Raw genomic sequence first — 144,179 nt, 5'->3', positions numbered from 1 at the left:
TGTTATGTTTTTATTGAAAATAACATGCTTATTAATTACTAAAACAGTGATGTTTCTTCAAAGGAATCATGGAAGTAAAACTGATTATTTGCATGAATTATAAATTAATCCTTTTCCTTCGTATTTTACTAGAGTTGAAAATGTGAGCAGATCAATTTTGCTGCAGACAACATTTTCTAAAGGACAGTGTAATTTCTAATAAACATTTTATTTCAAAATGTCCCTATTCAATTTCAGACCTTTCAGGCTTTCTGTCTTTTAAGGCATAACCTTAATTCCCTGCATGAAAACAGCTTGAGACAGGAGACAGGAACTATAAAAGGCTTACTTTATGGCAACATAAATTGATTTCTGATAAAATATCATATCATGTACTGTTGCCTTTCAGAATTTTATTATTTTTAATAAAATATGTCTTGATCCCAGGAAAAAAAAAGTTACTTTTACAGTTTATTAAAACTTATGAAAAACTCTTAGCATCCAACCAAATGTCCGAAGACTTTGATTTAAACAGGCATCGGTCAGAAGTAACACTCATATTTGAATGATTTCACAGAGATAAGTGCATTAGCTCTTATATGACTAACGTCTTGCAGGCATCATTCAATTAATACATTATGCAGCTATAAACAGCAATCTCAAAAATTGAAGAACCACAGTAAAGTAATGATAACTGACATATAATTAAAATGTTTAGTACAGAAAGGAAATTCAAAGATAACAACGTTATACTTAAACACAGATACAAAATAAACTTTAGGGTTACAGTAAGTAAGGTTTATTAAAAGTGAATGACTATGGCACCATTTCAGCATTTGTGAACATGGTTTGTACTTTATAAAGTGTGTGTGCTTGTAGAACACATGATACTGTGTACGTTATCAATTCTTGGACGCAGTGACTGGAAGAAGTTGTGAGCATGAGAATTTTCATATTTTACCATATATTGGTTCTGAAATAGCAGTCTGGGTTGATTTTGTTGTTTCAGTATTTGTAAATGACAGCCATTTTTGTCTCTCATTTTCTTATGATATTTTATGGAAAATAAACTAAAACATCTTCTATTTTGTTAAATTACCATATTGTATTCTATTCTGTTTAAATGATCCCATTCTATCTAACCAATACAAAACATACTATTTGTTATGAATTGATTATATTGTCGTCTCTTCACCAGTTACCTAATTAATTAACTAATTAACACCACCTTAAGGACCTCTGGTGCCAGATCAACTGCAATGACCATCTCCTCAAAGAACAGCCTGAAACACTTTACCACTGCACATACAGTATGCATTTAAACAATGCAGAAAAAGCATTTCAAGGTGCAGTTTCCTCTTGGTGTAATTGTTATTCCAGCAAGCCAAGCCTAAAATCTGTAATGTGCTCAAAAACTAATCTGCTCTTCAAATAGAGATCCACTACAGAGAAAAAACTGTGTATATTCCACAGACAGAAGCAGTGATCTGCCTTCTAAACTTATATTTAGCATTCAGTACCATCACCACAAAATGAGACCACGGATTTAAAACTGCAGAGAACAACAGTATTGAAAAGGAGGACTAAAAGCTAAAGATAACTCACACCCTTTTTAATAGAAGAAAGGCAGAAAGGACACTGATACACTGTTAAATCTATTCATTATTCATGGCACTGTTAAACCATTCTGAAGAATAATAAACATTCAAAAGGTTAAAGTTGTATGTTTTAAAACAGGAATCTTGTACCTTCCTACCAAAGACTGTTAATTTTACTATTTATGTATGTTAAATCTACTAGACATATTATATTGTATGCTGGATGCATTACTGTTGTTATTTCAAATTAATTCCAGCAAATTAGTTATGCAAGACTTACATTTTCTAACATAAATCCATGTAAAATATCCCCAAGAATACGACTGTCATTCACATGATCTTCTAGATCAAGCCTAATTATCACATCCATTACTTTATATGCAACAGGAGTCAGAATTATTGGTCTATAATTACTTGCTTCAGTTTTGTCAATGGATGGGTTCTAGCAATTTTTCAATCAATGGATATTACCCTCGTCCTGACTTAGTGCCAGATGTGTTACATTAGTGGCTTGAGAGTGTAGTTGTTTGTCTTAAGTACAATTGACAGTACTTTCAGACCCTGGAGATTTGCTTATCTTATGTGCTTCTGGTTCCTGTAACACATCTGGCTCTTCTCTTATTTAGTACAGAACTTTGTTCTTTTTCAGCCCGAGGAATATTGCCAATTTCTACCTTGGCAAACACCTAGAATAAATGTGCATTTAATAAATCAGCCATTTCCCATTCATCATCTAAACATTCCCCATTATCTCTGAAACAGTTTTCTTCATCTTTTGCTGTTCTCTCTACTGGCCTTTCTAATCTTTTATTTTACCTGTGCTTGTGGCTCATTATATGTCTTAACGACATACTATATATCAGACTTCCAAAAATGTGAAGCGTGTATTTATAACAAAACTCCTTGTGACTCATGCTATGATATAGAACGTATTCTGACTTGAGAATATGCAGGCATGAGTAGCAGCATCATCACTAGTGTTGATGCAATTTCTGATAGAAATTGATAGATAGATAGATAGATAGATGTGTTTCCAATAGCCAAAAACTCCTTTAAAGATAAAGAATAGATACAAATGAAAATAATAATAAAAAAACACCAGTGACTGTATAAAAATAGAAGATCTCTTTATATATTTAAGGAGGATAAGTGTGAAGTACTTCATGCTAGAATCAAGAATGTACATTTCAGATCCCAGATGGGTGTTATTAAATTTATTATACGGCTGAAGTTAACTTTGAGGTGTCCAAAAAACGTAGATGATTTTTTTAAAATATGAAACTACTAGCAATTAAACAAACAAGGTAAGCCTTACTGCCTCCTATTATTTATTTTCATTCCTAAGAGTAATCAACAGAGCCCAAGCATATTTTATTACATTCAAAGAACCGGATTTTACCTTGCCCTTTCTGTCACTGAATTCTTTGATGAATGGAATTTCAGACCTCAGATATATTATATCTTAATTATTTAGTCGGTTGTTTGTTGACTACACTATCTATAATACATTTTTGCTTAACAATTTGTCCTCAGATAAGCATTCTAGCTGGACTGTTTTGTGAAGGAAAAGTAACGGTTATGGAATTTTTCTTAGTTTCCAAGTCAAACACACATATCTCTACGATTTGTGTCACTTTGTGGCTGTTCAGCCATACTCCTTGTTTTAATCAGGTAAAGGTCAATTCAAAGATATTTCTAGTTAAACAAGCCTGAGAAGAATGTGCACTGTGCATTTAATAACTCACCAGTGGTTTATTGTATATAGGACAATACTGTAGGATGCAATGTGACAAATAAAGCCAAAGACACAAATAATAAGACACCGAATTAACTTCTTGAACCTCTGACCTTTATAGTCAAGGGTGAGGGAAAAGATACAGTTCTTATATCTCTTCTGGTTTGTGGAAACATACAGGACTTCAGCAGATAAAACACTTTTTAACAGAAAATAGAAGGATCTGTTCTGAATGTCAAATAGCAACAGTGCAGATGTAAAAAGCCTACCTTATAATAGGGCCCAGAAAAATGTTGTGAGAGACGGGCAGAGTTTTGTCTGAAATCACCTTACATATGGACACAGTGCCATTAGTTTAACTCAGACTTCGGAAATGTAAATATATAATTGATTCCAAATTCATACATTTCCTTTGGGTTTCCTTATATCGTGTTTTTTCAGTAATCATTTCAAAATATTTTGCTGAAATGAACAATGTTAAAAGTGTCTTTAAAGAGCAAGCAGATGTTGTTGTGAATTATGGCACATCTCTCTGTCATCAGAGAATCTGATCATCTCCCAAGTAAAGGTGGCAACAACCTGGAATCCATCCTGAATATTACGAGGTGTGACATGAAGTGCGAGTCCATCGCAGTACACAGACACGACACATAGCGTGAAATTTATTTCACAGCTTTCGTGGGCTCTCGGAGAGTAGACCCTTCCTGGTTCTGCCAACTTCAAAAGTCATTGTGTACTGAGAAAAATAAAAACCTGGCAGTGTGAATAACTCAAAGGGCACAAAAGAAAGAAATATATTATATACTTCGGTCAAGATGTTCAAACATTCTGTCCAGATCAGTCGTGATGCAGTGAAGCCTCAAAGAATGCTTCTTGTGCTGTCATGGTTGTCACAACAAGAAAACCTTGTTTAACTGAGGAACGGTTATTTAACTGTGCTAGGCTTAATGTCGTTAAGCTTAAATCTCATCAGAGAGAGCAAGACCTTGGACCTGTTTGTCTGTTATGTGCGTAATTGCCCCTTTTTCTGGAAGATGAAAGGATCTGGAGAGAAGACACATTCTACAATGTCCTTTAAGCAACAGCACTAGCATGTATCAAGTAAGTGTCAGGAGACACTGAAACAAATTTGACTTGTTAAATGCATGCTTGTCCTCTTTTAAATGGTGTGCATATTAGACATTTAGAAAAACATAAGCTTGTTTCAATAATGTCAGCCTTCATATGTGGCTTAAACAGTTTTTATTTAATATTTGCAACTCCAAGTAATTCTTTGGATTTGGGTTCATGGTGATAACCCCCGGACCCATACAAGGGTAATCAGGAAATCAAAAGCAAAGTGACAAAGTGATGGAGTACGGAACAAGCTACCAAGCCGTCTAGCTGAAGCCCATAACTTGGTTATGAGATATCTGGATGAGATTATTGGATCAATTAATTACTAGCCACCCAACAGGCTGGATGGGCTGAATGGCCTTCTCTTATGTGTAACTGTTCTCCTGTTTACATCGTGTAACAGTGAGGAGCCAAGGCCAGCACCGGTAAAAGTCAATGCCCCCGTTCAGTGGGCGGAGACACGGTGTGAGGTTAGCAAAAGCCCAAACAAAACACTGCTGTGCACAGTGGCCTCCAGGCTGGACTGTCAGTATCTAACGGGGTCCAGTCTGAGAGAAATAGAAGCCACCTGGCCCACCGGCAGCCACGCTGGACTAAACCTATTTAGCGGCGTCTGGACTAGAAGAAAAGGAGCGAGGCGAAAAACAAAAGAAAAACTCAACCGCTCCAGTGAATCAATCCAGCAGGATAGCAGAAAAGAAAAAGACATTAAAAAGAAACAAAAACGCAGCCTCAATTCCCTCCAGGACTGCAGCTGGAATATTCTTCCCCCTTGTAGGGGTATCAAGATTAGAGTCCTGCCTACGCGGCTCTCCGGGGAAGGGCTGTGTGTCTTAAAAAGGCCTCCACAGCTACGGCTCATCCAAAATTAGCCAGGGCAGCTGTGGTTGCTAAGGCAACACGTCGCCTTCAATCCAGGACTCCGCCTCTACACTTTAGACAGCAGCCATATCACTCTGCAACTCACAACTGGCAACCCCCTGAAGCTAAGCAGGTGTGAGCCTAGTCAGTACCTGGAAGGCAGACCTCCTGGGAAAAACTAAGGTTCTTGCTGGAAGAGGTGTTAGTGAAGCCAGCAGGGGGCACTCACCCTGTGGTCCTAATTGTGGGTCCTAATGCCCCAGTATAGTAACGGGGACACTATACTGTAAACATGCACCGTCTTTCGGATGAGACGTAAAACCGAGGTCCTGACTCTCTGTGGTCATTAAAAGTCCCAGGGAGTTTCTTGAAAAGAGTAGGGGTGTAACCCCGGTGTCCTGGCTAAATTTCCCATTGGCCCTTACCAATCATGGCCTCCTAATAATCCCCATCTATGAATTGGCTTCATTACTCTGTTCTCCTCCCCACTGATAGCTGATGTGTGGTGAGCGTTCTGGCGCACTATGGCAGCTGTCGCATCATCCAGGTGGATGCTGCACATTGGTGGTGGTGGAGGGGAGTCCCCATTACCTGTAAAGTGCTTTAAATGGAGTGTCCAGAAAAGCGCTATATAAGTGTAAGCAATTATTATTATTATTATTATTATTATTATTAATTACACTGAACACACCCCGTGTAATGGCTACAATATCTTATTGAAATCTATGGCATTCCAATTTCAAAGCATAGCAGTGCTACTCCTCAGATAGAAGTGAGTTATGCTATGCCAATGGTATTTCCTGCTGGAGGAGAATTCAATGCTGTCTAATTTACCAAGGGGTGACTTTACACTGAGCCCTCTTACATTATCCTGCTCTTAACTCCTTTCTGCAGCACAAGCAGCAGCTGACAGGCATCAGTCTCTTTAATCCAGGTCACAGCACCAATGCAAGTAAAAGTACAGCCCTACCCTGGCTGGGAGTCAGTGACAGATACATAAAAGCACTCCACCTTCAAAGCCTCTTCTCAGCCAGCAGAGAAGTGTGCTGCCCCAAAAGACTGTTTTCTGCTGTCAGAGAATATAGTGTCTGAGTTCCAGGAGGGTGGCGTGATCTTCTGTAACAGGTTATGTGCAACTGAGACCTGCTACTCAGGAAATCTCCAGCCCACCCATCAAGCTATCAATTTTTTGACATTCTGCAGGCTATGCAGTGATGATCAGGACATCACCACACCCTTGCAGGTCCTTGGTAAATTGCTGGGCTTGCTGCAAGCCAAGAGCTCTGGCTTATTGATTGCTACACTACTCCCCCTGTTGAGCCTACTGTGTGCTGACACTCTGGGATTCTAGGTTATAGTCAGCTAGTAACATGAAGCAATGTTCGGAAATGTCTTTCTTTTAGCAGAATCGTGTTCAGCTGAGATTGTGTTGAGTTCTGTAGCTTGTGACATTAACTGAATATTCCACTAGTGTTCAATAGGATTCAGATCCAGGGGTGGAGTGGTGGCTCTGTGGCTAAGGATCTGTGCCTGTGGCTAGAAGGTTGCTGGTTCAAATCCCACAGCTGGCAGAGGAATCCTACTCTGTTGGGCCCCTGAGCAAGGTCCTTAACCCTAACTGCTCTGACCCCAAGCTTCTCTCCCTCTCTGTGTGTTTCATGGAGAGCAAGCTGGGGTATGTGAAAAGACAAATTCCTAATGCAAGAAACTGTAAATCCCTCTTGCTTCTCAAGGCAATAATTGTCTATATTAGTGATGGGATCCCAGTGTTTATGCAGAGGTATAGAACATACAGTTCCTGGGAAACTTGATTTTTTCATGCTGGTTGTTTAGTGGGAATTTGGCTTTGGAAAATGAATTTTGTTACAGAGTGGTCTTATATGATACCGTTACAGCTACAGGGGACTAGGAAGTGTCTGTAAGAGTTTAATTCAAAGAAGAGGGGATGTTTGCTGAAGTGTATGGGATCTCCTGATCAAAAACAATTATAAAGCTTACCACGGTATACCTAGGTAATTAAGTTGTGGGTAAAGACTGTCAATGACAGGTCCAGAAACGCACCATATAAAATCACATGAACAGCAGAAGAGGAGGATAAGAAGAGAGAAGAAAGGAGACGAAGAAGGTCAGATCTCAAGACAGGAGTCAGGAGGAGCTGGAACATGAAGCTTGAGCCAGGCGAGAGCCCCTACTTCATTATCATCCAGACAAAACCCAATTGGAGCTATATATTTGAACCTTGCCAGAGAGAGTTTGTTATTCTGTGTTTTTAGGGAGCTTGGGTTCCCTGGGTAAAATATACCTCAGTTAGAAACTTCTTTCCTGCCTGTGGGTGCATTTCTAGAATAGCGATATAGGCTCCCATTTATTTTGTGGTATTCGGATTTGCAAAGAGAGATTTAACTGCAGGTTGTATTGCATTTATTTAGAAAGGTAGCTTATCTCTTATTTTGGCTTCTTTAGGCATTATTTAAGAGTTTAATACTTAGTAAATAAATACTTAGTCAAATACTGGGGTTTTCTGGATGATTAGGATGTTAGGCCTCTGAAACACCTTGTCTGTACATACTGTAAATATAGTAACTTGTGTGTTGTATGTTTTGTTGTATGTAGTGTTTGTCTTGTCATTGTTAATATACAGTACATTTGTTTAATCAAGCGTACCTGGATTATTCATCTTTTCACCAAAGCTGTGCCAGAGAACAAAGAATACATGTGTCTCTAATTACTCAAACCGCTCGGTAATATTCTGAGGAAATCACTTACAAGTTGGTGGTTATGAATATGTATTTTACTTATTGACTAAACCACTTGGTCAATTCCTGATTTTCACCATTTTCGTAATCCCCCATTTGCAGCAATACATTCATGATTGTTTCTGTTCATGCTCTGGCACACACACAATAAATCACAAAAACAGCCATAGGGAGGGACAAACATGTTTGTGGCTTCACCCCTCCTGTTGACCTCTCCAACTTGTTTTGCACGGAACGGTGGTCATTTACTACACCTTTGTAATGCATTCTCTGCTGTTTTTCCATTGTAACCCTGGCAACAATATACAGTATACGATATAAAATAAATTATATACAGTATAATATATTCTCTCGAGGGAGAACACACATGACATTTACTGGCAACATAAACTCAGATGGAAAACATTAGAAAAGCTAAATAAATATATAACATTTACAAGAACTCAAAACAAAGATCTGCCCTTCAATATTATGGATTTGTTCAGAATGAACACTAAAACATAAACCGGAGGACAGAAGTGGACACTAATGTGAACGTGCATTTAAAAGTGAGGTCAGGAGATTCCTCATTACACAAAGGGTTGCGTGGGTATGGAACAAGGTACCCAGCCAAATTGTTAAAGTTGTTACCTTTGTTTCTTTCATGATATGGCTGCATTAGATTCTTGGATCAGTTAGCTATGAGCTACCAAAGGACATCTTCCTCTTGTTTATAATCTTGTCCAGCCCTGGGCCAGGGCTTTGTTGAATGCTTAATCTGGCTAACACGTGTATCGTCCCACCCCAGTAACTGCTCACTGAAACACACAGATCAATATGTATTGTAGCACTATGAGGGGCAAAGACACAGCAGGCTGCTACATCACTGCACATTTTCAGAAAGAGTTAAGATAAGATGAGATCACTTCACTTTATTAGCCATATACAATTTCTTGAATTAGGAATTTGTCTTTTCACATAACCCAACTTGCTCTCCATGAGAGACACAGTCAGGGAGAGAAGCTAGGGGTCAGAGCGCAGGGTCAGCCATTATATGGCGCCCCTGGAGCAGTTGGGGTTAAGGGCTTTACTCAGGGGCCCAACAGAGTAGGATTCTTCTGCTGGCCATGGGATTTGAACCGGCAACCTTCCAGCCATAGGTGCAGATCCTTAGCCACTGTGCCCACCAAAAGAACCACTTTGCAGTGGCCAGATTCAAACCCACACCCCTGAAGAGACTGGATCCTTAATTCAGCACTTTAGACCACTCAGCCACGCTACGGAGAAGTGAGCCGAGAAGAAACTTCAGAGCTCTCAGACACCTCAGAACCCATCTCACTGGGCAAGGTGAAAGGCCATGGTGAGAGTATAAAGAACAAAGATGGCTCTCGTGTTTTTTTAATCGCATGACTCCATGCATGCATCTAGTTTTGCTTTTTAAAGAAATATCTTTGCTTGAGAAGGGACCAAAAACTGCCTTACTAAACCGGTGCCATAGTTTGCACTTGGTCAGATAGGGGAATCGAAGCATCAATGGTTTTTAAATGACATAGTTCAAGTAGGGAGCTGCGTCAGCTTGCGTAGGCTGCAAAGGAACAAGTAAAGGTTTATTCCAGGCTGAAAAGAGAAGAAAGGAAACACTGTTTCGGCTGTGGAGCCTTCTTCAGGTGTGAGCTCACACCCAGGTATCAGCATGGAATAAACCTTTACTTGTTCCTTTTTCTGCAAACTACTGTATTAGGAGGAGAGTAAAATTCCGTGAAAGTTAAAGTTGAATTATTTGGTCATACCTAGTACAAAATTGTTAATAAAAGTGCTCATGTATATTGAATTAGTTTATTCATAGGGGAAATTGATTTTTAAAGTAATGTATTCAACAGTTAAATGCTGATTAATAAAACATTTTCTAAATTATTGATGAACGTAATTCAAATATCCACGATTCAGAAACAACATCGGCTATGACATATTTTACTAGATTTTTATGAAGAGCAACATAACTGCTGCTTCATGTTTCAGTAGCAAATGAAAACGAAACTAAATCTAACCCTCTCTAATGGAAAGGTAATGCAATTTAGTTTCAGAGTTAAAAAAAAGATGTGCTTTTTGAATGAAAAAAAATACTCTCACGTGCATTGTGCTAGTAAACAAATATTTGAAATCTCCTTAAATCTTAGGAGCATTAAATTGTTCAGGCTGTCATGTTCGAAACCTATTAAGTAAAAAGCACTGTCACCAGAGTTCTGAAGAAACCAGATACAGCCTGGCCGAGACACTACAATGGTTAGGCATAACCATGGTAACAGCAATGACAGTACCAGCAGCAAAAATTATGTCTGTAGGAGAAATCAGGACCGAATGTCCTAGGTCTCAGTGTAAAATATTGAATTGTTAATACACACTGTTCATATGAATTGAGCAAGGCCACAAAAAGTTGGCTGAAAAATAATAGTACACAAATCTAAAAATTCTGAAAAGTGACACTTTCTGCTGTTCTGCAATTAATCTGTTTATTGAACTAAAACAGTAGATAACTTGTTCAGTGCACCACAGGGTAAATGTTTACAGAAAGTGACAAGCTATGAATTTTGATCTTCATCAAAGACATGCATTCATCTCAATTTTGCCTCTGAATATCAGCTGATGTGTGGAGAAATACTAATCCACTTTTGTACAACATTCTCTGTTGATCTGACTACAGAAAGAAATGCAGACAGGATCCTTTTGGACTTCTAGAGAGTATCTAGTCTAAGAGCTTTACATCCAACAATTTACTTAAGTGTCTCTCAAAAAGATCGCCCTTGGACCTATCCCAAATAAATCAAATTTAAAGTTGCACTAGTTAGACCTTGCTTGGAATAAAGTTCAGTTTGAGTCATTACACTGCAAGATGGATATTACTGCTGTAAAGACAGTATCGAGAAGAAACATGACTAAGGCTTTGTCTGAAAGGGATGACAATCTAATTAAGGGAACAGACTCTTTAAAGCCAAGAACAGCTCCTGTGTGGACCTTATTCTAGTGTACAGAATTCTGAAAGGTATTGACCAAGACAGTCAAAATCAGTAACGTTACTGTGACTTGGAGCCATGTTGGAATTAATTTTTAAAGGACTCAGAAGAAAAAAACCTGAATTTGTGAAGGTGAAACATACTCTGTACACATTGCTGAAGATATTTCCTTCAGATACCATGACATCCTTATTCATCCTTAACATCCTTAGTGGCTTGGCATAAATGTCAGTTTTCTGTTATGTTATAGTACATTTCTTTTTTTTGTTCTGTTTTTCATTATACTGTAACTGACATCAGAATAACTGAGGCTTTTCTTAATTACTGATACGACTGAATAATATCTAGAACCCCAAAAATGTGCAAAGCAGCATCGCACTATCTGAAACTGTTTTATATCACAAAACTTAATTTTGGCACTGATGTTTTCCATTGTAACCTGTTTCCATTTTATTTAATCTTTTTATTCTGTAAGATGTACCAGCACTGGCATGCCATTTTTGTATCCAGGCTAGACTGTCTGAGAACAGTGTTCCCGTGAGGATCTGATACTTGCATGCATATTTCGTCCTGGACTGAGTTATGAGACCCAAGTATCTATTTTGGCAGCTCATTGAGTATTTGTGTATTGTGTATTTATATATTCGCAGAGGTTTTGGCATATACCCAAAGAATGTGATTTGCTCATATGCTACAGTATGGTACTGAATATTTATTTAAAACAAAGTGCCTTTAATACTCTTAAGATCTAATACTGTAAGTCAGATGAAAGGAATAAGAACGTATTCTATTGAACCAATTAAAAAGTTATCTAATCCTCTTGTATTCACATCCGTATACCTCTGAAACTTCCATAGGTATGAAACACAAAGATTTCATAGAACCATTTCAATTAATTACGTCTCTTGAACAACAGGGGCTTTTAATAGTCCTCTTGCTTCTAGAAATGGCAATCTCCTTATTTTTTACAAAATTAATGTGGGATCAAGTTGCCCTTCAAATTTTTCAAATTAATGTTTTTTTTTATCACAAAATGGCTCTTGTAAATAACAATAAAACTATCTTTACTTGTCTCAAAAAGCATCTTGAGAAACCTTAAACTTTAGACCATTATCGTTGCAGAATTCTGACAAAGGTTCATGTGAAGCCCTTCTCATCATGCAGTCATCTGGGCTGTAGTCTGTTTAGATGCAGAAAAAGACATTCAGTTGACTAGAATGGAACACCTCTGTATTTCTTTTTATTTTGGATATTAATTTTTAATTTGATTCATATTAAAAAGTATGAATCAAAACATCAACACAGCGTGTGTTCAGTACAGGGAGAATGCGACCTGTGTGTTTCCTCTCAGTAGAAATACTCAACAGAGGTGTCCGTTGTCACCCTTGCTGGCTGCTCTCTCATGAAAAGCACTGGCTTGGGTCCATGGATAAGGTCTCCCTTTGAAACATGGGGAAAAAAAATTTCTCTTTAGTGCTCTATTTAATTGTTTATGTGGGATCTCTCAGTCTGCCATGTATTTGATTTTCCAACGTTCTCTGGATATAAGATAATTTGATTGAACCTGTTCTCATGCCTTTGAACACTGCAGGCAAAGCATTTGTTTTCCATTCAGTATCCTTGTTCACTCACACTCCCTGGGGCTTCTTCATTCTCATTGGGAAATTCAACACCTTTCAGCTAATCTGTAAAAAGAATATGCTTGTGGTTCTCAATGTAATCAAAGCAATCTTCACCAGATGGTTAGATTTATAACTTTCACTACATGGTTGGACATCCATTAAAAGTATGAATATACTTCCTTGCATTATTATTTTTTGCTTTACATGATCTCACTTCGACTCAAATAATCTGAATAAATTGAGTATAACATGTCATGTTTTATTTGGAGGAGCATTTGCTCAAGGACTTGAACAGGTTTGCATGTCTCAAACTTCAGTGTCAGTTTGCCTATACCTTGTATTTATTACAGGTTAAAAACACAGGATCTTTTGGGTCTGTTGTCGACCTTGACTTGTTTGGGTGCTCATTTATTAACATCTTGGCCACTGTTTGAAGAGCCAGTTGGTCGAACCAATTAGGTGACTATAATTGTTCTTAAATATAATTTTTGATGACTGATATTTGATATAATCAATAGCCTAATAAGCAAAGATCAGTCCAGATGTCACATTTACAACTCAAACATTCAGAACTCATTATGTCAAACATGTCAATTGTATGTGTGGGGAAAAAATCTAGACAGGTTTGTGAAGAAACAGTGAGTTAAGTTAAGCAATAGGTACAGCACAGAAGTGGTTTCTCTAAAAGTTTTATTTTAATTTTAGAGAAAAAACAGCAAGAAACACAAATACAAAGGCTGCTGTACCATCCAGGGTATAGTTCTGTCTGCTTTGTGCCCAGCACTTCTTTCCCATAAGAGTAATCTCTGCGCTCTCATGATAGTTCAATCACCAACCCAACTTTATAAAAAACTGTAGCTGTAGCTCAAGCAGCCAGAAAACTCATCAGGCTTCAAGATTGACAGTAATTTGGGTGTCGTCATTGAGAAGGAGCATTCTGGGGCTCAGCAGCACAATAGTCTCCTCTCAAAGTACATTTGGCACATTTCTAGAGGTTTATGAGTTTTGTGCCAGACTAATGGTAGTAAGGAAAAGCTACCAGATTAAAATTGCTTCCTCTTTTTAAAATTAAACTGATTTTTTTTCTGTTATTTTTTTCCCAGGGCGTCTGGAACACAACTCGGTTTCCCCAATGTAGTGTTGAACACAGCTTTAGACAGTAGAACATAAACAGGAAAGGATATATATATATATTTATTACATTCATCCATTTTATGTAATTCATGGCCTCAGAGGAGCTGGAGCCAATCCCAGCAAGCAACAGGCACAAGGCAGGGTACGGCCTGGGCGGAACGCCAGTCCGTCATAGGGCAGACATATTATATTGCATATAATAACTTATTTAACTTGAATTAAATCACATCACTCTTTTTCATTCTGTAATTGCAGCTGGATGTACTTTTGCACTTTACATGTTAATAAAACAGTTAGCATGTATACATTAAAAGTCAGTTATGCAGTTGTCTAAATATTATGAGACCATAACAGTTTATTCTTTTCATTAGTAATAAGGCTCAATTCTAGTGCCTAGTAGCTGCAGTAAGGAATTTCGAAGAAAATGTTTTCTTTAATGGCAATACATGTTAAGATGTTCTCCTTTGAGCAAAAAATCCAATTCTGATTAATTTTAATTAGGAATTGAATGTTACAATATCTCCCAACTAATCTAATGCAAAATCTGGTGTTTTAAATTTAAACATTTAAAAAAAACGTCAACTCTCTTGTATTTGTATAGAAATAACAGTGAAACACTCTTCTTTTGCCTTTAACCTAAAGCTACTGTACTTTGAATCAATCCATAGTAAAACCCATTATATTAATATGAAGTGTGAGGCATTAACACAGCATTTAAATGTGAACTTCTAAGAGTGCAATGACACCAGAGAAAAAGTTATTGTTTCACACATTCTTTGGCTTTGCAAAAGGATGTCATGTGCTACAGAATTCTGTGGTGTGAAGAGTGTGATGGCATTATTCAAAAACTCTTTCAGCAACCAGCTTTCATGGTACAGTTCTAACCCTTCTGATTGTCTGTAGGTCCTTACATACAGATGCCATTTCACAGGAGGTAATGTTTGTTTAAAGAAATATCTCTCCTTAACTTCTCATAAAAATATTACTGAAAAATATAAAATGTTAATTATCATGCTAACCATTCAGCTTGATGTTCAATATTTTCAAAATGAAACATTTTAAAATGAAAAAGTCATCGAAGTCTTTAGCATGGTAACCTTTCTTTAATCTTGACCCTAAAGATTAGCAGCTATCTTTTCTCTCCTGATGTGGCAGTATTAGCCATCTAGAAACTATGGTCTGTTACTGGCAGCAATCTGTGACTCAAATTTCAAATTTGGAAATCGATCTTCAAATTTGATGAATATAGTTTCTCATTTTCTCTGACAACATCTCTACAATTCCACATCATATAATATCTGTGCAATTTATAAATACAGTTGCCATCTTAATATTTTTAAAGGAGGCAGCACAGTGGTGTATTAGTTAGCATTGATGTCTCTCAGCGCTGGGGTCCTCTTAACCAATCCAAAACTCAGTATATGTAAATAGTCAATAAACAACATTCGTAAGGCGCCTGGTTCTTGGATGTTGTTATTCCTTGTGAAATTAAATTAATTGATGTATCATTATTGGGTCATTATTATGTGCACACCAGGTGAAATTCATATTAATTCCAGATAATGAGCCAAGATAAGAATACATACTGAAGTTCAATCATTTCTGGAGTGAGACACTGAAGCAGCCTTTTGGCACGTGATCAAGGCATGGAGTGAGGAAAATCAATTTCCTCATCGATTCATCCCTTTGAAAGCACCTCCTTGAGAAGAAACCAGAGCAACATTAATTCTTTGTACCATTAGGCGGAGAAAGACGCTTAGATATTAAAAAAAAATATTTCCACAAAATGTACAAACCGAGACGTGCATTTATATATCTTTCTCTAATAGCATAATTAACGCAGTCAACAGTGACAGAAGAATCCAGTTGATCATATTGCTGACTAAATCCCGCAGGCACTGAGGAAAGAAAAAGTACATTTCATTCTTGTTCCAGTGGAACCACCTTGGCTTTCTGACCTCTTCCTCGGGGAGTAAAATGGCATACGTCATCATCAAAACATCCTGTCTTGAGCTGTAGGAACAACTTTGTTTTTGATGTCTTCTTGTCTCCATTCTAGTTAGAGTTTAACCTTTTGTACAAGTGTGACGTGGAAGAGTATATCCCCATCTGTTTGATATTCCTTCAAATGGCACAATGGGAGGGAACAGAACTTCAAGTCCTGCAATGTATTGTACGTGGTAAACAGAGTACAAATCGACCCCATCAAGCACAGCAGAGAAGAACATCAGCATTCCCGTTATTAGACAACTTTAGGTCATTATTTGAAAGACGAACACACTGAGGAATGTGTGCAGGCCATTTAAAATGATACATGTTTTTTTATTTTGAAAAATTAAGATTTTTTTTCACCTGAGTCATTAGTTTTATCTTCGAGAATTGAAAACAAACCACCATTCTCCACCAGGATGTGCTGCATTAATCACTCCAAAAAATGCAAATTATTCCCACATGCTGCTGTTTTCTGCCTATTGGGTAAGCATGAAATAAAATGGCATGCTAAAGCATATTTTCTCATTCTGTGCGTGGTCTTGCAAATGGAAACTGTTTAGAAATAGATCTGATACCTCTCAGAAAATCTCTAAGGAAAGTTTACATCCACTCAGCGTAATGGACTGGAAGATGTTATCTTGATAAATGGAATGATCTCACAAAACCATTTTTCTTCGGTATCAATTAATTATTGTACAAAACCCCTTAAGATGCGGTCTTCTGGTGTGCAAAGACACACAACTGATATACGATTACTCTCCAGCTCATTTTTGCAGCCAAAAAAGCAATGTTTTAATTCCACTAACAGGGCAAAAAATCTGATTGGCTGTACAAAGAATTTCTGCAAGGATCAGAATGAGAAGGGATAATTTCATTAGTGTAGATAACATAGAATGGAGCAAAATCAAAACAGCAGCTTAATTTGATTTGTGTTTAATGGGATGATGCTCACAACTGTCATCTTTTTTTTTTTACTTCACAAACAGATTTGTTAAAATGTGTCCTAAAACTTCACCCTATTCAGGCAGGTAACAAGGAAAATATTTCATTGAGTCGATGTTTGCCAAAGAAACTCAGAAATGAAAATAATAGATGGAATGTTCCATCAGATGTATGAGGGATTAGAAATGAAAAAAAAAAATGGGTTCCTTGAAAAGGACTCATGAATAAAAAAAGTATTATAAAAAAGCAAATGCAGAGAATTCTGGATCTGGCTGAGCCCCTGGAAACTGGAGGAGTTTGAAAACTGTGCATTATGTACGGACACAGAAAAGGCAGATTTATGTTAGTGTGGTGCAGCTGTCTGCCCTACATACTGTATTAACTGCAGGCTGGCATCCTGCAATGAGCTTTTATTCCTGCACCACCTGATTTATTTACAGTATGTGATTGTATTGCTTGTATTTCTGGATGTTTAATCTTGAAATATTTCACCAGGGTCAAAAACATCCAAGAATATAACTGTTTGTGAATGTTTAGAATACTTACTAAGATAGTTTGGCTTAACCTGCTGGGTTAATGGGCAGCCTCCGGGCCACAGGACGAGGAGGCTCGAACCCCAGTCAGACTGCGTGAACCAAGGGGCAGCAGCAGCAAAGTGGAGACTGAGCAGAGGAGGGATGCTTGAGGCGAATGAACAGGGAGGCTTTGGTGTTCAGTATAGGAATGTAGTTTCGCAATGACGGTGACTGAGTGCAGCTGTGGAAGACTGACTTGTCATTTTTAGCCCTCCAGAACTACAGTTAATAACTCCTATTTAAGACAATGAAAATATTTGTCCCATTTTAATTTTAAACCACTTGGTGTAGATTAGCATGTTCGTATTTACGTCAACTTTTCGCTTCTATTACGAATTGCTTGGATTCACTTTTGCCTTTGCTTTTTTATGGGAGGTTGGCCAGCACCATCACCTTTAGGGTGGGATCTTGTAAAGAGATGGTTGTGTTATATATAACCTCTTCAAAATTTTATATTGCCATGATGGTGCATAATAAAATGTACTGTATGAACTGATTCATTGCCTCCTAAGCATTTATTGTTCCTTGGGCTTTTATGCTAGTTGGCAGACAAGAATATCTGAGTCTGTTACAATTAGCAAACCAATTAACCTTGAGAGGGCTGCTACAGTTGCCAGGGGATGACTCACTACTATGCCACACTTTTCTCTTCTGACACCTGTATCTGATTTTAGAAGTTAAAATAGAGACTTGTCTTGCCTACAAAAGGTATTTCTGAGGTTGGGCAATACGTTTTCTTCATACGTTTTTTCATTATTTTTCATTTTCTGGGCAGCAATTCACAATATTTTTAGTTTTAACTTTCAGGAAACTGATGTTTAAAAAACACACATGCCCTGATCCTTAACCTTAATACAGTTTATAGGTGTTTATGTTACAAAATAAAGCAGTGTAGTCAGATGTGTAGACGCATCATGAGGTCACTTGAAAGTGCAAGTATTGCTTTCCATTGCTTCCCTGCAGGAAGAAGGAACATCCACACAAACATACCACATTGATGACTGAGTTACTGGAAACTACACATGAAAGGGATCTGTGTATTTATATACTGTAGATCCATGTGAGAAAACAATAAATAAGCACACAGAATGCTTGGGTTTGCCTGATGCACTAGTATGATCTAATTTAGATTATTTTGTTCAGTTTTGGTCACAATACCAAAAACGGATAACAAGAAAGCCTTTGAAAGTAACAAGAATGATTCCTGGTCTGAAGGGGATTGATCTAAACAGACTGGTTAAATCTCTTCAGTCTGAAATTGAAAGGTGTGAAAGGTGACTGACAGAAGATTTTATCCCAGTCTAAGAAGTCCTAATGGTTATAGAGAGGAGCAGACAGGATTATATTAGATTATATCCCAATATTGGGATGTTTTTAGGATAGAGATTAGGAAATTGCTTTACACAAAAAAAGGTGGGTATCTAACCAGCTCAAAGTCGGAGATGGCTTCTCTTTATGCACTAAATTGGCGGACTAGAAATTGTGCTCACGTAACGCTAGCAGAACAAAACAAGATAAAGAAAGGAATATGCTTTCCTCATTTCTTACAGGTTTCAATAAAGGTGTTGAAATAGGAGACAATAAAGGTGTTGAAATAGGAGGTGGTCACTTAGTTTATTTAACTTAACCAAATAAGTTAAATAAACTAAGTGACCACCTCCTATTTCAACACCTTTAGGTCTAAAATATTTTCCTTGAAAATTTATTTTTTTGGTTTAGAACCCTTTGTTCAAACTTGCAGCTAAACAGTGAAACAAAATATTGTTCACTGTGCCAATCACTCCATCTAAACAACTCATTACGGGACCCTTAGTCCTCGGGCCTGAGAAACACGATTGCATAGCCTGTAGACAAGAGACGTATGTTTTGCGACACACAAACGCTGGAATGGTTAAGCTAATGACGTCTGTGAATAAAACTAGTCAGGAAGTTATTTTTCTGTTCCAGAGCCATTGGCGAGTTAACCAAAACAGACTTGATTTTCAAGGCTGAAAGCAAAGTATTGTGGAAGACACACAGAAGCAGTGCTCGATTGCATTGCTTTGGGTAGTAAAACTGGTATTCGTATTTCCAGGGCAGCAGATCTTTATTTAAAAATAAACTTTCCCAACCTTGGGAAAAGGCTTTATTTCTAGCTCAGGCCCGCTATGCAAACCAGTTTTTAGTGTATTTAGTATTAGTAATGAAATATTAAGGACATACTGTACATTTTGGATTTCCTTTTCTTATAGCAGCAGAGACATTTCTTAAAATGGACTGGGGACAAGAAAAATCCATATAAAACAAAATTAGTTATTGATTTAAAATGAAAATCACCCCATAGGAGGAACAGGTGACTGCAGAATAATATATTTTTACATCTGGAAAGCACATTGACAATGTAATGAATGTTATTTTAATTTTTAAACTTTTTTTAAACTAGACCATTGAATTGTTACAACAATTGCTTTCATAACATCCAGAGTATTGATTGTGAAAAATGTTTTAAAGCTTTAAAAGCATGCTGAATAACAATGAACATGATTAGAAAATTTAACTTCCACACTTTTAAAGTTTCTTTTTACAACATACAAATAGCATGTCATGTATTTTCCTGAATTCTACAATAAAAAACGTCTGTTCCTGTCTGTAATTTTTAGTTGTAAATAATATACTCCTTTGAATGCATCTTGATACTTAATGTAACTCTGAGTTTTAAAACCTCTTTAAGAAAAAGAAGAAACATACCAGCAAATGTTTTAAGAGTATGATAGACAAGCTCAAATTCTGTTAATACAGTAAAAAATATATATGTGCTTTACTTTTGATATCCCACTGACAGGTGACTGTACTGGTTCCAGTAATCAACATTTTATCAGACTATTATACTTTAACTATTTTACTTGTGTGGAACTGAAATGGACATCTCAAATCCCACATGGGGTCCGCAACAAAGAAAAGAAGTGATATGCCAGACATGGGGCAAAAAATAATGTATGTGACTTGTGGTCAAACAGGACAAAACTAGAACTTTTTTGTGGCAAGTGTTACATCTGACATAATCCCAGCATAACCTGCCCATCCTAACCATCTCTAAAATAACGTATCGCTGTCACTAAAGTAAAAAAAAATACTTCAAAAGTTTTAAATTGTTTTGTAAAAGCAAACAGTTGTGAGTGTTGTTGTTTTTACATCATAAAATGTCTGTTAATAAACTCATCAAAACAGGGAGTTTAGAAGTTTCACAGGACATGAAAATGACAATACAAAAAAAACAGATGCTTACTCCTCATCTCCCCTACAGTTGCCAACGCTGAATTTAAAGAACTTTATATGTTTCTCAAGAGTGTACCCCTTAATGATCCTGACACCGGGAGCACAGGTTTGATTAAGGGGTGTAGCATCTCATTTACATACTTTTCCTTTGCATTTCCATTCACCTGAAATTACTCCAGCTTTAAATGACAAGCTTGAAGGACTAAGTACAGAAATGTGTCACTGGCTTTGTTTGGTCAAAATCTTCTCTTGAGACTCTCGTTTAATACATTTACCTGTGTTTTACAATGATGTTATCTTACCTGGATAGTATCTTTCTCCTCCATATAAAGTTCCATACACTTAACTTAAGACTTGCATCCTTAGGAAAATTTTCAATCTGTGTCTTCTAGTTATTTTGTTTTGTCAAAGATGATTGAATTCTCCATCTCGTAAATCTTATAAGTCAATAATAGATCCAGTAATCTGCTATGAAGAATCCTTTAAGTTTCATTGGCTATAAAATGAAACACTTTAGTAGTTATTCAATTTGAGTTGTGTCCTACAGAGTCAGAGTTATCGATTGGCATATCGCAAACCACCTTCATGCTGAGTTCCCGGATAACCCAATTTGTGAGATGGCTTCTCTTTATGCACTAAATTGGCAGACTAGAAATTGTGCTCACGTAACGCTAACTCATGAAGAGCAGAACAAAACAAGATAAAGAAAGGAATATGCTTTCCTCATTTCTTACAGGTTTCAATACCATGCAGTTTACTGCACCCAAGATATTTGGCTGACCTCACTGTTCTAAGCTTTTTGTCAAAGCATGAACTTGTGAAAATCAGAGAATGATTATATTGACACGAAAACTGTTGCAGCATTAACTATTAAACGCTTAATTTGTGTGATTTAGAAATAAAATCATGTTTTGGCAAAGACCTCAGCTAGCACCACTTTGGAACAAGAAATAGGTTTCTTCCATGGTGAAAAAAAGAAGAAATTAAACAACGTTTCACACCTGAAGAAGGCTCCATGGCCGAAACGTTGTGTTTCCAGCATGGAATAAACCTATTACTTGTTCCTTTGCAGCCTATGCATGCTGACACAGCTACCCACCTGAACTAGCATCACTTTATACAACTCCCTTAATTACTGTCACACTCTAGTTCTTTACATGTCACAACACAAGTGACCCCCAATTAAGCTAACAGCATAAACAATCTGCAGAGGACCAATTACTTATCTGATAAGCAAATACATCTATTGGGTGACAATAGACATCAGTTATCTCCAGCAATAACTAATTTTCTTTTCCTTCCATCTCTGTTGTTGGGTTTGTATCAAGTTTCTTTAGGATTTTGGCACACCCTGCTAGTTGGAATTCAGAGGGTAATTCATTTAACAATTCCTGTCGATACTGAAACACTGCCAAATGGATTTGCATTTATGGTTATGTACTGTTCAGAACTCCAGTAAATCTGGTTTCTGCAACACGGCAGCTCTTCTTCTGTAATGCTTTGGTCTTTATTCAGTGGACTGTGAAGCCAGGTTTAATTAAGGTTTCGGTTTATTTAATGGGAGGAAATTGATTCTGCTCAGATTCTCCTAAATCTTTCGTTAATCTCAAATCATTTAAACCAACGCCAAGCCATTTTCTACAATATACTTGACATTATTTTGATCTCACATTCTGCTTCCTTCTTTTACTGGCAGTTTGCCACAAAGTGCAGAAAAAAACATAACCAAGTAGTCAGGAGTCAAAGTAGTCTCCGTGTTTGTTTGCCAAAACATCATGGTATGTATTTATGGAGGCACTTAATAAAGAATTTAATTGTACTTCATTTTTCCTAGTGTGACACCACCATCCTCTGTTTTTGCTTCAACAGCTGTCATTGTGTGATGCTGGAAATCATTATAGCAGTAAGAAACAATTTTCCGTCTTTCTACCAGCAGAAAGGTTTTTTCCACAAAAAAAATAAATGTTTTATTTGTGAATATTCAGGTTTTAATTATTTTTAATTACTTCCCCTCTGCCACTGACAGTGATCTCTAATGGTAGGTATCCATCATGCTTTAAAGATTAACAAGGGTATTTGGGTAACAGGGAAGCATGTGTAATGACAATACTCAACCGAGGTGAATGACTGGCATTGGTGCACTGAACTGACCCTGGACCTCATTCCCAGGATGGCTATGGTGTTCTGACTGAGACAGTCTGCTATGCTACCGTATGATAGAACAAACACATACAACTGGCTTTCTTAGACTAAGGTGGGCAGCCTTATTGCTTTGGAAAGCTACTTGGAGGGCAGATGTAGAGTATCTCAAAAGGTTAGCTCAAAAGTCCGTAATGCTTTGTCTAATAACTTGATCGAAAGCAAGCAAAATCACTTAATCCCGCCTCATACTACACTCAGTGGTATTCACAACACATGTGGCTTCCTCTTACTGCACATGTAATCTCATCATCTGCAGAGTATCCATTACAAATTGGATAACAGCAGCTCGAAGGGCAGTGAAATCTTGAAAGGGGAGGCTGATAGTCAGTAATGCACTACAGGCATTTACTTTCTGGTAAGTATTGTGTATGTTGCTCTGAGAGAATTACGGGTCACACCGAGGACAGGGATTACATAAATATGAAGGCTATACAGCAGTCAATAGTACCAATGTTACATTTTCATATCTTATCATTTTCCACATTTAAAATGAATTTAAATTACAATTAACAAAACTTGTAGTTTTATTGGCTGTATTTGCCAAAGTTTATGCCATTCACTCATAATTAAATTATTTGAGCAAAAACAGAAAGTTGGATGTGTTTGGGATTTCCATCTTGCCAGAGCAAATATTTTCCAAGACCACTTCCTAACTGATCTCATCACACACTCCCTTGGACATTTTCAGTCCTTATTTCTCGTTTCTCTTGAACGCCAAAGTACACATCTGCCCTTTAAAGCCAGACTTCCAAGTGCTCCTCTATTTCTGTTGAACTGTTGACACCCTGGGGAGCACAGTGGTACAGTCATTAGCATTGCTGCCCAGGAGTACTTTCTGCTTTGTGCTCTTTTTGTGGTGGTTTCCTTTGGGTGCTCTGGCTTACCCCTCAAGTCCAAAAACATTGGTAGGCGAAGTGGCTTCCAGGAAAGTTGGCCTTGGTGTAATTGTGTACATGTCTGTGTGTGCCCTGATGTCTAGTCCATCCTCCTCTGCAACCCTGAATTGAGTAAAAAGGTTTGAAAATGGATGGATGGATGAAGATACCCCCAGACATTTCCTCTAATGACATTTTCCTGAAAAGGATGAAAGATGCCAATTAAGCATGGAGAGATTAAAATCTCACAGCACAGAATGTCATCTAGTGTTTCCAGGATGTGGAACTATGATTGTCCAATTGATGGACAGTACCTTTGGAATTTTAGGGGTTACTTAAGATAAATTTGCAGGTAATATGAACTATTTGTGAGTAGGTTTGCAATGTAAAGCATTTCTTAGCACTTATGAAGATTTTGATGTCCCAAAATGGAAGATCTCACACAAGGTGAGAAATTGTATTTGAGTTTCCTCAATATACTCACACACACTAGTACAGGTAATCAACTGAAACGTGGCTGTAAACTGTATTATCACGCCAGCCCTAAATGTTTTTTTGCCATTGTTCTTGATAGATCCCAAGTCAAGAGATAGTTTAAAATGTCCTCTCTGGATGTACTCCTCCACAATGTACTTAGTTGTATATATTTATCAAAAACTATGCACTGTTTTGTCAAGGGACAAATATTTTAATCTTAAAGAAATACACACTAATAATTGGAAATAAGTAGCATAATTTGACAGCAATTTGATTAAATGAATACATCAAAGTGTGTTTCCAAGTTACCCCAAATATATTTCTAAATTTTGAAAACTCTCGTTGCTTTAGAAAAGATTAGCAGAATTTAAGAAATTGCAGCATTGTCCAAATTGATGATGAAGCTTGTTTAACTTCCAATTAAAATGTAAAATATAAAACAGGTTTTCACAAGAGAGTTTCTTCTATGCAATGTTCCCAAATGCCATAAGCGTTACTTAGAGCTCTGAAAATTACATTAAATTTATCTTCTGCAATAAATTACTTCATCACAAAGCCTTAAAATGTATCCCAGAATGACATAATGTTCCATTACTAAACCAGTTCTAAGCTGTCTGTGTGTAAATGATTATTGTAGGTTTTAAGGAAAGGTTACGGACAGGGAGCAAAATCAGACACTTTGAAAGGCTGCGAATTACATCTGCTATCATGAAGATAAAAGTGATTTTGGAAATGGAGCAGTCCATCTGGAAAAAAGCAGATATTCCAGTGTCAGAACGCTCTATACAGTACTTTTCAGGTGCCAAATTAAGAATACATAAACAATACTTTGGGAGATTTCGTATTTATTTTTTTCAGTTTAAAGATTTAATAGCAAATAAGTCATATCAACACATTATGCAAAGACAAAAGGCAAACATGTAATCATACAATCTTAACATAAGTAATTCCAAAGCACTTTTAAATTGCCTTTTTTCCCCCCCACATGTAGACATTAGGAAATAATTATTTATACACAGAAGCAGTACAGGGTCAATACTCATCAGGCCTCACTCCTTATTAAAGTACATAGTCATGTTAAGTTTAATCTGGAAAAATGTATCCATAATTTAAGAGGAGAAAACGCCAGACACCAGATGCTAGAAGGCATTATCTATATGCAATCATAAATTACTTTTGTTCCCGTGTTCTGCAGCAACACAGATCAGATACCCTGTTTTTATATATTAAGGGCTACTCCACTTGTAAGAGAAAGCATGAATAAAGAAAAACTAGGATGCCCTTTGGAAGAATTGGTTAGTTCTCTTTTTATCTAATCAGTTCACCCACACAGTTAAAATAGGCTTTTTAAAAGCTCTTTTCTGATGAAGCACATTTCTCTCAACTTGTAGAGGACAGTATTGTTTTTTTCTGCATTAAAAGTAATTTAAGAAAGGCAGTCAAAGCAAACGGTAAAATAAATCTCATAGTTACTGGTTGCGATTCTCTGAACTCTGCAGTTTAAACAGTTAGAACTATTGTAGCATTTAGGTTTGCAGCAAACCACTGCTTACTATACACATTCCAAGCTGGAGTAGCCTTAGAATAAGGAGCTGTCATGCAAACAGATCACCATCTTATTACATGCATAAGTTTAAATACTGTCATTCAAATCCTCAAGCTAGAAACTTGCCTGTGTTTTATTCCTATTTATATCTTTCAAATTTATGGATGGTATTGCCTACATTACACCATGGCAAGCAAATTTCTTCTTTTCCGATAATTATTAGCAGCTGGATATTAATACATTCCAAAACCTAGCTTTAAAAAAAAGCCCATTTGCTTTTGCAAATTGAAGGAAAACAAGACTGTTACACTTATATTGAAATCCAGTAGGACCAATAAATCAAAGAGAAGGCTTCATAAAAGTTCAACAGAGAAGCATTATACATTATAATGGAGAAAGCATTTTCTAAAGTGTCTCGACAATATACTTACATTTCATTTCAGTAGCACACATTGAAGTGCATTACAGTTACTAGAATTATTCGTTTTTAATTGGGAAATTAGATCATACTTCTTTTATGATGAGTAAAGCAATAGTTATTTTGTTTAGCTCTCTAAGAATCACAAGCTTTTATTTTTTTCGGCCCAATTTGGAATTGTCCATTTATTTTTTACGCCCCAAGACAAAGGTTCAGCAGCGATTGGAGGAGAGGCATGTTCATCACTGCACAGACAGGACCACAAGCCTTGGGAGGCTACAGGAGTCATTGCATGGAAGCTGAGAGAGAGAACCCCGTTACTCACCACTGATGTCCTGTTGCTGCACAGATCCCACTTGAGATCTACCACCGTCTCCCCCTTTGCTCCTGATGGCTCAGTTACAACAGGATTATGCTACACATTCCACATTCATATGTGCCCTATGATGCCCATATTCCCATTTTTTCAGAAATACATTCCTTATAATCAGCAGGCACTGGAGAATACCACAAAATTACTCCATTTCACCCTTTTTTAATACTCACTAAAACTGTCACTTTAACTCAAAGACACTGGAGGATTGAACTCAGCTTAATCCTTCAACACACAATTCTCCATCTCCACATGAATAAACACTATCTCACTCTTCACTAAACCACACATTTTGATTAATTACAAACTTCCCCTATAACTATCTCCACCAGCTGATCCCATTTGGCCAGAGACAATACTCTTTGATCAAAAATTGCACCCCTGACACAGCAGAAGTCAGTTTGAAGTTTTTAATTAAAATCTTATATGGTACAGGCATGCTACGACAGTCCAATCAGACTACAGGCTGCTGCCTTTTTCTCCTGGCTGCTCTTATAAGAACAAGAGGACGACTGACCAATCACACTCAGAGCCAATCACACCAACACCTCTCCCTAATCTGGTATTTCACTCCCTTCGAGTGCTCATTACGCATTCAGAGCAACTGTGTGTCATTCAACAGGTTCTTTCAATGAATAGTCTGCCATCCTTTCAAAAAGAGGTAATTAGTTTAGGTCGTAGTTGAATGGAGGCTTTAAGGTTGCTAAAGATTTATGATACATCAAGGACAGATGTTAATTTTTGACCATCTCATTTTTAACTCTGATTTAGGAGCACAAAAAGGGAAACATTTCCAAAGCTCCAGTAGAACCATTAAAAGTGGAATTTTAACAATAGGTGATATTTTTTTTATCCACAGAGTGAGTTTTGAACTATTTCTTAGCTGTAAAAATGATGATTGCCAGAATGATAAAAAGTGGTGCTTATTTTCTCACAGCTTTATAACTCAAAATTAGATGCTCAGGGAGTTAGCAAAACTTGTTTTACAATGATGGCCAGAAACCTAATCTTCTGTGAGAGCATGATTACTGCAACAGAAAACATTCCTGACATCAATCAAGAACAATCTTAGTGCAACTGGTGAAATGTCCAGTAATTACAGACAGAAGATCACTGGACCATACGGTTTAATAATACTACTAATAATACATAGCTGTATGTATTACACAGGTGTTTCTTGGATTTGTTAAATGTTGTTCAAATGTTTGGGGCTTTCTAGAAAAAAAGCTTTTAGAAGGTTTTATTCAGCATAAATGATTGGCTTATGTAAAAATGTACTGTCTTTAAAGAAAATGTAATCAAAGATGTTTGCTGTCATCTTACCTCAAATGACTTTAAAACATACCCCACCCCATATTTATCAATCACAATAGTACTTCCCCTAAGCATTCAAATTATACAAAGCTGGTGGTTAACTACCAGAGAAAAACAATATGGAATGTATTTCATAAATCTACAACGCTCTTCTTAATGCTCTTTTGACCAATCTTAATGGTTTCCTTTCAGGATTATTTTACTTTTTCCTCGTAACACATCAGATCTATTTCTGAAAGCCATACCTTCACTGTTTCAATAGGAAAAATAATCTTGTAGTAGGGTCCCTTCTGTGATTTCTGTAGCTACTGATTGCAGTCTGCACATCATTATGCAAACCCTTCCTGCAAGTCTATTATATAATACTGATCAGTGCGAACAGTAATTATGGATATATTAACATTTTTACTTCTTTTTATTTTATTTTACTTTACCTTCTTGCTTGGGAGTCTTTGTTTTTTGAATGTGTCATTTCAATGGATCTTTTTTTTTACAAAGATCCTATGCTTTCAAACCTGATAAAAAGGGATTAAATTAAACAATAATTGTATGTATTACATTCATTTGAGCCATGTGTAACTTGCTCACCACAGATAATAGCTGTCTTTTCTACATCTGTACAAGACAAAGTTCAAAAGCAATGTTTGTGGCTACCACTCTCTTTTGAAAGAATTGTGCTATACAATACAAATATCTAGGAAATCATGTATACATTGCTTAATGATTAGACAAACCAAAGGCATAAATTGATTATATATAATATATTTCATGAGACATTCTGAAATAACATTTAAAAAATAAAAACATTACAAACACAGTGGAAACGAGCATTTCAATAGACACTTTTAAGGCAAGACATTTTCACCATTCATTTGCAAAAACTGATTTAAATAAAAAATGGAAAACAAGCCTATGTTGTTTACATAGCAAAGAATTTTATAAACTAAGGAATGCCCTTACAATGTGCAAAAACTAAAACTCAAATCTTCAGTGCATCACAAAATTAATTATTTAGAAACCAGACTGTAGTCTATTCGATAAGAAAATAAATGAACAATAAATGTTCATGCAAGCATTAGATAAAAATAAAAATAGAAACATATTCATGTCTTTTCTAATTCCTTTTCTTTAGATCCGAATATTTCCAAGTGAGGAACAGGATTGGAGCTCTCCCTTTTGAAAGGAGTTTCCAGTTACAGACAGGATATGGTGCAGCTGGAAGCAGGTTACAATGTTTTTCCTCACTATTATCTCAAGCACACAAAGGAACTGTCATTGAAATTGCTTTCTACAGAGGGAATCCATCATCTGCATGATCCATTTGATCCTAAAACATAGCAAGCCGATATTTCCACAACCATTTAAGTCAAAGCCTAGTTAACAATAAACCATAATTTCAATTGAAAAGCAACGGAAAATCAGACAGGCTCCTGAAATGTTGTAAGGGAAAAGTTCATTGCAGATAAGACAGATTTATCACTGTTGTTGTTTGTTCATTTAACCATGTTAATTATAAACTCTGACATATTTGATGTTCTTTATTTTACCTATTTATCAAACATGTAATCCCTCAGGAGCCAAGTAAGTTCCCAGTTGTAACTCCAAACCCCAGTTCAGCATCTGAGACCCTGACCTGGCATTTACATACTGTATGTACATGTTTTTGTTCCAGCTCAATTCAAAATTACATAAAATATGTGTTGACTTAATACAAACTTACTTTTCTATTTCTCTGATCTTAAACCTGTTAAAGGAACTTAGAAGGCTGTGCCTCTTCAGAAGCAGAAATAAAGACCTTCCCATATCTATGCAATACATAATAATTGAACATAGCAATACTTTGTGAAGCAATAAAAAAAGTTCCCTTTAATACATATGCAGGTTTGTTGGAGTAGATGTAAGATGCTGTGAAGCTTACATGTCAATGTTTATGACAGACACATGCTTGAAATCTCCATTAAACAGAAGAAAAGACATAAAAAATATCAAAATCTAAAAAACACCATAGGATGCTTTTCTTTTTCAGTTACAGGGGTGATCTCCCCAGCACCAGTGAACAACCTCCTTAGTCAATGTTCAGGGTTAGTAATTAAATTTATCCTGACAATCTGGGAGGTACAATGAAGTACTTCAGCCTTCAAGATCAAAATTCTGAAGAGTTGCAGCCTTTCTATGAAATAAGACAACTCACAAAAGTTATTTTTCAAACCAGACATTTTCTGTCTCACAGCAGGTGAAAAGAGAATGCATGCAAAATCTTTTTCTTGATCACAGTGTTCCTAAAAAGATACAGTATGTTCCTTCAACTATGTCCATGGTTTCATAACACTGATAATAAAATCATCTAGCAAAGGCCATGTAGTGCACTAAATTTGGGAAAACAAACACATTTCATAAAGTGCTTTTAAATTTAACATCTAGTTTTTTTAAAATATACAATATTTTAATAACTTTTATTATACTATTTCATTAACTAACATTCAATTTAAAAAATGCAATTTATAATAAATCCACAACCCTTACAAGATTTGAATTAAATGCAATGCTTTATAACTAAAAATAAATTTCTAGAAAAAGAAATGATTAGAACAGTTATAAGAATAATGACATGAACACTGAAAAAAGTGGTAAAGATGTAAGTTTATATAATAAATTCCCTTAAGTTACTTGTTTTGCAACCCACCTTTGTGTTAAATGAACACTTAATACTTTAATTACATCCTATGAACCAGGAATTGAGTAATTCCCCAGCACGGGCTGTGACAAGAATAATGGAGGGTATTTCGTTTTCAAAACAATGAGAAGTGATGTCAATCAAAGCCAATTCACACAAAATAAAAAAAAAGTTCACAAAGCGTAACACAACGCAAACAGGTGAAAGTGCTCATTTCACTTTCAAAGATCATGTCTGCCCTTCAACACTCAATGCCTGACAAATTTTACAAGATAACATTTAATGGAGACATTTAGGAATGTTTGTAAATCGAAGACGTCTTATTTCATCATTGGTTCTTGTTGCTTCTTGATCGCAGTCTGTCCTTGCCACAGACATTACGTGTTGTCTAGTCCTTTACAATTACGATGCCAATTCCACTAACCGTTGGTGGGTAACAGCTCACTAATTTGTTTTTATCCAATCAAGGTAGACATGCTTGAAAGAAGATGATATGAGCTCTAGACATTTACAGTATAAAGAATAAACATTGTGTGCACAAATCAAAAGCAGAGGAAGATATTATACAGAGATCTGCTGTGATTACATTTGAGAAAGGGATGAGTACATGTTCATTTCTGCAGCTCTTTAATTTAATTATAGTGCACAGCTTGTTTAACTGTGTTTGCCGTGAATGTGGTCGAAACAATTTATTACATATCCACACATAACTTGAAGCTTAGAATGCATAAAATACTTTGAAAAGTATTATGAGACATTTTACTTCTATGAGACATAAACTTTCTCATTAATTTCAGAAATGTCAATTGAATATTCACATTATTATTAATATTTAAAGTATTTACATTAAGTCTAATTATTGAGGAAGAATTTTAGCATTTACCTTTTTTTAAGTGTATAAGATAGTGACTAGTTGGCTTTAAAAAATGCTTTTTACCCAGCAACAGTATGAAAGAACAATTGCAAGCATATTATTTGACATTTTGATATTAATGGCACAACTGCAGGATGTCTAGCTCATTTCACACTTTTTATTTATATACTTCCTTTTGTCTGTATGCAAGGTAGAACTGCTTCTTAAGAAGAATGTGGTCAATTACAAAGAAATGTTTGTAGAGAGAAAAACAACTCCTAATATGGAAACTTAGAATGAGCTTTCCTGTGTGAATTTGCTGTATAAAACTCATTGCATTTATCATCTTGGTGGAGAGGTTATTCACAGATCTGTATGAGAGGCTCCTCTCAGATCTGCATGATTATATCCTCCCCATGCGCATGTATAAAGGGACTCTGCTTGAACACACCTAACCTGAGTGAAGACTTTTCTTAGACAATTTCTTGGCGTCACGAACAGGATCACAAACCCCTGTGGAGAGGGAATTTTTCCTTACGAGTGAGCAACAACAGACCACAGTGCACACCATAAGAGGTAAGGGAGCCTTTTGAAATTCCCTGAGTGGATGCTGTTGTCGCTTGATCGTAGAAGGAATTTTCCCAATTCCACAGGGTACGTGATCCGAGTTTTATTGTGTGGTCAGGTGGACTCTTAAGGAATTGGTGGGTTCGAGTCCCACTAAGTCTGGGTTAGAGTCCCGGGAATAAGGAAAATAAAACGTTATAGTCCGGGTTAGAGTCCCGGCAGAGAAAATTACGTTCATGAACTGTGAAGCTAGAGTAAAAAGTGTAAGGAAAAATATATGTATCAACCGAAAGAGACGCCAGGGATAATAATAGATTTTTGCATATAAAGGAACAAGTAATAGGTTTATTCCATGCTGAAAAAAAAAGAAAGAGAACACAACGTTTCGGCCGTGGAGCCTTCTTCAGGTGTGAGAGAGACAGGGCAGTAGGCAAAGGTAAAGTAGCGGGAGAACAAAGGTTGGGAGGGAGGAGGAGTGAGAGGCTGGAGCAGGGGACAGAGAGGCCAATCAAGAGGTGTGAATTCAGAATGGTTGCAGAGAGGTGTGAACTGAAGCTTCCAATGAATGGAGAAAATAGATTTTTGCATATAGTAGAATATAAGTGTAAGTATACAAAACAAATAGAGAAGATAACTGCAGAATTATATTTTGAACTACGTGTATTACTTATAAGGAACTTATTAACATTTGTGTAGGAGACAAATGTATTTGGATCACTAAACCTCTGCTGTTTAAATAATATAGGCAGTTTCTTAGTAAATATGGGAAATAATCAGAGCTCTCAAAATGTGCCAGTACCTCAAAAGGGAACTTGCACATGATTTATACATGATAATTAGGGGTCCATAACTATGAAGGATCTTTGTAAGTGGTCAGAATGGACAGGGGAAAGTGGAATTAGGAAAAAGGGGTTTCCTGAAGATGGGATATATGACAGGGATAAAATAGAAAGTTTAAGGGGAAAGTTAGAAGAGAAGGAGAAGAAAGAAAAGAAAGTGAATTGGAAAACTTATATGTCATGGAAAGAGGAATCACAGAAATGATGGAAAGCTTTAAAAAAAAGGCTAGTCTTGAAAATAAAGAACAGCAAGCAGCAGCTAAAGTCATGGCCATGCGTACTAGAAAGAAAGTCTCCACCGAAATTAGAAAGCGGTCCGGAGCCAGAGTCTTTTTCCTTTGAGCACGATCATGATTATAAACCATATCGTCCACCTCCACCGGCTTCTCCCAGTGCACCTCCACCAACCTATTCTGTTGGCAAATGGGGAGTTGTAATTGATCCTCCATCTGCAAACATGCGCTCACAAACGAGGCACTGTCAAATTCAACAATTGCAGCAACTTCCACCTGCACAATCAGACAGAGGACCGGTACCTAGTGCAGTGGGAGAACACCCACTGGGTTCTGGGTTTTCAGGGGCAAGTAGCTTTGTTCGTGAAATGCCAATGTGTGCTTTTCCAGGTCCAGAATGAACTCCAGCATATGTACATCGACCTTGGTCTCCTAGTGAATTATTTGCATTACTCAAGTCTTTTCCAAAATTGCCTGATGATCGTAAAGAATTTAAAAGAAAGTTAAGCCTTGTTATTGATTGTCATAAGCCTAATTACAGTGACATAACCTTGTTGCTAGATCATATTGGTCCTAAAGTTTTCCAACGTCCTCTAAAGAGGAGGGGGCAGATTGGCCGATGCATGACCCAAATGATGAAGGTGGCTTTGATGAGGCGGTGTGAATGAAAATAATTTCCTTAATGACTGACTTGATCAGTATTTGGTTCAGTTGAACAGTTAGAGCTCTTTGAGGACATGATCATCAAGCCCCATAGCTCTAGATGAGATTTTAAAGTGCTAGTCTTCTCTTTGCTAGGATGCTCTCAGATGCTCTCTGTGTCTGACTGCTGTGAGCAGATGTTTTTTTCTGCAGCAACATATATCCTATGTATGGAAACATATATAGGATATATGCTATATATAGGCTGTTTAGACAGTGTAGACTGACTTTGAGACTCACTGCCAACTTCCCTTTATTAACCTGTCTGCCTTTGTTGTGAGTCATGTAAAGAGACAACCCTTGTTGAAATTGTCCTGTATCTATTATAGGAAAAGTATTGAGACCATTGATAGCTCACACTAAATAATTACTGTATGTCCTTACCGATTCGCTCTTCAAGGCAGTATCGTATTTATCATGTTAAATTAGCTTGTGTTTTGTTTTTGTGATTAAATTCTGATGACTCTTTGATCTGTTGTTAAAGCTGCTAAAGTGCCACCCTCGTGCTCTGCTCAACAAGCTGAATTGTTTGTTCCTACCCATGCATGTTGCTTAGAAAAAGAAAAATCTTTTAATATCTTTATAGACACATTATATGCTTACGACGTAGTGCACGATTTTGGCACTCTGTGGAAAGAACAAGGGTTTCTTACTTCAAATGACCCCCTTATCTAGCATACAAGTCTAATTTCAAATCTGCTGACTGCTATACTCTCACCAGCTTCTACTGCAGTCGTGAAGTGCAAGGCACGCACAGGAAGATCAGAAAGTGTTTTGTTGGAGCGCCCTCAGACTCCTTCCTTAAGTGGCATGGCTGCTCTGCAGGCAGCTACTGATGAGAGGGAACAGGAGTCTTGGGTGGGCTCTGGTTGCTGTTATAATACTGCTAAGGGACTGTGGGTCTCCCACAACTGCCGCGTGGTGGCACCACGTTCTCTACTCCCATGGTTTGCCCGTCTGGCACACGGTGTGGGCCATACGGGCAAAGGGGGGATGTGTCAGACGGTGCAAACTCAATGGTTTGCCCCTGGATTCACCAGTGTAGCAGAACAGCTGAGAAAACAATGTGTAATTTGTCAGCAGCATAACCCTAGAAAGGGTCCAAAAGTTGCTACCTCTGCACATCCTCCACAATGGTGACCTTTTGTACATACTGTATACATATTGATTTTGTACAGATGCCGAAGTGTTGTGGGTACGAAAATGTGTTAGTGATTGTGGATATGTTTTTTTTTTAAATGGGCTGAGGCCTACCCTTGCAGAAAAGCTGATACCACTAGTGTTGTAAAAATGTTAATGAGAGATGTGGTATGTAGATTTGGGAACCCAGGGATGACTTCTAGAGACCGAGGAACTCATCTCACTGGATAAATCATGAAAGAAATGTGTAAGGCCTTACAAATAACACAGCACCTACAGTGCCCATATCACCCTCAGTCTGCAGGAGCAATGGAGAGACAAAATAGAATCCTGAAAAACAAATTAGCTAAAATTTGCAAACAAACTGGCTTTAAATGGCCTGATGCGCTGCCCATTGCATTGATGGACATGTGGTCATCCAAGAACAGAAGAACTGGACTCTCGCCACATGAGGTCCCCATGGACAGGCCTATGAGGCTGCCGGTATCTCCTCCCTTAACATTGAAGGAAATGGATATTCATCAAATGGATGATGCAATATTGTCCTTTTGCATTGGTCTAATTCGAGCTGTCAAGGCTTTTAATTCGCAGGTGCAAACAGCGCAGGCTGAACCAACAACCGAAGACTGTCACTCCTTCCAGCCGGGTGATTTTCTCTACATCAAGGATCACCGACGAAAGAACACACTGCAACCTAGGTGGGAAGGCCCGTACCAGGAATGCAAATAATAGCACATTAAACCGTTCCCTGACTTGGGAACCACCACTGGCCAGATCAGGAGGCCCTGAAGCAGATGACACCAGTCCTGTGCCACCGGGAACATCGCAGGCCAGGAGTAGAGGCCCAGAAGAAGACGATGGGCGGAACGTGAATTAAGTACAGACTGAAAAGAAACTGCACACCCATGATAAGGGAGTGAACGGCATAAATACATTTTTAGCTCTGTCACATTTGTATGCGAGCAGAGAGAATCAGAGTTCGTGCTGGGTTTGCACAGCGGTGTCCAAAAAAAAACTGCTGTAGGGGGGTTACCCTTGGGAGTGATTCCCCTAGATGCAAATGGTTATTGTGGTTTGTTTGTTCATAAGATGTTTGGCAGGAACGGAACAAAGAGAAATTTTACAACTTCAGTTAGAATTGTTCTGCAAAATGGCACAGCTGAGGCAGGGGGACAATGTGTAGATTTTTCTAAGAGTTATTACCCAGCTGTTGACCTATCTTTTAAACCCCCTAAGATTATGCTGGGCTCCAGTCTACCTGTGCTGTAAGAACTAAAGGCACACGAGTTTTAGGAAATTCCAGCTGTCGATTTAATTTCACGAAGAATGTAATGAGTGAGAAAGAGGATGCCTCAATAACAAGTAGAGAAGTCACATTTCGATATGGTCCTGGTGACAATAAGACCTTTATGCTAACTAGCTTTAAAGAATCCACACCTCAGCCATCCCTACACGGTACTTTTTGGATTTGCGGGGAGCACTGGCTGCCTGAGGGATGGTCGAGATCATGTTATTTAGGATGTGGTGCCCCATATCAGGTTACAGAAAAAGCCCCTTCCAGTCTAAGCCTGTTTGCCAGAAAAAGAAGATCATGGAAACTGAAAGGTTCTTTGCTATTGCTTTTTCGCCATATGGAGGGGCAAAGCTGGTCCTTGAAGCTACAGTATAAATAAGGCTGATTCATTGGAGAGATTGGCAAGTGAGACGACCAAAGGTCTTCAATCAATAAATGTGGAATTGGTGGCACTGAGGACTGTTGCAATGCAGAATCATATGGCACTGGACTACCTTTTGGCTGCCCAGGGCGGTATGTGTGCTGTGATAGGCTCTGAGTGTTGCACCTATATTCCAGATGATTGTGAACATATCAACAACCTGGCTGAGAAGAAATATCTTAACTATAATCCTGATGATTTGGGAATTTGTAGTTGGATGAAGAATTTATTTGGACCCAAGGGTGCTACCCTAGTGCAGTATATTTTCTATGGGTTTGTGATTTTGGTTACCATCATTGTTAGTTCTGTGTTTAAAAAACTATGCTCACTACTGTATATCTTATCAAAGTAACTAATCTTAAACCTGTCCGAATATCTCCAACTCTGCTGCAACCTTATGAAAGTGAAGATGAAGATAAAGCATTTTTGGAAATGTGTGTTATAGAAGTGTAAAAGAAGTGTAGTTGTCCTTAAAAGGACAAAAGGGGGGAATGAGGAAGAATGTTAGCATTTACCTTTTTTTAAGTGTATAAGATAGTGACTAGTTGGCTTTAAAAAATGCTTTTTACCCAGCAACAGTATGAAAGAACAATTGCAAGCATATTATTTGACATTTTGATATTAATGGTACAACTGCAGGGTGTCTAGCTCATTTCACACCTTTTATTTATATACTTCCATTTGTCTGTATGCAAGGTAGAACTGCTTCTTAAGAAGAATGTGGTCAATTACAAAGAAATGTTTGTAGAGAGAAAAACAACTCAATATGGAAACTTAGAATGAGCTCTCTTGTGTGAATTTGCTGTATAAAACTCATTGCATTTATCATCTTGGTGGAGAGGTTACTCACAGGTCTGTATGAGAGGCTCCTCTCAGATCTGCATGATTATATCCTCCCCATGCGCGTGTATAAAGGGACTCTGCTTGAACACACCTAACCCGAGTGAAGACTTTATGCATGTTTATATTCTATTCGAAATGTAATTATATTAAATACTAAAATTCTGTGCTGCCCTCTAATGTAGTTGATGTCAAATGGCTGTAACATCTGATAATGTTCATTTGCCTGACAAAAGCAGAAGTGAAAAGTTTCAAATTTACTTCCTGTGAGCCCACTGTTGACTGTGCTCTTAAACATCCATTTGCTCTGTATCTTTTGAACTGCAGCCAAACATTTGGTCTGTTGTTTTTCAAGACTGAGAATATTAACAATGTAAGGATTGCCCATCACACACCAGGAGACCTTCAATTTATAATACCCCCAGCACAGAAATTCAAGCAAAGCATCCTGAATCAAAGTTAGGAGAACAATTAAGCATTTGGATAGACAATTATTACTGTTTTTTTTCCCGGTACATCTCAAGTGCACTATTTGCACTATGTCCTGTTGCCTGTATTCTAACGTCTATTGTCTAAATGTATTGACCATGTCTGTTTGTCATTTGTGCCTATTTGTTTCTTTTCTCTAACGTTACTGGGTACAGCCGAACGAGTAAGCATTCCAATACACTTGTTGTATATGGTAAGTAAAGAAACCTTGAATCTTGAATTAGATAAGCAGGCTCCTGACTGGCTCAACCATTAAAGGTGTTTACTTAAAGTGCAGACTGAGCCCTATGGTCTAGACATCACTGATGCAGCCATGCGCCATTTCATTAGCCAGCAATGAGCAGGAAACTCCCTAGAGAGCATCAGGTCCAGAGCTGCACAACATTAGAGAGGGCGTCTTCGTCTTTTGGTGCCACAGCGACTTCCATGACTTGGCAGGCACTTGAAAACTCTCAGTCATGTCAGGGAGTTAAGAGGCGCTCTTTCCAGGCACACAAGAGAGACGGGTAAAGTGCCATAACCATGGCACACGGAGAGGTGGGCATGATGAAGGAGCAAGGACACAGGAACACAACTTTCGATTTTAAGCTAAGTGGATAAAACTTTTGGCAATTCCAAACTGGGAATGTACAGTACATACTTTTAAAGGAAAGGTTAAATAACAGGTGTAATGTTAATGGTTTACTGTTTTCCACCTTTTTGTGTCATTTTCAGACAAAACAAGAACGTTTGACACAATATTCCTGCATACTTGAATCGCACACTGAAGGCTTAGTTACTTCATGAGGTGGTTTGCCAGAGATGTCTTATTCTTTCAAAGACGGTCAGAGGATCAAACCAACACTCAACAACAATCAATAAAGGCGAAGACCTTCTTTGGCACAATATCTTCAAGCACCAATCTGCAGCATCAGATGATAATGTTTGTAAGGCTTGATTGAGCCACCAAGCAGAAAATACGCTTGAGTAAATATTATGAATCCCCTGAGAAAGAGCTGAGTCAACTCATCCTCTAGGTAGGCATGGGGAGTCTGCTCTTCCCCCAGGTAGGCGTGAAGATCTGGATTCATTAATGCGTTTAATTCAATCATTACATGGAACTTCTTTTCGGTGCACATTAGAAAAAGGACTTATCCTATTTTTTAAAAGTCTAAACAGAACACGTTTGTTTTGTCAAGCTTTGTTAAAACACTGCTGGCAAACGCAGTCCCATCACGTCACCTCATCATGTCTGCCTCAGGCTGGTATCCACAGCTTGCTTGTTCAAGGCATCGAGAGCTGCCTGGGTCTCCTTCGGTCCATCTATGGAGCAGCTTGAGACAGCGTTGGCAACTTGGCAGAATTTTCTGAAAAGTATTTCCCTCAACAGTAAGTAAACCCAAGGGTCCAGAATCTGGTTCAGAGATGCCAGACGTATGGCGGTGAGATAGAAATTGCAAACCGCTTGGATTTCTGCACTGGGTGACAAGCTGAAGGCCGCTGTCTTGCACTGGTGTGAGGAGGTGTGGGTCGAGATCATTTTCAGCATCAGTATCTAAGAAAAAAACAATTAACAACTATTAAAATCCCGAAAAAACATAGAAAGGCCTCTTTTTCAGAAGTGGAATACACATTTCTACGTAGTTCAGGTGGGTAGCTGCGTCAGCATGCGTAATTTACAAAGGAACAAGTAATAGGTTTATTCCATGCTGAAAAGAGAAGAGAGAAAACACGACATTTCAGCTGTGAAGCCTTCACATCTGAAGAAGGCTTCACAGCTGAAACGTTGTGTTTTCTCTCTTCTCTTTCCAGCATGGAATACTTCTCCCTTTACAGACTGCACATTTATAATGCGGTTTTATGATTTTACACCTGCACACAAAAACAGTGTTACTAATACTAACAATAAATAAAAATCTTGTTCTAAATTTGCTTTCAATTCATATACCTATTTATAGAATTGATACAACTAGTTGAAATCAAATCTATTACATTAAGTCTTGACCTGTGGAGTTGTGGCCTATGGAGTTTGAGTTAGAATTCTATTTAAATTTTACTTAAAACCTTTGTATCCATTTAAAGTGATATTTTGAATAGGATGCAGTACCCAATAGTATTGTCACCTTTTTAAGGATTAAGTGAAATTTTATCATCACATGTGGTGCACTTGAAGGGAAAAAAAACAAGTCATTAAGCTTTTAAAATTAGGCTTTTAACCACATTTTAAATCAATAGCACTGTGTAAGCAGTTGTTTATATTGACTTCAGAACTAAATGTTTTGCTTATATTTTAATCTTTTTATTTCCAATCTGAGTGGCAGTTCAGTGAAAATGACTCACTCCTTTTGCAAATACAACTCTAAGCGATAAAGAAAAAAAACGAGGTTGAAACTGAATAGAAAGGGATTTTCTGGAAGCACGTAGTATCCAACAATAACACAAGCAAAACATTAGGTCACAGGTACTTATTAAAAATTAACCTCACATCAACACATTATACCACTATCACACACATATAAACATTTCTCCCTTTGTGCGTTAAATTACCTCTGTTGAAAACTGTACCCAGAGCACAGTTTGAGTGTTTGAAATTAATTGATTAACAAAATCAATCTACTTACTTGCTTTTAGCCTACAGTGTCCCATGGCTCTGTTGGCATGGTGTGTGTACACTAGATGAGTGTTTGTCTGCTCCTCTCCAGGGAACCTGTGTATGGTATTTGATTCAGCCAACACCTAATAATTTATTTAAAAATCTTCACTGCTTTTATATTGCATTCAAAATGCATGATCATAAGGGCTGCTGGATTGCACCATTCTACAAAAAGCATTTTTTTCACCAATAACTTTTGAGAGGCTGGACAAAGCCAAAACCTGTGTTGTTTGTATTTACTCAGGAAAATAGATGCAGAACATTGCTGCATGAAAGACACGCACAGAAATTCTATACAGCTCACAGAAGGCAATTAACCTAATGGTGAGGATGTGAAAGCAAAAACAATACTGAATTCATTTAGTCAGCTGCAGTAGAGCCATCAATGAATACTCAGGAAAGAAATACAATCAAAAACCATCTTCTGTGAGATCCCTGTCATTGTGATAGGAAAAAACAGAGTACTTTATCTTTTTGTCTCCTTAATAGTGAACCTCTCTGTCCTTCACCTGCAATGTTCTGTCATGTCACATTTCAATCACTCACTCTGTTGTCTTGTGAGCTTTGATGTATGTCCAGTGGTTTTTCACTCAAATCCTGACCCCCCAAGCATTTCACTGGTGAAATTGCATGATGGATTTGGCACTTGTCTGTTAGCCAACATATAAAAAACTGCATATGAATACTCCTGTATGCATTAGTACGTAATCTGTAAGTTAAAATTCATACCTCTAACAATCTAGTTTATATACTGAATAAAAAAGAAACGCATCACTTATAACTGCAACAAAATCACAAAGTAAAAGCCAAGAAAATTATTGCATATGAACTACTTAATACTGCTGATTTTATTTAAGGCTGATTTGTACATTTAATTTAAATTACAGCTGATTACTTAGTACTGCTGATTTTATTTAATGGATGTGATCTAAACAATTTAGTTATACAGATTAGTATTTGTCATCTTCGGCGTTGATCGACAGGAGGTCTATTTTGAAAACCACAGGCTAGCAGCGTGTGTGGCTTCACAAGCTGCACATCTGCAATGTACAGGATGCTTTGCGTCAGGTTACAGATGCTGCCTAATGGGATTCTGTACTATTCCTGTTGTACAGCCTAAAATTATGTGTTGATTCACTGGTCTCTGAGCCTTAGAAGCCACATAACATCCCAGTTCAGACTAAAAATGTTCAATTGGGCTAATATCACTTGCTCATCTTGTTACAAGGATGTTGCTACACAAGCAGCACTAGGACATATGGACATACTATGGATACGACCACAGAGAGGCTACAAAAACGAAATCCCAGGACTTGATTAATGTAGCAGTCAGGAAGCCATCAATCACTACAAGTGGAGTTCTGTAATGATGAGACACTCCTGTCCTGACCATTACACTCCAATCTTCACATGGAATGATCATTCCTTCCACAGACTGGCGCCACGCTCACTGACAAAACCTTGATTCTTCGCCCAGGGGGACTTGGCTCAATTGTTGGCAAGTCCACCTGAGGTGCTTTAGTCCAGCCTCCAAAATACAGGTAAAGAAAGCATTACTCTTACTATGAGCGTTACTCTTAATATTAGCTCCTTCCTGCTGTTTTCTATTCTTGCAACTGGCAAAGTCACCCAAGTGCATCACAGTCAGTCATGAATGATCAATTAATCAAAATGAGTAGCATGAGTACTCAAACTATATGTTTTTTTGAGGCTCAGTCAACTTAACACATCAACCTTTGAAGTCAGACCAGTAATTAAGGAACATTGATTTATCTGAAGGGAAGCATTTATCCAATTTTGGGTTAAACTATCTTTAGAATTGTAAAAAAATACCCATAATAATTTTTTGTAATTGTTCTGTGGAGCTACATTTTATATTTTTTTAGCTTGAGTTACACCTATAAATGCATCCTACACAACATCAGGCAAACTGATTTCAAAGACTAGAGATTATAGTAAAAGTCCTATCAAGTTCGGAGATGCGGAGGTGGTTTACAAATCCTGTTAGTACTGTGTATATGTTGTCTTAAACGCTCGCTAGTTCAAAATATTCTAAACACAGAAAGAATATATTGCTGGCCTGTGAGCAGCAAAATCAGCTTTAAGAACATTTACAAATGACAGCATGTAGCCTCTTTGGTAGTTTGTAGCTAATTGATCTCAGGATCTCGTCCTGTCATTTCTGTAAAGAAACCAGTATGTCAGTTTCAGCAACATGGCTGGGTAGCTTGTCCCACACTCCCACAACTCTTTGGGTAAAGAAGGGGCTCCTGTTCTCAGTTTTACTTAAAATGAAAGGAGCTGGATGTATTTCTTAGTATCTCTATATACTTGCAACTTACTCCCACCACATTCTTCAAGAAGGAATGCCTTAATTTCAGGTTGTGATGAGCTTGGTGGTGTGTGGGACAGAAATGCATCGTTCACCACTTCCACGGGTGGGTTGGTGGTTTGGCAACTTTTCTAGCTTGGGAAGGTGATGTAATGGATTTCATCTGAGAGAAAAAAGCTTCCTTTCCATTTATAGTAAGGATAGTATGTACAGTAACAATACCCCATTTCCATTTAAAATGTATTTTGCCACATTTTTTTGTAATTAAGCTTTAATGTTTGAGAAAAATCTGCAATTCTCTGTTAATGGCATGAGGTGAAATACTGTGTAGCTGCCTCTGCACAACTTTAGAGGGTTTTCACTAAATGTTTTGTTAAATAAAAGCGGTACTCGCTTGTTTCTAATATGCCTTTGTCTTGTAAAAAGCTGCCTTTAAGGCCAATGTAAATGTTACTAAAGTAATGGCCATGCTCAGATTATCTGTGGGGGAAAAAAGATTGGATTTGAAGAAAACAATCCACTTTAGAAACGCATTGTATCTATAGAAACGCATTGATATAACTGCCCACAGAATTGTAAACTTGTAATGAAAGTGAGTTCTACTTACCAGTAAAGGGGACCAGCAGGTGAACAGCACGCACATAATCCCCATCAACTGGATAACAGTTTCCACAGTTAATCTCTCCCATTGCTTGCCTGACTGAGACGAGGCTGGCTTGGTTTTGCACCGGGACACTAATGCTTTGATGGTGACCACGTTGCAGGAGAAAGTCACAATCAACGAGAAAATCCCAAGAACCGCAAACGTGATAGAAAAAAACGTGTTGCCCGCAACATTACTGTCGCCTGTGCTGATGAAGCACCAGGTACCCGGCCACTGCAAAGTATACTGTCCGACTCCCGCGATGGGCAGAAGAGCGAAGAGAAACACGCTGCACCAAATAAAAGCTAATGCCAACTTTGTAAAGCTTGTTTTCATGTTATTCGAGTACCAATGCGGACTGGTAATGGCCAACGTCCTTTCAACTGCCATAGCGCTGGCTAAAAAAAGTGGACAGAGCCCAAACATTGTCATGCATACCCCAAAGAAAGCGCACAATCTTCCAGACGGGTCGACGCGGTACCATTTGAGATCTGCCCTGTACACAGATATGACAATGGGGCTCGTCAGAAGTTGCCCAAAAAGATCGGTCAGTGCCAAGGACCCTATGCAAAGAAGGAACGACTTTTTTTTCTTGTTTTCTCTCTTGCGGTAAGAAATGTAAACCAGCATGATAGCCAGTGAATTGCCAACCATTCCCGTTATCATCATAGTTATGGGGAACGCGACCGAAACCGACCCGCATTCGGGATTTTTACTGCCGTTTACTTCACGCATAGTCTTTGAGATGTTGGGGTCCCACATCGCACCCGACGAAGAATTTCCCAAGGTGTCGACAGAATCACAGCCGTCAGAAGTCATGGTTTTACAGCACATGCAGCGGCAGACACAGGTAGCCGCTCCCATAGGCGACGCATAGCAAATTCATTGAACTTTCTGCACGAACACGCACTGCACCTCTGGATTGGAGATCCTTATAACCACAAGGAGGCGGATCCATCTGAAGTCATTGTGATACTGCGCTGACCTACTGTAAGTAACAGAATGTGCTACAATTAATTTCAACTACGTCTCAGCCAACCTGAATTTGGAAATAAGAAAAGCTAGAAACGAGAGCCCATTCAGTCTCTTTAATCGGTTTGATCACGTAATTTGGTTTTGGTGATGTTTGCCGTAAACTGCAGAAATTCAGTAACCGGAACGTAAGCATTGAAACAGGTAGAAGACATGGTTAACACACCTGCTTGCCATTATCGCTTTATTCAAAAAGACAGACTGAAGAGTATACGATAATGAGATCTCAAGTGTGCTTCCTAGGTCAAAAGAATTACGCATTTACGGTTTAAAAAGCAATACCAGTACCCAACAGCTACCACCACCAAAAAAGAGGAGCTTCTGCTCTCTTAACCATACAAAAAAAACGTAATTTCCGATGTCAATTTTTAACTTTCTGGCCAGAGAATAGTAATGTTAAACTCATTTAATTCACGAAACGCATACAACTCGAAACAGCAATAATTTATCTTCGCAGCTTGTTTTCCTTGCGATTTTCCATAGATTGTAGTGCCTTTTGGTGGTTTATAACGTGGGTTTTTAACTTGCAACTCTAAAGGCCTCCAGTGTAAATAAAAAACAATCAGGTGCCACCTTGAGTTAATGTTTGGTATGACAGATCAGTTAATAAAATTGAATCAAGGACGGATGAAATTGCATCTCCATTAGTCTGCTTTAAAAAAAAATGTTTTGTCGTCTTAACCTTACATTTGTTATTTCAAAGCTTATTATAATTATAAAAACGAAGTGGAATAGAAAACAGTTAACCCTACCAAGCTTTTAGATTAGAAATTACAGGAAGATGCTCTTAACGGACAAAGAAAATAGACACATGTAAGCACATGTAAAGCTTTCTTTCACGTTCAATAGTCCATCTTTTAATCGCTTCTTCCAATTCAAAGTCATGAGGGAGGCAGAGTCTATCCGAGCAAGCATCACATCAATTTCCCTACCGGATTAATAAAGTATTATCTCTATCTCTCTATCCCTTGGCATGATAAGGACAAGTCCATTGCAGACCACACACAGCTTTTTTTCTGGCCCCACACAGGGAAACCAATTAACCTACCAGTATGATTTGGAGTGCGGGAGAACACACACAGAAACACTGGGAGAACATACCAACTCCACACAGATAGCACCCCACTTCCAAAACGGAACCCAGGGACCCAACACCGTGCCATTCTAGTCCATTCAAGATGCGAACCAAACGATTCGTACAGGAGCAGGTTCAGGTCAGGGAAAGCACTAGTAATGTGCAGAGTCTTAAGAAGATTCTAACATTTGAGAGAGGGGGATAAAAGGCCAGGTGGATATTCTGTAGTCAGTTGTCCTGCTCCAACTAAAAAGCACATCAATTCACTTCTGATGGGAACTTCAAAAACAGCGATTTCTTTCCAAGAAGGAAATTAGACCTTAACGATCACGGGCAAGTACAGCAGGACATTTGCTCACATCACTTTCCTTCGTGGTTCTCAAAGGAAAAGGGAAGAAATTTTCTCAAGAAATAATAATAATAATAATAATTGCTTACACTTATATAGCGCTTTTTCTGGACACTCCACTCAAAGCGCTTTACAGGTAATGGGGACTCCCCTCCACCACCACCAATGTGCAGCATCCACCTGGATGATGCGACGGCAGCCATAGTGCGCCAGAACGCTCACCACACATCAGCTATCAGTGGGGAGGAGAGCAGAGTAATGTAGCCAATTCATAGAGGGGGATTATTAGGAGGCCATGATTAGTAAGGGCCAATTGGAAATTTGGCCAGGACAGGGGTTACACCCCTACTCTTTTCGAGAAGCGCCCTGGGATTTTTAATGACCACAGAGAGTGTCATTTAATGTCCCCGTCACTATACTGGGGCATTAGGACCCACATGGACTGCAGGGTGAGCGCCCCCTGCTGGCCCCACTAACACCTCTTCCAGCAGCAACCTTAGTTTTTCCCAGGAGGTCTCCCATCCAGGTACTGACCAGGCTCACACCTGCTTAGCTTCAGTGGGTTGCCAGTTGTGAGTTGCAGGGTGATATGGCTGCTGGTGAATCCATCGACGTGAATGAGATGAACACGGATGTATAACCAAATCCCAGGAAGGCCTACTGTAGACACTTTGACATCAATAGTAACACTGCAGACCAGGTCTGATAACATCCACAATGTGAAGATGTTGCCGTCTTGAATAAGGCAGAAGGTGGCATTAGTATGTTATTAACCGCAAACACCTTAACTACGGTAATGGGCTGATCCAGTGTTAAGTTTTTTTTAAAACTTATTTCCACTAGATGTCAGCTCTCTACTGATCAGTAAATATTAAAAGGCCGCTTAGCCTGCATGATTTTAAAGTGAATACTATAAAATAATCACCCTAGCTGTTCTTTGATACTAACACAAATGTTTGTGTTTACCTTGTATGTGTGTGGTATTCACAAACTTCCAAAGTCTTTCCACAGGCATTTCTAATCAACATTAATACATAAACTCATTTTGCTAAAACCTCATCCTAGAAAAAAAAGTCACGATTATTGGGTAAAAACTTGCCTAGTTCTGTATGGTATCAAAATGTAATCATTACCAAATGGGGAAGAGTGATGCCACTACCTACTGTAGGTCCTGAAGCCATGTTATGGCATGTCTAACTGGGCCTTATCACATCACCCACTGCCTGTGGTTTGCGAAACTGAAGCAACACAGTAGCTCCTTTTCATTTTTGCTCCAAAGGCCTCTTGTGAGAGTGGCCTCAGATGCAATGTCTGCACTTTTCACTCAATAAACCAAAGTTAAGAAAGAAACCCACAGATTCTGTTTAAAACGTCACGGAGGCATAGCAGTGCCTCAGTGCCACATAACTTAAAGGCAAGAAAAGCACAAAGCACGATTGCTGACAGATTTTATTTACATTTTGCTTACAATTCCACTTTAATTCGATGAACTGAAAAACTAAGTTAATTCATATTCTATTACTGCTGTCATTCAAAAAAAAAAGACATCTGCAATTTAGCATTACCCAAACACAAAATACAGTGACTGCAGTTACAAAATATAGGGGTAAACCAACCAAATTAAATGGCCTCACGTTACAGAAAGCCTTCTGGCCCACTAAATTAGACCTTGGTGGAAATCAAAGAACAAAAAAGTACCAAGTTAAAATAGAGACTGCACTTACTCAATATTAGCTGTACTACATTTTATTTGGAATTACATTTAATATTCACAGTCCTATTACTTATTTCCAGGGAAAAAGAAGAAAATACTCTGAGCAGTATTAAAAATGCAACAAAACCTCTGGGACCCATACCATTTGTCACATTTTTAATGTGTCTCAGAATCATAAACATACCAGGTTTATTAAATACTAATAAGAGTGTGAGTTGCTTTATTTTATTTGATGGCTCCAGAAATTCAAAAGTGGGATTCACAGTTCATTTGCTTGAATGCCAAAATTTCAAAGTAAATAAAAAATACTTACCTTTAAGAACTCATACAATATGAAGACTAAAGTTCCAGAAAATGGATTCCCAGGTTAAAATTCCACAGAATTTAAATTTAATGATGACCAAAGGTGGAATAATTTACTAATTGGTCACTAAGAGTACCAAAAGACCACAGAAATTTAGATGCAATAGCCCTGGTGTTTTGTGACATGTGACTTTGAAATTGCAGTACTCTGGCTACTAACGATTTAAAAGATTGAATGTTAAATTTCTTATTGGTACTATTAAACATATAGGCAGAATGCATGCCACTTTAATTTAGGCCACAGAGAAAACCAAAATATTAACAGAAGTACTGTTTAGCTTTATTTCCCTATGCTTTTAGTAACACAAAAATATGGAGCTATGAGAAGATAGCAAAGCAAAACAGGATCCTTAAAAAAGAAGTGTGTGGGATATGGCTTAAAACATTACTGAGTAGACGGATAACAGCATAACAAGCAGTTTTTTCTAAGAAAGCCTGGACAAACATGCCACTTATGTAGTCAAAAAAAGAATATTCAGCACATACTGCCAGGTAAGACAGTTTAGCTATAAACAGAATCAATAGTTCACCTGTATCTTTAAAACACACCATGCACTTTTGCCTTAAATCTACCAGTTTTAAAAATGGTTGATTTGAACTTATTTCTTTTTTGAACTTGATGACTGGGAGCCAGAGTGTGAGGATCCAGAGGATGATCCGCGCCGTCTGAAAAGACAAAAGGAAACCGTGGAAACCTGTGAGTGCTGAGAAGGTTCAGATCTAGCTCTGCTGATTACAAACATTTCAAAGCATACTTCCTTTGTTCTAATTTCTTATATCCATTTAAAAAATGATGCTGTAAAATGAAAGATTTTTTAAAACCCTTTTTAGTGGTGTTTGAAAGAACAAACGAACATTGGCCAATGCCTTTTGGGATGTTTAATCTTTCCGTTTTGACCTGTTTGCACAATATGACATTTCTATCGTGCGGAAAACATACACCTATTTTATTCTACAGAAACCCAAACCTTTCTGACGAACGAGATCTTGAACGTCTTTTTTTTCTCTCGCCAGATGAGGATGATCTGGAACGGCTTCGTTTCTTGCCTCTCTCAGGGGAGGATGAGGATGGAGAACTCGAGCGAGATCTCTTCCTTGGAGATGAAGACCCCTTGCGAGACCTGGAGCTGGATCTTGGGAGGTTAAGGGAATAAATCAGATTTATTCAGATTAGTATGAAAGAAAATAGTTTGTTATCTCTTTCCAGTGCTCAGTCAAAACAGCTTTACAACAACATCAGGAAGGAAATAAAAAAAACAGTATTTTCTGTGCAAAATGCATATATCCCTTGATGCATTTCTTTCACAGCTAGCATGTAAAATGAATGTTTTCCTAACTTGTAAAGTCTGAAGCAAAAACCACTGGTTGCTGTGAAAAGTTACTTGAGGTTGATTTAAAAAAAAATTGTGGTAGACAGAGGTCCAAACTTCCAGGAATAAATCTGGCAGTATGAGCTTCGAATCATCTTGAGTGAACCATGAGTCTGTCATTGGAATTAGAGATGTTCCTTCACTAGCTTCTGGTCAGAATGTCACAATGGAGACTGAAGGTGATTTTCTTCTGCTTTCGCTTCGCTGGTGCCAGTCTATGTACACATTCCACAAAGGTTTAAGACGGCAATAGTTCTCCGCCGCTTTTGCCTCATCACATACACTCTCGCTAGAGGAGAGCATGTCACCTAATTCACCTGGATTTCGACCTGCGTGATCGCGCACGATCTCTGGAACTTGAGCGAGTCCTTGATCTGGAGCTGGAGGAGCTTCGTGATCGGGACCTGAAAAAAGGACAACATCTTTCCAATACTTAACACACTGCAGAAGTGAATTACACTGTGTAAGGCACAGAGAATACCAGATATCTGCAAATAAGAATAGACCAAGTCACTCAAATTCAAGTGTTATATCCTTTTGTAAATGGACATTAAATGGACATTATTCCAAAGCATTTTTAATAAATGGAAAATAAAAATAAAAATTTAAGATGATAAAACATTCATACAAAGAATGAAAATCCACACATTCAAAATTAATCTAGTTGCCGTTTGGCAAAAAGGCCGTAAAACGTGATATTCTGACCCAGCAGTTATAACACCACCCACTGCCTGGCCCATTAAAAGCAGAAAAATGAACCCCACAGGTGAACGTGAACTCAGACTCGCGTTTTTTTACCAATGTATCAGAAAACAAAATGACTAGAACACAGCAGACTGGAGTCGGAAAGTAAATTCGGTAAATTCAGTTTTACATTGTCAAAAACGGTGCCGACACAAATATCATTTCTAAACATACATACAAACACACAAATGACGTTGGGTGTACAGTTTTACGGCAGTTTCTCAGAGCACTGGTGTTCTCACTACTGCAGAAGAAATGCATTTAAAGAGGAATGTTATTTTAAAGAAAGTTGAACTGATACTGACATTTTGCCTGGAGTTACCCTTGACCTGTACCCGTTTACCTGGACCTGGACCGCGAGCTGGAGCGAGAGGAACGGGAGGAAGACCGCGAGGAGTCCGAGCGGCTGTTCTTCTTCGCCTCCTGCTTTGCGTCATCATCGCTGGCATCCAGGTCGTATTTGGAAAGGTCTGCATCTTCGTCATCATCCTCATCATCATCCTCATCATCCTGCACAGAGAGAAAACGCTGGATAAGACCAACATCTTCAAAGTGTCATCCAAACGCCTTTTTACCAATGAATGCTTCCACCCAGCATTTGAAACACTTCGATGATCTGGTGGCTTAAATCAAACGTCAGAAGTCTAAACTGTGCACAATCATTGTATCCTACCTCTTTTCCAAAATAGTTTAAGAATGTAGAGAAAACAAAACTAAAGATTTAATGATATTGGCATTCTATGTATTCTCTGCATACAATACAGAACAGAACTACGAGATGGTTCCAGAAGGAAAGTCTTGGAAAGTTTACAGCAAAATAATTATCTTCTTACATCAAGTTTGTATTTTGAAAGGTCACCCTCCTCGTCGTCTTCATCATCCTCATCTTCTTCATCATTCTCTTCCCCCGCTTGCTCCTTCTCCTTGTCTTTTAGAATAGATGTAGCCCCGACAGTCTTTCCACGGTATTTTTTCTTCTTACGGCCAAACTATTAGGTTAAAGCAAGAAGTTTAGTGTGGAACATGTAGTGTGGAACACGTAGCAGTACATGGACAGACAGCAGTCCACGGTGGCCCTCCTTCCGTGTGAAAAATCATTTAAAGAAAAAAATGAGCAGAGCTGGAGTTCACTATCTTACACAACGCTCACTGTGAGAATACGTTTGCTCAATTAGAGTAGTACATGGGGTTCCCGCTTAGCATAACCCCAATTTTACACCGCTGACTTTTTGCAACCATGGACATAAAAATTCTACCCTCCACCAACTTCACCCTAAAAACACAGAGGGTGAAAAAAAATGGCAACTATATAGTAAAACTGTTGCAAAAAAGATTTTATATTATATAAAAATCATCACTGATATATATTACTGTATTATTTTAAAACTTTGTGTATTTTAAATTTAAATTTTAAGAATAAGAATATTCGTCGTACTTCACATTCTCCAGGGAATATTTCCTTCCTCCCAGTCCCCATTAGCTACTATTTCCACTATTTCATATGGGAAATAAATGGGAACTTAATGTCCCCCTTTCAGGTTTCCATTAAGGACATAACTTCCTACCTGACCTCTAATAAAAATCAGATGCCTTTTACTTCAAATACACATGCTAATTCTGTCCAGGTTTTCTCTTTTTAAGTCCCCAAAGGAAGTTACTCTTTAGGAACAAATTGGTAAACACTTTCTGAAAACAAACATTACATTGAATTCTGTAGTGGACACCAATTTAAATTAAGATAAGACACAAAAAGTCACAATAAAGCTTTTTAACTTTGTAATGTCCCAAAAAACAAGCTAATTTTAATCGAATACACAACAGAAGAGTAGAAAACTTCAAGGAATTTTACTTTCTTTATTGGTAAATGCAGTCTCACTTTCTTAACCAAAATAAACCAAAAATAAACTAAAATCTAATCAGAAAAATATTGTGCATATAAACACGTAATATAAATTATAAATACATACCTCATCATATTCACCATCAGATTCTTCACGCTCAATATACTCTACATTCTCTCTCTCATTAAATCCTCCCCCATATCCTGTTTCACAAAAAAGAAAGGATGCATTTACAAATACAATTCTGGGAGCAATATAGGTCCTTGAAAAGAAGATACTAAGGAAAACGAAAAAAAAAATGATTTGCTTTTGCAATGACAGTATATAAATCATACTGATTCCACACCAATAATGTTCATGGTGTTTATATAAATACAAGCTGAAATCAATGTAAAACATTTTATAAATGCTACCTCGCATTAATGAAGCGAAAAGGGCAATCAGCTAAGAAGTTATAACAACACATAACTTTTACATTTAAGTTAATGCCTTTATAGCTCCTGTTTTATACAAAATGTATCATAAGAAGTAAAAACTACTAGAATAAACATCATGTTTATTGTGAGGATGGGGTCAGCCAGGGCTTTCCTTGAAATAAAAAAGGACACTGCTATAAACTCTCACTGAAAAGAGATCCTTACCTGTTCTTTCCTCCAGCTTAGCATATTTGGGAGTGTTACACATATTACATTCTGACCTTCGGGCCCAATTCACATTACCGCAACTGGGAAAATAGAGCAGAAGGGTGACAGTGAAACATAAGCATTTGTTTCTCTTATACAGTGCTGACAAAAACATGGTTGTTATGCCAAAATAAAGCATCTTCATCAACCTTCTGATTGTTAGAAGCATTACAATCTTCATTTATTTCCAACGATTCTTGAATCACTGTTGGTCATATGACTGAGTGCAAAGTATTATATCTAAAACATACTGGTAGCCCAAAAGGTGCTTCTTTATGTAAGAATGTTATTGAAAATGTATATTGTAATGTACTAAAAACACTTAACATCTCTTAAGCTTAGGCTAAACAGGAACATGCTATATATATATAATAAATAGGCCTGTCAATAAAATCCATAAGACTTAATTATAAATGATAAGCATAAATACTACTGTTATGCAACCTGTCCTCTTTGCCTAACTGGGAACAACTGACTTGAATCTGAATAGTGATGATTCAAACAGACTGAACAAGTGAGGAGCACTAATAAAAAGCAATAATGTACAGTTATAATTCTTATTGGCAGCTTAATTACCCACATGCCATTTTCTGTTTGCCATAGACTAATGGATTGAATCTGGCATGATAACGAGATAAAGCTCTTGTTTGAATATGAATCAAAAGATTTAAAACCAATCTTTGATTTTCAAGTAGAGTAAGTACAGGTAAGTGTGTGCAAAGAAACTTTCATACAATAAATAACTGATCTGCAAATAATGTCCAGATAACTGAAGTTCACTGGGATGTCTCCATTATCAGTGAGCAAGAAGGAGATGAATATTGAATAATGGTGGGGAGAAGCAATGTTAACATTGCACAATTCTGCTGTATTGAGTTCACACGCTCACATTGCCTGATTAATGGGAGGCTTATATTCCTTCTATATTAAAAAAAAAGTTCATGCAACCAACACCAATATATACAAGTATACTTTACATTGGTCTGTCAGATATTATTATGGATGTAGGTAAACTGGCTAATACAATCAAAATGGTTTATTTTTATAAACGTACAATGTTTGTAGCAGGGAATACTACAGTATCCACACTTACTCTATGTCGAATCCATGTCAATCATAGATTATGTGTACATACAAACAGTGGTCAATAAATTTAGAAATTACATACCTGATGAAAATTTTAAATTACACACCTGATGAATCATTATAGTGTGCCAAATAATTTCAATAATAATTATTGCCTTGGCAATCACAGATCAAGAAAAGAAATGCTTCCAGTAGAGAAACACCTACGTTTTACACTGCCAGTCGTTAGCGCTGAAGAGACCACGACTCTTTTCAGCAAGCGTCTTCCCTATTTCTGTGCCTCCTGCCTTCATCATTTTGGCTTCTGTTGTTTTTTCTGGTAAAAACAATATAAAAAGATAAGAACAGACATGAACCCCGCAAAAATGTACTCCATTACATCTAAAAAAACCCAAATTGAAACAATTTACTAATCTACTGCAAACATTACATGTTAATTCATGATATCACTTCATCTTTTCTCGAACTATGGCCACGTACCAGAAAACCCCCAAAAGCACTAGATAGCCTCATCACAGTCACTCACAAGCACAGTTCAACAACAGACAATAAAACAATTTTGTCACAGTTTCACATTTTGGTGATCATTACTGCAGTTCATTCCTGCCTTATTGGTCTCATTATGTGATAAATTAAACCTTCCAACGTGTTTTTGCAACAACATTTGCAGGTTTTGCACAAGAACAAAGGGGAACTGGAAGAGCTGGAAGGTCTGCACAGTCCCTAAACTCTCCCAGTGCCCAATACATCTCTTTAAAAAGATCAAGAATTTATGTTTGGTCCTGAAGTCTTATAGCTTCCAGTAAATAACTGACTACTCTGTTAGAGCACTACAAGAAAGTGACTCTGGCGTGCAATAGTCACACAAACCGCGCAGTCAAGTAATTGCTACACCAACTCTTTAAAAAGATTTGTCAATAACAGATTAATTGTGAAGCAAGACTTGACACTTTTCACTTTTATTTCAGCACCCTGATTGCAGCAACAGACAAAGTAGTGATACCGTCTTGCACATTTTCTGAAAAAACAGAAACATAGACCCTGTCTGTTAATTTTAAAAAAGCTAAATTTAAAACTATAGGTCATCCGCCCAATATGTGTGGTGACAGGGATAGAGCAAATCGCACATAATAAAAAGGGCTTTTAATCTGCTGCATTTTTATGGTGGTTGAAAGCCATTTCACCACTATGTATGAAATTCTGTGCTACACTTATAATTTAAAAAAACACAAAACTTAAGGAAATAGTATCAATGCATGCAGAAAAACGGCATACAGGTTAAATAAAAGTGTCAATACATCAAGCAGTGCAACTGTACCAAAAACACTACACACACTGCAAAAGAAGATCAAGCTCACTGAGCAATTAACAATTTGGCAAGCATCACTTCCTTTAAGTGATATTTGTCAGTTTTAAACAGTTTTCCCAGAGCTGAGAATGAGAGTGATAATCCTTTGAATTTATCCCTGATGACATCACTGCATACCACTGGTTAAAATATTAAATTGCCCACACAAGGTTTCCCACACAGAGCCAAGAAATTGTTACTAAAACTACTTTTACAGGATACACTCCCCTTTTCAAATTAGGAAAGTGCATTCCTTCTGATGTGTGCTTATGCCTTGAGAAGTAGTGGGGAACTGTATTTTGTAACAGATATTTACATTTTGCAGAGGATTTATGGGAACTTAATAGCACAAGAAAGACATGAGTCAAAGATCATAGTAAGGGTATGCATTCTTGATTTTGACAAGTAACCAAATGTGTCCTTCAAAATCCATTCACTCAACATGATATACTGCATCAATATTTACAAAGTAAAAACTACAGGAATCAATTACAACATATACTATTTGGTCATTAAACCAGCGGACAAAGGAGGCGCTGTTGTGGTGTGGCTAAAAGACCTGTATATTAATGAAGCCTCCAGGCAACTAACCGACACTTCTGCTTACCGTCCTCTCAAACAGGATCCTACCACTGACTACCACCATCTCCACCATCTCCCTTCTTATCAGCAGCAAGGAACTCACCCAGAAGGCGAAGCGGCTCATCGTTGAACAACCCAGGTTTACCTCCTCCCCAAAATCCATAAACCCGACACCCCTGGATTCCCCATCGTCTCAGCACACAACTGTCTGACTACTCACATCTCGGCCTTTCTCGACAGCCTGATGAGGCCGCTGGTTTAAAGGCTCCCTTCATATATCAAGGACACTCCAACTTTTTAACAATTTCCAGTTTCAGGCATTTTTACAATGGAGATCACATCTCTCTACAACGTCATTCCCCACAATGATGGTCTTACTGGCTGGACAAACGCACCGTGCTCGATTCACCCACCATGATCTCTGATCACACTGATCTCTCCATCTACTTTCTCAAAGAAGGTTTCTTAACTCCCAAACCAGAAAGACATCAGAAACAAAAATACTGTCCTGAAATGTGGTTCACACCTTCCCCCTTCTCTCAGTGACAGACTTGCTTTCCTGTAATCTTCTCTATTCACATGCAGGTTTCAACTTCACCCCTCTCTTCACCTCTCTCCACTTCGTACCACCTGAGTGGCCTCTCTGTCTCTCCCCTCTCCCAGCTTTTGTTCTCCTGTGCTATTTATTTAATCTTTGCTGGCTGTTTTTCTCACATCAGAAGAAGGCTCCACAGCCGAAACGTTGTGTTGTCTTTCTTCTCTTTTCACCATGGAATAAACCCGTTACTTGTACTATTTGGTATGTTTTTATATTTTTTTTATTCAACGGCTCAGCAATGAAAATAACCACAATGTAATAACTGTAGTTCCTGCTAAGAATATATGAAATAGACCTGAATTGTTGCATAGTGATTGACTTGTTGGCTATTTAACTTATTTTTTCATCGGTATAACAGGAAAGTACAGTTCAAGTCTTTTGTTACATCCGAAATTCATCTTTGCTTCACTAAAATCATCAGGATTTTTCCAGCACTTAAAACACTTTATAGATTGACAGCAATCATTAATAAGGTCACGCTGGCACTTGTTCATTTAATTTTTAAAATGTTATAGTGATATGCTTCAAGGATTCACACCTAGTTGGGACAATTAAGAGTTTCTAAGAAGAAAAAAGAAAAAAAAACTTACCTCTACCACATCTGTTACAGTTTGTTCTCCTAGCAAAGTTCACATTTCCACACCTTCAAACAACAAAAACAGTATTTTATAATTTCCTGACATTTGTACTGATGTCTAATCCTAGTTTCATTGGTGAATCCATTCAACAAATGCATCTTAATCCATCCATTAAAACTGGAACCACAAACCTTGACAGCTTCCACTTTCATTACACAAAAAATAACTTCTGCTGCAAGGCAAAGATGCACTAGGTAATCCTTTTCAAAAGCTTTGACATAATGTATAATTAATTACATATGAAGCAAGGATATAAGTTATGAAGCATTGTTTTCGCAAGTAAAAGATGGCAAATTTTATCTTGAATACTATGTTGTGACATAGGAAGTGTTGGGAAATTACAGTGGAATCAGCTCCATAATTCTGCTCAAGATGTACTGCTTGTTGCACTGTGCTGATTCAGCAAATATATATCTATATTTTTAGACAAACTGATTCCTCCTGGAGAGATCCTGGAGATTGCAAGTGGACTAACTAACTAAGCTCAGATATTATAGGGAGTACCATACTTATGCCAGCAAGATCAAGATGCAGGAAACGTCGCTGCTTCTTGCTCAGATGAATCGAAATCAAAAACATCATCACTAACAGATTGCAAGGGTGTACCAAATATATTTAAATATTATACTGAATATTTGCTTGACACTGAGTGCCAAAAGATTTTCAGACTTAATACAGTCTTTAACTCTGTTAAAGGAAAGGCCCGTGTTAAATTTCTTCCAGGTTTCTGTAATACAAACTTATTCATAATTGCTTTAAGAAAAGGTTTGGGACAACAGCACACACATGATACACATAAACCTGAATGGAGAAAACAAAGAAAATTACAACAAACCAACTCACCTAAAACCAGTAGCAATACTACAATATTCAATAAAAACAGATTGATAAAAGAGAGATTTAGTGGTTGGTGCACACAAGACGTCCCCACCACCCTTTGTGCTAGAGCCTGGTCTTCAGTACAGTAAAGCCCAAATCAGCAGAATGCACTATATTTAAAGCAAGAAGCACTTGAATTATTCTGGTGCCGGACTACTCCATGTCTGTCCGACGTTATGTGCATAATGAGTGATTATAATCAAAGACTTTGTTACCATCACATTTTTTTTAAATAACGATGAATCTAACGCCTTCCAATAATTTTACTGACGATAAATTTTAATCACTAAACACAGCGTTCAAATAATAATGATTTTCACATTTCAGCCCCGATTGTGATTACTATCGAGGCAACGGCGGATACTTATCATACTTTTTTTTATGATTGTGTTAAGATAAGAAAACCGTACAAGCAGTGTCCGCATAACCAAGACCACACGTTGGGTAGCAGCGGTATGTTATTATGCACAGATTAAGAAATAGGCGTGCACCTGCTACGGGCTGCAAAAATTGGTAATTAAGCAATGGTATGAGAATAATACCAAATGAGCATGTAGCATGAGGCAAAGTACTAACAGAATATTCATTTCACACAGTCGTGCGGGCCTACGGCCTGAGTCACGTAGTCAAGCCTGCGAAACCCTTTCCGGTTTTTTTCCCTCTGAATTAATAAAAACTTAAAACCACTCATGCTGAAAATAACGCACTTGTAACGCGTCTTTAAAAACATACATTTACATCAATTTTATTTAAACGCTCACTTTTTATCTGGGCAAATCCAGTCACCATCGCTCACGCGAAAGCTCTTTCCCGACATCTTGGGCTCCATTTAGCTGGCTTTTAAGGTCCGGATTGAACTGAATTATAAAACATGTACACGCAAATTAGTTGTGTGAAATTAGCTTCAGACACGACATGCAAAATTACATACGGATATATGTAAATACAGCAAATAATTTAAAGCTACTGAAAACATTTTCCGTGACTATTATATAAACCACAGGCACTTACGAAGACAGTTGAAGAGGGGGCTTAATGGGTAGCTTCTTAGATCAAGGTTTCGCGCCATCTATCGACATGGAGGTCAAAGGCTAGAGAGAAAGGACGTAATATTTTGTTGTTTTGACCTTATGTAGATCTCTCTCTAGGCAATGAATGATACGGTGATAGGGAGATTACTGGATTGGACATCTCCAGTATTTCAATTCAGCATCTGCTGCTAACTGTCACATTTCATCTTTGCGTTTTTGAGATTCACACAACATCTGTACACACGTTTACATCGCCTGGCCTTTTTTTTCGCCATTGCAAAAAAGAGTCATTGAAAAATAACCCACAGTACGTTACAATTTGATTTTTATGTTTTCAAAAAAACGTACAAAATTAAGATGAGTAATTACCCTTTCACAATAAATAGGTTCCTATTTAACTAAAAGTCTATAAGGTGGAACAGAAATTGATCAAAAGATGCTACAGTGGTGACAAGCTAACTTGGGTTTTAATCGGCATCATTGATCGTTGATGGTACTGATTACTGAAGATTTGTGGGTCTCTGTCTCCCTCTGCTGGCACTAATTTAACACAGCAGGGTTTACATTTTGTAATACTGTACGATGTTCTGTTTGTTCACCAGATAATAGAAACGGCGATCCTGAAAGAAGAATAAAATTAGAAGGATATAGAATGCAAAACTACCTGAGGGCACCTTACTGAGAGCTGCTAGTGTCATGGTTACTGTAGAAACTCTTGCATGCTCTATCAAGAAATATCCTTACACATAATGTTTGACATAAGTATCTAACGGGGTCAATAATTCCAGTGCTGTAGAACCACAGAGTTCTCTGATTTTTATTCCACTTTGGCTTTGCATGACTTCATTGGATCAATCAGCTGCCTAATTAGGAGTAGTGTATATGCTTTTTCTGATCGCTGACCAGTTATGGCTGTCTGCAAATGCAACTATAAGAGCTGCAGAATCCTGGTAATATTGATATTAACGAAACTGGAGTGGGATTAGTATGGAACACGTAACTGCTACAGCAGTGTTTATTTTTTTGAAAATCTTTTTTTGCTCACTTAAACATGATTCGAAATTTCTGTTAGATTGTGTGTGTTGGCAGTTAAAAAGTGAAGCAGGCGATGAGCCTTCTCGAGTTGCCCTATAGGAAGCTTAATACGAGTACCATTTTCACGTACTTAAAAGAGATGCTATATATACAGTCTATACTACATCTATTTCACGTTTATGGTTGTGTTTGTGAAGGGTGTTTTGGTATCATCAGTCCAGTACTTTTTCAATTCAGTTATAGCGAGAACATCACTGCCAGATCGGAATTGCTGTAAAACGCAATGGGTGGTCACCATTTGCTGCAAGCGGGTCAATGTGTCTAGTATGGAAGTATTTCACAGTGACAATTACAGTTCAGCTGATTGTAAACTGTGTTCTGCATACAAATGTACCATGGCAGTAAAACACTTAAAACGCATTTTATTCTATCCAATACCTCAAGGTCAGTCAACCTTGAGAAATAGCGAAATGAAGCATAAAAAAATTCCAAAGCAAAATATTTTCTCAGTTGTTTGTCGGATTGATAGCACAATTACCGGCTGCGTAGTTTTTATATTCCTTTTTGTAATGAAGGTAAATATTATACACATACATTCAGCTCCTCCTGTAATCTATCGGAAACCGCTATCAGAATTATTTTTCTTTTCAAGAAGCACTTGCATATTTGTGTTCACCTTTATGGCTCAATCGCTTTCTTCATTTTCAAAACTATCTGCATTATGTAAATACCGGTATTTTAGTTACGCGTGCTCCAAGAGAAATAAATGACCACGGGTCAAATTTCATACATGAATGACAAATATACAATTTCGTATGTGTAAGTACTTTCAAGTATCCCGATCTGCATTAACACGAAATTACGAGCCCTGCAATCACCTAGTCTCTTGCTTTTGTCAACTTGTCAACTGAGCCGGCTGCCTTTCTTTGCTACAGGCCATTCAGCACAAGAAGAGCGCTTTGGGCCTAAGGCAAGCAGCCCAGACTCCACGCTCAGGTAGGTCCCTCCTCACGACGCCGCGCTGGATGACGTCAAAAGGCGGTGGGAATCCGCAGCTGCTCGTGGCCCGCCACACGCCTGTTGGTTCGGAGATGCTCGACGGATCCCAGATTGCTAGGGTTTTATTCTGCGAGGACTTTTTTTTTTCAAAACCGCAGGCAGATCCCGGAGCCTCCGTAATTAATCTGCCATTCTAATCCATCTGATTTTTGAAAAGGATTAGCAAACTGATGATGAATATAGAGAGGGGAAGGCTGAAGACAGACAACTGGCGGCACAGGGAGAGCAGCATAGCCGCGGTAGTCCGTGTGGTCCAGGACTGACCCGCTGCGCTAGGAAAGTCCTCCTTCACCCTGCTGGCAAGAGTTGAGAGGCACCGACTCCTAGAGACATCCAGGGCAGGAGCCGCGACCTGTCCCGTTCTCCAGGGTAACACCGCGCCGCGTCCCAGCAGCGAGACAGAGCGTGCAAACCAGCTAGGCAAGTTGCTGTCTTTTCTTTCTCTTGCATGCACTGCTTGTTTCCAGTGTCCAGTACGACTGGGCGGCTGAGCCGACACTTAGAGCACCGGAGTTATGTTTGCGCTGTCTGCTCTCTGGTTTTCTGCAACTTGCAGTTGTAAAGCCATGGCGATCTTATTAATTTTTTTAAAACATACGTTTTCAGTTTAAGCAGGGTCCGTGGAGTTTTTTTTAATTAAGTTATACTAGGGTGAAGGACAGCAGCAAAAGTAGCTAATATTGCCCAGTACGCCAATAAATGTTATATATGTAATTATTTTAATTGACGTACGTGTACTGTAAGTGAAGGGGGGAAAAAGGCTATGACTTATGATTTTGTTCTGTGTTTTATGAATCTTACTTTCTTAACCCATTCCCTGACTTTAGCTGTTACAATTGTGCTTTTTTGATTCGGAGTTTTTTATTATTTCATCTTCCTCTTTTTAGTGTTTACCAGATTTCACACAGATCGTGAAATCACTCCCCCTGCGGTCAAACTGCCCATCATTGACTGCACATCAAGCAGTGTGCCCCCCCAGGGCAAAAAATAAATAAATGCTGCTGTCAAAACTGAACATTTCTGGAGGATTTGAACGACTTGTCGAGACTCCAAAACCCCACTTTTGAAACGGCCACATCAACCGCACTCAGTGCATTGTTTCACCAACTGAGTTGAAATCAGGCAGGAATGCAGCTCAGTGGTAAATCTTCCATACAATAATCTGGATCTGCCTCACTGATAAAACACAGCCTTTTCTTCTTCTAAGGTTTTTCCTGCACTTGAAGCCAGTTTTGTTTAGTGCTGATAAGATGTGACATCCAGTAGTCCAGTGTAGCCCAGCGATTAAATGTTTTTTTCTCCTTGGCTCTTCTCAGACCTTGTACTGCCACTCTGGAACCTGCAAAAGAGAGAACATTTTGTCAGAGACTTGTTTGGAAGGAACTGTGCTGGGATAACTTCAGTCTCCTCTCCCCTTCCTCTCTGTTTCTGGGCACTTTTGACAAAAGAGATATTTAATGGAAGACAAACTGTCCGCAGGAGCAGCACTGCAGTGGCTCCTAACGTTTTTAATTATAATAATCAGCGTGCATGCTGATTGATTAAAACCAATTATAGGGCATTTTTCAGTTTGGCTGTGGGGGAGTGGTCGTGGGGGCAGACACCATCCAGTACTTAAACAACAAATTTGATTCAGTTTGTAATTAGATACAAGAGTACATGTGATTGCATAGATATTTAAAATTTAAGAGACAGTTAGCATTTCTGTTGTTGGTCTGGGCGGGAGCCTGGATCATACTTGCTTGCTATAGATCTTACCTAGTTTGAATCCTGGCTGGATTAATAATAATAATAATAATAATAATAATAATAATAATAATAATAATAATAATAATAATAATTCATTACACTTACGTAGCACTTTTCTGGACACTCCACTCACCCACCTGGATGATGCAATGGCAGCCATAGTGCACCAGTACTCTCACTGCATACCAACTATCAGTGAGGAGGAGAACAGAATGATAAAGCCAATTCACAGATGGGGATTATTAGGAGGCCACTACTGGTAAATGCCAATTGGAAAGGGGTAACACCCCTACTCTTTTCGAGAAACGAGCAATGACCACAAAGAGTCAGGACCTCGGTTTTAAGTCTCATCCGAAGGACAGCACCTTTTTACAGTATAGTGTCCCCTTCACTATACTGGAGCATTAGGATCCACACAGAGTACAGGGTGAGCGCCCCCTGCTGGCCCCTCTAATACCTCTTCCAGCAGCAACCTTAGTTTTTCCCAAGAGGTCTATACTGGTACTGTACTGACCAGGCTCACACCTGCCTAGCTTCAGTGGCTTGCCAGTTGTGAGTTGCAGGGTGATATGGCTGCAAGCATTTGATTAGGCCAGTAGAAGCCTTTAGAGAACAGAGAGCAACAAGAGAGCAGTGCCTTTAGAAACTAGTCACCTAATTATTTTGCAGCTCTTTACACGTGAGGATTCTCACTTCAAGTGAAGTGTAAGACCTGAGCAAAGAGCTAAGGAAGATTTTTCTTTGCAGTGTACCGAAACTTCCAGAAGAAACCTGGATTTCTCATGATCTATCAAGTGAAAAACATAATGCCTGTCCTTATTTCTACAAGAGGTTCAACTCTGTGATTAATGTACCTGAAAGTGTAAGGACGTGTTTAAGACACATTTGCAGTATTATTGAGTAAAGTGTGAGTTTTCCACTACTGGACAGCTACCCAGTTAAAATAGTTAATAGATGGGTTTAAAGTTGTCGTACTATTCACAGGCCAACAACCTAATATCAGTAAGTACAGCTAAAAGTCCAAGTCTAAGTTAAACTCCACAATCTCATGTTTGACTGAACACTTCTTTTCCATCCAGAATATTCCACAGTGTTTTTCTTTTAGAACTATTAGGAAGAAGATTTGAAGTTGATGCTATGTTGTTGCTCAGTGTTCCACAAGATCTAACACACAAAGGATCAGGGGTCTCCTCAGCACCAATTGGGATGAATCCAAATTGAATAGGAGGATTTCCTTTTTGCCCTGTTGTCTCATTGACAATGAGCACTGCTTTTCCTTGTGCCAATGTCTTCTATACCTGCATAGCCCCACCAGCTGTCAGTATCTACGATCTGTCCAAGTGCAAACTGTCACTTTGATGTGTCCTGGTCTCTACTCCGGGGACTGGCAAGCTCTTCTGTGGTCCTGTTAGTGGGAAACTCTAGGACTAGTATACTGTACAGATGTACAGAAGAACAGATGTCTGAGACAAATCTGCAACACTGTCACAGTATAGGCGCCATTAATAACTTGCAGTGCTGACCTTTGAGGTCACCATGGCAGCAGTGGAGTTACATATGTTTTGGACAGACTGGGTAGGATGGCAGCACACTGCACAGAGACTCTCAGAGGGCTGGCTCCACCACCCTCCTCTCTCCCCCGCCGTCTCAGGGACGATCATGTTGCTGCTGCCCAAGCTCTGCAATAAGATTGCAGACCTCAGTCTCTTGTGTTCTCAGATTACACTGCACAGGTGAATTACTGATTCCTGGATTAAGGGAGTCATTGCATAATGTTATGGCAGGTTCGGTCCCCCTGCTGTCATAGAATGGGGTATTAGGTAAGTACAGTAGTTAAGCAGCTGGCCTGTTGCTGCACAATCTCTTTGAAACCAGTGCATTGTGTCATAATTATCTTGCTTTAAGGATTATATGGGGCAAAGGGCTCATTGGAGCTGTGGAGATTTCGTGGTACAGACCCTGGCCCCTGTTGACTTTATAGACTACTGCCAACATTTTTATATTGACTTTGTCGACTATTGCCTACACGATGAAAAACAACAAAAAAAACATGACTGGAGCGCCGCTTGGAGCTGCAGATTTCTGATGGTCAGAGCTCTGAGTTCTGCTCTTAGCTAACAGTTGTCTGTCTCAGCTCAGACCTGCACTTTTTGACAGTGGGTGCTTTTCTTTTTGACAGAGCATCGTGTTGCCATTCAGACACAATCCTTTAGTACAATTTAAGGAAAAGACAGGGAAAATACATGGAGTAAAAAAAAACCCAACCCCATATTGGCCTGGATGTTTCCCCATGAATGGCATGAATGGTAACTTGATTTTAGGACTTCAGAAGACAAAGGTTTTCCTAATATCCCTGCCTGGAAGTTCACGGGTGTTCACAACCCGATCTGCTTTAGTTTAATAATCGCAAAGCCTGTCTTGTAGTGCTACTACTTTAACTGGTTAGACATAAAAAATATATATTTTTTTGCGATTGGCTATTTTTATTATTTGCAAATTGCATCTGTCATTTTGTCCCAACCCATCAGCAGAGCTGGATGGAATGATTAGTAACTGTTCCTGGTGATTCCTGGCAGGCACTGATCAAGGGGTAAACACTGAAAACTGAAACACAAGACTTTGAAATTAAAGAAATTGCTTAACCTAGCCGTATTTTCTGATTATTTCTGTTTCTGGAAAAGTTTTGAAATCCTGTATGTTTTTTTTAGAATGAAGTAATTCATAAACTCTTCTGCAATTAAATAATCCACCTCTTTCTTGTAAAGCCAGACTCACGGAGTTCTGTCATGCAGCATTACCTGTGATCTATAACATCACCACACCTGAATTATGTAGCACTAATACAGCTGTCCCAATAAGAAGATGAATAAAAGCATGGCTATAGCACGTCAGACAGATTTCAGAAATTATATTACTGATACGTGTGTATGGCTTACAGGGTGAAAGATCAGAGGGCTTAATGCTGTTAAGTACCACATGTATTCAGAGCAGGTGTATCAGACTAATGCTGCCTTACATAACAAATTTAATAAATCTGCAAATCTGTGGGCCCTGCATAGAACATTTCTGATGAGAAACCTGTCATCCAGTAAATGTTGAGAGCAATTACGGTGACAGCAGTTTAAGCCAGCGCGCACAAGGAACAGATTTCGCTTCCCGATATAACATTTCCTTGTGTATGCTGGATGGTTCTTATCAGATACTCTCATCTGAAAAAAAACTCCAAATATGTTATGTTTCAGCGCAATCAGGAGAGTGGATGGGCCTATCCAATAGCTGATCTCTTTAACGGGCAGCTGTATGGAGCATCGGTTAGGATTCTGGACTTGGATACAAATGTCAGGTGAAGCACTGCTGTTACAAGGTAACTGCACCTGATTTACCCCAGTGAAATACCCAGCTGTATAAATGAGTACAGGCTGGATGGCTCTGTATTCGTTCCATTTACTAATGATGGTCCTAACTGTGGAAGAGACTCTGGGCCCTCAACAGGGACTAAAGAGGAAATCCCTGTTCCTTGGGGCTCCTACGGAGGGCTGGATGACCGCAGTTTCAGAGCCGGGACAGGGAAAAGGCAGGGACAACAGCAAGCGGTAGGACTGGGAGGGACTCTCTCCTTGTAGAAATCCAGCCCCAGCTTCCCCTTGCTCCGATTGTCGAAGGACGATCACCCCCTTTTCAGAACTTTTGTATCATAGTAGAATTTGCATGATTTTTTAGAACGTGTACTTACTGTAAGATGTTTATTGTAAAATAGAGTGTATTTTGATAGGAAAATAAAACTGTGCAACTGGGAATTTTATGTTTTTTCACCCCTTTTTTAGAGTTTTAGAGTGATCTTACAAGGAAATTAGATGTAGCTGGGCTCAGTTTGAAGTGTCATCGCAAAGGGGGTGAATATTTGTCAAGTCAAGAGTGTTTTCTTTTAAATTACATGTAAAAATATTCCAAAACTTTCATTCCACTTTTGCATTATAATTAAAATATGATGTGGTTAGGTCAGTGACAAACCATCCCAAATAAACGCATTTCTATTTGAGTTTGCAACATAAGGAGTTGTGAAAACATTAAGAGGGTTGCATACTTTCTGAAGGCAGAATGCAGTGTATCGTGTTGAAGAAATTTACTTTCAGAAGCACAGTTACAAGTTACCTGGGTAAGGGATTGGCTGACTGGTGTTTTTATGGTTTGAAAATGGAGCTTGCTGTGTTCGAGTCTGGTGCACAAAGGCACAAGTTAAGTGCTGTGCATGGTACAAGGTGGTTAATCTGTAATGTATTGAATTGCAGGCTGGAGTTATTCAGTTAGCTCTCCTTTGCTTCATTCCGTTGGGAATGTCCCAGTTCTACCTCGGGTATTTCCTGTGGCTGTTGGAATTGCTTCAAGACAGGCCTCCAGTCCTTCTGGGAATAATAAGACGTGTAAAGGGCTGTAGCAACACAAAAGTAAGTTCTGAATTCTGAAAGGCCCTTTTTCTGATTATCTTTTTAAAATAGTGTTTGAAAAAAAAACAGGATTCTAATACATATAATTCAATTATCTGCATTAAAATAAAAAAAAATAAACAAAGGAAATTCCTGGGCAGCTGGGAAATGTTGTGGAGACTTCTGAACTTCCTCTATGCCGTGTTTTCAAGATTCCTTTCCTTTTTTTCCATATATTCAAGCATAGAGTTACAAAGCCCCTCCTTTCGGGGGGCTGTCCAACCAGCCTCTCCCCCAATGGGACTCGTTTTTGAGTTCGTCTTGGCATTTTTGGGCGACCTATCCCTTTCCGCTTGCTGTGCCTGTCGCCCAGGCAACCACGGGGGCTCACACATGTGTAGCACCTTTTACAGTCAGTGGCTTGTGGGAGATGTTTTTGGAAGCAAAGGGGAGGAAGGGGAGCAGATCGGGGGAGGGTTGGTCTGAAGCCCAGGTATGCGGGAGAGCCGAGCACAGGCGGTCTCACAGACACATCAGCGGTTACTCACAGCTGCAGCAGAATGGAGAGGGAGAGGGAGAGGGAGGCTGTCTGAGACTGCCCAATTCAAGGCACAAAGCAGAAAAAAAGTTCTTTGCAGCTCCTTTTTCTTATTTTGGCTGGTCCTGATGGGTTTCAAGAAACAGGAAGTGGTGGAAGGAGCAGTGGAGCTGCACAAGTGTTGGAATCTCTGTTAAGGTCACTTGTGGATGGAGAGGAGAGAGGAGACTCATCTCTGGCAGATGGGAGACAGAGGTAAGAGTGGGTGTTCCTTTCTCAGTACAAAGTTGTGAGTAAATTCAGCCCTACAGAAACATACCGGATCACAAAAGTTGCTTGTTGCTGCCCCAGTTACGTAAAAGGTATTGAACAGATGTGGTACCAGATGTTAAGCCTGGTTTGAGAAAAGTAGCGTCGAATTCTACTTCTGTATACTGTATATTTTAAAGCTCTTACTGTTTTTTTTTAAGTGTCACAAACTGTGGGGACACAGCACATGAGGAGTGTTTGAGTCCTGGAGCATCTGCTTTTGTTTTCTCCTTCTGCATGATTTTGTGAATTTATCGCCTAAGGCTCGTCGAGGTCCGGATGAACCAGAGCAAAGTCAGCACTATGAAGAGCACTTAGGTCTGAACTGAGAAATGCAAGTGCAGCCTTGGGCTCTTCATAGGAATCTTTCGCTGTCAGACTGCAAGGCTTTCCGGGCAGCGGAGTGCCAGCCTGCTTGCAGTGTTTCAGAAGGCCCGCGTGCCAGAGCTGTCCGCTCCCCCTCCACAGAGAGAGAGCCGCAGGCAGTAGAGAAACATTCAGATTTTTTCTTATTCTCCGATCCCAGCTTTACTAATTATCTAGGGTTCAATCACGCAGAGTTTTTTTTTCCAAGCGTCTTTGGAAAAGGCTCTGTTTTCTCACCCCTCTTGTTGGAAGGAGTGTCTGTGCGGCTGGAGCTCTCTGTGGATCAGGCACAAAAATTAAAACATGTTCAAGTGCCATGGGTGGTGCACGCTCTTTTCAATAAAGCTCTTAACGAGTCTTGCTCTGCGTTTATTACCGCGTAGATCAGCAAAGTCTTCCAGTGCCCGCGCCTGGATCTCGGCCTCTGGCACGACTCTGTGCTCATTGTTCGGTATGATGGGCTGTCGCTTTTCCATCCATACATTACCCACGTCCACTTCTTACTGAGAAGCTCACAGCAAGCAGGCGCATAACTGTACAGAGACAGGGCACAATGTGGGACTAGACAGAACAGCAGTTCATTGCAGGAAATGCACACAAATAAGGACATTTAGAGACGCCAGTTAACATGGCACCATTGCCCTCACAAACACTGGGAGATCATACAAAATGGGTTTTCCACTAATGTGAAAAGGGCTGTTTACAAAGAAATGATGTAATTATCTAAAATGCTGAGAAATCTTCTTGATCTTCTAAATGCTAGAGCTGTTTGTGGTACAAGGAGGAGAAAGAGGTCATTAACAGGTGTCTCCAGACCTGGTCCTGCAGAGTTATAAAGTCACCCTAGAGATTATCCCAGCCCTGAAATAAAGCTGCTATTGGCTGAAGATTAACATGACCTTTCAAGAGCCAAACTCTGAAGGCCAGAAGCTATCCATGAACAGGGCTGAAGATCCAAGGCAATATTCCTGCACTGGACTTTTCTCAGGTTCATTCACAGTAGAGCTTTTTGGGCATCTCTATTAATTCCTCTGAGACGTGGAATGATGGAGAGTGCTTCGAATTACCTTTCACTACTGCTCTGTTGCCCCTCCCTGCCAGCACAACATGTCCTCTCCTTCACATCCAGTATTTACTGCACATGCTTCATGTTTGTGTGCATCCAGTTTCCTTTTCTTCCCCAAGGAGCTCGCTGTGTCAGTGACTGAGATCTTGGTGGATTAATTTTCTGATTAAACAGCAAACAATTAGACCCTTCTGGAGCAGAGCAGTGAGAAATGACAGTGCACATACGTAAAGGATGACTTACGGAGAGCATCTTTGATCATCGAGAACCTAAACAGTTTTTCCTTTAGAAATCTTTCTCCACTGTGCAGATCCTGTTTCTAAGTAAGTTCAAATTTATTCTATTTGTAGTTCTCGTAGGTTTTTCGTTATTACTCATTGCTGTTTCCTTCCATTGGAATTAACTCTATTCTGGTGGAAAGAGGATGTCCTTTGCCTGCTTTGTTGGTATTTCAGCCTAATTTAAAAACTGTTTAATTTCGAGGTGACTGAAGGAGCCCAGGTTTGTAAAGAACTCAGAAATGCTTGTGGGCTTAACCTGGAACTGGTGCTGTTAAAATCAGTTTGAATAAAAGTTGATGGATAATAAACAGTCTATAATAATAGTTGATATAAAAAAGATATTCAGGACCCAAACTTAAGTATAGTTTAACTAAAAGGTCATTGGCAGAGTTCAGAAAACCTACATTTATTTTCACTCTGCTTCCATCTGTATTTTTTACTTGCTGTTTTTTCATGGTTTCCAACGGCTGACTTTTGTTTTGATTGCCCTCTCTACACTTTTACTCTGCTTTCGCTTTACGTTATTACACTGGATCCTGCTTTTACCATTGGTTCCCGCAGTAAACCTTTATAAGGGTTTGCATCACTCAGGGAGTAATGTTTTGCAGTTGTGCACCCTTCTCAACACAGCTAGAGAAAAATGAAAGGAAGCGCGGAACTTCATTTACACTAAGGGTTGTGGGAGTGTGGAACAAGCAGCCCAGCCATGTTCCCTGGCTTCTTTTAGACAGCTGGGTGAGATCCCAGTGGGCTAGATTGTTCGTAATCATGCTTATGTTCTCGAGCTTGTGGCTGATAGAGAAACACTGCACTACAGAAGAGCAAAACCACAGTGCAGACAGGTCCTCATTACTGCTGGCCGGCGGGAGAACTCATAGCATAAACATTCAGGCTCTTAGCAATAGTCAGCATAACCAGGCTGCTTTTAAAGTACTTGCTTTGAGTGTTGACGTTAGTTATTTCCTAAGTCTTTCCATGCCTTAAGGCCAAGCGGCATCTCTCAGTTAATATTCCAACTCTATATACAATATACAAGTCAAGATTAAACAGGGAGCAAAAGCACAGCAAGGCAGACGGGATAGAGACAAGACCACCCTTGAACAGCGGTTTGATCTATTTCAGCTTTTATGAGTGGCGTGTTCTCATACAATGTGTATAGAGGAAGCAAAGCCTTGTGCTGAATATTATTTTGCCTTTTCAGGTCCACTCAGAAACATTGTAGTGACCTTGAAATATCCAGCTCCCAGGTTTGCAGGCTTATGCAAACCTGGAACCCAGAAAACCTGAAATGAGTCAAACTGCTCTGCAATGGGAGTTTTATCTGCAAAACTGCCATGACACATCGGCATCTGAAACATCAATGATGAAGGTTAGAGCTTTTAAGAGGAAAAGAGGTGAAGAGGTTTAGGAGGAACAACAACATGCTCAGTGTGCCAGCATTGAGAAAACTGTTTTATTTTACAATTAAGTGACACATCAAAAAAGAGACAGATTGAAGTACATTAATTCAGATTATAATACTTTCTTAATGGCTTATTGAATTAGCAAAGCCTGAATGTACTGTCTTGTGTGTATGAAAACCTGTTGTTCTTGTTCAACAAGGAGTCCAAATGCTTCTGTTTCAGACAAAATATGAAGAAATAACCCCAATAAGCAAACTGCCCAATGTTAAGTCACTCTAAACCTATGATAGGAATGTACTGATTTAAAAAAGGGCCTTTTAAAGTCTTCATCTGAAAATGAAAAAGATAGGGCATGAGAGCTGAGAACGTGGGATAATTCCTTAACCAAAGAGTTGTGGGAGTATGGAACAACCAGCCTAGCCATCTTGTTTAAATTGATACCCTGGTGTATTTCAAGAAATGGGTGGATGCGATCTTTAGATTAACTAGTTCCTAACAGGGCAGACGAGTCAAATAGTCTCCTGTCATTTGTAACCTAAATTATGTTCTCAAGATGGTATTTGTTTAACAATATTTTATTTTGTTTTAAAAAAATTGACACTAGTATCTGCCATAAAATGAAAGAAACATATTCAATATTTTAAGGTAATCTGTTATCTCGTGTTTAAAGTGTAATAGAGCATATCTACAACATTAAATGAACATCAGGGAGTTTGTGCACATTTGAGTATGTTGGTTTTTAAAAACAATATTATAAAGTGAGTGTTACAATCTCAGAAGACCGTATTTTCTGAGAAGATACAGTCCAGGCTACATGTCTATGGAAGTTGACATCATGGTTTTGTGTCGTCATGGCTATATGTTGTTGCCAACGGAGTGAGAAATGCAGGTGGTGTAGCCGTGGCAACCAGCTTCCAGACCTGTGTCTTGTCAGTGCTGATTGCTGGTCTCTAGGTTACTGAAGTGATTGATAGATCATCCCCTGACACAATTTGCACATTATCCTCTCCCTGTTTACAGACAGAAATAATTCTTTACTTAAAAAGGAATCAATGATGAACTGTGCACAGATTTAGAGATGTTTTTAGGGGCTTTGGCAAAAACGGAGTAAGATCTGTGGAAACACTCATTACCTAAATGATCAAACAACTGATTAAAACCAACATCACAGTCACTGCATTGAAAGCCCTGATTTACATCTGGAAATTTACATCTGTTTATATTGAGCTTGTAAATGCCATACTTATATATTTATGAAAACGTTCCATGCACCAATTTAAATTCTCTTTTTATTCAGATTACAAGCTGAAATGGGGAAAAAAAATAATGAATCTCAACTCCTGGAAAACACACAACAGAAGTAACGTCTCTGTAATTAACTTTTTGGATTCTGCCGCTGGAAACCAGCACAGAGACGACAGATGGCCCTTCGTCATCTGCAAAATGTTTGAATTCTTTTGTATTAATTCTTCTAATACTTTTCTATCTGTGCGCTTTGCGTGTTTTGGAGATTGCCAAAGCTTTTCTTATGGGTGCTGTATTAGGCAGGATGTGAATTGCCCTTGCAGGCTCCTGGTCCTGTGAGGTTACAAGAATGTAATTCCTGTTGCTGGCATCAGCAGCCCTTTAATTTGACCTCCGCTCTGCTCTGATCACAGAGGCAGTAATTAGTCATGTGTAGCGTATTGTGGCGACTTGCTATTTAGAGACGTACAGTAAAAATGAAAGCCAAAATTATCCCTGCCCACAAAGAAAGACGGGATTTTAAGGCGAGAATTCAAATTGAAGAGTAACGGTGCTGGTATTTTTTCCAAGAACTGCTCTTCACCATATCAAAATTCTTATAATTTCCAGACATATCTTTTGTGTAGTTGAATGGCAGGCCAATAACATATGGAGATTGCTTATAATATTACAAAGCAAAACAAACGAATGCACAAGCTGTGCAGTGTATTTTACAAATTGGGCAGTACATTCAAATGTCTCTTTAGGAAAGACTGAACTGACAAGACTTTCATGTAGGTATGTCAGTGCAGAGAAACAGACTCCTGATGTTGATTTATTTTCTAGAAAAGCAAATGAAGTGCTTGCTGAGAAGCTAAGCAAGGACTAGTCAGTACTGGGATGGGAGAACTCCAGTGAAAATAAGGTTGCTGCTGTAAGTGGTGCTGGTGGATCAAGTGGTGCTCCTCTCTCTGGGCCAGAATTGCCAAAGGGAATTTCCATAGTAACCAGGACCACAGTGTGGCAGGAGGTGCTGTTCTTCAGATGAGATGTTCAACTGATAACTTGTCTACTTGCTTATGTAAGAGTAAGGGGGTTAGCTCCTGTGTCCTTACATTGGTCAAACTGGCTTCTGCTACAGGCCTCTGAAATATCAATGAAAATGAAAAGAAAAATGAAAAAAAAACTTTTTAGTCAAGAATAACATAATCTCTAGTTTTTACACTTTATTGACTAGACACCATGCACATGATAGAACTACTGGCTTTCTTGAACAAACCTATAACAGTGCTGTTAATAAACAAAATAATGAATGTCAAAAATCATTCCACTTCAATCTCAATTTTCAATAGACACAACATAAGGAAGCTAATCAAATACATATTTTGAAACAGAGAGTGGCAGAAATTTGATGTAAAATAATGAGTGGATAAGAAGCTTCAAAAGTGTGTCTGAGTGCATGTGAGTAATGTGGAGATTATAACACAGATATTATTAAGATTTTACTTATTGTATTACATTTGTGAATGAAGGTAAGTATATTTCTATAAGAATACATTTTTAACAGCGTATCACAGGGCCCAGCTACTTTCCCGTACAGCTATATCAGCGTGTTTCATAAAGATGTTAATGTGTGAACATGCTGAAATGTCCATATTTAATGTCCTTTATTACAGCGTCCCCTCTGTCGTAGGAGTGGTCCTTGATTAGCAGAGTGCCATGGAAGAGGTCTCCAGCGCCGAGGTCCTCCAGCATCCCAGCGTGCCACACAGATCAGGCCAGTGGAAAGAACAAGAGGCGGCTCTGCCCCAGCAGGACAGCGTTCCCCGCCCAGAGTCCGGCCTGGACTCCCCTCTTCTCCCACAGGCCCCAGGCTCTGCCGTGTCCGCGCTGCAGTCCAAAGTGAAGGCTCTCTCCGAGAGGAGAGCTGCAGGGAAAGAAGACAAGGGACCATCAGCACACGAGCAGGGGCAGCAGAGAAAAGGCCCCAGCAAGGCCCCCACTGGACAGCAGGTCGCCAGCAAGCCAATTGGCAGCGACGAGGAGGTGGACCCCCAGTTTCAGGTCCATACCTACCTGACTGACAATATCCTGCAGAGTGACCAGGAGGACCTGTATGAGGACCCATACAAGATGGGACCCCTGTCCAGCCTGGCTTTGTCCAGAGGCCTTGGTGAGGGGGCCAGTCTGGAGAACCTCTCCAATGGGGTGGGCGTCCAAGAGGAACCCAACACCAAGTCCTGGACGCCTCCCAAGGGCTTCTGGAAGGCTGCCCGGCCAGAGACACTCCTCCTCAGAGATAATCTGCAGGCGGGTAGTGAGCAGGCTCTCCGGGCCGACACTCAGCACCAGCTGTGGGAGGCCCCTATCCAGAGGAAGGCCACCCCAGGTGCTCAGCCACTCCGGAGGGATCTGCAGAGGTCCGACAGCTTGGAGAGCCACCTGTGGAGGGCTGGGAGGAAGGAGCTCCCGCTGGGGGGGCTCTGGAGGGCCGACAGCTGGGAGAGCGTCTGCAGCAACAGCAGCTCACTGTCGCTGGCAGAGCGTGTAGAGATGAACAGAGGCATTCTGAAGCAGATGCTGAACAGGCCTGAGAGCAGGTCTCAGAGCCCGCTGGAGCTGAGGGGCAAGGAGCTACCAGAGTGCAATGGCAGAGGTAATTCACACTAATCCGACAAGCTGGAGCTCAAAAGAGCTGGTGGGTGGAGGAGCTTAGTGCCTTCTGAGAAGATCTTAAGATGTTCCCAGACATCCCCTAAATTATCCCCCTGGCACAACTTGCTTACTACGTATTAGTCTACACAGTAGGGTCACTACATCTGCAAATTTAACATGTGCAAATTCACTTATCTGTGATTTGGTCAGGCCGATGGGGTCTTAGATAGATGAAGAGCAGAACGAGATGAAAGTAAGTCAAAAGTTGCTAAGCGCATGTTGTACATTAGCAGCGCAACAGCCTAGGCTTGTGAGACGAATAGTAGCTAGTGAGCGAGCCCCTCACTGACTCCTGCCCTAGTGCCCACTACCCAGCATCTGCATCTCAACATGGTCTTGTTTTCATAATGTAACAAACACTCCATGTTCTGTGTTGCCAATGTGGGGAATGACAGGCTGGAGATGACTTTATACACTCACTAACACTTTTAATTGCTCATTTTATTACAGTGGGGTGTGATGATTGTCGAGAAAGAGAGAGAAAGGGCAGGCATCCGCTGGATGTGGGGGAGGGATTCATGTTGGTTATTTTAGCTGATTGCTATGAGTTATGAATTTTCTGTTGTTTGTTTTAGTTGTTCATTGTTATTTTCATAAAACTAAAACCAATGCATTAACAATTTAATTATCATATAAGGGAGGGTTACTTATGCCTTTTAATCTTACATACTATATACTGTAGTACAGTATGCAACGGTGTAGGGGTGGACTTGGCTACAGGCAAATTTGGCTATTTGTAATGGTTTACTGCACTGATCCCTTGCTAATGTCGAGACCCTACTGTATTCTGAAACTCAGTCCCTTCCCCCGACAATCCTATATGAAATAGTTATCGAGAAGGACATAGTACTCTTGCATCCACATATGTACCTTTATATATTATGGGTTCTTATTGTATTCTGTGTTCTGTGGGGTATGCAAGCTATAAATACATATGCCTCAGAGACAGGGTGGAAGGGGAAGCCCAGTGTGTGATGGACAACAGCGTCTAAACCCAGGATTTATCTTGTAGGCCTGTCTACTCTGAATGACAGCGACTGGGATTCTGGGATCTCTCTTCAGGACAGTGAGCACAGTCACAGGTAACCCTGTCCCGTCCTAGTCTCCGAACTCTTCCTCAACTACAGTGCGTATAAGAGCAGTTCTCTGAGCTGCACTGTTATTAGATAAAGGGAAGACAGTGTGTTTCTATCAGCTGATACTACCATTACAGGAAATTATTCCATCATTCAATTGTCCAGATCATGTTTTCAGGGAAGGGATAGAAATTACCTCCACGGAGGCATTAACATTCATAAACACTTGAAAATAGCCAAAAAACAGCTGAGAGAATTTGTACATATTAGTCAGCTTGTATTTGGAAGGCATTGAAGGGTTTTATTCACTTTGTATGAGAGGAAAGTAATTCTTTGCCTTCTGGCTTATAATTATGTTTTTTGATTCAGTCTCAAAATTATTTAGTCCATCATTCCTTAGTCTAATACACAAAGAGGTGAAACACAGTTAACTCCTTTTTGAGTCCTAGTGAAGTGAAACAGAATCATGTGGTAATTGTGTCACTCAATACCATGTGCAAAGCTGCAGGTGGCTCAGTCCATCCTGAGCTCCTGATGCAGCTGAGGTGCCTACTGTACGTCCTACCCCTTTACAGAGAGAGCTGCCCCCTATACCCCTGCCCAGAGAAAAATCTGAAGTGCTTGTTTTCCATCCCTGATCTCCGCATATTCTTCTTCATTCCCGAGCACTAATCCCAAATACAAGCTGGCAGCCTGTTCCCCTTGCGAGTCAGTGGGCGATGCCACAGCTCTTGCAGCAGTGTCACAGAGAGCCGTGCCAACAGGAAGAACTGGCAGAGCCACACAGCTGCCCGGCAGCAGGAGCTTAACTTTCCAGCACATTGTTAACATGCATGTTACATAAGGAGCTTTAGATAAGGGGGAAACGGACACACACTCTGGGTAGTTGATTTTTTTTGATGACACAGAAGTGTAATCCAAAACGGGCAGAAACCTGCCGTTTAGTCCCATGTTCAAATGGAAATAAACATTTGGACTAGACTATTTCCTACAGCTAAGTATTGTTTCTGCAGCACATTTCCATATTTGAAGCCCCTGAGCTTGTACATACTGTATGTTCCTCCAGCTGGCTCTGCTGATATCATGCACAAGCAAAGTCCTTGTGTTATCTGGCAGAAGTGCAGGGTTAGTATCCAAAATTTCATTTTACTTTCATTTTAATAGATTAAATGAATATAAAGTGTGATAAATTCCACTACATTAGACATCCATTTATTTATTTAGGGTTACTTAGGAGCAACAGACACAAGACAGGATACACCCTGATTGGGATGCCAATCCGTCACAGGGCAGACACAGACACGCAAACAATTTCTCAGAAGCCAATTAACCTACCAACGTGGTTTTGGTCTGTGGAAAGAAACCAGGGCACCTGGAGGAAACCCGTGTGAACACAGAGAGAATATACAAACTCCACGCAGACAGTACCCCAGGGTCCACAATTGAACCCAGGGCACAAGTGCTATAAGGCAGTAATGCTAACCACTGTGTCACCATCCCTTCTCCACTACATTAACTACAATTTAATTCCTCACCCCAAATAAATTCAGATTTAGTTCCAGATCCAAATTCCAAAATTCAATCCAGTTTCACTTCTACTAATAAACATATTCAATTTGCTCTCAGTTTTGTCCTACAAGTCCTACATGTAATCCATTAAAGTTTATCATTTGCATTAGAATTACCACTCTAAATAACCTTTTAATTTTCATTTTTATCTCCACACTCATTTTCATTTCAGCCTTCCAGCTGTAAGAGTGCCCTGCCTCACATTTACCTCCACTTCTCTGCTGTGGTTTACCTTTTTCCTTTATAGTGTTTATTTAGTAGTTGCTGCTTGCCAAGGGTGCGTTGTGGTAGCAGTTATTTTTTAAATGGGGGGGTTTCAGGGAAACAGACTTACTGACAAAGCCGGGTTGATTACACTGAGTACTAAATTAGAGTGTTGACCCCCTTTAGGCCACAAGAATGAACATCCCCTCAGATACAAGATAGGTAACAGCAGTTTTCTTAATGTTTTGGCCTATAAGAAGACCATGTTCCCAACTTTGAAAAGTAATTTAAAAAACAGTGTGAGTTCACGTCTCTTGGTTAGATTTTATTTGGACTTCGGAAAAAGTGAAACCATTTGTCCTGCACTGGAGTGAAAAAACGCTTTAAGCCAAACATACCTCAGAGGTGACCGGAAACACTCTTCCATTGTCTCCTTTTCGTGCCTGTTCTCCGACGCCACATGCTGTCAGGCCCCGCGTCGGCCTAATCTCTAATCACTGCCGGCCTGCCCTAATCCCCTCGCTCCCTCACGCGCCTGGCTGTCTCTCCGCGGCAGGGCCTTTGTTTCCTGTGAGGAGCTGCCCCTCAGCCCCCGGCATGAGCAGGCCAAGCGGCTACTGGAGAGAGCCCGAATGAAGGCCCGCTCGCACCCTCTCAAGGCCGACCACAGCATCCTGCCCATTCAGAAGGAGGCGCCGTAAGTCACCCGCTCTCGAGCCGCAGCGAGTCTCTCTGTCTCTCTGTCTGCTGTTTACTGCCAGGGCTCAGCTGGGAAGGCTAGCTCCCCCAGCTCATCTCTCCTGCACCACTCTAGGCACAGTGGAGGCCCTGGCGGCCTCCCTGCCCTCAGCCCTGCCCTGCTGTGAAATACATTTAGCGTTCGCTTCTCTCGTTAGCTTTGAGAGCGCTTGCACATTAGAACAGCTTGTGTGTTATTTTTAAGGTGTTTTCTTAAGACGATGTTCTTCAGTCCCAACAGCTGGAGATCATATCCTCTTCAATTAGAAAAGAGTGGGATTTTCCTTTCTTTTTAAATGCTTTTTGTTTGCGGTGTTGTGGCCTACTGCTGTGCCCTTCAGGAAGCAAATTGTTTTGTTATTGTGCTGCAGTGGTACAGTAGCAGCCTGTTTTGATGCTCACAAAGGGAGACAGAAAACATCCATAAGGAAATCTCAGGGATAAATCTGCAATCAGAACCCCAACTTGCTTAAAAACAACCCTCATCTACTACAATCTAGAGATTTGGATCCCATGTATGTATTAACCAGTTACGTATATCTAATACCTGTGAATAAGACCTGTGCTTTTTTGGACATCCCTTAGCAACTAAAACAGATGAAGCAGCTGCGTGTAGTTTTTCCTTGGAAGGAATAATGTTTCCTTGTTGCATCTCATCTTCCATATTAAGTACAGAACTACTGTACCTCAAACATGTACAATAATAATTCTGCCAGAATTTCGTATAATTTCACATTAAACACATTTTTAGGATCTGGGTTATTTTGGTGTTCTGCAGCATACTCCAAATGGTTTGCAAAGTTCATTATGATGAAAGTGGTAGCATTCTGCTGTGTGCATAGCTCATCTTACCTCGAGAGGCGATTTTTTAGTTGTTATTCTTCCTGCCCAGCTGGAAAGTGTTGCAAGGATGATTCTCGTAGTTTTAATCAACTCGTGCTCAATATTAAGCTGAATACTTCATCTGTTCTTTCAGATTCTTTGACTTTGGGTATTTAAGTTTAAGTGACCCAGAGTTCAGTGCTCTTTGACGTACTGTATGCCTGGCAGCTACTGGTACTTTCATGTAGATTTGTAGACAAGTAAGGAAGATCCTTTTTCTTCCTCCCTAGTTTTGTGCAGAAAAAAAATCTCAATAAGACAAAGGCTACTGTATCTATTTCAGAGTTGGGTTGGACAATTTAAAATAACTTTTTGCTTAAATACTAAAAATAAAGGTGAAACAATTTCATTGGTTGTAAATCAAACTGCAGAACTTTAGCAATAATGTGGATCCAGTAGTATTTTAGATCCTGCTTTTGTTTTGTTGGGAGTAATTAAAATGATATAATAATTAGACAAACAAGCTAGACAACACAAGTAGCAACAATGCACATAAAGTGCTTTGGAAAAGCAGGCACAAATTGCAGGCTGTGATGAACATTTGCCAGGCTCAGTGGTCCCTGTCTGTTTCTGAACAGTAGTTACGCAAGCTGAAATTATGCAATAGCTGAGAGGGATGATTGTTCCACAGCGTTGTGGAGCACCTCTGTGAGATTAGTGCTCTTGCAGATTCAGGACATTGACATAGGCTCCCCAGGGCTATAAATACCACTTCTCAGAGCTTCAGTCTCTGTGTTATGTAAAGACGGTCTCTCAAAGGTTTTCTTTTTAACCAAACCATGATATACCACAGGCCTTTTTCAACACAACAGTGTAAAATGGAATTTCAAACAAAAATCTACAGAATTAATTTAAAAACCAGGGCTTTTTAAAGCTTGCCCAAAGATCCATACCCGCCTTTTCCTGAAAAAAGAGGAGCCAAAATGCTCCAAACGGGAAACAACCTTATTTTGAAATGTTTCAGCTTCCAACAGCAAGCATTTATCATGTCGATAGCATGTGTGAAATATCGTTGTAAGGAATAGATACTGGTAAAAAAAAGCACCATTTCAACCGAAAAATAACAGCAGTTAATTCCAGATTTTGTGGCACTTTAAAAAGACTTTTATCAACTAGGAGTCACACTGCCAAGAGTCACACAAACTGCAAATTCTTTTTGTAATTTTCTCAAGTAAGGTTCTAAACTGGCAAGGACATGAGTGAGGAGAATAAAATGAAAATCAGCAACAGTATATTGAATTACTACAGATCTGTCACACTGTTCAATTGCTTTTTTGTTTTGAGGGGGAAGTCTTAAAACCCTCCCTATTTGTAAAATGGTGTGTATATTGTTTTGCATTATTACTATATATACAAATTGTGTTTGCTCATAAAATCAGGTTAATCGACTTAACACAGCCCCACATAGTAGAAACAGCAGCCCAGTCCTTTTCTGCTTTGAACAAAACAGCTTAAAGTGTGGATCTCACAACCATGCTAATGTTTGATTCTATGTCTAATTAAACTTCCCACCTTGAGAACCAGGATCGGTGTTCAAGGGTACAGGAATCCGAAGGGAGGTGGGAAAGCACAGGAACCACAGGGACACCCGTCCTATGGGGATTTACAGCTCCTGACATTCCTTTGCGCCCTCAAGATAAATTACTGGCAGTTCATTTTTGGGGTGTGCCTCTAGCCCTTCTCCTGTGGAAAGATATGGCCAGTCCGCCTTCTGAGCCTCATTAGACAACATCGCTCACATTACCCACAGGGGTACTGCCCTGTCCCCTTCCCATCATGCAGTCTATTCCACCCCGCTCACCTCACATTCTCAACCAGAACCTTGAAGGCCTGGACGCCCTTGTTTCATCTGAAACTCGATGTTTAATTTGCTTCCACGCTTCGCTCCCCCCTTTCTCCATTTCTCGTCGGGAGCTGTCATCCTCGCCAGCTGTCACCCCCGCAGATCAAAGCCCCCAGACAGAGCAGTGGGCGCCGCCATGCCAGTCAGCTGTTCGCTGGGCTGTTTCCTGCACAGCCTGCCGCTCTGCTGGGAACTCAGTCACAGGAGTGGGAAGGCGAACCGCCAGCCCGCTCAGGCAAAACCAGCGCACTTGACAGCCAGCTCTGGCATCAATACTGTGTATATCTGTTCAGGGTACCTGGCATTGAACTAGAACTGTCAAAATTATGTTTAAAGCCTGGGAGGTATGAGTGTACAGCCCTCTTGGGAGAGACAGATGTTCAGAGGTTTGCTGGCACTGCATTACGAGCTCACCTAATGAGAGCTATGGGACTGAACCCTGTTGCTCCCAGAGGCCTTAGCTTTTGGATCGTGACACGGGCACAGTTCCCCGGTCAGCTGTGGAGTTTAACCCTCAACACACAACCCCACACACACGTTATTACAGCCAAACAGGGTTATTGAAAAGTGCACCAACCCCAAATTGGGTGTGTCTGTTAAAACCGGAAAAGCACCCCTACGTGTTTCTCTTCTCAGTAACCATTTTATTTGATAATAAGGCACATTTAAAAAAAATGCAAAATGCAGTCAGTATTGTGCTCTGTTGTTCTGCCTAATATGTTCGCATGTAGAGCTAACTACCGCTAATGAGGAAGTCACTTCTACCTCAAATTTAAATTAAATGACAAGATATGTTTGTGCAAATGCCAGCTGGCATACACCGACTAAATTATGTTATATGTAATTCTGGTTTAACCATGTTTGAATGAGGCCTTTAACAGTGTTCCCAGTGTCCTTTCTGGGATATTAGATGAGACATTCAAGTGCAGAGAGAAGAGCACCACCTACTGATCTGCAGACAACAATTATAGCAGCAACCCAGTGTTTCTGAGTAAGTTAGAAATTACTGTCTTCGTACAAGTGATGATAATCCAAAAAAAGAATGTTACAAAACATTCCTCCAAAACAGAAAGAACACATTCAAACACATTCATTTTCTGGCCTCCTACTGTCAGGCCAGTTTGAAGAACTATTAACCCCTATCAGTGCAATTTCAGTTTCTCTCCTTTTAAAGGATTGTTACATCAGGTGGATCCAATCAGCAGCTCATTGGATCCTTCTGAGTGAGAAATCAGAAACAAATGCTGCCAAACACATTCCCAGAATACCAAAACCTCGAAAAAACAATGTTCCGCTCATGAAAGGCAATAAACATAACTGCAGAGTCCTTCTAAATCTAAGTTTAAAAAAACTTTTTCAGGTTTCTGAGTGGCCCAGCCGGTAATTGTGTTCTTGCAGAGTCCATGTTGAGTCCTGTAATCTGGACATCCCTTGGTGGAGTCTGGGCTCTCTTTCTGGCCCTCTGTGAAGATGGTTCCCCTATCATAAGGGTACAGCTGACCAAGCACTGCTGATGATGGATGGGCTAGTGTCAGTCAGTGGACCCTGTGGCTTGGCTGAAGTCTGGGAGATTGCAGTGTTGTGTCACGAAAACGTTCTTTCAGGACCCTATGCAGGTGACACAATCCAGGGATGAGTGGGGAAAACACGGGGGAAAAAGCATGCAGGGTTCAAGAATGAAAACAGGGGGCATGTCCATGGTGTGCTGGTGTTTGGGGGAGGTGTGGCAGAGGCAAACAATCCAGAAGAAAGTCCAAGGGGGAATCCAAGCAGAGGCAAAAGTCCAAAACCGGGCTGTCCATCCAAACCAAACAAGATTAAAAAACGGGAACCGGGTCGGAACCGGCACGGGAACGGGAACAGAAATTAAAACCGTGACGGGACCAGGCACATCCAGGTCCCAGACTCGCCTGGTACAGAAACTAGTGCAGAGCCCGGAATAGAGTGAGCGCCTGGCTTTTAAGGAGAACTGAAAAGGGGGTTGGAACAGGGAGCAGGTGCGGGAGATGAGTGGAAAACAAGGAAGGGCTGGAGCGTCCTTAAGAGGAGGGGTTTACGAACGAGACAGTTGTAAGTGAGAGCCACACTCCAGCCAGTGCTGACTGTGCTCTAGGAATGGGAGTGGCTGTGACATTATACATTTTGGAGGAAATTGTTCATGATCCTCACCCCTCTGGCACTGGAGCGTTGAGCCAAGTAGACTGATGAGATCGGCAGTTCCAAAGCAGGGTCATGCAAAAAGAAGAACTGGTGGTTCCAGATTTAAAACCGTCAGTAAAAGGGGGCGCGTAAGTGATCGATGACCCAAACTCTCTCTCTCTTTGGCAGGGAGTCGTCAGGGGCTGGCCTGCTGCGCCGGGGCCTAGCTGGAAGAGATGGAGCGACGGCTTCATGCGGGAATCTGAGCGACTCTTCCAGCGGGGAATCGAGCGGCGGTCTGCGGCGGCGGCATGGCCAGTCCCCCACCAGGGTGCGCTTCGAGGACGAATCTGCCCAAGACGCTGAGGTGCGCTACCTGGAGCGCCTCCAGCAGAGACGGAGAGCAGCCGAGCGCGGGCAGGGGCTCCTGGTCTCCAAGCCTCACCTCTCCTCCTACGTCAACGGGGGGCCCTCCAAGAGCGAGGGCAGCTCAGGCAGAGCAGAGCGAGGCAGGAGCCCCGAGGGCGCCCCCTTGTGGAGCAGGAAGACCAGGAGGACCCATGACGGGAGTCATAGTAACAGCGAGAGCGGCTCTGACAAAGGCCAGTCTGCCGGCAGGAAGTGCGACTCCTGCGGGTCTGTCCTCCAGGAGCTCGATCAAAGCTTATTACCAAGTAAGCATGCTGACAGCTCCCTTTCCGATTCTCGCACCCCCCAGCAGGCGCCCTGCCGGGCTCAACAGGAACTTGCAGTGAAGATGATCCCATGCTGGGTGTCCCCATCAAACCACCGAGTGCGAACTGAATGCATCAAAGAAACCTACATAGGGGAAGTCTCCCCCGTTGAAGACAGAGATTTCAGAACAGGTAATGGAACATGTGGGCCACATGGACAGGCTGTGCAAATACAGGATGTGAAGGGAAGTGTACTGAAGGAGCGTTCAGAGGCAATGCAAACTATCAGGACAGGGGAACCCTGCCCAACTTTCACCAAAGCCAAGAAAGGGACCAAAACTGCTTACATAGGTAATGAGCCAGCTACTGATGCAAAGGGAGGCCTGAGCTACAGTGATAGGACAGTTGCTCATGCGAAAGGCCAACAACGACCTTTAGTTCAAGAAAATTCAAGGCCTCGACCCAGCGGAGCTGAGAATGGATCTCCTGGCTTGAAGAACTCAACTTTGCCTCCTAACCCTTACACTGCAGAGCCAGACTACCCTCCAGATTCCAAGATAAGCCCTTTTCCTTCTCCTGCCATAGAGGAAACATCAGGATACAACACCCAACATAACCATGATCTTGGCACTCTTGGACAGCCCAAGAAATCAGCTTTGAAAAACGGCTCAAAGAATCACCCCAGTGGTCAGCGAATTGTGAAGGTCTTGCCCTCTGTCCAGTATCGCTTGATCCATTTACCTGAAGACCACAATTCAGACTTTTCCCAGACCGCTGAGTCCCAAGGCAGACACCTCTACTCTGCACTGAGCTGTGACTCTGAGCAGATGCCCACCGAAAGCGGACAAAACCCACCAAGCCTGTCCACAAACCTCTGCAACAATGGCTGCACCAGACCTGCAACCCTGTACACACCAGCCAGAACCGCTGGTGACCTGAGCAAAGGGGTTGAGCTGCAGCTATATAACACTGCCTCTGAAGCTGGTAAGTAGTATGTAAAATGTCCAGTTCTAATCCCACATTCTTTGAGGTTTGGGAGAGACGTAGGCTCCCAAGTCGCTCAGCCATTGCAGATCTCTGCTAATTTGGCGTGCTCTGTTTGGCACCTCTGGAGGTTGCAGGTTTGAATCTGGATTGTATCGGTGATTGAGAGATCCCAAGGCATGCACTGAGATTCGGTCTGGTGCCTTAGTCCTGCTGTTTAGGCTGTTGGCTTGCAGAGGTACCAGTTGCCAGCAGAAAGCCCATCTCATTCAAAACTGCTGGTTCTAAGGCTGAGGAAAATCACAACAGTGCATAAGAGTCACCTCCATCTTCTTTACAAAACCACTCTGGAGCTTTTCAGTGATATTATGTTTCATTGCCTCTTTAATAGAGTAACAGTTTTCTAGGACACTCTGCTACACCTGAAGATGAGAGGATAAAACAGCCCCCAGCGTAAGAATGAAAATGTATCTGCCTTTCAGTAATTCAAGTCTGCCAGCCACTCTCATTTGCGGAAGTTGTGCTGACACACAGGTATATCTATTGCACTTTTTTTGAAAGTTGAAGAAAGGGAGAAAGAGAGAGACCTGGGGACGGTGGAAACTGGGCAGGCACCACCAGAGAGCACAGTTTCTGTAAACACCTGATTAGAATCCCGGCTTGTTCATTCATGCCAGGCACTTTTAATTGGCACTGTGAGTTAATGTAGGCCACGCTCGACCCCATGCTCGACATCAGCTGCCATCAGTGCTGTGGCCAGACTGAGAAGCAACTGCACGGCGGACTGGATGATTCCAAGATTGCACAGCCTGTCCTCCTGGAAGGGCGATGTGGATGAAGAAAGACTGTACTGTTCGGGCACACTCCGAATCTCAAAGGGGTGACACAAAAGGAAATGAAGACCAGCTCCGGCCCTCACATCTATAACAGATCCATACACCACAGGTCAGAGCAGGATAAGGATATACGCAGGATGTCCACATCGTGGGTTTTTTTTTCAAACCCCTGTTCACCATTGTGTACGGCCTTATGGGACCGCTAAACCCCAAATGCTCTGAGATCCCTAAAAGAACTTTCCTCTTCCTGCTGTTGCTTTTTTTAGTGACCACTTGTCTGCCCTGCAGGATACTGTCAGCTGAATGAGGACATGTGCCCCCACACTGCCAGCGCTGCGCCACGCCCGGAGTTCCAGACAGCACACCTGGAGCCCCTCTCCAGTGGAGACTCCAGACACAGGGGACTGCTGAGGGCAGAGTATCCAAGAGACAGTGCAGAGTGAGTCCGCGCTCAGGGGCTCTTGAGGGGTGTAATCAGTAACGCTGGGGGTGAAATAGTATTGTCAAAAAGATGCATCATCTAGCCTTCATTTTCACTTTCTTATTAGTAAATTACATTCAGGGCTGGAGAACCGTAGTTTGGCATTTCTGACAGCAGCATGGTGCGTTCCCTTATAGGTGAATTGCATTGTCAATGTGAAATGCTGATAGAGCCGACTTCAGAACAAGGCTGCCCTCTCTTGGAAAAAAACACACATGAAAAATGAACAGGATTTTTGTGTCTGCTGCTGTCGTGTAGTTATCTGTCATCTTTGGCATTTTGAAAAAAGTCACTCCAGTCCTGAATTCAGTCTCAGTGAATCCAGTCTCAGTGAATCCAGTCCAGCACTCAGTCTCAGTGACTCCAGTCCTGCACTCAGTCTCAGTGACTCTAGTCCTGCATTCAGTCTCAGTGAATCCAGTCCAGCACTCAGTCTCAGTGACTCTAGTCCTGCATTCAGTCTCAGTGAATCCAGTCCAGCACTCAGTCACAGTGACTCCAGTCCTGCATTCAGTCAGAGTGAGTCCAGTCCTACACTCAGTGTCAGTGACTCCAGTCCAGACGACCTCACACACAGAGCAGCAGCTCTCCTTTATCGCAATCACAGGCTACAGAGAACCAGCAGCAAAATGAACACTGTACCTCTCCTGCTTTGTGTTCACAGCGGGGTGGAGGCACACAGGAAGTACCCAGAGAGCTCCGAGATGAAAGATGACCGGCCCAAGCTGTCCCTGAGGAGGTTCCTGTCTGCCATCGGACACAGCACAGTGGGCAGGCTGAGCAAAGGCCGCTCCAGTAGCATGGAGCAGCTGAGCGTCTCTCCCAGACACAGCGCAGGCTCGCCCAGCTCCTCGCAGAAGCCTTGCGGCCAGCTGAAGAAGGCCCCATCCCTGCAGTCGCTGCGGCTGGTGAGTGGTGCTCATGCCTAGCAGCTACAAAACAGTTCGGCAAGTCAGTGGTTTTAGGGTTAGTGACAGGGTTATGGTTCAAGGTTTAGATGTGGAGACATAAGGTTAGAGTTGGTTTTAGAGTTAGTGGTTTAGGATTAAGGTAAGGTTAAAATGGCTGTGCCAGACGAGCTGCTTTTTCTATGTTTCTCAGCAACATGGTAATGCTTAAGCCTCATGCTAGGACCCAGTTCAGGTCACAAGTATGTGCTTGTCACTCTGAGGAAATTATTGAAATTATTATCGCCTGCTGCTACATGCCAATAAGAAAATTGTGCTTCAGTTTATTCGTGCTACATCTTGGTCCTTGGATTGAAGTACATTTGTCTTCCTTTTCGCCTGAGAAAATGCTCTCGCTAAAGTGTCACACAGAAGACAAAAAAGTGTGTTGTGTGACCCAATAATGTGGACACAGCATGATGGGAGTGTAGTGGCCACACCTGTCAGATTTAAAGTTGTATCCAATCCAGTTTTACATTACGATCGACCTCATTACTCAGAAGAGCTGCAAAATGTTTCCTCCTTCAGTGGGAAAGGGGGCGCAAGAGGTGTATTCCAGTGCCGAGTCTTGTCTTCATCAGAGGTGAAGCTGTCAGTGCTGTGGGCAGCTTAGCATGTGCACACTGTACCTGCCAAAGCCCCCCTCTCACTAAAGGAGGAAAAATCCATCTGGATTCACCTCCCTCACGAGACAGCTTTGTACAAATGTCTCACTGAAAGCAGTCGCATTTACACTGGGCCAGTGTTCAGCCAGTGTTCAGCCCGTGCTCAGTTGGTGTTCAGCCTATGCTCAGCTGCTGTTTAGCTTGTGCGCAGACGGTGTTCGGCCTGTGCTCAGCCAGCGTTCAGCCTGTGCTCAGCCAGTGTTTCAGTCTGAGTTCGGCCTGTGCTCGGCCAATGCTCAGCCTGGGCTCAGTCGGTGTTTAGATTGTGGTCAACCGCCGTTCAGGCTGTGTGCATACAAAGCAGAGAGATCCAGTCACACGACGTGATACAACACCTCTTCTCTGGAGATGAAGTGTGGCCTATTCAGAGATCGCTCCAACAGATGTCCATTCAAAAGGAAGGATGAACTCAACATTGAACTGAGAACAAGTCGACACTTTTGGCCCTTATTAAATCATGATACGCAGCTACCAAGAATCCTGATTAGAGTGGGATTCGATAACATGTTCATATAATTGAAAATCAATTAACATAACTGTGCTATAGTGCCAAGTTTCCATTTAAGCATTTTATGATTAACGTGATTTAACACTTCATCATCAAGGCTCACACACCGCGTTCAAAATCACTGTGCAGGCAGGACACTGTTGGAAGTGGTTTTTAATAATCGGTTAAACAAAAAAACTCATATATCTTTTATCTCCGTCAAGAGCCGCAGAGAGCTGCACTAGAATAATAGCAACTGAACCAGACACTGGAGGGAATAGTAATAATCTATTTGAATGAAAATTTTTCTTTGGCCCATTTTTATATCCCTGTCAGTGAAGGTAACCCTAGTGTCCCAGTTAAAGTCTATTGTGGGCTTGCACAATCTAACATATCTACAGTTTCTCCTTAATTCACCTGGTGAAGCAGTTTCTCACTCCACCTCCTTATCTGCTGTGTGTGAGTCCCCTCCTGTATGGCCTTTAGAATAAAAGGTATTACGTAAGGACCAAGTAATTATTGCAATTAAATTTACACTTGAATGGAACCTAAAGCCTGCTCCGCGTCATGAGCAATCTCTAAAAGCAGTAATTTCACCTTTTTACCACCAGGGGTCTCCCTTCACCCAGCTACGCAAGGCGTCCTCGGTGCAGAGTTTGCAGTCCCCGAAGAGGAAGGCAGATCGCTCCAGTGCCTATATGGTGGGAGAGCCAGCGTCTTTCAGCCCGACACACAGGTACAGACTGGCACCGACGTCCACTTCCCAACTCTTTAAATTACAGAGACTGAGAAAATACTGCAAACAGCTGGGAACACTGGCATGACACTGCATAAGTCACCAGATGGATCGATTCTTTCAGTTTAGATAAAGATAAAGATTTTATTCTCCTTTGGGGGAAATTTGTTATGGGCACCCAGCACTCCTGTACATTTAATAGAATGCAAACAAAAAAGAAGAAGAAAAGAAAAACATTGCACTTATTCTTTTACAAAAAATAAGAAAAACATTGCACATCACTCTATTGTACATGTACAGTAAAACACATTACAACATGTAACATTTATAATACATCAGTAGTAATTTTATATTTAAAATAATGTGGTATTACAGTGTGGTTTGGTCATCTATCAGGTCATTTAAAATCGCAAATTACCCGCCTCATCCAGACAGCTTTGGAGGTCATGGAGGAGGAAGAGCTGAAGTCCACCCTTTCAGTATGTCATTATGAGCGTAACCACAATCAGTGATTTAACCTTGCAGTTTTAGAAGCTTCTGACTTCTGCTTTTTCCTTCCATTTAATTTTACTTGAGCATGAATAATCCTTTTTTTTTTCCTCTGAGCCGACTCCTTTATTTGATCCTCTTTCCAATCAAACATCTTGTTCAGATTCCTAATTCTAACTAAGGGGGATTTACTTTCAGAAAGAAAAATCTTGTACCAACCCAGTTGAGCTGGGTTCAGGCAAAATAAGATCAGAAGATTATTTTTAGTGACTGGAAAAGCCACTTTTTTTTTAGCAACATTTCCTTTCTTGTCTTGTGACTGTTCCCTGGCCTATTGGTCACAACAGTCCCAGTTGGCCAACCTATCGGTCAATGTGGTTCAGTCTCAACTGTTCAGTATTGAACCTGCCACTGTGAAAAGTCCCTTGGTGCTTCCGTCTCGGCACACTCTGTTACAAAGTTGCCACATTTCCTTGCTCGTTTAATAAACAAAAGTAATCGTTCCCCTATTTTTTAATCCTGAGCCGGCTGGCCCAATCTCTCCTTCCTCTGTGCCTGGGCTCCGTTTCTCCCCTCTTCCTGCAGGGCTGGGTGTGTTCAGTCAGTGTGCAGTCACTGGGAGTGTACAGGAAGCCGCTCAGCCCAGAGCTGGGAGTTGTTTTTCCAGCTTTCTCAACCCTTAGAGCTTCCTGGTCCCGAGGCCACTCTGCCAAGCTGAGTTCCTTGAGAACTGCGGCTTTCTGTCCCGGCTGAATGACTTATACTGACCTATCATTTCACTGCTTCAGTTCAGTGGCATTACTGCAGGATGCCTTGAAATCAAAGACCTAAACCCTGTACCTGACTGTAGCCTCACAGGCGTGCCCCGGCTGAAATAGTCTGACAGGAAAGTCAGAGGTTAGGGGAAGGCAGCACCCAGGTTCCCACCAACACCCTAGGCACAGACGAAGCGCGGAAGCACCGTTCCGGCGATAGTCGTGGCAGGGCCCCTCCACGCGCTTTCCCGGGACAGCCCGGACGTACCTCCCGACAGCCGGACCGTTCGGTGCTGCGTGAGGCTGTTCAGCTACGCCTGGCATGTGGAAGCAGCTGGGGTTGCGCAACGCTGGAATATTTTCCATCCGTTCCCGCTGTGGAACTGCGGAGGCGTCTGCCGGGAATAAAAATAGCTTCGCCTTCCCTGAGTTGTGGAATGTAAAAGGCGTTGTGGAAAAAAAGAGCATAAAACCTTCTTCCCTTTTGCACTGCGGATCTAAATATGATTCCCCAATGCTAGAAAACAATCGCTTGGCAGACACCCACACCCATCCATGCGTATAAAAATAAAATCTTGGACCTTTGTATGTAGTGTGTAATGAAGTGTCTCTGCTGCTTAGCACTTAGTGAGAAATTGCCGTTATCGTGCTGCCTGGAGAGGTGAGCTGGCTCCAGTTGTCAAAGCCCAGAATGTGGTTAAATCTCAAGAAAAGGAAAAGCAGGCCTGGCTACTTTCACCCTTCCCCAGAGCTGAAGCCTGCTGGACTGTGGCACCGCAGGACCTGACTTAGGACCCCTGGCCAAGAGGTTAACTGAAGCACTGCAGCTGCCCGCTGGCTGATGGGAAGCATAAACAACTGGCCGAAGAATAACTGGCAGGCTAATTCCGGGACTCAAAGCAAACAAAAAGAAAAAACAAAAAGGGTGCGATGGCCCCTTTAAGACTCTGTTCCTGCTCCCACTTCTCCACACTTCCATCAGGATATAAAAACAGTTCCCACAGCAGGGGGGGGTCAGTGTGGTGACAGTCAGTGCAGCAGCACCAGACTGGAAGGAGCAGGGAATTTCCTCGCCCTCCGATTGGACTTGCTGTTACATCACCACACACAAGGGCCAATCAGAGACCCCAAGCTATAAATGGCAGACAATAAACAAGGGAGGAAGAGTGGGAGGCATTTCATTCCAGGGCTGGAGCCTGGCCCAGAGGGCACAGGGCTAGCTACTGTTTAACTGCCCTCCTCATCTGCTCCTAAATTTCTTCCAGGATGTTTCTGCCATGTGGCATGTTTGTCTTCAATCTTGCTGTTTCCACAGCCGGCCCCTTGCAATTACTGCCTTCTGATACTGTTGCTAAGGCAGCGCTTGTTTACACTGATAAGTAGTTAAGTGATACTGGAAGTGATTGTGCACACATCTTTAGGCCATAGCCCAGCAGAGGAATTGTTGAGACCAATGTGTATGCATTTTGCACCTTTTTGTCTCACCTGCTATCTACCCCACTCAAACATAGTGGGATATCACCATTGTGAGGACATCGTAGCTCCTCCTTTTGACTCTCATTCTGCTTTTATTTGCTGTCTGTACTCTGACTGATTGAAAGTCCTCTGTTGGGTGAAAGTAGACCCGAACTGAACAGTTTTAAAAAAAGACACCATTTATAAAAGAAATGTATAGAAAGAGCGCAGCTGTTACTCACTTTCGTTGTGAAGATGTGTTTTTTATCGAAATAGATCCTCACTCATTTAGTAATACTTGTGGCCAATGCCCCACTCTCACACACAGTCACACACAGCCACAGACTGACACATCAGCTCTGCCCCCACTCACTGATCTCTCCTCTTCAGCCTTTCATAAAAAAACTGCTCTGATGAGTTTTTTTTTATTGTATATTTGTCTCATTTCCATTCAGTTGTAGTTTTGCTAATACTAAGTCCTAAGTTACTTGGTACTAAGACCTCTGGAAATCTTCTGGGGCAGAAGCACTGAATTTTTTTATACATACTTTTTTTTAGAATTCATTTGACAGATGTTTTTTTAAAAAGCAACTTAAATTATATTGAAATTACAGTTAAAGGCCTGAATGTGAAGAGTGAGCATATTATTAAATCATGATAAAATCGTGCCCATCTTCAGTACAAACACAAAAGTACACCAAATAATATACAGACACAAACCTAATTTTAATTACGCCTGGACACAGAGTTAATTAGAAATTCCCTTCTCCGCACCAACACAAGGTCAGCATGACTTAGTAAATTCTGCTTTACTTCAACTGAATCTCAGAGTGAGTGTGTTTTAAGAGGAACTGAAGAGAGATCTAAAGCAAAGCAGACTGAGGCACAAAGCTCACAACCCACAGGCTCTCAGTGTTGAATTTAAACTAGCCAAGTTCCTGGCCTCTCTGGCAGGGTCTAGCGATGAAAGGGCAGGGAGTTTCCCCAGACCATGTCCTCCACTCCTCCACCTTTCCGTCTGACTAACTCATCCCTGACCCTCCCAGCTGCTTCACAGCAGACAGACAGCTTTAAAATGCAAAATTATATTGTAGAACATCCAGACCACTTATTGATTTTAAACAGAGGGTACATATCATGCCCTATGACATACAGACACGGAATGACTGAAGGAAGAAAGTATCAGCTGGATTTAAAGAACCAAGCTTAGAAGGAATGTCAAGATCAGGTCATTCAACCCCAGCAACCTCGCCGTTTGAGAATATTACGATAGCGGATCATTGAATCCACTTCAACCCATTGAAGCTCAGCAGGGTCGAGCCTGGTCAGTTCCTGGATGGGAAACCTCCTGGGAAAAACTAAGGTTGCTGCTGGAAGTGGTGTTAGTGGGGCCAGCAGGGGGCGCTCATCCTGTGGTCCATGTGGGTCCTAATGCCCCAGTATAGTGACGGGGACCATCCTTCAGATGAGATGTAAAACCAAACTCTCTGGTCATTAAAAATCCCGGGACGTTTCTCGAAAACAGTAGGGGTGTAACCCCGGCGTCCTGGCCAAATTTCCCATTGGCTCTTACCATTCATGGCCTTGTAATAATCCTTATATATGAATTGGCTTCATTACTCTGTTCACCTCCCCACTGAGAGCTGATGTGTGGTGAGCGTTCTGGTGCACTATGGCTGCCGTCGCATCACTAGGTGGTGTACACACTGGTGGTGGTAGAGGGGTCGTCCCCATTACCTGTAAAGCGCTTTGAGTGGAGTGTCCAGAAAAGTGCCATGTAAGTGTAAGCAATTATTATTGTTAAAGGGCTGTTCTGTGAGGGTGTGTTTATGGCTCTCAACATCCCTTTGTGTGGATGCATCTGTGTGTGTCCTGCAGGGGGCTCCAGCGAGCGCTCAGTGTGGAGGATGTGGGCTGTCCTAGTGGGGTGCGGACCGTGGGCCGGGTTGCCCAAGCCTTCCCAGATGGGACTCTGCTCCTGGAGCTCAGCCGGCCGGCAAACGGACCCTTCGGATTTCTCATCTCGCGGGGGAAAGGCCGTCCGGACTCAGGTACCATTTGTGTCGGTTTGGATTTTTCCCAAGATGGAAGGGTCCCAAATTTCTTCCTCTTCACTGCAAACCAGGGGCGCCGTGAAGGCAGCCCTTGCTACATTCCAAAACAAGTGATACGTCAAGAAAAATACCAAACAGGCGTGGACAAACAAGCAGTCTGCTCCAGGTCCCGTTCAGTCCTCCCCCGGATCGTCTTGTGCTGGAGGCTAACGAGTGTGAGCGAAGCTACAATAGCAGTGTACACCTAATCTGAATTATCCCTAGGCTCAGTTAATTGTGGAGTTAGAAATTCCCTTCTCCGCACCAAGCGAGGGCAGCACGACAAAGACAGAGCCAGCTTTTTTCCCGTGCAGCTACATTGGCTTTTTCGAGGTGTTGGTGAGTAAAACAGTTCCTTGCTTTGCCAGGAGTGTATGTGGAAGAGATGGGCGACAGCGGCACTCAGAAGCTGTACGCAGGGCTCCTGGGCGTGGGCGACGAGATCCTGGAAGTGAACGGGGAGAAGGTGGCCGGCCTGTCGCTGGAGGAGGTGACCTGGCTGATGACCCAGCACACCACCACCTCCATCCGCGTGCTGCGCCATAGGAGGAGTCCGCAGTAGCCAGGGGGATGGCAGAGACGGAGAGAAACCAGTCCCCGGATCCCCCAGAAGCACATCTGTTCTCCTCGGCTGGTGGGGTGACTAAGGTACAGCCACAGGCGGAGGCCAGGGCAGGAAACAGACACTGGCGTTCGGGGAGTGAGAATTATCAGTCCAGGTCATTTGCTGAACAAAGCTTCAAGGACAGCAATTGCTTTCAGCTGTTTCTCGCCCTGGATGTTTCCTCCAGGCTACAGCACTGTATGTATTGACTATATTCTTGAAACCCAGACTCTCAAATAATTTCAGCGTACTTTTTCACTGTGCTACTCACACCTGAGGTCCAAAAAGTAACCATTATTTTCTGTAATACCTGCTTGTGAGCCGCAGGTGAATCCCTGTGTCTGGGAAGATCAAACGCAGTTTCTGAGGAGTACAATCCAGCCACTCTCTGCACTACCCAGTTAGATCAACACTACTTGCGGTTCTTATTCCTGGATATACAGTGTTGTTTCTGCTTAAAACATTTGGGCTTCATAAGAAATGAATGTAAAAACACAGCAATGACAAAAGGCTGGGAGCAGTGGAAAACACGTTACAGATACTGTACACATTTCAATGAAAAGCCAGTGCAAAGCAGTCATGAATAATAGACCAAAAATGGCATCTAGGTTTTGCCTGGCCCCCAGCTCATACACATTCCAGGCTGGGGAGGGCAGGTGTTCAGGAGAATTGCATCACCATGCAGTAGTAGCTCATAGAAACCTTGAACTGTGCACCATTTATTTAAAAAAATATCAGTGTTAATAATTAAAAGCTCTGCCTTTTCATACCCATTGACAGTTCAACGTAGCGTGCACATGCCTTTTTTTTCTTTCGCAAAACGCCTTTCATCGGTTTGCACTTTGCTATATAGACCCTGGATGAGGCTTAGGTCCCCTGCAGCATCATGACTGTTCAACCCCCCCATCATACCGCAGGAGGAAAATCAGCTGTGTGGCTGCTGTGAGTCTTGAGTTGTACCGAAGGAAATGTGTGGATAACAGATAAAACACACAGTGCCACACAAGACTGCAAGTACACTGCCACAATGCAGTCGTGACCTATTTGTCATTTACTGGCAGCAGACAAGCTCTGAATAAAGACGAAAGCTAGAAGTGTGAAATTCCTGAGACTGGGTTTCAGAAAAGAGATCTTAAGCAAAGTGATTTCTCTGTTGTCACTAGAATGAGCCCTTTTGAAAGGCAAACTAAAAGGCTCTAGCTCTTACACACCGCCTCAGTGCACTGTGATACGACTGAGTTCTCTGAATTCAAAGGGCTTTGGTACGGTGTTAATCAAAAGACGCCTCATTAGTGTGCTCCACACAGAACACAGGGGACCAGCAGAGACTGGGAGAGCTGGAGACGGCAGACAGCTTGAGAAGGCTTTTGCTTTCAGGAGCTGACACTTATTTGCATGCCAACTGATGATACTCATTTGTCAGCAAATTGTGTTTCTTGAAATTCAAGCAGACGGCGACGGTGCTTGTAGTACATCCTGGGTTACACACAGCCCTGTGTGGAGCCGCATCAAGACCACACTGATGAAGCAGTCAAACCAAAATCACAACGCTGCACTTCATCATTCACCTCCTGTACATCAAAAGGGCACAAGTATTTTCTCACCTCAGGAAAATGAATAAAGAGAAACTATTCTTTTTTACTGTGATATTTGAAAATAAACCCACTTTTATCCACTGTTTTCTGGATTGGACAGACGTTTCCACTATTTAATGTGGGATCATCAAGCTATTTTCAGTCTTCCTCTCTAGGAGGTACTGTAACAGAATGAGATTCTGGGGAAAGTCATGAAATGTGAGCTGTACCAGCCTTTAGAACATGATCCGAGAGAAACATGATCCAATATCATTTGTTTCCGTCTTTACTCAGGCCCAAAGAATTCTCAGTTTAGTTTTCAAAATAAGTAGTTGATCTTCCGTTATAGTTAAGTGGTTGAACCTATTCTCAAAAGAAGAATATAAAAAGTCTTACTACTATTAATATAGTAACATTTAAAGATTTCCACATGACTTGTGAAAGAGGTAAGTGTTTCAGTGTTCGATATTTTTGACTTTAGGCGAGTAAAACACAGGAACTGTGAACTGATACTGTGAAGTATACATACAGGGTAAAATATACAACCAGGGTGCTTAAGATTCTAACACAAGTGTATCATGAAAACTGCTAACTGCAGCATACCCGCTTGAACAAATCAGACCACAGGGTATACATTCCTATAGGCAGTGAAGGCTCCTGTGTCTCCTTGTACACACAGAAGTCATCACGGAGCCGTCGTCTAGTTGAGCAGGTGCAGTAAAGCCATTTCACCCTGCAACTCACAGCTGGCAAACCATTGAAGCTCAGCAGGTGTGAGCCTGGTCACTACCTGGATGAGAGACCTCCTGGGAAAAACTAAGGTTGCTGCTGGAAGAAGTGTTAATGGGACCAGCAGGGGGCGCTAACCCTGCGGTCTATGTGGGTCCTAATGCTCCAGGATAGTGACGGGGACACTATACTGTAAACAGGCGCCGTCCTTTGGATGAGACGTAAAACTGAGGTCCCTGACTCTTTGTGGACATTAAAAATCCCAGAGGGTTTCTAGAAAAGAGTAGTGGTGTAACCCCGGTGTACTGGCCAAATGTCCCATTGGCCCTTACCAATCATGGCCTTATAATAATAATTCCCATGTATAAATTGTCTTCATCACTCTGCTCTCCTCCCCACAGAAAGCTGATCTGGAGTGAGCGTTCTGGCGCACTATGGCTGCCGTCACATCACCAGGTGGTGTACACACTGGTGGTGGTGGAGGGGATTCCCCATTACCTGTAAAGCGCTTTGAGTGGAGTATCCAGAAAAGCGCTATATAAGTGTAAGCAATTATTATTATTAAATTATCAGTGCCCTGCCGAGTGTAATGTGATCACCCACGGACTGATGTCCACCCCTCCACGGTGCACAGCTTCCCTGCTAGAGCTGTCCGAACAGGCCAGGTCAATTCACCCATTCTGAAAGGCTCGATCGAGTTAGAGCCGTGGACACCCTCTGGAGAATGTCCAGCTCTGTTTCTCTGTCATTTCCTCCACAATCGGTTGACTTTGCCAAAAATATAAAGAAGCAGCCAAACAGTGTTAATATGTAGACATGGTTAGAGGATCTTTTAAGGAGGTACGTTATTTGTGATGAACACACCATTTGTACACTCTGTGAATGTCTAGAGTAATGTCCTGCAGTGTTTGTATTTGTTACTATGTTTGACCGGTGTTAAAGCTTTTCACTATCAGACTGTGGTTCGGTTGTCCTTGTGTTATTTATGGGCTCAATGGTCAGTGTATCCCTCACCCATTGCAACCCTGTCTATCCGCTCAGAACAGTGTGGGTGTCTCCTGTGACAGTACAGTTCCACAGTGAAACAATACCAAAAAGTGTTTGGCTATAACCCACTGAAATGCATTCTGAAAGCACTCAGTTATATACTTCTTTTAGTGTTCTTCTTTTAATGTTTGTTGCATTGTTTTGTACTGTAGCGCTCTCGGGTTCAGGTGGGTATGCTCCCTTGCCCCTGCCGCCTCAGGTCGGCCCCGCACCGCTGGGGACTCGATCCCGGGCCTCTGGCGTCACTCAACAGGGAACCAACCAGCTGAGCTAAAGGGAAATCTCCCTTCAGCCCGGCGGCTGCGGTCCCTGCTATTCACAGGGAAGGGTGGTGACGTCACCACGCTGGTAAGCTGGCTCGCACAACCTGTAATGTTGGCCGTATGCGTTACACTCTCCCCCACTTAATTCGCCATCCTCAGCGAAGGGCTATCCCAACCCGCTTCTGACACCAATGTAGCACTCTCGGGTTCACGTGGGTATGCGCCCTCGACCCTGCCGCCTCAAGTCGGCCCCCCACCGCTGGGGACTCAATCCTGAGTCTCTGGCATCCCTCAACAGGGACCCAGCCAGTGAGCTCAAGGGAAATCTCCCTTCAGCCCAACGGCTGTAGTCCCTGCTATTCACAGGGAAGGGTGGTGACGTCAAAGCGCTGGTAAGCCGGCTCAAACAACCTGCAATGTCGGCCGTATGCGTTACAGTACCATTCATTCCAGGACTTTAATGGGACCACAGTCATTTTTACCATCTTCGGTTCTGCATTATTTAATCACATTGGTGTGTGAATAAATGTCTTCTTGCTGATCACCTGTCATTTCTGCTTGAACAGCGACATGTCTCCCATGACACTTTGTAGCACACTGAGACCTCATGTCTCTGATAGAGAAGGTCGTATTATTGAGTTTACTGAGATCACGGCAGACCTAGTTTACAAATATAAGTGAGCTTTTATCTGCAAGTATTTCTCAATCACATGCTCTGCCTTACCCTGAAAACAGTCATGATTTCAAGAAGTACCACCCCCACATTAACAGAGTGCAGCATGAGTTGCGTGCAGTTAGCCATAAAATTACAGTGCTTTTCATGCTCTTTTTGGAAAAAAAACTCAGAAATGGATATGCTCAAAGCTGATTAACAGGAAGTGCCTGGGGGGAACAAATTAATGTCACACAAGGTCATATGTGAAGCATGAGGAGCTCTGGGCTGTCTAAAACTGCAATAATTCTCCTTTTTATTTCCGTTCATTTCACCTTTGACGATTTTATTCAGGAACTTGTTTTGCTGGGAGGTTTTGAAGCTGTTCTTGCTACAACTGCAGAAACGTTTAGGCAGAAACACCAAATGTTCCTGTTAAAAAAGTCTCTCTCGATGAGGTTTGACAGGTGACCACACTGTTTCCCAGTAAGCCCACTCCTGCTTGTGTACAGCAGGGACAGATGTATAAACCCATGGGAACCGCAGGCAAAGAGGGGGTGAGACCGTGATCAGAGTGAAATGTGCACTCTCATTCACCTGTAAGATAGTGTCAGAAGTCTAATGCAACCGTCAATAGAAGGTACATGGACAGCACTTGCATTTCATTGTTTAAAAACTTCTTTTTTTTCATGGGTTATTGGAGTGCAGCAAGCTCACATCATCAGTATTAAAGCACAAGAAAAAGTCATGTCTCATTGTTTCGCTGCTTAACTGTATTATATTTATTTATATTTGAAAATAAAAGAAAAAGGTTGTTATGCAGTTGGATGTGTCATTTGTCCTGAAAATCCATGGTCTTCCTCTTTTCAAGAGGCCAGGACAACTGTTGTTTTCTGCACAGCACAGTGCCCAGGCATGATCGTAAGAACGATCTATAAGGAGATGCCCATACTCAGGCACTAATGTGTTTTTTGAATGAAACATCCATCCATTTTCTAATCGCTTTATTCAGTACAGCATCGCAGGGGAGCTGGATCCTATCCCAGCAATCAACAGGAGCAAAGGCAGGATACACCCTGGATGGGATGCCAGTCCATCTCAGGACACACACAAACACAAACATATGTCCTGTTAACGTGAGTTTCAGGACAAGAGGACAATTTGCAATTACCCTACTGCATGTGAAGAAAGCACACGTGGATACAATGCACATGCAAACAGAAGGTACTCTTACCACTGCTAATCTTACCACTGCTCCACTCTGCAGAGCTCTTTCTAATTCAATTACCCTTACAACTTCCCTTTAACTCAGTGCAGAGTTCATCAGGTTGCCTCATTACCAGTTTGCTCAATAAAAACACATTTATATGATTTGTATTGTACAATATATTTAAATTCAGTCTCACTGCCTGTGTTATAAGCCTGCACACAAAGTATGAACATGAACAGGCGCGTAAAAAATACTCTGACCAAGCCGTCCCATATGTAATTTACTTGGGGAAGAGTGTAAAAAATACATTAAATTTAAAAGGAACATAATCCTTAATATGTAACAGGTTAAAAATTCAAAGTTTCCTTCTCAACAGAGCATACACCCATGCATTTTTGAAACAGGATCTCCACGATGTGTTAGTTTCCACCCGGTCCCCGTCCCCACCGCGGGATGCCCAGTACAGCGGCGGGAGGCGGAGCTGGCCGGGCCCCGGGGCGGCGGGGGATTAGTGAGGCGCCGAGGGGGCGGCTGGCGTATGCGAGGAGCACAGACATGCGTGGGGGGCCTCAGGTGGGGAGGCAGCCCGCGGAGGCTCCTACGCGGGGGCGAGACCTGGGGGACCGGGGAGGGGGTAGGCGTCTTCTGTCTGCCACCTTGAGGTGGGAGTGACATCAGAGGGCTCGTCAGCCGGGACCGGACCGACGAATTACAGCGGGATTCGACAGGCGAGAGACAAAGCCACTCGTACCCCCCTCCTTTTATTCAGAGCCGCCCAACCACGCTCTCCTTAAACGAAACTTCAAGTTCATTCTTAATGCGTCCTTTGTGTTCCCCTCCCCTGCCGGGGGGGCTGCGCTCCTCGGCGGTCTGACTTGGGCGCGCTGTAGGCGGAAATACTCTGTGGCGTGCGCCGCCGTGTCAGAATGCCCCGCATGCACATGCTTGATGTGGGTTCGACACGCAGGTGCCGGTGGTGCAGAAGAGCACGCATGTTTCATTGCAGCCACTGGTGGGGAGTTTATGAGCTGGAACAAGTAAAAACCAAGCAAGGCGCCCCTACCCCAATATAGACATGCAGCAGTAGCATCTAAAAAAGTGTCAACTAACATCCCCCACAGCTGGCAACTCGTATTGGAAAATATATTCCACAATATAGTAAAAATTATTTTCGGTACTACTTTGATTTGTCAATGACACCTGTACTGGTCTAGTTTACTGATCTAGTGAGTGTCAACGAAGAAATTCTTGTGAACTGATGCATTTATGATGCCAATAATTATGTCTGCTACAGAATAAACAGCACAGAAAGCAAGTAAATCCCATCAACGGGATCGTTTTTCTTCATAGATAAATTTCCTGTTTTGCATCGTTTATTCCCTACTAGCCTTCAGCACATTTTCTTCTTTCTACTCTTCAGAATAAATCGGTTTTTTTTTCTACACACAGACCTGAGTTCTTTTTTCCAGGGGCCGTGGAAGTCTGAAGCCGGCACCCTCTGCAGTTCAAAAGCAGCCTTGCCGAGTTACAGCAGCTCCGTGACTTTAAATATCCAATCTTCCAGAGCAGCCTCAGCTACTCCCGGAGAATCCCATAATGTCACATCCGGTTTTCTAGATCTTCGCTTTTCACTGCCAAGCAGAAAACGTAACGTCCTTGTTTGTCTTTGGCCTCGCTTACCGCTCACATCTGTGTCTGCCTGCCTCCTGGTGTTTGTCTCACTCTGGGAGCTGATTGTGTTGGCAAAAGGATGAGCAGGCCTGTGTGTGTGTGTGTGTTTCCTGAATGCGAATTGTACTGAATATGCATACATTCATGTTCAGTAAAACATTGTGTTTGAACTTCACATCTCTCCATATTGAAACTTGAACATGTAACACCAATTCATGTAAGGAAACCAGGAAACAGGGGTTCAACCTGTCTTCTGTAATTTGTACACATTACAGAATTGAGAGAGCTGAACTCTCTCAGGAGTAACACAAGAACAAGGGGTCAGAAGTGGATAGTGAAGGGGCATTCATCAACCCACTATATATATATACATTTTTTTCCTGAATGCTTCTTGAAAGAGCCCAGGTGTGTGGCTGGGAAGCCCATTTCAACCTTTCACAAATCCTTGTGTTTTGTCATTCCCTTCTCCATCCCAGCCTGAATGCTTTTCACTCATTCAAAACCTTTACTTCTATACGTCAAGGGGCTAGCAGGCTGAGATGTGCCATAAGCTTTCTGTATAGCTTCAGGTCAGTACCTGTATCTGTCTTTGTTTCTGTCTCTTGGCATTGTCAGAGAATTACATCAAAGTCAGATCTCAGATGGCTAACCATCTGTGCGTCTGTCCAGCAATGCTTCCCAGTTAGAATTGTCCAGGCCCTTACCACAGACTGAGAAGCAATGTACAAAGGTGTGCCTGCATGCTCATGTCCCATCGTAGAGCAAGTGGGTGGGTTATTGTAACAGGGGAATTTGACTAGTCTACCTGCGTTTCTGTGCCTGTGTTGGTGTGGGAAGGGTTAAGACCCCAGGCAGTCTGTCTCCTTCCTTCTCCCCCCTCTCTCATTTCCCAGGCCCTGCATTGCAATGCTAATTAGCCCAGCTGTCTGGGCCAGCTTGCTCCTGTGTCCCATGGGAACGTGTGCTCAGCTGTCATTTGCCTCCCTTTCTTTCTTTCTGCGGATAAAAGGCTGGGAACCTGCAGCCTCCACCTGCCCCTCTCTCCTCTCTTAGCAGCCCCTGGCCTTCCTGCCCCTCCTCCCCACAGTAAGACCCCATCCCCTGCTTCCTGGGGCACGAGCTCATCACCGCCACAGAGATTAGGAGCCAAAGCCCCTTTGCCCAATTCCTTCCTTCTCTGTGGTTAAGATGTCACATGGCAGCGCCGGATAGCAGCACTGCATCAGTGTCATCGACTGACATCCACTAACAATCATGTATATGGTGTTTGTTTTCCCTACTACTGCTTCCTGATTTTATGGAGAACTGTTCTGAGCAGCACTAATCTAAGACTGTACACACAAACAATTCTGGATTGCAAAGTTAATGATTAACAACGAAAGATATCCTTGCTCAAACCACTACCCTTTACTCACCATTGCTGTTGTCATGCTCATTTTGACACGACAGAGTGATGTCATCTTCAGACTGCTCGCGCGCCAGCAGGACCTTCAGCCTGTGACTCAGGGCAGGTTTTTTTTTAATTTTGCAAGAATAAAGAGACAGAGCACACGCGCCCTGCCAGAAACAGGTATGTGTTTCATACAGGGAAGCAAGGGGAAATCCATACAAACAGTATTTCGTTTCCCCTTGACATAAAGTGGTTTGAACTGCGTGCTGCTTTTAGCAGCTATGGAGACTGTGCATGGACACCAGAGTTCAGGATCATCCTGGGGAACATTCCTCCTGTCTGCGCTTTACCAGTTACCCAGCTCCATCATCACCAATGCGTTGCCCCAACCTGGTTGATGCAACAGCAGTCAAAGTGCTCATCAGCTATCATTGTGGAAGAGTGTACAGTGATGTAATCAGTTGATAGATGGGAATTATTAGGAGGCCATGGCTGGTAAAGAATAGGGGGAATTTTGGCAAGGACACCAGAGCAAAACACTATTACTATTTCAAGAAATTCCCTGGGATTTAACACCTCCTCCAGCAGCAACCTTAGTTTTTCCCAGGACGTCTCCCATCCAGGTACTGACCAGGTCACAGCTGCTGAGCTTCAGTGGGTTGCCAGTGGTGAGTTGCAGAGTGACATGGCTACTGGCTGCAGAAGGGACAGTCCAAGTTGGAAGCCACCTGTGTAGGTCAGGCACAGCGGGAGAGACGAGCAGCTCCTGCAGACGACAGAGGGGTCGTTCCCCATTGTTCTGACAGATGGGGTCGTGAGGGTACATGCGGGCCTGGTGCTCCTCTGGCCCCTGAGGTCCATGGTCGCACTGATCAATGGCTCCTGCAGCACGTCCGCAGTAAACCCACCGCTTCGGCCGGGTGGAGACGAAAGAGAGAGGACTACAAAGGCTGCTCCTGCTTTCCCTCTCCCCGGCGGCGCTCCGGTTTCAGACGGCTCAGAGCACCTAATTGAGCAGTCTACAGCGCGCTGGCGGAATCAATTATTTCTGTCTGATAACAGAGCTGCCACTTTGCATCTGGGCGCCTCTGACTCTCTGCTCTCCTGGCTGTTCCAACACAAACCTGCTGCCTCACCCCCAGGCTACCTCCACGCGTCTCACTGCTGCTCCCACTCTTGTCTGATGTCTAAATGTCTGGCAGAGTGTTTTGCTACAACTCAAACCGCAGAAGACAAAAGCATAGACTGACTTCTCACTGGCTTTCCCATAACTAATTATCAAGGAGTGCAGAACGGTAGTTTTCTGCTATCCTAAGCAAAATTTCCCACATTAGAATTCCCCTACTCTTCAGTTCCATTTCAAAAGATCCCTTTTTGTTTTTAAATAAAAAAAAACGTTATTTTTTAGCTGCAGATGGTTCATGGGCCTCGGTCGGCCTGGCTGGCCGCTCCTGTGCGCCTCGAGGGGCATGCTCAGAAGGTAAACTGGACAGTGCTGGACCTGGTTTAACAACACACAGGACAGAAACAGAACAGCCCTTTTTACAACTAGTTATAGAGAAGATTACAGACAGCAGATCTAGCCTCCTGAATCTGAAATCCTAAAAGTCACAACAGTAAACTACAAGTCAGGACTTTCCAACTAGGCACCTCATTGAGCTATTGATTCAAGGATATATGTGACCTCTTACCAGACTGGACATGTATTTCCATTAATACAGGGTTAGTCAAAATGTTGTCGACAAGTATAAATGCCAATTATTTTACTAAAGTTTTGTTTTCTCCTCCACAGATAACGAAGGATTGTAAGGTAACTGTTAGAAACTATGACAGCTTATAACAAATTAATTACATGGGTTACAAAAAAGGTTTCAAACGAAAGCACAGTTGTCGACAGCATTTTGACTAACCCTGTAATTTCTTTAAGAAGCATTCGCTATATAGTTCTCAGTGCTCGGTAAATGTTGTAGATTTCAAATCTTAAAAATTTATTGTTTAACTTGAACTCTCAAACTTAGTCCCAACATTACAGAAGATCTGTTATCCCCATCATATCACTGCCGATATTTTCTCATATTACTACTAGAATGAGCAGGTTTAAAATTGGTACTGAAATCTTTGCTGGACGCAAGGCACCCTGAGGCCTGGCACTGGAAAAGCCAGGAGAGGGAGGTCTTTAAAGGCCCCATGATCTTAACAGAATGTTCCTATTTGAAGGCACCCCCTCCCCCACCAACCAGCCCCACTGCCCCCTTAAACCACCAGGAAAATGACACCACACATTTCACATCTGCACATTGTATGAAATGAATTAGTATGAATTGCAGCAAGTGGCTTTATTTAGGTCAACTCCGGCCCTGGCAGCCAAACAAGAGTCCTTGAGTCATGACAGGGGAGTCTGGCAGAGACGAGCAATCATGTTGACAGACTCCAGTGGCACAACAGTTACACACGCCACACAAGAGTAGCATACAGTAGTTAAGCACTCCCATACCTCCTCATGGCCTCTTTCCAAGCTTGCAGTTAGTGTCTATTTAAAATGCTCAACAGGACAAATGTTTGACTGTACAATTACGTGCATTACCGTTTTAACATAGCATATTTGCGTCTTAAAACCAAATTTATCAGAACATGTTTTAGCATTTACTGTGCATTCTTTTTAACACAAGATTTATTGTTGCATCTGTCCAGTTCTTTATCCTACGTCAACAATGTTACATCTGTTTTTCCTAGTTTTCCCTGTAACTGTTCTTTTTCCACTGATAAAAAGCACATTGTGCATACGTGTGTTAAGCTGGAAATGCAGAGACCACACACCATTCAACTTTTTAAAAAAAAATAATTTGCACACAAAGGAAAACATTTTCAAACAAGGTTAAAAATAAAGTCTTACAAAGTGTTTACAGTTATTTCGTTTCAGTGGTTATTGAAGATTTGGGTTGTCACAGTTAGTTCTGAACACAACAAGGTTTAAAATAACAGAAGTTACAAATGACAGAAGGTTATTTAGCCCGTTTAGCTCATACTGTTCCTAACAGGTGACTGTAATGTGCCTTTATAAAGAAGTGGTTTCCCTCTTTTCTGGCCAGGTAGTGAGTTACAGAGGAAGCACTGAGTGTTGTAGCAGGACACTACTTCAACTGTTTAGACAGGTGGTGGAACGCAGGAAAGACTGAAGAGTACTGCTCTGGATCCTACATGCCGGCTGCTAAAATGTCTTGGGAAGCAACGTTCTCAATTGCAAAGGATTCACCTATACGTAGTCCATTCCCTACTGGTCTCTAGGGCACCTGGTCTTTCTCGCCAACAGCCCACAGATTATCCCTGGAATACTCAGCGTCACACCACCACAAGACAGGGAAAATGAACCAACCTACTCACTCCATTGGTAGATGTGCTCCCATCTGCTGAAAGACACAGGTGTGATTGTGGAAGATGTGTTATCCTCATCGTACCGCCACTGATATTTTCTCATCTTTGTACTAGAAAGATGAGAGTTTGATTGCTGATGAGACTCTGCCTAGCATCTGGATGTCTCTTAGTTTAGTCTGAGACTGAAGCCTGCGGTCCTGTACAGGACTCAGGGGAACAGGCGGCCCTATGGCCCTGTAGAGGGGTCCGGACTACGGTCCTGCTGCTAAAGTGAAACAACAAACCAGCAAAGAATTTCATTGGGACTTTTGGGTCAGCTGTGTGGCAGTGGAGGCAAAAACAGCCATTGACATCTAATTTTTGTCAAGTTTTTAACAAAAGCTTGCCTATATAAAACGTCCTAACGTGACCTTAGCCAGAGACAGAGGCTACCCGTGAGAGACTTCCTGACATAGAAGAAATCAAATGAAATGGCTTAGAGGTTTCAAACAGGAAGCTGGCACAACAACCTGTCTTTTTAGCAACTACGCTGCAAGTTTCCAGAACAGCTGGTAAATCCATCATCGGAGTTCACACTCCCACTCCTATTCCTCAAGCAGTGCAGTGACAAGAGGGTACTTTCACACGGAACTGGGTGCTGGCGCGACCTCACCACCTCCAACAACACCTCACAACCTTTTCCCAACAAAAGGGGCTCAAAGTGCAGTTTGTAGCAGTAGTAGCAGTTTTGTCAACAAGCACTGTCAGTGGGACTGATTGAAATTTTACTTAAGTTGAGTACCAGCTAAGGCAGGAAAGATCTGATAATTCATGACAATAAATAAAATATTAATAAACAGAAGAATAATGATGGAAAGAGACTTATTATCTCTTAAAGCCAGAACAGAGTGTTCAACTACCACCTATGCCAAGACACGGCACCTAGACTTGTTCCCATCCGTGAACTACCTGGCAGCCTTAATACATTAAGACATTTCAGAGTATTCACTAACAGGATAGAACAACAAACTGGTCTTTGCCTTAGGGATCTGAGAATGTACTTGGGAAGACCTTAAAGAAAAAGGAACAGTCACAGAACAGCCTGCTGATCTGGTGGCTCACATCTCCCCATTTGACACAGCAGCGAAGAAACAAGGCTGCAGAACACACTTCCCATGTAGACATGGAGGCTGTAACACTGCGGATATCGAGGTAAGGACCACAAATAATGCTGTGACCCTTAATACTGCAGAAAAGAAGTACACAGGCAACCTAGGAAGCACCGTTCAACAAGCTCAGAAAGTGGTAAATAGCTAAATTGTGTTTGCTCTTAGTGTGTCAGATAGAAACAGCAACTGTAAGACTACATTTTGTGACGTAACAGCATTAGTCACAGCTGAAGTATATACAGGCTAGAATACAGTATTCAAAAGACATGAAATAGTACTTTAAACTCATACATGAAAAAACAAACCAAAGTCTTTCATTTTCCCTCAATATACACACAAAGACAGGGAATGCATCTGACATTATTGCTACTGATAAATATCAGAGAGGTCACATCTCCTTTCTGTGCATTGATTACATTAAGTGTTGCATTCACTTCCAATAATCATCTCCACATAGGATTTTGATCAATTTGAATTAATGGCAGCACTTTTTCCAAACGCTGAAGATCAGAGGTTGCTTTATCTCAGTTTTCATACCACTAGAGCACAGTTCCATTATGAAACTGCTTGTTCAACTTGAATTCAGACTAAAAACTGAAAGGACTAGACCTGCTATTAAAACTGGAAAAGAAATAAACACAAAAATAATCAATCTTGGTGAACCGTCCCTTTGTTTTCTCCCGATATCTGACTGGTAAAAACAAACCAGAAAGAAAACGACAATGAATTCAAGCACCACGCACAGCCTTAATTGGCCAAGGCTCGGAGACTCCCAACTTGAGAACAGTACAATCGCAATGTCACTTTCCTATAATGCACAGTGTGTGACATAAAAGGGAGAACGTGCAAGTTAATGAGTTATTACTCCCAGGTTCATCTAATGCAGAATGGCATTTTCTTAAAAACACCCTTATTTAAAAATCCTTTTTCAGTACAGACTGTCAAGTGAGTTTTCCCTTCCTACAAGGGGGCGAGAATAAGAACAGAACGCTCACAGACAACAAGTTTCCCCCCCAACCCCCCTCAAAGACACAAGGACTGCCGAAAAAGATTTGCTTGACTTGTCACAAGTACAAAGGCCTGGAGTACCAACGCCTACAATGTTTGACATGTATTTTAATTCATTAGTGGCTATCACTCAGAACTGCTTTTTGGAGCTTTGACACTGCAGTGATGTAGTGATGAGACTAGCGATGGTGGATATCTACAAAGATGAGCTGGCTTCCCTAGCATAAAGAGATTCCCAACTTATTCACCCATTCATTTTAAACCGTAATGAAGCAATTAAGACACTAGATACTGTGCCACAACAGCACAAAGACATGAGTGGATTTCAATTCAGATTGTGGGCGAAAGCCAGGCAGAGGAAAGTATTGGATTAGAGCCCACTCTTAACTGACTGAACGAGCTCAGTCTTATCATCCCAGCTACAGAGAGAGGGGTGCAGGAATGAGGGTCCAGCCACAGAACAGGGGCTGCCTCTCACTGTCTCTAATCTAGCCTGCAGGGAGGAGCTCATGTAGGAACAGTCCATGCATGTGTTGCCATTTTAGATTATGAGTAACTTAATTTAGCCAGGAGGTCCTAAAGCTTTACCTCTCATAATAAAAACAAAAGGCTTCTTTGCAGGGTTATTTCCATGTCAATTTTAGGAAATTATTGAATAAGTAGGATTTTAACCCAGCCATCCAGCTACAGTACCACCATAATAATTCTTTACAGGAAAATCCTATTCAAACATAGGGATTGCACTAGGCCCCCCAAATACCAGTTTCCATCCCCAAATTCAGCATTAGGAGACTTAAAGGAAGCTGAACACAGTTGAGGCTGAATCAAATACTTTTCAATCTCTTTAGGCACCCCGGCAGAAACCAAAACCAGACCCCTAAGCTCAAACAAGGAACCATTCTTTAAGGCCCAACCCCCTGGAAAAGTACCCTTGAAGAGATGCTTGTGGAATTTCAATTTCTTCACAAGAGGATACAGCACTTCTGTCAAAAGCTGAGCACAGGCGCCAGTTATCATGGGACTGTTCATGTCCAGGAGCGGTCAGACGTCTTGGCATATCTGGGTTAGCTGGGTGACTATGTCAAGGAACGAGAAGAGGCTTAGTATTTACAGCTGAACTAGACAGCGCTATACATGTGGCTGTTTTCTCCTAGCTTTGTTATCCATTCTGTTAAGATTAAAATAGCACAATAAAAGAAGAATAAAAAGCTCAGTGTTACACTTTGGTGGTAACCAAATATCAGACAGCTGAAAAGCACCCCAGGGCCTGTGCAAGTTTCTCTTTTACAGCGCAGAGAGCCTGGAGGGATGTTTCTTCAGCTGGCCCTTCACTGTAAAACGCCCTTCACCCACGGTACGGTCCAGCGCCCCGCTGATCACAGGGCAAAGAAGAGGATTAGCACTACTAGCAGGATGGCCAGGAGAATGCCGATAGCGCACCACTGGCGCCGATCTGAAAAACACAAAGCAAAAGAAAGGGTTACTCTTGACTGCTTGATGTAGGTTCACCTCAGGCATCTTCAAACTATTCAATTAGCTAGCTAGCTCTGTGCTAAAGATGCTGTTGTGACCTTTCATAACACAATGGCAACCTTCAGACAAACTATGATCTCCAATCACCTGGACTGGCCCAACAAGTGTAATGTCTTTGGAAATGTCAACCACACTGTAAATACACATTCAGGCTTTGTGCTGCAAATGGTCATTCCCTGGCAAGTCCACTGGAGTGGACCCATTAGGACACAGGCCACGAATGATGTGCTGAAGGATGCCGGCCTCTCCCCACTCACAGGCCTGAGAACAATGCTACCGTGTAAACCAACGGATTATGGATTGTAGAAAAATAACCAGACAGAAAGCTGCAGCCATGTCTAAACTTCCAACTACTGCCACGAAGAGGAAAAACAAAAATGAAATATGCTTCTATCCACCGATGATTTCGGCATCTGTGGTTTTAACGAGATTATGAAAAGAGATCGTTTTTCAAGGTCAATTAGAAATGAAATTTTAAAGCACAGGTGGAAAGGAGAAAATACACAATCCAACTCTCTCTCACAAAACTAGAAACGCACACAAGAACAAAAGGGCACACATGCCAACATTGCCAAGAACACATCAACTGCTTCTATTTCTCTTTACGTTTAGAGAACAAACCCTCAGACCCTCAAAAAGACAAACCTGTGACAGGACTTGTGAAGGTGACAGGATTTCCTGGAAAGGAAAGATTTCATCATGCTTCCTGTCAGTACCGAACGCTTCCCCAGGTCAAGCCCCCGGATTTGAAAACAATGCCTTATTAGGAGCTGCTACCTTGAGAAAGCCCCGCCTTTCCTTCCCCCTCTGAAAGCCCCAGGGCAACCTCAGGAAACCCACTTCAACACCTGCCTGTCAACAGGAAGTGGTTCGCTGCAGCAGCTACTGTTCACTTCCACTCCACGCCAGGTAGCAGGCTGTCACTGGGCCCTGGTTTATTAGTCATGGGCCTGGTTCATTTTCACACCTTGAGAATTTCACCTTTCACCCACTTGGTAACACCCAATTCAGTGTTTAGCACCCTTTCTGCGTGTGCATAAAAAGAGAAGCAAGGTATTCACTCTCGCTCTCCGACACTGCCAAACCGCTGACATAGCTAGGTCTTGCAGGATGTGTTCTCACTTTTACCAAGAAACCAACCAGAGAGCCAGTTGCCAGCCCGGGCGGCTGATGGCCTCTCAACATACTGTAAATAGAGGAGTAGGTTATTCACTCCTCAAGGCAATTCAGATCCTTACATCCTGTTGAAAATCTGAACTTTTTAATGAAACCTTAAGTAATGCAGAAGAAATAATGATACAATAGGACAGGAAAAAAACAACATATTCCAAGATTCAACCCAAACCCCCCAAATTAAGCAGAAAGGTACTTGCACTAAACATCTTGCCGTCATAATCTCCATTAATAATAACTACTAAAATGATAAGAAACCCACTTTGAGAAATATAAAGGTGCGCTTGTCAGCAAAGACAACTGTACAGTCAGACCTTCTGGGCAAACAAAGCCATCCTGCTTCCTAATGGAAAGATTCAAAAATGACCAGGACCTTCAACAAGACCATACTGTATATACAACTTTCCTAAAATAGAAAAACAAAGCAGGTGATGCCTCCTTCAATATACAACAAAGCTCCAATAGGTTGTGAGGGCACAAACATTAGAGTGGTAATTCAGAAAGCCAGTTACCTTCTCTGCTGAAAGACATTACAAGACAGGTATCCAGCAGAGAGCCCCATAGCAATGCTACAACCGTTTCCTCAGGAGTAGCCTGCCAACCTTTAAAGCTCTCTGGGGTGTCATGTTGGCCAGACTTACCACTGGTCATGTGGGAGACCTTTGCCAGCTTCTTCATGACGTTGTCAAGTCGGGACTGGGTGTTGTCCATCTCATGTGAAAAGTCATCCAGCATCCTGGTGGAGAGGGAACAGAATGATTAGTGGCATTCTGCACACACCACCTCCCTTAAGATGCAAGATCAACATAAGGAGCTGTGCTCATGAAGGGAGGTCAACACCAAATCAGTCAACTACTACATGGACCAACATACATTACATGATAATTTGATTATCCACCACATCTAATTCACTCACTGTATATTGATGATCTGCTTTTCTCCCCCCCCCCATTAGTATTAGAATCTACTTTATTGTGACTATACAGTGGAAATACTATACCATACAGTATTAAAACATCAGATTCAAGCTGCAGGCATATATTTGCTGTCAATGTAATGATCTGAGGGGGCTCATTTCAGAGTTTCAAAGAGTAATGGCACTTGGATTAAATGACTTCTTAAAAATGTTTTTATAACCTTCAGAACTCTAAAACATCATCCGGATGGTCATTTTTGAAATTGGGAGTGAAGTAGATCATTTATTATTTACAATTCTTTCCTGTAAACACTCCTAGTCTAGATATGGTTCGGCTGGTTCTGTTTCTGAACCAAACATTTTGCTGCCTGTGGCGATGATCCTTGAGGTCTTGACTCTAGCCCCTCACACCAGGATTCCCACACCAAGTGGAGATGTCTAGTAGACTGGTGTAAGCCAGCTCTAGGATGTGTCTGCTTACATCAAAGCCCCTCAACCCTCTCGAGAGAAAAATCTTTGCATGGCTCTTGTAAAAACACGCTCTGTGTTGTCTAAGAAGTTTAGTTTATCAATGCATGTTCCCAGATCCTTAAAACAAGGAAAAATCTCAACAATCTCAACAATCAGATCTTTTCTTATTCCATCATACACATATTTCTGTCTTGCTCATGAACAGCGATCACTCTTCCGAACAGCTACACCAGGCAAACATCAAGGGTAAATATGTTAAGGCCACAATGCTTTCCAAATTTGTCTCAATACATCTAATTTTCTTAGTCATTTATGTAATCTTATTATACAGAGAAGGAATACTTACTCAATCACCAGATACCGAGAAAATACCATAAAGCCTGTATTTGTGTACAAAGTGGGTTAAGAGTTATTATTATTTAAATAAGTAAAGTAAAATTCCACCCAGTGTCACCAAGCTTAAGACATCCATTTCACTCCGTACTCATGATTTTGAAGTGGACTGCCACACACAAGTTATTTAGATAAAGTCTTTGTCACCAAAGAGTAAATCTGTGTAATGGCTTTTCATCTTAATTGAGTTTATTTTAATTTGTTTTTGAGGATTTCTCAGAAGGACTCATTAATTTCCCTGGAGCACTACAATGGCAAGTGTGCTGGGTGTTACATAACCTGTGTAACGAGCTACAGATGAACTCCTGGAGCAGCAGTCATGTGAAAGTGCTGGAGTCAATTCCCAGAGCTGCACAGCATGTTCTCTGATCTTATCGCAAGGAAAACTGAGCTGCCGCAGCATATACCTGAGTCAGGAGAAGGCAAACTTTATCTGCATTTTTATTTGTATCTTACTTTGTTTTATGTTGTTTCTACTGCCACTTGATATGAGAAAACTATGAAAAGGCTTTGGCAAAGCTGCACATTGAAATCCCATGGGGAATTGTGTGTGGCACCATACTGCTTCTCCAGTGAATAAACAGGCATTGTCTGTGTGCCTTTAAGTGACTCCTCCTGGAAGCCTCTGGTCAGAGCTTAGAAAAAGCTGTGGCCTGAACCACGGGCTATGGGGACTACCTGTGGCCATGAGCTGCCAGCATCAAGCCTGGTTGAGTGCTGAAGGCTCTTGAAGGGACTCTACAGCAATTGGTTTTGAACATTACATGTAAAAGGTGCGAGCCTGTTTTTCTACAGCTCTTCTTTAATAGCCATAGATCAAAACAAAAATGGCTCAAAAACACACATAGTTCACATGTAGCTTATGGCCTTTCTCTCTTCCAGATTGGCGCAAAGCTAAAGTAGCAACATGAAGTGAACAGTACACTTTCTACCGCTTCCCTAAAGTCTACATAGCCCAACAGGCTGGTCTGGACAAGGAGGAGCAGGAACGTGCTTCTACTGTATCTTGGCTACAGCTGGTACTGAGATAGCTGTATCACTGCTTCACATTGACAAACTAGTCTGCACAGTTTCATAGTTTTGCATATTGAAGATGAGCGCACAACAGTCTGCTGCCTTGCAGTGCCTGGGAATCCCAGGGGCGTTACTCACACAGCCTGCTCGTCCAGCTCCTGGCCGATCCTCTGTGACATGTTCTTCAGCACACCAACGCTGCCCGACACCAGCTCCAGCTGATCGTCCTGCTGCTCTACAATGAGCTGACAGAGGCACACAAGCACACAAGAAAGGGGTGAGAATCCCACCAGAGCGAGGGCCTAGTTGAAGATCCAGTCATGACAAAATCACCTGGATCAGCACATTACAAAACGTCCTGAAACACACAATTTCTCTCGGCAAGGGAGAAAGAACTGCGTATTTTAGCAAACCTTCCTGGTGGTAAACCTTTTTAGCAAACCTTCCTGGTCAGACAGAACGTGAATTAAAGGTATCGCCACTTTACGAGCGGAAAATCTTGTGATTCACTGTGGTGTAACTAGAGATACAAGGGTGTCTGTGCTGATGTATGTGGCACATCTACTTAACTAAACTTATTTAAGCTATTTACAGAAATTCCAAATAAGACCCGGTTTAAGCTTTCACCATTTTGTTAATTTTGCCAAAACTTTCCCTTTACAAGGGAGCTTAAAAAGAACAGCTTGGGTTAATCGCATTTGGGAGCGTCGACTTCTCATTGGTAGCAAAAACAGAACAAGAAACACTACCAACTAGTTTTCTTCACTGCTGCACAATGCTGATCCTACCTGCTGCTGTGCCTGCTGGTCCTCTATGAACTGAGAGTTGGCAGACTGGAGCTCTCGGTCCAACCTTGTGTACTTGTCTGTCCCAGAATGCCAGCCGGGTCCCTGGGACACACTTTCTCCCAGCAGAGCCTGTGGGCAAGAGTACAACACTTAAACCACACTGGGTCAAATCCCCATTCTATACTACTGAGATAGCATTTTCCAAAATTCATTATACTGATTAAACAATGATGTAAAAATACAAATAATAATGCATTGAATTGAAAAACAAATGAAGACTGACAGTGCTCAATACCACTACCCTCCTCAGACACAGAAAATCTGATTTGATTGAAGAACCATCCCTTCATATTTTTTATGATATATGAGGCTTGCCATTCTGAGTACAACCACCCCTAATTATATACTAGTACATCACCTACCTGCCGGTTCTTGCGATCAGACATTGCTTGTGCCATTGGGCTGGACATGTGGTCTTTCATTTCCTGAAAATCAACATTAAAAATATTAGTCTGACTGGTGGATTATTACATCAGTTCAAAAACTGACCAAAAACCAAAGTTGGGTATCCATCCTTCATCATGTTCTTTCATTTTTCATGTCATAACTTAAAAGAATTCCAGCATCACACTTTCTCTTTTAAGACTGAATAATCCTGGTACAATAATTTCAAGTCATTTCTGCACCCTCCAACAGCCTCGGGAAAACAACCTGCAGGTGAAGGACTCAGTTTTCACCATCATAAAGCCCTTAAGCACTTGGCAACGCTAAGCCTAAATTGCTCATAACAGGAAGTGGAACATCATCTCTTAAAATACTTCCACTGGTGCGAATCACTTTCCTGACCTTCACCCACTAAGGCATCACAGCTTAAGGTTCACAGTTTAGAGACCAAAAGTAGCTCATTAAAATAATTGCCAGTAGGCTTTCTGGACTGAATGGGCAAAAGCACTGCTAAACCACTGAACTAAAATGTTCTTTGCTAAACGTCAACTAAAGTTTCCAGGTGTCAGTGGTGTGAAAAGGTCTGTGATACCCCCTAGGTCAGCCCACATTCTTGTGCATTATAGACCTAAAACAGATAGTCATGGAAGTCTTAACGACAGATGAGGACAACCTAATTAAACATGTCACAAAAACACAAGATGCATTTGGATTGTTTAATAAAATAATCCAATAGCAAATGTCCGAGTGTGAACCATAATTTGAACCCTTAGATTCAATAAACAATGGCATCTGAGTAGCAGTGACTTAAACTAGATGTTTTCGCTGCTTATTAGTCTCTTGCATTGGCTTTTAGACATTTAGATCCATTTTTCCTTACTGAACTGCTACAAGTTGGTGACGTTTCCTTGCTCGAATACCTGATTTCGAGTCCTGCCATAATGTTTCCCTGTGGTTTAGGTCTGAACTTTGAATTGGCCAACGCAAAATGTAAAATGTCATTTTCAGCCATTCTCTTATAGATCTACCTGCGTTTTAAGGATGCTGAGCTGCAAGACCTGCTCCTCAAACAGTTTCAGCTGACAAACGTGTATCATGACATTCTCCTCCAGAATTGACTGTTTTGCTCCATCAATGATGGCAAGCCATGCAGGTCATGAAACAGCACAGCAGATCCAGACAATGACTTCCACCACCATGACTGAAGGTCAGGGTGAGGTTCTGCTGTTAGTGCACTTCAGATGGCCAGCAATGCTCTTTTTAGAGAGTCATAGTTTCTTCCTGGTTATTCTCCCATAAAATCCATTCCCACTCAGTCTGTTCCTAATGGCTGAGACACGGACACTGATATTAGCCGCAGAAAGAGATGCATGCCGATCCTAAAATGCTACTCTGGGGTTCTTTGGGATTTCTCAGCTGATTTCTAGGTTGCTCTTAGGATGATCTTGGCAGGATAACCGGTCCTAGTAATCACCATGGTCTTGATTTTTTAAAATATTTGCATTATTTATTTTTTTAAACTGTCTGACAGTGGAAGGACGGACCCCCAAATGTTGAGAAGTAATTTTACAACACTACCCAGATTGATGAGCATCAACTACTCCTTTCTGTGGTCCTCCAGAAAAGAGAAAAATCTCTTTTGATTGTGACATGGCACGTACCCACTAACCTTCATGAAGATTAAACTTACAAAGTCTGACCATTCAACAGGACAGGACTTTCCAGATGGAGTTCTTACTTGTTACTCCATTATTTAGCTACCTGATTCTAATTACCACCTTAATTGTGTGCAGTAAACTAGGGAGGTACACAAACTCTTTCTTGACACATTATATACCACACAAGGTGCTGTTGATGAATACTGGCTTCACAAGTGATCTTTGAAAAGGAGTGATAGCTCTTACATTATATAACAATTGTAGAAAAGAAGTGGTTAGGCACACTATTGGAAACAACCTGAGCCCTCTTTCAATAAAAACTAGGCTTTCCCCAAAAGCCTCAGAGCGGGTTTGCACTGTCTCCTCTTACCTTTACAGTCTGTCGTGTGCCTGTGATGAAGGCTTTCCTTTTAGTCAACTCCATCGTATCCAGGTTGAATTTCCTCGGGTTTGATTCCACGATGCTTACGCCACAGTTAAGGAACAAAAAGATCACGGCACAACACATGTTGTGATCATGCTTAGTCACCCTTCCAATGTGTTATTAACCTGGAACTGTCTGTGAAACGGACATTGTTTACAGTGAAGCAGGAGAGGAATGTTCCTAACAGAATGTGCAAGGAATCTGAAACGCATCACTAACCGCCTTCAACCACGGAAGGTTCATTCGGCATCAAGGAAACACGCATGTTTGCTACGGCTTTAGTCAAATTCCACAGAAATCATATGACTAGCCTGACTTAAAGCACAGGACCTGTGCAAGCAGTCACTGAAAAACATGCATTAATGAAATTATGTAACATACCAATTAGCAACTCCATCTCTTTGTGGTTGACTTCGAGTGTGCATTTAAACCAAACTGCAAGGACTGGGCTATGTACAACAAGTGTATAACACACTTCACTGTCACAGCTCTTGGATCAGCTGACCTCTACTTTAGAAATGCCCAACCTACACTCATATCTGGGTTTCCCAGTCTCCTGTTATTGGGCCCACTCGTGCTCTTTAGAGACCATCCCCATTATCAGACAGAGCCGTCTTCTGCGCTTTCTGATGAAGAGCTATTTCTAACTGTGCATTAGCCGATCAATTCACAAGTCATCAGCCATCAAAAGTAATCTTCAGCTGGAGCAAGACTCCGCAACACACAAACAGAATTCAGGGGATCCTGTGTGGACACAGTTCACCGTGAACCAGTCGAGACAGCTGAAGCACAAATCCTCCTCCTCCTCCAACATGACTATTCACCTTGCACAGCTATACGTGAAAGTGCCTTCCTCCTAGTGCAGCTCATTCACTGTACCATTGCTTGCCAAGCTCCCTCCCTTGGGCGCTCATAAACCCCACCCACTTCCTCGCACCGCCACCCTCTCACCCACAGCCTCCTGCCACTGGCTGGGAGAGAGGATATTGATGGTTTCGTCCAGGTCCTCCAAGTCCCACTCGATGGAGCGCAGGCTGTTGCGGAGCTCATTGGTGGTCCAGTCCACCTCCTCCTTGGTGGCGCTCCCGGGCTCCTGCAGCAGCTCGGTCCAGCGCTGGTACAGCCCCTGAGCCGTGTTCACCGCCTTCTGCACCTCCCTGCCGGCACACAGTGTGCTTCATCAGCTCCAACCTCGTGTGCTACACCGCGGGCAACGCATTCCGAAACCTCGTACCTCATGTTGACCCGTGAGCCACAGTTTTCTTGTAGAAACCAACACCAGATGCCGGAGGCTTCAAATCTATTTCCTTAGTTAATCTTGAAAAGATACGCGAGGGTATGCCAATAAACAACTTGGCAACTTAAACCTATCAAATATTAAGAAATGGATCAAGGAGTTATACAATGGGAGTGAGACCTGCTTCCTTTCGATCAGTCCAGGAACATGCGAGTACTCATACATGTGCAGTAGGGGTAATGCTGGAAAGAAAATTCCTCTGTGGACTGCACAAACTGTTACAGATGTGCTACATCAACACTGAAGCAGAGTGTCAATGTGTTCCTGCCAGACTAAACGCTTTATTGATGTGGACAGAGAGAGGTGGGTAGGAGCCATAGAGAATGTACTCTGGAGGCTTCCTCTGCACATCAAGGTCTGAAATTCTTTTTACAAGATGCAGGAAGCAATTTACTGGAAAGTACTTGAAGCAGGAAACCCAAATATATTTTGTGGGGAATACTACAGAATGAATAGGCCCATTGGAAGATGGTGATACCTGAAAGCAAAAAAAAAAAACACTGACCTTTATTTATGTTTGAATTTCTGACTGGATACCAAATAAGACAAATGTCTGATATTTGCTGGTAGCAGGACTAGGGAACACAATTTGCTCTAATGATAGGGAGCTGTTGGAAGAGGGGTTTTTGGGATCAATATGAGACGCTCACCCTGCAGTTTGTGTGGGTCCTAATTCCCCAATATAGTGATGGGGACACTATACTGTAAAATGCTGGCATCCTTCGGATGAGATGCAAAACCAAGGTCCTGACTCTCCGTGGTCATTAAAAATCCCAGGGTGGTTCTCGAGAAGGGTAGGGGAATTACCCCAGCCAAATTTCCCATTGGCCTTTATCAATCATCGCCTCCTAATAATCCCCATCTCTGAACTGGCTTCATCACTCTGTTCTCCTCCCCATTGAGAGCTGGTGTGTGGTGAGCATACTGTCGCACTATCGCTGCCGTCGCAGGTAGATGCTGCACATTGGCGGTGGAGGGGAGTCCCCATTACGTGTAAAGATCTTTGAGTGGAGTATCCAGAAAAGTGCAGTACAAGCGTAAGGATACATTTCAAACACTCTTCTTAACAGATTTCAAATGTCATGCAGGACAAGATATATAATCAGGAATAAGTGAACAATCCTAGTGCACACTTCATAAACTCCTTATTAAGGGTCTAAAAGGGTCAGTTGATAACAGAGGTGCTCCTGGACCAGCTGGGTTCAAGATAGATAGATAATACTTTATTAATCCCGTAGGGAAATTGATGTGTTACAGCAGTCCAGCCCAAGACAAGCAAAACAGACATCAGAATAGTTATTAAACAAAAGACAAACATGATAAATAAAAATAAATAAATACATAGGTGTGTGCAAAATGTGCTGATCATAGTCACTGTAAAAACAATAAAATATGTGCAAAATGTGCATAGGTTTATACAGACTGATTGTCCAAAAAGTACAATGGAGTAAACATGCTGTCCATAGAGAAGCAAATGAATGGCTAAAAGTCCTAGCCTAGGGCAGCGTTATACACCCTGACAGCCGCCGGGAGGAAAGACCTGCGGAAACGTTCCCTTGAACACCGTAGCTTGAGCAGTCTATTGCTAAATGTGCTCCGCTGCCCAGTAACAGTCCCATGAAGCGGATGAGAGGTGTTGTTCATGATGGCTGTGAGCTTGGTCAGCATTCTCCTCTCAGCCACCACCTCCATGGGGTCAAGGCTCATCCTCAGCACAGTGCCAGCCTTCTTGATGAGTTTATTGAGCCTATTTACATCTTTTGTCATGATGCTGCTGCCCCAGCACACCACAGCGTAGAAAATGGCCGCCGCCACCACTGATTCATAAAAAATGTGTAGCAGTGTTCCACACACACCAAAGGACCTGAGTCTCCTAAGAAAATAGAGTTGGCTCTGACCTTTCTTGTACAGGGCATCAGTGTTACCAGACCACTCCAGCTTATCATCCAGGTGTACCCCTAAGTACTTGTAGGAATGTACGCCCTCTATGTCCTCACCCTGGATGGAAACAGGGTTTAGCGGAGACTTATTCCTTCGAAAGTCAAAGATAATTTCTTTGGTCTTGCTGGTGTTAAGCTGGAGATGGTTAAGATGACACCACTCCACAAAATTGGTAATCAAGCTCCTATATTCCTCCTCCCTCCCCTACTGTAGATCCACTACTGTATTTCACCCCCAGCATGCAGAAATAACCACACACCTGGTTTTAGTGAGTTACAAATGAGATCATTCTCAATTCAAACAGACTGGTTTCAGTCTAAAACCTCATGGTATCAATCAGGTCATCTCACTGAAACCTTAAATCACTTCAATATGGGCTCGTTCTGTGAGTGCCAGTTTCCACCCACCTACCCCAGACATGCTGGCTGGGTCAGATGGATCAGAAGGAGTGTGTAATTGTTCCTGTGTGCCCAGTGGTGGACTGGCATCCCATCAGTAGTCCTGCCTTGTGCTCTGTGCTTCCAGGGTAGTCTCCAAACTGCACAACCCTCTGCAGGAATTAGTGGCTTTCTTCTCGATAGACTTGTGTCTTGGATTGTCTGTTACCTTGCTGCTTATTTACGAGACAATACCTTACAACTGTCTTGTTTTGAGTTTTTGAGACAGTAAATTACGTTAAGCTCGCCCTCATACCCAAAGAAGGCTCAACAGCTGAAACACTGTTTCCTTTCTTCTCTTTTCAGCATGGAATACATCTTTATGTTTAGTTTTGCTTCATTTTTTTTTAGATGATTATTTTAGATAGATGGAACGTCCATCACGCAGTAGGCACCTAAATATTTCAGGTAGTATTTTAGCCAGCAGCAACTAATGCGCTATTTTGTGCTAAATGGGGGAAATTAATCTCCCATATGTAGCTTCGAAAATGTCTTGATGCCATTTTCCTAAAAGAAAATAGCTTACAGATATAAAAAAAAAACAACTGCAGCAGTTACTCACGCAGTTTAATCAATGTTTATGTTTTCCCAAGGCATCTGTCTTTGTGCACACGGCGATAGTGAAGCAGAACTATGATCGCCGACCTCCGCGGGTTTACTCATGAGTTTGGAGCAATCCACTCATGGAGCCAAAGGTCAGGGTAGCGCGTCATGGAAAAATACCAGTGACTCATAATGCGATGCAATGGGTCTTTCCTCCCCAGCCAGGGAAAAGTCTGAGGTAGCAGTTGTGGACGGTCACTGTCGGGACACTGTCTTCAGCCCTACAATAGCACGTCACGACTAACGGGCTCAAGTGAAAACGGTGTGGGACACTATCAATTCTGACGATGGAACTAGCTTCGACAAGAGCAAACTGGAGAAGAGAAAAACCCTTTGCCAGCAAAAGAAAACATCCCCTTGCTTTGTTAAACGCCTTGGGGCCACCTTGTTGTGAAAGGCGCTATATAAAAACAAACTGAATTGTGATAACACGCCAAGCCGTGCATCGGACCCGGGTCTCAAAATCCACAAGCGGATTTTAAAACGTAAGGAGAAGCAGTGAGACTCAGCGGATGGCTGCTGTCTTACAACAAAACGCAAGTTCCCCATCACATTTACTCTACAAATCATGTTAAAACGTGTTACAGGCCTAACGGTCAATCCTGCTCACCATTCGTTGTATGCAAAACATACAGAACCGCCATTGAAAACACTAAAATACGGTAAGACTTCAACGAGACCCTGAGGCGACAACACCGCCTTGTCTCTCCCCAGAGACTGCGTTATCCCAGACTTTGGCTGGGCTCGACTGGAAAACAATCCACCATTGTTCTAGGTTACAGGAGCAGAGAGCTCAAAACTCACCCCTTCACCACGAAAAACGGGTCCTCCATTGACATCCTGCACCTGTTGACGAAATGTTCAGGGCCTCGGTACCGTCATACTCCGATTACCAGGGACAGCGGTCGCTCTGCGGTTTATATTTTTGCGAGAAGAATTTGCAGTGAATTTTCTGTTTATATAAAGACAATTAAAGCTCTCTCCACTCCTCCTCCATCGTTGGTTGAAATTACTGCCGGGTCGGAGGTCACAAAGCTGAGTAAAAGGAAGAGGCGGAATTAGCACGACTGTGAGTATAGCGTTGGGGGGTTGTTGTGAGAGTTTCTTCCTGGGTAGTCGAAAAAAAAAAAAAAAAAAAGACAGTTACGTGAGTCACGTTAACATCATGCAAGCGCGAAGTTTGTGGTTACAGACCGGATGGAACAGACTCATTAGAAAGCGAAACAAGTACGTTACGTTTCGATATAAACATTTCTAATCGAAAGCACGACTGCAGTGTCACCACTGGACGAAAAATGATTTCTGCCGTCAAAGTTTAAAATCGTGCTTTGACTTCATAAAGGGTTATTCGAAACCACGCTGTAAACGAATCGACAAAAATGGTAGTAATAATTTTACTTACATCTGGTATTTAAAAGTATAACCCGAACTTGACTGTTGCAAAGATCAGTGGTACTTCGGGAAGAAAAGGGTGTTCATGATCTATGATATCGTTACAGGCTATGGTAAGTGACAATGTAAGTGTCTCTAAGAATCTAGGTACAAATTGGTAGCACCTAACTAGTGTCATTTCCACTTTATAGAGCTTCAAACCATGTTTATTTTCCATCTATCATTACTTAATTGCCGTAGTTCTGAGGTTGTGCTGTATGTGAGATGCTGATCAAAAGAATCTTCTGGTTTATTTGAGTTAATTTAACTTAGTTCTGATGTTCACCTTCGTTCTGGGAAAATAATTAAGAGTGTCGGAGGGATAAAAAGACAGAGATACATGGAGGGCGGGAGGATCAGAACAGAACAAGAGAGGATACACTAGGATACAGAACACAAACCAAGTGCCGGGTGAGAGGTCCTTGTCTACATCACCCATAAACACCAGATTGGTGCTAAGTATTTGCACCTTTCTAAGAGAGCTCACTATTCTGTTTTTTAGGGAATTCTGATTTCCGGAGTGAAGGATTCCTCTGTTAAAAACAGCCTCTCCTATGTAGTGGGTGCATTTTTGGAATGGGGAGATAGGTTCCCTTAAATTTGGTGGCATCTGGATTTACAGAGAGAGATTTAACCACAAGTTGTATTTTGTTAGGTTTAGAATGCAGCTTTGTCCTATTCTGGCCTTTGTAGGTGTTATGAGTTTGAATACATGTTAGCAGTCGGAGGGCTTTCTGGGTGGTCTAGACGTAGGCTTCTGGAATGCCTTGACTGTAAATTTTAAAATTCAGTAACTTGTACGTTGTATGTTTAGTGTGCTGTAAGTTTTTAAATAAATGTTTGCTTAACACACTGTGTGTGAATCGTTACTTTTTTCACCAAAGCTGTACCAGAGAACAAATAACTCATGTGCCTCTAATCATACCAACCACTTAAGTATATTCTTGGCAAAATCCTTACAAGTTGTGGGTTATGATTATTTATTTTATTATTTTATTGACTAAACCGCTAAATTAGTAAATTCGCATAACCTCCCATTTGTAACAACATATATAATGGACTCCAACATTTCTTACTTCTCTAAATGCAGCCGATTGAATAGCATCAGGCCCTGGTGATTTGGTTATCTTAACATAGTGCTTCTAGTACCTAATTAATCATTTTGTAATACACTTTCTTTCATCTTATATTTTTATTTGTTAGTGATTTAAGCCATACGGTCACTGATTACTAGACTTTGATTTAGTCTCGGGTTGAATCTGTTTTAAGCTTCAAGCAGAATATCTTTAAACTGTCATCAGCTGTTCTCTTTTTGCATTGTATTGTCCGACTCCATTCTGCTTCTCTTAGTCTCTGTTTCATTCCTTCAGTCTGCTTCTGTGGAATTCTTGACATTTGTTTTGTACTGTTACAGGTTTTTACCTCAAAGCGTACCATAATATGATCACAGTTCTCTTACCTTTGTTTTCCTCACTCTGTCTTGCTTATTTGAGAACACTAGATGAATAAGGGCGTTCTTTCTAGTAAGTACTCCTATGGAGTAAGAAAGCAGTGGCTAATGTCTACCATTTCAGTTTTAGGGATGGGAGTTCAGTTTCCGACTATATAAGGGAAATTAATCGTTTCTTCCTTATAATATTGATACTATATTCCTGAGATAAAGTGCCAAAGGATATATTATAAATGTCATCTGATTGTGCAAGTCTCTAGGATACTCCCAAAACTATGCCTTTTAAATCAAAGCAACCAATATATATCCTTCATTTGTCAAGATTCAGCTCTTGCACTTGAATGTTCTTTGTGCCATATAGTGCTAAACTTCCCCCTCTTCCAGTGATCCTGTCTCTCTCTCCTCTGATATTGTATTACCACTGTTCTCTGTTTAACATGTAGTTGTGATTCCACTGACTTCATTATCTTCTGCTAATATGGTTACGTCTGCCCCTTTTGTTTCTAATAATCCAGCATCGACTAAGTTAACTGGTCCTTTGATGTTTCTTTTTTCCCCTGGGTTGTCTTCCTGACTTGTGGATTTTCTATAGATTATGTTCCATTTAATTTCATTTGTCACTTTAAATGCTTTTGAATTTCTTTGTGGATCCTTGTGCCAAATTGACGGGTGCCTCCTTTCGAGATAATCCTGCGCGTCTCTGTACAGATGTCCTTTTGCTGTACAAAGGTTTCCAGCGGCCAGGACAGTTGTAGTCTTCTTTGGCACAACATGTTCTTGACCGTGGATTCTGTTTATGGATTAGGATGCGCAGTTGGTCTCCTTTACTGCAATATAGCAAAATATGTTTGGCTTTGGAAAATCGTGCTGCTCAACAAAATACTGGCGCCCAGTATATTGACCAGACTCTGCTTTTTGTGGTGAAGCCAAATTGACAGAAATCTGATCAAAAGCATTGCTTTTGTATGCCATAATCAATGCCATTTGCAAGACCTGGAAAAGAACATGCAACCCAAAAAAAAAAATTCCTAGAAAAGGCAAATAATTAGAACAAGATGGAAAGTACCATGGAATTTGGCAAGCCTGTAACTTTTCTGAGCTTCCAGTTCAAATCTTCAGTGTTTATGTCATGTTCGCTTAAGAGCTCAAAGCTCTCGTGGCGCAGAACTGAAGAGGTGGGCGTGCACTGGGGCTGGTGGAAGGGGCGCATACTCTTACACGAGGTGTTAATTCAAAGGCTACAGTGACTTGATTGTAAATCTTTGCAAGGACAGAGTTGATGCTTGAGGGATATTTTGGGAGAACAGTCACACCGTGACCTACAAATCTACATCCCTTGCACATTAACCCTTTGTGGTGCTGTGTACCTAGTATTTCAGCTTGTACGTTGGAAGGCACATGTACGTTTGAGGTACCCTGCCTTGTGCTCGTTGCTTGCCGGGATAGGCTCCAGCTTCCGTATGACCCTGTATTGGGATAATTAGTTAGAAAATGGATGGATAGTTCAAATTTCAGAATTTCTGTGTAATGTGTGCACATGAATAAAAAAAAAATATGCTCATGTGCACATAATAGGTCTGTAGGGCAGTACTGCGGAGGTCAGTTCTTGGACTGCTGCTCTTCCCAATCTATATAATTGATTTCTGACTCTGGGATGGACAGAAAACCTGTCATATTTGCAGATGGTTCAGAAATAGGTGTTGTAACGTCAGTGGAAATGTGCATCCCTTCAGTTCTTGTCCAGCAGGTCTGGAAAATGCCAAAAGCCAATCGAGCAGATTCCAAAGCGACAAATATTGTCTGGGTAGCGGTGGTGGTGTTGTCTACCACTGCCATACCATACTGGGAGCAAAGAACCTCACATGCAGCCGGCGTTTGATAGAGAAGTACCGCAGTGTCTTTAGTTACTTTAAAAAATAATAAAACACACTGAGGGCGGCACGTTGGCAGAGTGGTCACTACTGTAGTCTCGCAGCATATTGGGTCCTGAGTTCAATTCCTGGGGAATTATCTATGTGGAGTTTGTATGTTCTCCCCAGGTTCCTGTGGGTTTCCTCCAGGTGCTCCGATACCCCTCCTCAGGCTGGTAGGTTCATTGGTTTTTGGGAAATTTGGCGTGAGTGTGAGTGTGAGTGTGAGTGTGAGTGTGAGTGTGAGTGTGAGTGTGAGTGTGAGTGTGAGTGTGAGTGTGAGTGTGAGTGTGAGTGTGAGTGTGAGTGTGCTGGATTGGCGTCCCTTCTGAGGTGTACCCTGCCTTGCGCCTGTTGCTCACTAGAATAGGCTCTTGTTCCCCGGTGACCCTGAATTGGTTTAAGCGGCTAGAAAATAAATGAATGGAAAACACACTGAACACAAAATGACATGTGCAGAGAAAGCATCTGTGGCACACAGATAGATGTCTGATTGCCAATATACAAGCAGCTGCCATAACAATAATTAAGAGCATTCATTTAAAGTCGTGTTTGTAATACATGCAGTGATAACCCAGCAGAGGCCGGAGCTTGATAACTCACGATTTCAGCTTCTGCCCTTGATTTCAGCCGAGCAGTCTTGGAAGTGGTGGGGTATTTCATTCAAAGTGCCTCCCTGTGGCATTTGCCTCTGTCACGTGTATAGAGACAGCGAGATATAGTAGATAAATTGTGTTTTTATTATGTAAATGCAGTTTGTAAATGGAGTTTGTTGTTGTACCTGACAGTTATGATATTGGTTGACTCCCTCTGCTTTTAAATGTATTGTAGATATTTTACTCTTCAACTTCAAGCGTAGTGCTTTTTAGCATCTATTGGTTTCCGAAAAGAGCAGGGCAGCAGCCTGTACATAAGGCCACAGTGTGCCAGCTTGCCCCTACAGATTGTACTGTACTGAATTTGTATCGTGCCATTCCCTGCCTGGCAGATGAGAGAGATTTTCTGATGTTGTTGCCACGTTGCTGTGAGTGTGTATCTCTCACTCTTATTATGGACTTCATCACAGGGGTTTCATCAAATATTAATGCTTCCTCCTAATTAGTAGGAAAGGCTGGAGCTCAATTCTGTCAGTAATCTCTCCCCTTATATTGGACTCAGGACAGCTGTACTCTGAGGTGTGGCAGGGGCGCCTGGAGCCTTTCTGGAATCGAGCTGGGACTTTAGACACTGCGTGTAAGTGAGGTCATAAAGGAGATAAAAATGTCTCACCACATAGCCTGGCCATGACAACTGTTTCGGCACACCCTGCACGGCCTCAGGAAAGTTACAAATTATTATGTGAATTATTGGTACGATCATCTTCATGTGTGTGTTTTTAAAACAAAGGCGGGCAATGACTGTTATTGACTAATTGATTGGGAAACCTAATCAATCAATCAATCAATCAGAAATCCCTGTGCACCTTCTGCATAAGCACTTTCTCCACAGTGGAAGATGACACATCTGAGACAAGTGTGAAATTCATGCCCACATTCACAGTGCAGCCATCCATTCTACTGCCAGTTCCGTAGAAGACCTCTGTAGACTCTCTCAGGCTGGATGAGTGCTGTCCACTCTAATCTGAGTGGGACAAATTAGGAGGCTACTTCTGAGAGGGGCTGAAGAGAACTACCTTATTAGGAATCACATCCTCCCACTGTTTCACGAGGTCCCTTGTATTCCACCAGACGATTTTGCAATTATCACGTGACCTGTCAGCAGGGTGTAATTACAGTGCTGCTGATCTGGGGGGGGAAGGATTTCAAATGTGTTGATCCTGGGGACATGTCAAGTTATTCAGTGGTTACTTGAGTGTTTCATCTCTGTGCGCCTGTGGTCTTTTCCATTGTAGTCTGGCTTTGAAGCTCTAATTTGGAGCCAGTGTACATTTTTGGAATAGTCCATTGACAGGGAACACAGTTCTGTGGATGAATTTGAAGTCTTATATGACTAAACACTCTCTTTTTGACTTGTGAAAGAGCTTTCCATTTTGTGTTTGTAATGCCTCTCTGTACCACAGCCTGAGCATCTCAAGGCTTAAAAACAAATCCCTTTCACTGATACACAGTATATATTAATAGATGGGATCCTGTTTTTAAAATGATCTGAATTTGCAGTAAAAACCTGGGAGACTGACTGCTCTCCCCTTCATTACATTAAAGCTGTAAATGCATGCTGGGCCACAATCAAAGCACCGCAGAGATGCAAGAGCAGGAAGTCTTCTTCATTAGTTACTTGCCATTAATTATTTAAACAGCTGCCACTGAGCGCTTGAAAGTAACAGGAGCAGTACCCTGTGAAGCCTGTAGACTTGTGACACATGGTTGTAGAGTAGGGTGGCGTGGTGACGCAGCAGTTAACATTTCTGCCTCACAGTGCTGGGACCCTCCGGGTTCAATTCTGGACCTGGGGTGCTATCCGTGTGGAGTTTGTATGTTCTCCCCGAGTTTCCTCCAAGAGGTCCGGTTTCCCCCCACAGCCCCAAACCATGCCGGCAGGTTATTTGGCTTCGGGAGAACTGTGAGTTGTGTGAGTGTGCCCTGTGATGTACTGGCTTCCCTTCCGGAGTGTGCCTCTGCTCGCACCTGTTGCTTGCTGCCAGGACAGGCTCCAACTCCCCCGGGACCAGGAATTGGAAGGAACGGTGCGAACAAAAATGGGTGGATGGGTTATGGAGTGAAGATGGATACTCTGTTCAATTTCTGCCCTAACATATTGAACACCAGAGTGTTCTAAAGAGCGTGTGAGCCCAGCCGATATCATTAGCCAATTATAGTTAGGAATTTGTCCAGATCACGAAGCACACAACCGAAGAATCTCAGATGACATATTTCCACTGTACTGTACAGACTGTACAGTGCTAATAAGCAACAGCTTTCTTTCTTTGGACTCCTGAGTATTACAGAGACTTTTTTCAAGACCCATTTACACTGAAAAACCCTGGTGAGAAATAGAGACATTGAAATGTGAGGGCCCTCTCATTTTGCACATTTCAGATCCCTACCTAAACCTAACAAAATGTAGTCTGAACAGCTCGAGGAATTTGTAATAAAACCTTAAAAAGCACAAAATAGGAATGACTGAAATGATAGAATAGGACCTCCTAATCATGAAATCATAAAAAACGAAGAGGATTTTTTTCCTCCATTTTACATACTACTCCACACTATACCTATACTTTGTGGGCAAGCAGGCTTGGGCTCAGCATGTACAGACATGCCCTAGAACTGTGCATATACAGTCATATTGTCCAGCATCTGGAAGCTATGTACACATCCTGTGCGAGTGCTTAAAATAATCATACTTATTATATCGCATGAAGAAATCCATCAAGGCATAAAATATAGAAAAGCAAACTGTCTCCTGTCTCTACTTAAGATTCCTTGTCCAGAGTGCAGACCTGCTTTGTACCCTGTTTTTTTTAGACAGTCTTTGGACGCCTGTGACTCTCACCAGGAATAAGCGGCTTTCTAAGAATGGGTGGATAATGTTTTTATGATGAACAAAATATTTTACCATTACTGTCAACTAATTGTTTCTGAATATTTTCATGAGTAAGACTAACTGAGGAATAAAGGTCAAACATTTTGACAGAAGCCACTTTCACATTGGACATATTGACAATGAGAGGAATCATTTATTCATGTTTGTTACCAAATATTTTTAATATTCGCCATTTGTGTTGCCTAATTCCTGCAATGTAGTAATCACCTTATGTTGGTTACTAGGCCTTTGAATGCATGATTCCAAATTGTCCTTGTCTGAAGATTATTCAGAATCATCAGGCTGATTCTTCTTTTTTTTTGTTAAAAGAGCTTTTCGGGGAAGAAACCAATATTTTGTTTCCAAGAATGTGTCACAGAGATGAAAGTGACCTTCATCTGGGGTGCATCAGTTTCATTTAAACTACTTCTGGGTAATTTACACAAACACAATGCAGAACTGATCTTTGACGTTCAGTCCTGGCAGTCCGTTTCATTCTTACATGGAATGCAATTCATAAGGTTTTCATTAAGTTCGGATCTCTACATGCTCATTTGGGCGTATCATGCAAAAACTTGGTTTCAACTCCGAAGGGGGAAAAAAAGACTATAATAAATGTGAACTTTAAGAAGGCGAGCGTAATGCTTTTCACGTGATTTTTGTGTATGCCATCAAGAAAATGAACACATTCACTGTTCTTCCCCTAAAACACATACCAGGATACAATGTCATAGCACGATAATTAACCATTAATATATCCCCGTTCTTATACAAGATGTTAAGTAAAAATAGATTTTCCTAAAAATATACTGTACCACAGCCCTCCAAAACAAAGGGAACAAAATACATTATCCTGCTCATAACTTTTAAAACAATATTCTATTCTACGCTTAGCCCAAGCGTTTATATCAAAGGCGCTTTCCTGAAAACAGCAGGAAACACTGTTAACACGTTAAAGTAAAGTAACACCCTTAAGAAAGGGCGGAGGTGTTCCTAGATCTCTACGTGACAAACCCACAAATGACCTTTTGTTGTGCAAATTAACGTTTAGTGTTCCTTATACATCTGGCGTGTTGTTACAGTGAGCGTCTTAGCGCGTAAAACGGTACTGTCCACACGCACAAAAATCAAAATAAACCGCAACGACGCTTCTTCTGTACGCCGCCGGGTTGCCAGTCCTCGTCTTACAGGGTCTCCAGTGTGAGGTCCTGGGCAAGAAGGCCGCTCCCGGGCAGGCTGAGGGGTCACGGATGAACAGGAGCCGACAACGGGGACACCGGTGCCTGCTGTCCATACGGCCGGGTGCACATTCCGCAATACCGGGGCCCTTCGCACTCCAGGAGCGCTCTCAAGCGAAAACGAGCCGCCGCGCTTTGAAACTACCTGCTGTCATTTCACTAGATTAAAAACAACAACAACAAAGCGATTTCCTGAGTCAGAAGTGGAAAATTGCTTCCTGCTCTTTGTCTGAGTGTGCCTCTGGTGGTGGTGTTCCTACGTCACCTCTCGCCCCTCCCGATGTGTTTTTATTTTGCCGACAGCTTCCAGGCCTATTCCGATCGCCTCCCGTCCCCCCCCTCCCCGCAAGTACGCGACCGGTGAGGCCCAGAGCGAAGCCCTCATCTGTCAGGTCTGATGGCCTCGCAGTCGTTCTGCGACTCTGGAAAGTGGTCCCAGACCTGTTTCATCACACACACACCCCCTCCCCCAGAAATGTTAGATTTCAGTCCAGCCCATCCCCCCGCATTACAGCTCTCTGTGTCAAAACACCCCTCCCCCCCGCCCGCCGCACACGCTAGCTGCTCCATTCACTCCGCCGGCCAGACAGCACGGTCCGGGGCTCGCTTGCACAGAGCGTCATGTGACTCCCCTGAAACAGACGAGGCATTACATCAGCCCAGGCAAACCGCCACCAAAATAAAATACTCTTAAACGGGCGACGCCACGGAGTGTGGAGAGTACCGATACTTCCTAGGCTTTGGAAGGAATTTATTTTTTTCTCAACAAAAACAAAAACGTCATACGTTAAGACACACAACCACATGGACTGTCCGTCTCTTAACGTCTTAACACGTTATTAGAATTCGATTCATCTCCGCTCTGTGTCTTATTTTTCACCAGTTTTACATGACCACCTTTTTAGCCAGGACAACCGTCCGTGAGCACGCTTCTGCAGCCGGCTGGCTGTCGGTTTGCGGCGAATTCATGTTAAACTGTGAGGCCAAGTGAGTTCTCCAGTGCCGCAGGGTGCTGTACTTATTCGTTTATCAGTTTCTGCATTTTCCTTGCACACGGCCATTGTGAAACAGGCCCGCAGTGATGCCCTGCCTCTTCACTCTGCAGGTGGGCTGTGAAGACAGTCTGACTGACCCTCCCCCAGTGCGGTGGTGTGTATTTATGAATGTGGTTCTCTCGTCAGGCGAGACGCTTTCGCGCCGGCTGGGTTCAGGAGTTGCCCTTTTAAGAGAATCTCCCTCGTTAGTATTTAAATCTGCGGAGCCTCCACCCCGCTCGCCTATTGGTCGAGGCGGACTTGGCGGTGCGTAATTTCTCAACGTTTGTAAATGAAGATCCGCGCTGTGATTGGCTGTCGTAAGCGTCACGCCGGGGTATATAATCGCGTTAAAAATAGAAGTCCAGTTATTTCCTTAGAAGCGCGCAGGAGAGAGGGGTGGTCTGTAGTATTTAAAAAAATTGTATTTATTGTGGTTGTATACAGAGCAAAGATCATCCCTCCTATTTATAAACTGTAAAAAAAAAAACTAATTAGATTTGTTTTAAATCATAGTTAAAAAGCTCCCGAAAACAAGAGTGCCAACATACCTAGTTGCGGCTATATAAACTTTTCCGTAGCTGGTATTAAGTTACACCGGTTTTAAAAGTTTCGTGTTTTACGAGCCTCTTGGGTTTTGTTTTGAACTGAGAGCTCAGGCGGTGATCCAGAGCAGCCCGGACCAGGACCGCCGCAGGAGGGGTCGCCTTTGTTGCGCCGCGCAGTTGACTGGTTGACGATCAGAGACCATGGAGTACAAGGTCGAGGCGCACCGGATCATGAGCATCTCCTTGGGCAAGATCTACAACTCCCGGGTGCAGAGAGGCGGAATCAAGCTGCACAAAAACCTGCTGGTGTCCTTGGTCCTCCGGAGCGCCCGGCAGGTCTATCTCAGTGAGTACTACCAGGGTGTCTGCCTTAACGCCCAGCACATGGACACGGCGCCGCAGTGGGGAGAGGGGGCGATCGTGGACTCTACCCAGGACAAAGCCGGCTCCGATCCGGCGGGGAGCGCACAGGGATCCCCGGACAGCGGCTCTACGCTCCCGCCCGAGAGCTCCCACCCACTGCCCGCTGCAACTGCCCTGGAAAGCCCCGCCGCTGGCCGGCAACCCGAAACCGCAGAGCCTGGCGAGCAGAGCGCCCCCAGCGCGCCCTCCTCACCCGCCTGCTGCTGCCGCCCGACCGGGGAGCCGCTGGGGGAGCCTGTCCCGGCGCCGGCGGACTTGCCGTGTGCCCCAGTCGCGCCATTCCCTGCCCGCAGCCACGGCGCTGAAACGCCGCCCTACAAGGAAGCGACACCCCCCGAAGAAGGCGCGGGCGGCTGCGGGGAAGCAGAAGTCAAGGGTGGCGAGAGTGAGTCATCCGAAACCAGATTAAATCACTCGGCGGCCGCTTCCTGCTGTAGGAAGAGAAGTGCCGAGAAGGCGCCCCACGCCGAGTCCCCCGTCAAAAAAACCAAGCAGACCTCCCCCAGCGAAGAGGCCGAGCGAGAGGAAGAAATGGACACTAGCAACGTTTCCAGTTTAATCACCATCTTCGGCTCCAGCTTCTCGGGGCTGCTGAGCAAAGACAGCGCGCCGCAGGCGGAGCCCCCCGCCGGGGACAGCGACTCCGCCTCGGGGCAGATCTGCTGCGAGCAGATGCTCAAGAACATGAACCCCTGGAGCACGGCGATCGTGGCGTTTTAATGCCACGGAGGGTCACCTGGCCGGTGTGGAAATGTGTTGAGGGATCTGTCGTGAAGCTGTGACCAGGCGGGCGCGCCATCGCCTCCCCCCTGCCCGAGAGGCTGGGCCCCCTCTCTGTGCCCGACCACGTGGAGAGCGGCGTGGGGCTTTCCCGAGCCGCGCGGAGATGTTTCCACTCGCGTTATGTTGGGGCATGCCTGAATCGGGCTGTAGACTGTGAACTGGTGCTGGTCCTGACGCAGGGATTAATAAAGTGGACGCGATCTCGAGTGGAAGGGGTCGTTTAATTGGATCGGGATGTACGTTTTAGCTGGAAAAGTGTGTTCAGAGATTTCCTCGCCCCTTTGGTAACTTTGCACTTTTATTTCGATTAACTGTTTTACAACCCTTGAAACGATCCCGGAATTAAACGCTGTCGTTCATTGCGGAAGTCCCGGTTCAAGGAATTAAAAACCTCAAAGAATAGTATGTGGCGAGCTGTTACTATTTCACATGTATTACTTGATCAAAGAATCGGTGCTAAACTCATTTGTAGCCACATGTTTTAAAGGCGAGGTCCTAGGGATGTTGAAAGTCTTTGTTTTATAAAGACCTGTATATATTTGTATGTTTTTTTTGTACAGACCATTCTTTTCTTCCTGAATCTGTATTTTGGTATTTGCGCTTCATTATGGATTTTATTTGCGTGTTACACACGTATTAAAACCTTTTTGAACATGAAATCCCTGCTTTCTGCCTCTTCTCTCCAGTGCACTAAAGCTGAAGTGATCTGTAGTGGCCGTTACGTGGCTGCGAGTCTGGAATGTATTTGGGGGGGCGGGGGGGTGCTGAATGCATCTGTCTTTATTCTGTGGGGGCAAAGGTCATGGCGCCTCGGGGCTCTTAAGCTGAAAGGCTGCTCTGCTCGGGGATTAGAAAGCGTCCGGTCTCGCCGCTCACAACCTTGGCGTGAAAGCCACGTATCCTCCATTTGACTACCCATCTTTTATTCTTGTTTACGTCTTGAACTTCCGTATTTACTGTGAGAACGGAGTAAGGAGCAAGGTCCTGTTGTGTAAACTCCCTCTGTGTTGCAATATTCGTCGTTTTCTCTTGGCTATACGGGTTCTCCGTGCAAAATCGCTTAAGGGAAAAACAAACCGTAATGTGAAATTGAACCTTGGGTGTCGTACGCATTTGACCTGAGCAATAGTGAAAGTATTTACACCTCTGCCTTTTTTGATAAAATTGGACTTTAAAAAAAAAAAAGGCTAAGCTGTGAAAGGTAAATGAAACCAGACCCGAGGATCGATTAACTCGAGGTTTTGGTCACTCGCGTTTCCTCTGAAAGTTACAAAGAAAAAAATATTACAGCCGGCTTTAAAAGTCTGGTGAGGGGGTAAACCCGTGTTTCCTGCTGTAGTTTCTACCCTTAATCGCCGGTAATTGGAGTACTGTATTCTGCTGAAGCACCTGGGCCGGGTCATAAATATTTAATAGGAGAGTGCTTGTACGAGTCAACACAACAGCCAGGCGCAGTTTAAAAATAGCCCTCTCGTCTGTGCAAGAGCGCTTCCCTTCCGCCAGGCAAATGGCTGGAGCGAGAGACGCCTGCATTATTGATCGAGGAAAGGCAAGCCGCGGTTTCTTCTCGCCGTTTTCATCTGTTGTGTCTGTAGCTGCCGCGGGAGGAAGAGCGCAAGCAAAGCAGTCCGTCGGTGACGTCTTCGCCGGGCCGTCAAGGGGAGGCAGTGCCCGTCTCGGATGTCAGTGGACCGAGGACAAGACGCCCGGGAAGACTAGTCGCATGTTACAGGAAACATCGCGGCTGTGTCTTGGGATTTCTTTTCACTTTTTCTCAAGAGCGGAAAGCATCACATGGCTTTTGCTTTAGCAGATTCCAAAAGGCGCCCGTTCAGTCAGATTGTGTATTATAACAAATGAGTTGGGGGTCAAATGTAAAAGAGATCTGTTCTCACACCTCGGATTTTTAACATTTTCTTTCGTGCTGTGACGTTTTCTGAAGGGGCCCGATGAAGACATGCCTGGCCTTTAACATCTTGGATTCCCCCAAAGTCTGTCTGTGCTTCTTTTTCAGTAATTTACTCATAACCCGGACTTTCAAAATGAAAAGACCTTTCTTGATACTGGAAATGAAATCTCTGGCTGAATGCTAGGGAGGCAGTATGTGTATGTTAAGGCAAACTGCCAGTAGGGTCTCTGAAGCAACAAAAGGGACAAATTTGCTTATGAAAGGGTGAAAGCTGGGATCCCCAAGGGAAAATCTGATGCGTTTTCACACACACCAATGTTTTGTTTTAGTATGTTCAGGTTCTGTAAAAGAACTGAAAACCTACAAGCCATTCTAGGTTATTTCTGTCACTCAGTTGCTCTCCCCAGCGTTATACTTTTAAAAACTCCTAATGCTATGGTATACGATCGTGGTTCATTTTGTGGGCTCAAATCCTGGGTTTGTTGCTACAGTCACTCCTTTAAATGGCCTGTAGTGTAATGGGCCTCCAGGTCATACATCATTAATGAGAGTTTGCGCTGGATCACTAAAGTTAAATAAGAGCACAATGAAACTTAAAAACTGAAACGGGAAGCAGAGTCTTTTTGGCTTTCATGTCCTCTTGATGTGTTTCTTCGGATTCAATTTTGCTTACAGCTCTTCAGGGAAAAAAAACTCTGTGAACCTCAGCAAAAAGATGAGCAGGTCCTTGGTTTAGCCAGATAAATCTAATGCTAGAATTTTTACAGTCGTCCATGAAAGAGTACATTTAAAGGGTTATCATATGAGTATTCAGAGATACTGTTGTGAGTTCTAGGAGCAATCTGATCATTGACTTCCCCTTTTAATAGAATAGTGAATTCTCCAGTAATTACCATGAGAGATATCAGAACTGTGGCATCTGAGAGAAGTTTCATTTCTGAGTAATCGGATACAGTCATTTGGCATGTTCTTGTCTCATGACTTGCATCAGATCATTCAGAGTAGCAGAATTCTGCAGCTGTAGGTATTGAAATTGTCCAGGGTTTTATTGAAGCCTAACAGTACCTCCCTCACTATATGATCCCAGGTGGAGCACTGCTGTCGTATCCTTGAGCAAAGAACTTGACTCGGATTGTTCCAGTGAAATGCCAACATGCACAAACCAGAACACATGCAAGTTGCTTTGGATAAAAGCAGCAGACAAATTAATAAATGTGTGCTCTCCCAAACTTCAAAGGGTTATTGAAAATAGGAAGCTCTCTGCTAATTGAAGGGATCTGTTTGTTGACTTAACTGAACATATTTCCAAAAACACAAAGGTCTTTCTAAGTTGATTTAAAGGTATAGTAGCTCTGCTACCTTTTCTGGCCTGCATTGAAGGTGTCATTATTTCCCCTTTCATCAAGTAATTACGCCAATTAAATATGTGATATGTGGCTCTAAAGACAGACACTCAACCTTGACACCTGCATTTCCTGCAGTTGTAGAACTTTGAAACTTCCAATAAGTAGAATACTGATGTGATCCCTAATTGGTTAATTGACCCAAATCACTTTGATTAAGGATTAGCTGGAGACCGACATGGCCTGGTGTTGCGGAGACTGGGGTGAACACCCCTGCTACAGCCCAAAAGGACCTGAGTATGAAACCTGAGAGGATGGTGAAATTTGTATGCAGTTTAACGTTTGGTGTACTGAATCAACTGAATAGCTGAACCACCTTTTTTTAAAGGTTCTCAGACTGGTGTTTTTTTTTATCTTGTTCCTTTGACATATGTGATGGTTGAGTTGTTCAAATAAGTCAGCAGTTTCTGATGCAATCCCTTACACAAGCCAAGGTTAGAGGTAAAGGTAAAAATTGTGCTCTTTTTTTATTGCAGTTTATTTAAAGCTTGTGGTGTCAGGAGCAGAGAGATATAACTGGTGCTGTACATAACATAGAATCTGCAGAGTGCATATATCTATATCTCGGGGATGCTGTATCTTAACACACATGAATAAAAAGTCACTCATGTGGCAGACAGGAAGTCTCCAAGCCCTGCTTTGTGGTTTGCTGTTTCACTTCTCTTCAGGAAAGAAGGTTTTACTCTGGCATCTCAGTGTGCAGTTGTGCAAGAACTGGAAATTGGTTTTCCCCTGAGGGCAGCAGATTCCTTTATTATGTGTTATGGACCTTATTAACACATGTGTGTGAACTGTTTGAACCAACAGAATGGAGGGGCTCGACTCAGGTGATATCTGTCAAATCTAAATCTTGATAATCTAATGTACATGATGTACATCCTGTGGAGGCAGAGCTGGGCAGCTTGCTGGACTGACCCTTCAGACTGAGCTTCTGTCAGGGGGCACGAATGGAGAGAAATCTTGCTTGTAGAATCAGTCTTTACCTTTCTATTATTATACTGTCATCTGTCTTCGTTACTTGAAATTCTACTGTACTTCTTCATTTCCGGGATGGTTTTAAGATGTGCAGGCTGATATACAGGTGTCTGTAACATGCACAGTAAAAAACTTGCAGATGCAAATAAAGGATGACTTGCAATAATTTTATAAATGCTCACAACCTCTCAGTGTAGCCACTGTATTTTCTGTTGCGGTGCAGACAATAGTCTGAAAATGGTCTACCAAATAGTCTGAGACTAACATAACATCACTTTATTAGCCTTATACAATTTCTTACATTAGGAATTCATCTTTTTGCATATCCCAGCTTGCTTTCCATGAGACACTGACACAAACAGAGAGAGAGAATTTTGGGGTCAGAGCGCAGGGTCAGCCATTGTACAGCACCCCTGGAGCAGTTGGGATTAGGAGCCTTGCTCAGGGGCCCAATGGAGTAGGATTCCTCTGCCGGCTGTGGGATTTGAACCAGCAACCTTCCAGCCACAGGCGCAGATCCTTAGACTAGAGACACAATGTACACGATAATGTCCTTTCTACACTGTATGATGTTGTCTGCTGTACTGTGTAAGTCCTGGGAGATTGGCGTGAATAAGTGCATATGGCAATAAACTCCACTTTACTGGAGACCTCACTGCCAACAATCCTGGAAGCAGGATGATTTCTGCCTGAAAAGGCCAGGCAAGGCTGGAAAATGAACTTTCTGGCAACTCAAGCATTCAAGTCCTCCTCTTGTGACAACGGCGAAACAGCTTTCGCAGCTGTGCTGTCCCTCACTCTTCCTGAAACCAAGGCGGTTTTAATGTGTGCAGTGTGTGAGGAAAAGAGACAGGGCTGGACATGTGGAACTGGTTAGACCTGCCAGTCAAACGTTTTGAAAAACCGTCTGAAAAAATAATTAGTGACTCGGAGCTGCCGTCTAACTCTTCCACGTCAGTCCCTCTACCTTCCCCGCTCAGAGCTGTCTGCGATCAAGGGGCAATTCGAACCGGTTGTGTTCAAAGAGTGGCGAGTGCTGGTTTCTTCCTTCTGTTCGCAGACACGCGTCGACTGCCGTCTCCTGTCCAAACACACTGTCCTAAACGGAGCCGCACAAACAAAGTGGGGCAGAAGCTGTATCATGAGAAAACCCTTTCCTCTTGCATCCCAGCAGTGGCCTATTCCTGTTATATACATTTCCCGTTTCAATAAACTGGGCAGCTCTGACACTTTCATGTACAGTAAGTGACAAATATGTATTATGAATAATATATAATCAGCCATCCATCCATTTTCTAATCGCCTCGTCCATTACAAGGCTGCGGGGGAGCAGGAGCCTATCCCAGCAAGCCATGGGCACAAGTCAGAGTGCACCCTGGACAGGACACCAGTTCATAACAGGGCACACACAGACACAGACCGACATGTACACACTCACACCGGGGCCAATTTTCCCTGACACCAATTGACCTACCAGTATGTTTTTGGACTGTTGGAGGACCCCAGAGCACCAAGAGAAAACCAAGACAAACATGAGGAGAACATACAAACTCCACACAGACAGCACCCCAGGAACTGAACTCAGGGTCCCATAGCTGCAAGACAGAAATGTTAACCATTGTGTCACATATATTCATAATTGATTGAATTAATAAATTACTTCCCAGCTGTAATATTTTTTCTAAACATTTTTGTGATGCTACGCAATTTCCACTCCTTTTGCATTCTCACAAATAAATCCCAAGCATTTTTGAGAAGCAGTCTTTCTATGACAGTGGGGTACAAGTGACTTGTCATTTTGTTATGTAAAAAGAAAAAAAAAACAAAACATTTTTCAGAAGTCACCAGTCCGCGTTTTTCTATAATGAGCGCTCCTTTGTTCCAAATGACCTCTCTAAGCTTATATACTGTAACAAGTCTCAACAATTCAATACACACCTCCATGAAACATGATTCCAAATGTCTAAGTCAAAATTACACAGTACCTTTTTCAAATGGATTATTATCCAGGGGAAACTTTCCAGACAAAATTATATAGGAAGTGTTGTTGACCTGCTTGGCCACATTGCTATTAAACCAGGGGAAAGTGAAGAATGAAGAACAGGAAACATGTGAGCAACCTGAGTTCTCAGGTCGACTGATCAAATCCTATGGCTGAATCCTTCTCTGTTGGGCCTCTGATTAAGCCCTTAACCCCAACTGCTCCAGGGGTGCCGTGTTCATGTTGGGTTCCTCCAGGTGCTCCATTTCCTCTCACCATCCAAAAACGTACTGGCGAGTCAATTCGCTTCTGGGAAAATTGACCGTGGTGTGAGTGTGAGTGCCTGTATGCCCTGCCCTGTCCAGGGTGTATACCCTCCCTGAGATGGTCTCATCTCAGTTGAATTGGTTTGAAAATGGATGGATCGACATTAACACTGATGGATTTACTGCTTAGTAAAGAGAACCCTCCTATAACAACACAAGAAAGGTTAAAGTGAGAGCTGGCCTTTCAGCCCATCTAGCCAGACTGAGAGTTTCCACTTGGTTAAAATTAAGCACTGTGACACCAGTGGCCTTCTTCCCTTTCAACAGTGAAACACAAACCCAAGCGTGCACGTGAAAACTAAGGGAAAGGGCAATTAAATCTGAGAACAGGAAGGCACTTTTGTACACCAAGGGGAGTGTGGGTGTATAGAGAAACCACGCTCCAGAAGCTGAAGCCACACGTGTCCTGTGCATCATAAGTACCACAAGAAGACCAATACAAATGATCTGATTTTGGAGGTCAGATGAAGTGGAGGGTGGGGCTGGCTCTTTTGAGTCACTTACCTAGTGATTTATTTAGAAAATATATTTTAAATGAACAAAAATAAAAAAGCAAAGTAGAAATACAAGGTCAATTGTACAGTAAGTCTTTTTGGGTGTCGCTGTTTATCCCACCCTACAGTAAGTATCATCGATTTCTTGATTGATTACGCCTCACGGCTTCACCGTTTTCTTTAGCGAAGGGGGTTGAAAACCGTTCGGCAGTTTCGGTGTTTAGCCGCTTCCTCCTCATACCCAGCGTGTGCCCACTTTTGCCGAAGCGTACAAGTGAGCAGGACTGGAGAGCAGCCCTGCTCGGTCAGAGACCTCTGCCAGGCCTCAGACTCAGTGGGGCACTGAGGCACTGAGAGCGCTGGGAATGATGACTTCCCTCTCTGTCATAAGGGTAAGCAGGTACAGTAAGCACCAGGGTGGCCGGACCTCTGTGTGCCCCAGGTTCCTCGCCCTCAATCACCGCACAGGGTTTGCGGCCAAACCATTACGCTTTTTCAATGTGGGAAAAAACAACTCTGCTTATTCTAGTTTTAGTAAATGTCTTCAATCTGTATTCAAGGGGACGTCTTCTGAGGATCATCAAATCACACCTCAGTCTTGCACAGATGTGATATTCCTTCCCTGTGTAGGATTTAAGCACATTGCTGGCTGATACAGCGATAAACGCCTGATGACACAGTTCCTCAATTATTTGTTGACTCCTGTTTGGGTTTATACAGTACTTAGGTAAGTAAAGAGCAGCCGACTTCCACTATTTTTTCCAACAAGACTGTAAACATTCCCACTAACTGGAAATTAAGTTGTATTTTCTTATTCAAATTATTCAAATAAATGCCTGGCTTCGCGCCAGTGTTTTCAGCATACAAATTATTGCAAATTGAACATGGAAATTTTCTTTCTGTGGATGGTCTGACGGTGTCAGGGTGAACACTATGGTAAAGGGATACAATGGGAATATAGAGTGGTGTGTCTTATCAATGACCAGGTCTGTTTCACATGTATATTGTCCAATAATGTATAATCTAACTCAGAATTGGAACTGGTACATAGCTTTGAGTTTCTGAGCTGCACAAACCCATTGTACCCAAAGTCGTATGGTCTGGAGTGGGGTGATTGGAAACACCAGACAGCTGCTGCCTAAGTAGTGTCTTCACCATAACAAACTCTTTGTGCACTGTAGGTCTTGTCACACTCTCTCTTTCCAAACCTGTTGGTGCGCACTGTACTTTCATAACCCATCCTGTTAACAGAAAAGTTTACTTGGAAATGTCCTGCATGTCACCCAGTTATAAAAGAAGTACATTTACTTGTTAGGACAGATCGGCATTAAAAAGGGCAAACTGAATTCTTCTTCAAAAGTGTGTTGAAAATTGCAAAGCAGTCACAGGCGGACAAACCTGCAATCATGTCAAATCGTTGTCCCGAACGCGTAAGTGACAGGAGGGAAACTGCTTTTTACAAATAAAAGGTTGCTATCGAGGAGAATCAGTTGGCAAGAAGGAGGTCAAAGACAATCGCAAACAGTTCGTGGCTGGGGCCACATTCCTTCAAGGGGGAGAGAGATGCCTTGGAGTTTTCATCCCTGGAGGACTGCGCTGCAGTCACTGACAAAGAATGCTAGACACACATTCCTGCCACAGCCCCTCCTTAGAAACCAGCTAATCCACTCTGGGAGAGACACTCCTGGCCGCTCTATTTATGGAGAACACCACCAGAAACAGAGACAGAGGAAGATAAGGGGGGAGGGGAGTGTTCTGGCAAGAATCCAGGCTACAGGGAAGAAAACCAAACACCACTTGAAAAAACAACAACAGTTTCCTCCTTTTTAACTCGTTTGCAGTGAGTCATTAAGTTTGAGGGCATACGAGGCCACCCCACAGAGTTTGTTTCAAACGTTTCCACTTTTGATTCCAAGGCCACGGACACTTGCAATAGAATGCTCCCCATCTCCTCTCATCTCAGCCTGTCTGGTCAGTAAGAGCCCAGTCCAGCTGCGACACACATATCTGTCAGTGCCTCGAAGCAACATGAAAATGCACAGGGAGTCGCGAACACTGCAGGGAACCCCAGCAGTGTGCTTTCCAGGATCTTTCAACGGAGCAACGTTTGATTAATGCAGCACTTTCACTTACTGTTCTGCTTGTTTCATTTGAAGTCTTCCCTCAGGTAATGGTTGACTCCAATGGATGAATGGGTGAATAGTTGGCGAGATAATAGGAAATTAATATCAGAAGATGATAAAGGTATATTTAACATACTCAATTAATATTTCAAACAGGTGTTTACAATGGAAGACGTCAATAACATGTCTCATATTACAGTTCAAGAATAATATAGAGGCTTTCACCTAGCTGCCAAATGAAGTGCTCAAGCTCTGGAAATTAAAGTACTGCTAAATTGTCAGCCTTATATTCTGCAAAAAAATCTAGCTGCATGTGCTGGGCCTCTCCTTCGACATTCATCGCTAATTGCATGACCTACTCCTGTGCCCAGCAGTTCAGGGTTGTGGTGAGCTGGGTAATTTTAGCACAACCGATCCTGAGGTTCTAGATGGGCTAGGATGCTTGAAAACAAATAACTAGAGCCTTCCCAGTCATACTTGAAATACAGGAAATGTGGGATGATATTCATTTGCCCAAGTGATGTCTGAAATGCTCCACTGCGTCAACTTTGTCAACCGGCAGGGATCCAATTAGGCACCAGCCCCTTGAAGGAAATGCAATCCCATAATTAAGGTCTTGTATGACCTTCTGTTGTTCCTTGGTTGATGCTCTACCTCCATGGTTACAGATGTCCACCTTTGTATGTGGGCTTCCTCTCCCTAAGTCGTGCTCTTTCTCATATTTGTCAACTATAGGTGAACACATGGTGGGAGGAGGCTGGGATTGATGATGGGGACCACTGATCCTATTTCCACCTGTCCATCATGACATCCTGTCTATGCAGACAGGAAGTAGCAAAACTGGGGCTCCACAGTCAGTGATCTATGAGTGCACAAAGTAGTGGTCTGCTGCAAA

The 144,179-nt window shown here is 41.8% G+C and overlaps 5 protein-coding genes and 2 long non-coding RNA genes across 8 annotated transcripts; 3 read left to right on the top strand and 4 right to left on the bottom strand.

Annotated features, from left to right (window-relative positions):
• Window positions 1–30,383: 30,383 nt before the first annotated feature.
• On the bottom strand, window positions 30,384–44,283 carry ptger3 (prostaglandin E receptor 3 (subtype EP3)). Its single transcript, XM_006635269.3, has 2 exons — window positions 43,384–44,283; window positions 30,384–39,346 (listed from the first exon to the last, which is right to left on the bottom strand). The coding sequence occupies exons 1-2, from the start codon at window positions 44,281–44,283 to the stop codon at window positions 39,038–39,040; spliced, it is 1,209 nt and encodes a 402-aa protein (XP_006635332.2). The 3' UTR covers window positions 30,384–39,037.
• Window positions 44,284–47,306: 3,023 nt separating this feature from the next.
• zranb2 (zinc finger, RAN-binding domain containing 2) lies at window positions 47,307–58,590 on the bottom strand. Its single transcript, XM_006635056.3, has 10 exons — window positions 58,483–58,590; window positions 56,795–56,847; window positions 53,884–53,992; window positions 52,549–52,631; window positions 52,034–52,110; window positions 50,900–51,055; window positions 50,410–50,576; window positions 49,640–49,726; window positions 48,921–49,085; window positions 47,307–48,618 (listed from the first exon to the last, which is right to left on the bottom strand). The coding sequence occupies exons 1-10, from the start codon at window positions 58,548–58,550 to the stop codon at window positions 48,552–48,554; spliced, it is 1,032 nt and encodes a 343-aa protein (XP_006635119.2). The 5' UTR covers window positions 58,551–58,590; the 3' UTR covers window positions 47,307–48,551.
• Window positions 48,562–49,413, top strand: LOC107078505 (uncharacterized). Its single transcript, XR_001479441.2, has 2 exons — window positions 48,562–48,649; window positions 48,967–49,413. It is a non-coding gene; the product is annotated as an uncharacterized lncRNA (long non-coding RNA).
• A 14,827-nt stretch (window positions 58,591–73,417) lies between the features above and the next one.
• LOC138241244 (uncharacterized) lies at window positions 73,418–78,330 on the bottom strand. The gene is made up of 2 exons (XR_011190433.1): window positions 78,169–78,330; window positions 73,418–74,133 (listed from the first exon to the last, which is right to left on the bottom strand). It is a non-coding gene; the product is annotated as an uncharacterized lncRNA (long non-coding RNA).
• On the top strand, window positions 73,926–99,655 carry kiaa1614 (KIAA1614 ortholog). 2 transcript variants are annotated; one of them, XM_069194358.1, is made up of 9 exons: window positions 73,926–74,862; window positions 75,934–76,003; window positions 78,327–78,467; window positions 83,562–84,046; window positions 86,155–86,305; window positions 87,012–87,255; window positions 89,058–89,182; window positions 93,760–93,932; window positions 94,343–99,655. In XM_069194358.1, exons 1-9 carry the CDS (start codon window positions 73,926–73,928, stop codon window positions 94,534–94,536), a joined length of 2,520 nt encoding a protein of 839 aa, XP_069050459.1. In that variant the 3' UTR covers window positions 94,537–99,655. The 2 variants fall into 2 exon arrangements, with proteins under 2 accessions (XP_069050459.1, XP_069050458.1); XM_069194357.1 differs by having other exon boundaries at window positions 83,562–85,030.
• Window positions 99,656–105,435: 5,780 nt separating this feature from the next.
• Window positions 105,436–122,771, bottom strand: stx6 (syntaxin 6). The gene is made up of 8 exons (XM_069194355.1): window positions 122,539–122,771; window positions 118,445–118,613; window positions 117,403–117,498; window positions 115,353–115,415; window positions 114,931–115,059; window positions 114,281–114,387; window positions 111,990–112,084; window positions 105,436–110,095 (listed from the first exon to the last, which is right to left on the bottom strand). The coding sequence occupies exons 1-8, from the start codon at window positions 122,571–122,573 to the stop codon at window positions 110,019–110,021; spliced, it is 771 nt and encodes a 256-aa protein (XP_069050456.1). The 5' UTR covers window positions 122,574–122,771; the 3' UTR covers window positions 105,436–110,018.
• A 9,902-nt stretch (window positions 122,772–132,673) lies between these two features.
• ier5 (immediate early response 5) lies at window positions 132,674–134,732 on the top strand. The gene has a single exon (XM_006635267.3). The coding sequence runs from the start codon at window positions 133,069–133,071 to the stop codon at window positions 134,008–134,010; it is 942 nt and encodes a 313-aa protein (XP_006635330.1). The 5' UTR covers window positions 132,674–133,068; the 3' UTR covers window positions 134,011–134,732.
• Window positions 134,733–144,179: the final 9,447 nt, after the last annotated feature.

This window comes from Lepisosteus oculatus, chromosome 9, assembly GCF_040954835.1.
Source record: "Lepisosteus oculatus isolate fLepOcu1 chromosome 9, fLepOcu1.hap2, whole genome shotgun sequence".
Taxonomy (NCBI): Eukaryota; Metazoa; Chordata; class Actinopteri; order Semionotiformes; family Lepisosteidae; genus Lepisosteus; species Lepisosteus oculatus.
This window is presented reverse-complemented; position numbering and strand designations above follow the sequence as displayed.

Bases quoted from the DNA above. Each gene is read 5' to 3' on its own strand.
- ptger3 (XM_006635269.3), bottom strand. From the start codon at position 44,283: ATGGGAGCGGCTACCTGTGTCTGCCGCTGCATGTGCTGTAAAACCATG. The intron at 39,347-43,383 runs GTAAGTAGAACT...TTTTTTTCTTAG, and splicing joins CCTGCTGGTCCCCTTTACTG to ATACTGATGCTGAAAATGAT.
- stx6 (XM_069194355.1), bottom strand. From the start codon at position 122,573: ATGTCAATGGAGGACCCGTTTTTCGTGGTGAAGGG. The intron at 118,614-122,538 runs GTGAGTTTTGAG...GTGTGCCGGCAG, and splicing joins CCGTTTTTCGTGGTGAAGGG to GGAGGTGCAGAAGGCGGTGA. The intron at 115,416-117,402 runs GTAAGAGGAGAC...GTTGATTTTCAG, and splicing joins GCACACGACAGACTGTAAAG to GAAATGAAAGACCACATGTC.
- ier5 (XM_006635267.3), top strand. From the start codon at position 133,069: ATGGAGTACAAGGTCGAGGCGCACCGGATCATGAGCATCTCCTTGGGC.
- kiaa1614 (XM_069194357.1), top strand. From the start codon at position 73,926: ATGGAAGAGGTCTCCAGCGCCGAGGTCCTCCAGCATCCCAGCGTGCCA. The intron at 76,004-78,326 runs GTAACCCTGTCC...TCTCCGCGGCAG, and splicing joins GACAGTGAGCACAGTCACAG to GGCCTTTGTTTCCTGTGAGG. The intron at 87,256-89,057 runs GTGAGTGGTGCT...TTTTACCACCAG, and splicing joins CCCTGCAGTCGCTGCGGCTG to GGGTCTCCCTTCACCCAGCT.
- zranb2 (XM_006635056.3), bottom strand. From the start codon at position 58,550: ATGGAGCCCAAGATGTCGGGAAAGAGCTTTCGCGTGAGCGATGGTGAC. The intron at 49,727-50,409 runs GTAAACGGGTAC...TCCTTTTTTCAG, and splicing joins AGCTCGCGGTCCAGGTCCAG to GTCCCGATCACGAAGCTCCT. The intron at 49,086-49,639 runs GTGAATTAGGTG...TAACCTCCCAAG, and splicing joins TCACGCAGGTCGAAATCCAG to ATCCAGCTCCAGGTCTCGCA.